Raw genomic sequence first — 144179 nt, 5'->3', positions numbered from 1 at the left:
AAATATGTAAAGAAAATAAGATTTAGGGGCACAGTGCAACACGTGCCCTGAATGATCTCATGGTAGAAATCTAATTTTGCTTCTATTTATTTGGGGTTATAGATAGGATTATATCTCTCAGGCAGAGAAAGTCATTAATCAAGAAAGGGGCCTCTTAATCCTTTTCCCTATTTTAATGAGACACTTTAAAATGCCTTGCATTGGTGAATGGCAAGTGTCAGCTGGGTGTGATTAGCAGGATTTGTGGCAGGTTTGCTGTGGTACTGTGTGCTCAGGTATTCACCGGCCTAATCCTGCCTGACTATCACGGGGGCAGAAATGGACAAAGATGGCTTTATGGCCTCCCTCAAGTTGCAGGCTGGTGAGTGGGCATTTGAGAGCTTTGGTGCCACAGTCTGGACAATGGCATATGGGATACGTTCTTAGAAATCAGCCCCCCAGTATTAGCATAGCCCCTAAGCAGAATCTCCAAAGTAAATAATATATACCAGCAACAGAGTTTCACCATCAGTGTATGGGTGGGTCCCTCCTTCATTGAAATCAGAACGTCTAACCTGGTAGAAAGGTGCCAGAGAACTGGGAGTCCCCCTGTTCCCTCTGTCCCCTCTCTTCCCTCCCTCCTTCTTTCCTTTCATGGCCAGCAGCTGTGCTCATCACTGGGGAGATAGCAATGTATAAGACACCAGTTCCTGCCTTCAAGGAGCCCAAAGGGTAGGAGTGACAGATACGTTGCATTGATCAGTTATGCGGCACAGTAAACAACCTAAAGAAGAGGTTCAAGAGTAAGTGCTGGCCGGCTAGGTTCGGTGGCTCATACCTGGAATTCCAGCACTTTGGGAGGCCGAGGCAGGTGGATCACTTGAGGTCAGGAGTTCAAGACCAGCCTGGCCAACATGGTGAAACCCCGTCTCTGCTAAAAATACAAAAATTAGCTGGGCTTGGTGGCTCATACCTGTAATCCCAGCTACTCAGGAGGCTGAGGCATCAGAATCACTAGAACCTGGGAGGTGGAGGAGGCAGTGAGCTGAGATCACACCATTGCACTCCAGCTTGGGTGACAGAGCGAGACTCCATCTCAAAAAAAAAAAAAAAGGTTAAGTGCTGGCCGTGTACAGTGTCTCCCACCTGTAATCCCAGCACTTTGGGAGGCCAAGGTGGGAGAATCACTTGAGGCCAGGAATTCAAGACAAACCTGGGCAACATAGCAAGACTCCATCTCTAAAATACATATATATATAATATATATTTATAATATATAATATATATGTAAAATATATTAGCCTAGCATGGTGGCATGTGCCTATAATCCTAGCTACTCTGGAGGCTGAGGAAGGAGGATCGCTGGAGCCCAGGAGTTCAAGGCTGCAATGAGCTACGCTGGTGCCACTGTACTGCAGCCTGGGCAACAGAGTGAGACCTTGTCTCCAAAAAAAAAAAAAAAAAAAAAAGAAAAAAGGGAAAAAAAAGAATAAGTGCTTATTTTGTTCATGCCCCTGAGAATTGGCTGGAGGTTGGCTGATCTAGGCTGGGCACAGATGGGGTGGCTTGGCTGGGGCAGGTCTTCTCCATGTGCCTTTCGTTCTCCTAGACTGGCAGGCCAGCCAGAGCATGTCCTCCGCATGTGTAGAAGTTCACCAGCGCGGGCAGAATCAAGCCAGGCTGCTTAAGGCCTGGGCCTGGACTGGGCATGCTGTGGCTTCTGCATTATTCTATTGGCCAAAGTAAGTTACACGACTCAGCTGAAAAATCAAAGGGCAGGTAAATATGCTCCTCCTTAATGGGAAAAATCCCAAAGTTACATGACAAACTGTGTTGATATAGGAAAAGGGTAAAGAATTGGGGCCAGTAATGCAACTGATCACCTATGTTAACCAATTAGAGCAATAAAGCATCGTATTAGCACTCTTTTAGTTGCAAGCATCAGAAACACTTCTCAAACAAGCCCAAGCTAAAAAAGAATCGTTGGGCTCACATAGCTGGGAAGCCTCAGAGCTGTCTGACTATGCACAGCTGGATTGAGAACTCAGATGATGATTTCAGGTCTGTGATTCTCTTTTGTCCTCTTGGCCTGGCTTTTCAATGTGTTGGCTTCATCCTGCAGTTGATTTTTTTTTAATGCAGTTGGGTAAGGTGGCTTCAGCAGGCTGGGCAAGGTGGTTCACACCTGTAATCCCAGCACTTTGGGAGGCTGAGGCAGGCAGATCACCTGAGGTCAGGAGTTCGAGACCAGTCTGGTCAACATAGTGAAACCCTGTCTCTACTAAAAATACAAAAATTATCTGGGCATGGTGGTGTGTGTCTGTAGACCCAGCTACTCAGGAGGCTGAGGCAGGAGAATTGCTTGAACGTGGGAGGCAGAGGTTGGAGTGAGCCAAGTTTGAGCCACTGCACTCCAGCCTGGGCGATAAAAGCGAAAATTCCATCTCAAAAAAAAAAAAAAAAAAAAAAAAAAAAGAAGGTGACTTCGGCAGTTCCAGGCTTCTCCAGTCTTTATTGCTGTCACTGGAGGAGGAGAGACCCTCTCTCACACTAGGAAGCATACACCAAAGTCTTAGAGAAGTCTTTGGCCCTGGTTAGGCCACGTGTGCATCTCTGAGATGGAGTATTATGACTAGCTGGTCTGTGTCATGTGTCCAGCCCTGTGTTGAAGGGGCAGAAGGACCTGAAATAGGCAAACCAGGCACAAATAAAGTGGGGGAAGGTCGTTCTCTCAAAGGAGCAGCAGTGTGTTTTTACCAGATGGCAGAGGAAAGGGTGCTGGGCACACACAGGTAGCAGGTGTCACTTCAGTAAAGGGTCCTGTGGGGGCAAAAAGGAAGGCGTAGAAAGATCCTACTATTTGTTCCTCTGTGGCAGACACATCCCATTGCTGGTCCCAGACAGCCTTTAGTGCTGTTTAGTGACAACACAAGAGCCAGTGATGTTTGGAGCAATATGCCACCCCCAAGAAAGACCACTGGTCTGGTAGGCAAAGGGGTTCATGACCCAGCTCCGCCACCCAAATTAGGATGAATGGACTATGCCGGCCAGGACGAGGCAGACACCAAACTGGGTCACTAGATGATCTGTAAGCTGCCTTCCAGCTCTCATGCTTGTAATTCTGTCTTTGACCTTGATCACAGGTTGAGCTGGAGCATCTCAAAGGTGACTTTTCTACCCCAACCATGGCTTGGTGCTAAGACCCTTACGTGTGGTTGAGGTCAGGCAGAGAGCTGCCAGGGCTGCCAGTGGCATTTGTATTGACGCATTTTCTGATGCAGCGTTTTGGCTTTCAGAGAAGGCAGCAAAGTTTGCTGGGGGAGTGTGGGAGGTGAATGCTTTGACTCCACATCCTGTCGAGCACACACATCTCTGTGTGCCTGCCCTGGGCAGGCAGTGGCATTACAAGCACATAAGCTGGACATGGCCCTGCTATCAGAAAGAAGTCCTGGGATTTAGTCTTGGGCATGTCACTGAGCCTCTTCCAGCCTGTTTTCCCGTCTGTAAAATGGGAATGATATATATCCTGCTAACATCACAGGGTTGGTTACGGGAGTCAGTTTACAGAAAAGCCAGTGCATGAGAGTATTTTGTAAAAATGTCATACACCGGTAAGGGATTATATTCAGAGAGAATCCCTATCTAATTGGAGCAGTGATTCCATCTGTTTTGTAGTGACAGCTGTGCACTCTAGGGATTCCCAGAAGGCACCCACCAAGTGATGGACTTTTATACAGGCAGCTAGGCTACAGAGGAGCAGCATAGCAGAGGCGGGCCGTAGGGCATGTTGGAGATAGCCTCATGATCTCATCCCTGAGACAGAGTTGCTCACAACCCAGTTAGGATGTTTGTCCCTGCTCAAGTCTCATGTTGAATTGTAATCCCTGATGCTGGAGGTGGGGCCTGGGGGGAGGTGTTTGGATTATGGGGGTGGATCTCTCATGGTTGGTGCTGTCTTCATGATAGTGAGTGAGCTCTCGAGAGATCTGGCTGTTTAAAAGTGTGTGGCACCTCCCCAACCCTTTCTCTTGCTCCTGCTTTCGCCACATGAACTGCCTGCTCCTCCTTCACCTTCTGCCATCATTGTCCGCTTCCCGAGGCCTCCCCAGAAGCCCAGCAGATGCTGAGGCCATAGTTCCTGTACAGCCAGCAGAACCGCGAGCCAGTTAAACCTCTTTCCTTTATAAATTACCCAGTCTCAGGTATTTCTTTATAGCAGTGCGAAAACTGCCTAATACACTCTGTTTGTGTAAAACTGTTGGTCTGAGGGTCAGACTAGGTCCCTAGTCTTAGACGCATCAGAAGGCATTCCTGACATCTCTTGGGCATCAGCTCTTTCAGTCCCCTCTGCTTGGACCAAGCAGTGATGAAGGGAACAGTGATGAAGGGAAGAGAGACCACAGCTTGATGGTGAGTCTCATCTAGAAGCTCCCTGCCCTGACCTAGGCTTACCCCTGCCCCCAGCCTATCCCTTATGTGACGTTTCCTTCTCTCATTCTGCTTTTTGTTAAGGCTCTGGAGGTCTGGCCTCTTTAAATAGCACATCAACCCCCCAGAGGAGGGAGGTACAGCCAGGGCTGCTCATGTCCTTGAACTCTGTGGCTGGCTAGGGGTGGGGGCAGGAGGAGGCCTCAGACTGCAGAGTGGGTGCCGCTCTGGAAGCACTGGGCTGGGACAAGGGTGCCATCTCCTGCTGGGGCCAGTCTGGAACGGGTCACTGCATGTCGAGCCTCTGTTCCACCTGCTTCCATGAGGGATTGGCAGGTAGGGGTCAAGGTAAAAACACATTTGTGTATACAGGGGTGTATACAGGTATACAGGGGCCCACAAATTAAAGATAAAAGAGACCAGGCACAATGGCTTACTCCTATCATCCTAGTGTTTTGGGAGGCCAAGGCAGGAGGATAGCTTGAGGCCAGGAGTTCAAGCCCAGCCTGGCCAACATAGTGAGACTCTGTCTCTAAAAAATAAAATAAAATAAAATAAAAAATTAGCTGGGCGTGGTGGCATGCACCTGTAGTCCCAACAACTTGGGAGGCTGGGGTGGAAGGATCCCTTGAGTCTAGGAATACGAAGCCGTAGTGAGCCATGATTGCACCATTGCAATCCAGCCTGGGAGACAGAGGAAGAACCCCATTCCAAAAAAAAAAAAAAAAAAAAAAAAAATAGATGAAAGAGAAACTAGCTGGATAAGGAGAGATGATGACAGAAGCCAGAAATTACATACTTCCTTGTGACTGAGGTCTAAATTTGGCCCTGAACTTTTTGGCAGACAAGACAAAAAGAGCAATATGACAGGTTTCTTAGTCTCTTTGTTTAATTGAAAGAAACAAGTGTTCAGTGAGGGCAAACTTTCCCCCTCTGGCACAAAGTTGTAGAAGGAATTTATCACCTAGGGCCTTATCTAAAGAATATTGGGTAACATAAATTCATTCATTCCACAAACAGAGGAAGTATACAAGATGTTGGTCTCATCAGCTGATGCCTTGTGAGTGGAAGCATTTGTGCTCTTTGCTGTTTCTGTCTTTTTCTTTTATATTTCTCCTCCCATTCCTACCTCTCCCTCCTCCTGCCCCCTCTTTGATCTTTGTTGTTTTAATGTCTGTGTTTCCTGCTTGACTCTATGCCCTGTGTAGACAGGGGTCTGGTTTCTCTTGCTGTTTGTTGGTTTTCCACATATCAGGGAGGCTTCCAAAAATGTTGAGATAATTTAATAAGTAGTGGTTTAAGGGGAAAACAAGTTATTTTGTGGGTAATTGGAAGGACATCTAACCCAGAACTGGGGGCAGTTGAGGCGGGAGATAGTTTCCTAGGGAAAGTGACACTCAGCCAAGATTTGAAGCACTCATAGAAATTAGGTAGAGGTCAGCCGGGTGCGGTGGCTCACGCCTGTAATCCCAGCACTTTAGGAGGCTGACATGGGCAGATCACTTGAGACCAGGAGTTCGAGACCAGCCTGGCCAACATGGTGAAAGCCCATCTCTACTAAAAATACAAAACATTAGCCGGGCATGGTGGCGGGCACCTGTAATCCCAGCTACTTGGGAGGCTGAGGTGGGAGAATCACTTGAACCCAGGAAGTGGGGGTTGCAGTAAGCTGAGATCATGCCACTGCACTCCACCCTGGGTGACAGAGCGAGACCCCATTTCAAAAACAAAAAAAGAAATTAGGTGGAAGATGAGGGGTGAAGACTGTTCAGGGACAGAGGATGTCACATCAGCCATGGCCTCTGTGCAGAGGGCCAGGGGTGAGTGGAGAGGGAGAAGGCTGGAGAGGGAAGTGGGAGCCTCTGAAGAGGAGGTACACTTTGGCCTGAAGACAATGGGAGTCCTTGAAGGGCTGGATTTGATCAACTGGGCTTTGGAAAGATGACTTTAGCTTGAACTGGAGGGGAGACCAAAACTATAAGCAGTGAGACCCAGGAACCTGGGTGAGGAATGGTGGTGACATAGACTAGAGTGAGCCTCTGCTTGGAGAAAAGTGGGCAGATTGAGGGAAAAGAGAGAGAGAGAGAAAAAACAGAGTGTGTGTCTTCAGCTTCTAGAATTGATGGGATGTAGGGGGTAAAGGAGGCATGAGTCTAGAGTCACTCCCAGGCTCCATGCTTGGATGACTCGGTGGTTGATGGGCTTTCATTAGATGGGGAACCCAGGAGGAGGGGCAGGCTTTATTGGGGGAAAATAAAGAGTTCGGCGTAGAAAGGTTGTTCTTGAGACCCTAAAGAATACCCCAGAAGAAATGTCTGGCAGCACATGGTTCTGCTGCCAGGAGACAGCCGGCAACTGAGATCAAGTTTTGGAGTCATCAGTCTATAGAATATAGGCAAAGTCAGGAGGCTGCCTGAAAGCCCCAGAGAGAGACGGAATGGAAAGAGGACTCAGACTGGACCCTGAGAACTTGAACATCTCATGGCCTGGTGGAGGAAAAATAATCATCAAAGGCAGATGGATACACAAACAAGTGTAGTGTTATGAAGGCCCACGGAAGCCAGCTGTCGAAACTGGCCATTGGGATTTCAAGAAGGCCAGCTAGGCCAAGTGCCACTAAAAGGTCAGCAAAGATAAGGACTGAAAAACATCTTTGGCATTTAGCAACAAGGAAGTCACCGATGACTCTTGCAGGAACAATTTCAGTGGGAGGTGGTGGCAATGGTAGTGGTGGTGCTGAAGCCAGAGCTAGTGGATTTAAGCATGAGAGGGAAGGTGAGGAGAGAGAGGAGAGGGGACAGTTCATTAAAAGAAGTTTGGGTGTGAAAGGAAGAATAAAGAAAGAGAGGAAGTTGTAGAGAGAGGTGGGATGAGGAGGGAGAGTTATTATTATTATTATTTTTTAAAAGAGAGGAGAACACAGTGGTTTATGGACAGTGTTTTCAGCTGCAGTTCTGTCCAAGATATAGAAATGGTCTTTGGGTAGTTTCATCCGTGAGTTCTTCAAAAATTCCAGGAAGATACTTCTGGATAAACAAATATGATCCAAGAATTTTGTGGGAATCTCACCCAAGAGGGGACGGAGCTCTGTAAACCCAGAGTGGGGAGAGGCAACGTGTCCCTCCGGGAGGATCTGGGGTATCTCTAGGCTTAGTGAGAGGAGCAGGATGGCTGGCAGCCACTCACCCAACGCAGAGCTCGTTGGCCTGCAGTTGTCAGTGCCCCTCACCCCACTGCCTGGCCTGGCTCCTTGGAGGTGGCGGGTGCTGCAGTCCCTCTGTATAGCAGTTGCCTGGTATGACCCAGGAGTCACCGTCCATGGCATCCTATTGGTGTGTGTGTGCTGAGCGCAGCCAGCCACCAAAACTGGCTATTGGAATCCATGTGGGTCTATTGAGAGGGGACAAATGGCAGCCCTCGTGTAGGTGGCTGGAAAATGCCTAATGATGAGTGGATTTGCAGCATGAGGGAGGGGAATCATTAATATTCATGTCCTTGAAGTTAATCCCTGAGCTGCATCCAAACTTTTCCAACCTCCGAAAAATAGGACATTGAAAAAAGAGGGGAGACCCCCCCCCATCCCCCCCCCCCACAAATCAGTCAATGAAGACTAAACCTTGGAGCTGGGGACACAAAGCTCTTGTGTTTCAGGACCTCCATTTCTGGACCCAGGGACTTGGGAGGACCAGTGAGGGGCCTGTTTCCTTCCTGAGTCTACCAGGTGCTGAGAAGCCCTGGGCTCTGGCCTGGGCCTGGCTTTCTGCAGAAGTTGCCTGCACTGGTCACTCGGGTGTGGGGATGGGAACAGCTCCAATTAGACAAGTCCTGAGGCCACATTTCCTATTGATTGGCCAGAGGCGGAGGAGAGGGGCTGGGGTCGAGGGAGAATTTCTGTGGTCTGTTCCTCTACCCCCAGGATTATAGAATGGGGGTGTATGAATTTCCTATGGATGTTTTAATAAATTACCACAAATGTGGTGGCTTAAAGCAATACACACTTATTATCTTGTAGTTTTAAATTCAAGTCGTCAACAGCGCTGCTTCCTCCTTGGAGGCTCTTTGGGAGGGTTCCATTCCCTGCCTCTTCCAGCTTCTAGAGGCCACCTGCAGTCCTTGGCCCCTTCCTGCATCCTTCAAGCCCGCAGCACCGCATCCTCCAGCTCCTGTCTCTGCCTCTGCAGTTACATCACCTCCTCTTCTCTCACTCTTCTCCTCCCACCTTGTGAGGAGCCCTGGGATTACACTGGGCTCACCAGGATGACCCAGGAGAATCTCCCCCGATGAAGACCCTGAACCACCTCTGTAAAGTCCGTTTTGCCGTGTAGGTGACATATCCACAGCTTCTGGGGAGTAAGACCCTGACATCTTTGGGGGCCACGGTTCTGCCTCCCGCAGTGGGTGTCTGGCTTAGGGTTGTTTCTGAGTGATCCACGGCACCCAGGAGTTATGTGATGGTTCATAGGGTATGAGGAGGAACCTGCTCTGAAGCCCACCTGCCTTCCACCTGGGAGGCTGTATTTTTGTCTCTGCTATATATTGGAGTTATTCGGAAGGTTTCATTTGAAGAAAAACATAGAAAACCATGGATGTAGTGCAATCCCTACAGAATGAGGCCCAGAGAGGGAAGATGATGGCCCAGTAATGAGCAGTGAATAATGGCAGAGCCAGCGCTAAACTCTGGGCTCCTGTCTCGCAGGCAGGTGTCCTTTTTACTGGCCCTTCTCAGGGATAAAACAACAACCAAGAATGGTGTGTATGTCCTCATTTATTGTCACAGTAACCCTGAGCAAAAGCAGAGGGTCATTTTTATTTTGCCTTTTTTTGGGCCCCATTTATGGTGAGAAAGGCCCCTGTCTGGTGAGGACAGGTGAAGTTCCTAGTGTGTCACCAGGAAGGGACCAGTACTTTGGTGAGGCCTTCAGACAAGCTCCCATCCCCCCAGACTTGGCCTTCTCTCTCGTTCCCTTCTGTCCCTTCCTTGGCCTCTGGCTAATTGAAATGGCTATCAAGCCAGACACAGCCTTGTTCCTGCTCTGGGGATTCTAGGCTGCAGAATGTCATTAGATTAACTGTGAAGGTTTTCCATGCATGCTGGGAGGCAGGGGTGCACGGGACGTGGCAGGACTTGGGGGCCACTCTCCTGAGTGCCTGGAGATGCAGTAATTCAATCAGGGAGTGCAATGCCTCCCCCAGCCTGGGCCAGGCCCAGACACACAGTCCACCTGCCTGGGAGCCAGACGGATTCTCGAGATGGAGCAATTACATTTAAAGCAAGCTGTCTGAACTGATTTTTCCCCTTCATCCTCATCCAGTTCAGCAAACCCTCTTCCCAGCATCGTCTTGGTTAGCAGCCCAGACAGCCTGGACAGGACTCAAATGGCTGGCTCCAAATTGTGTGCTCTGCACCCTGAAACGCCAGCTCCCGTCCATCTGCCACTTGCCTGCGCGGTCCCTCTCCTGGCTTCCCCAAAGTCAAAGACACTGGGACACACCCTCTGATCTCAGGGGCTGGGCAGCCACGCCCAGCCACACAGCTGTGCAGGGCCAGACTCCTGGGTCGGAGTTTACTTCAGCCCCATGTGAACAGCACCCCCTGGAGTTGTGCAGGTGGTGCCTGGTTCAGGGCAACCCTGAGGGTCAAAAAGAAGGGATTGTTCACAGGACAGTTACTTGCATTCTGAATCCTTTGTGCCTGGTCTACAGTGGGGGCTGGGGGAGGGAGGAATGGCTTCTCCCTCCAGGAGATGAGAAAGCCCCATTTCATCAGTCACTTCCATCTGACCGGATAAACGGACACCGGGATGGTGGCCCTGTCATCAAGTTCTGTCACATTTGTCTGGGTGGAGAGCCCAGGGGCAGGAAGAACAGGGCAAAGACAGGAGTCTAGAAGCGGCTCTGGACAACGTTCTGGTGTAGCTTCTTAGAATGAACAAATGTCAGTACTCAAGCTAGAGAAACAGGCTGAGTGGGGCAGGGAGGGCTCACAAGCACACAGCGAGGGGAGGTGAGGCAGGCTAGCCTCTTGCTGTTCCATGAGCTCCTGGGCACAGCTCTTGGGCTCAGGCACAGTACCTGGCTCATAGTGGATGCTTAATACCTGTTGGTTGAATGAACCAAGGGGAGCAACAGTGATGAATCTTAGAAGATAAAGTAAATTTCTTCTCACCACTTCCCTGGGCCGCTTCTTCCTTCTTCTCCTCCTCCTCCTCTGGCCTCCTTCTTTGGCCAATAACAAGTCATATCTTCATTTCTATAGCCCCATTGCCTAGAACAGGGTTTGGTATGCAGTGAATGAAGATGCTCAATGAAGATGGTTAAACAGGTCAATATAATTGGGGACAAGGTGGCTGGTCTTGAAATAAAGTCTACCCTCCCCCATTATGAAAGGGAGCCATCTTTACCAGGACTTTGGCACAGCTGAGGGAAGTTCTGGGAGTGAGGAGTCTGCACCAGCACTGGGTTGGGTGCCGGGAAACTCAGGTTCTAGCCCCTGTTGTGTGTTGTAGGTAAAGTTCCTTCTTTTCTCTGGGCTGCAGTTTCCCCTTAAGACTTTCTCAAGATGTTGGAGCTGAGTGGGACCCTGGGGACCATCTAGCTCAACCCAAGAGAAGGGAGTTGGGCTAGATGATCCCCAGGGTCCCATTCAGTTCCAACATCTTGAGAAAGTCTAGGGGGTTCTGATGAAGCCCAGGGGCCCCGGGATCATGGGCCCGTGGCACTAGTTTCTCATCCCAATGGATCTGGGGAAGGTGGAGAGTATCCATTTCTTTTTTTTTCCCCAAAGACTTCCAGGCAGAAGAGACTGGAGCAGCCTGGGTCTCAGGAACAGAAATCTAGAAGGGAAGCGGAAAATCAGGCCCTGGTCTTCGGAGTCCCTAGGGAATGAGTCCCCAGCTGCCCAGGGAAAGAGGGCCTCTGTAGAGGGGCAGAACTAAATCATCAACTGGAAGTTGATGGCACTGCAGCAGATGACATCCCAGCTCCACCGAGACATAGTGCTGATCTTGAGACACCAAGTGGTATTGCAAATGCCATGTTGCTGGTTCTATGGTGGGGGTCACTTCTGGGGAGACAGGTTGGGGCCTAGGGACATTAATAAGCTGATTAATGTCCTCAGTGGCCATTAGAAGGGCCTTGGTTATTTGGAATTTCAGAGTTAACCCCAACCTGGTCTGCGAGTGCTGAAGGAGGGCAGGGAGCCCCAGGGGTGACCTACAAGTTTGTCGCTGGAATTGCTGAGTAACCCAAATGACCTGGTGACATGTGACGGCTCTTACGTCTTCTCTAGTACTCTTAGGGTCTGCTTTTCTCCTTTAACTCATTCTTGGACCTTATTTCAACCTTTGTTAGGTTATAGTCACGTGAGCTCTCTGAACAGTGTTATTTCTTTTTTTTTTTTACTTTTAAGTTCAGGGGCACATGTGTAGGTTTGTTACGCAGGCAAACTTGTGTGCCATGGGGGTGTGTTGTACAGATTATTTCGTCACCCAGATATTAAGCCTAGTACCCATTAGTTATTTATCCTGACCCTCTCCCTCCTCCTACCCTCCACCCTCTGATAGGCCCCAGTGTATGTTGTTCCCTTCTATGTGTCCATGAGTTCTCACCATTTAACTCCCACTTATAAGTGAGAACATGTGGTATTTGGTTTTCTGTTCCCGCATTCGTTTGCTAAGGATAATGGCCTCCAGCTCCATCCATGCCCCTGGAAAGGACATGATCTCATTCTTTTTTTATGGCTGCATAGTATTCCATTGTGTATATGTAGCATATTTAAAAAATCTAGTCTATCATTGATGGACATTTAGGATGATTCCATGTCTGTGCCATTGTGAATAGTGCTGCAATGAACATATGCATGCATGTATCTTTATAATAGAAAGATTTATATTCCTTTGGGTATATACCCAGTAATGGGATTGCTGGGTCAAATGATATTTCTATCTTTAGGTCTTGGTGTTATTTCAATAGCTGTGAATGCCAAAGTTTAATTATTGGGGTATATACCTATATACAAATATATGTGTGCGTGTATACACAAGAGAAAAACACACAAGCTCTCAATGCACAGGTAAATATCTGTAGTCATATAAGCCAGTTTTTCAGGGAAGCTAGGGCTATCTCCAATGAGCCTGTTCCTCCCCTCCTTCTGTATTTTGTCTCCATGAACAACAAATTCACTGAGAAACCCAGAGTCCTCTGTGACTCCCTCACACATGGAATTAACCATCATGCCCTGTTGATTCTGCTGCCCAAGTGGCTCTGGGTTCCCCCACCACCTCCTGCCTGGAGACACAGCCTCCTCCTCACAGTTTTCTGGTCCATAGGCCTCTGCTCGGCACTTCAGCTGCAGCTCTGACTGCTCCCTCTGCTCTCTGTGCCTTGGCCCTTCCATGGCCTCCCAGTTCCCTGAATATGCCAAGCCCCTCCTCTGCCTGCATTCCTCTGCTTGGGACACTTTTCTACACCACCCCCGCCTCCAGCACCTGAGTATTTCTATAATCAAATGATTATTTTTGCTGGTTCCTTGGATTCATCCCAGACGCCCTTTCCTCCTTGCAGCCTTCCATATTGCCTGTGATGTGATACTGTCTCCACTAAATTCAGTTCCAAACCTGCACAGGAGTCTACTGGCTGTACCTCCATAGTGCACCATATACCTAGATCTAGATGTATTTTGAGATAAGATCTTGCTCTGTCGCCCAGGCTAGAGTGCAGTGGCGTGATCACAGTTTACCGCAGCCTCTACCTCTTGGGCTTAAGTGATCCTCTCACCTCAGCCTCCTTAGTAGCTGGGATCACAGGTGTATATCACCACGCCTGGCTAATTTTGTTTATTTTTTGTAGAGATGGGGTCTTCCTATATTGGTCCAGGCTGGTCTCGAGCTCCTGGGCTCACGTCATTCTCCCTCCTCAGCCTCCCAAAGTGCTGGGAATACAGGTATGAGCCATCATGTCCGGCTACTCATATATGTATTGTTTATAAATATATAAATGTTTTCTCTGTTCCACAGTTATAGATAATGCTATATAGAATTTTCTTGATCTTTGGGAGGCAGCATTGGGTAGTGACTGAGAAGGCTGGCTCCGGGTTTGGATGCTGCCTCTTTTACTATATACAAATTGTCTAAAGTCTTAGTGTCTCAGTTTCATCATCTGTAAATTGGGTGTAATGATAGGATTTACTTCAAGGGTGGTAAGAATTAAACGATAAAATACACTTTTTTTTTTTTTTTTTTTTTTTTTTGAGACAGAGTCTTGCTCAGTCCAGGCTGGAGCCCAGTGATGCAATCTTCGATCTTGGCTCCCTGCAACCTTCACTTCCCGGGTGCAAGCGACTCTCGTGCCTCAGCCTCCCGAGTAGCTGGGATTACAGATGTGTACCACCACACCTGGCTAATTTAGAAAATACGCATTTAAAGTGCTTGAAATAGCAGCTGGCATAGAGTAGGTGCTCACTTATTATAACCTATTTTTTCTTATTATTGAATTCATTCCTTACAGATATATTCCCTGGAGTAAGCTTATTGGATCAAAGGTTAGAAGATTTTTATGGCTCTTGAAATGTTTTGACAAATTGCTTTTGAACAGATCGTACTTTTTTCACTCCCATCAGCCAATGCGCGAGTCACAGCTGGTTGCTCTCTCCTGTCTTCCTGCACAGTGTGCGCCGGAATTCAAAACACAGGTTTTAGAAGATGGGAACCATGGTGAACTCCCCGCTGGGCTTCCGGACCCTCCACCTAGCCACGCCCATCCAGCTCTCTTCCACGACTGGTTCCTATGACCTCTCTTTCATTGAGTGTGCTCTATGCTGCTTGGCCCTGCATTTTTCTCTGGTTATTTTGTGGTACAAAGATGTATCGAGATATTAATTTATTTTTGTTCTCACTGCAATTAGTGTCTTTCCCTCTTCATTTCAAGATGGCAGCCAAGCCTAGTTCCTGCACACTGCCAGGCTTTGTGTTGCAAGGCATTGTGGGACCAGATGGCAGTGTGGGGCTAGGCAGGGCTGGGAAGGAAGACCGTTGGGGCTGCCTGTCTGAATTCAAGCTCCGGGTGTTGAAGCACTCAGGATCAGGGTGGCAGATGGCAATGCCAAATCAGGTAGAGCTGCCTCCATGGTCTGGGAGGGCAGGGACTTTATCTGTTTCACTCCCTGTTGGATCCTGAGCACCCAGCACAGGGTGGGGCCTGCTTTGGAGGGAGCAGAGGAACTGGCAGATCTCAGGGTAGGGGTGAGAGCAGACACCCAGACCTAGGAGTTGCCCACACACATGGGAAGAGGGGAGGAGGGAATTTGGGAGCCAGGAATGGTCCTGTCCCAGCTCCTGGCTCTGGCAGGCTTGCAGGCTGCCTTTCCAGGCCATGCTGGCTGGTGGCCTGGAGTCACCCCTACTCATGGTCATCATTGTTCTTTGACTTGACCCTTGGTACAGGTGGCAGCAGCAATGACTGGAGAAAGTGAAGGTGCCTAGGCTGCCAGTCAGCAGCAGTAACTGTGGTGGGATATGACTGTTGTCCTGCAAGCTTGGCTATGTAAGAAATACCCAATACCTCTTTGAAACCATATTAACTCTGAGCTGTTTAACCATATTAACTCAGGCCTGGCAGGCCTGATCCTGCCAGGCTGGTAGGGTCTTCTGATTGGGGCTCCTTCCCTTGGCCCAGGGCCCCGTTCAGGTCCTGGGACTCTTGGGCTGACCAAGGGCTCCTGTAGCTTTCACAGCTGCCCATGCTTGGCCCTGGGAGTCATGGTTCCCCAGCCAGCCCCTCTGCCAACTGCCGGGTGGTCTTCACAATCACGTCCCCTAGAGATCCTTCTACCCTCCTGGCTGCTGGGGGTCTCCATCCAGAGCCTGTAGACCTCTACCTTCCTGCCAGGCTTGGAGAAGCATCTCCCCAACCCGATTTCCTGCTGCTTCTGCTCTCTTCAGAGATGCTCAGCTCTCTCTTCTCACCTTCTGGATTATCTAGCGTCAGTCTCTCAGTGAACTGGCACTCTCAGAAGCCAGGAAAAGAGTTTTTCTGCAAGCAACCTCTATTTCAGGCCCTGAGTGTGCAAGCTTCCCTTGAACCAATGGGGTGCTCAGGCTCTGACTCCCTTCTTGGAAAGGGGGATGGAGAGTCTGTGAGAAAAATGCGGCAAGAACAAAATGCAGATTCATATCTCAATAAATGACCTGTCACCCCCGCGCCAGCCATTCTGGGCATGTGGTATGAGTTTCATAAATTCATGCCAGTTGTCTGACAATTCAGGCTCCCTCTCCACCACCAAAATCCCCTGACTTTATTTATTTATTTATTTGAGACAGTCTTGCTGTGTCGCCCAGGCTGGAGTGCAATGGCGCAATCTTGGCTCACTGCAACCTCCACCTATGGTGTTCAAGTGATTCTCCTGCCTCAGCCTCCTGAGTAGCTGGGATTACAGGTGCATGCCACCACACCTGGCTAATTTTTGTATTTTTAGTGGAGACGGGGTTTCACCATGTTGGCCAGGCTGGTCTTGAACTCCTGACCTCATGATCCACCTGCCTCGGCCTCCCAAAATGTTGGGATTACAGGCATGAGCCACTGCGCCTGGCCTCCCTGACATTATTTATAAAAAGGGAAATGTTTGTGTTTGTTTGTTGTTTGTTTTGGTGAGAAGAAGGTCTGAGCGAGTTTGAAGTGCTATTTACAGAAACTGAATTCAGTTGGTGCTGCTCAGAACTGCCTTGCAGTCTGCAGGTTGGTTAAAAGGTTTATCATTAATATTGCATTGTTATTTCAGGTTCAGAAATCTTTAACCCCTCTCCCCTCAAAACACCCCTCAAATCCACCACTAAATTGTGGGCAGCACGATATTGATTTAAAAGAACAGCATGAAATCATTCATCAGGCATCAGTCCCAGAAAATCGGAGTCGTTGATTCCTAAGTCATTTAATAGCTAATTACGTGCTGCATAATGTAAAAATGCAGCAAGGGTCCATTAAGAATAAATCCAATTGTTTGCAAGGCGCATTATAGAAATTTAGGTTGGCATTCTTCCACTTTCAGTGACTGTGTATTGAGGCTTTTGGCAAATGAAAGATCCGGAAATAGAACCACTGTTTTTATAACAACCCTGTTACACTTAAGGCCCATTTTCTCCCTTTAAGTGCAGCAAAGTATGGAAATATTGCCATGCTCTTTGGGGGAAATTTTCCTACTGTGATTTTTATTTTTATTTTTTTTTCTGCTGTTAAAAGCCCCAAGAGAGTGCATTTACTACCTACTCATTTGCTACTGTCAAAAGATAGCAAAATTCATGAAAAAACTCAACTGTCAATCCCCAACAAATATGCAATTATTTCAGCCTGGTGTTTTAAGCAAAAATGGCTTTCATGGCAGAAACTTGCTTCTATTTTCTGAAAAGGGGTGGGGGAATGTTCTTGCTTCTAGCTGTTCTGGTTTCTCTGAGGATCTCACAGAAACACCTGTTCTAACACACAGAAGTGAATTTCCACTAGCAGGGCCCTGACATCTGGCTGAATTAAACGCTGGTTTGGTGCCCTTTTGTGTATGCCTTGGTGAGGGGGGAGCGGAAAGTCATTTTTCTTCCAGCCTCACAAAGCCAATCTTTCCAGGGCATTACACCAGGATGCTGGACAGCAAATGACGGAAGGGCTTGGAAGGGAGGAGAAAATAGATGATCTTGTCCGCATAATAATACAGGGAAGATGTATAAAGGAAAGTAAGTGGTAATGCTCTTGAAAGATAAACAATTGACTGCCTGTCACAAGTAATTGATGACTGAGATCCTGAAGAATGTGGCCATGATAAAAAATACATATAGAAGAGTACACATTCCACGTTCTCCTGACATCTCGTTGCTTTCTTCTTTGCAGGAATCTTTGCAAGATCAAATTAGAACTATTATTTGCTGAAAGGCAATATTCTCCACTCTAGGCTTGTGAGAGCCAAGCTCCTTGTCTCCCAGGGAGCTTTGGTTTGACTTTCATCTTGATATTGAATTTAAGCCTCATATTTTATGATAAATGCATGTAGCCTTCGGCCTGCCTGATAATAACAACTGCACCTACCGTGGACGTTCTATTCAGCAGAAGGACTGGGAGTGGACTCATCTGATTACTGGAATCTGTTGTTAATTAACTAAAATCTCCCTCTTGTTTGAGCAGTCCTTCGTGGGATTCTTCCTAAAGCACATCTGCTTGCTTTGCTGTCTTGCCTAAGTAAAGAACACCGTTGTGAACAGAATTGAATTCCTGGAGGCAGGCAGCTTCCCGTGGTTCTGCATGGCCTACAGGGCAATGCTAAGACCAGCAGGTGGAAGCCACAGGGATCTTAATATGAGTTCACTGGGGGAAGACCTTTCTACCATGGAGAGTTCTCTGAGAATGGAAATGCTAGACTGCCTTGGGAGGTGGGTAATGAGTCCCCTGTTTTTAGGGGAAACTGTCGGTGGAGCTGGGTGAACCCATGGAAGGGCATCTTTACCAGTTCGCATCACCGAATCAGACAACGTTTAAATTTAATGACACTGGCCGGGTGCAGTGGCTCACGCCTATAATCCCAGCACTTTGGAAGGATCACTTGATGCCAGGAGTTCAAGACCAGTCTGGACAACATAGTGAGACCCCATCTCTACAAAAAAGAAAACATTAAAAAACACTTAGCTGGCTGTGGTATGTGCCTTTAGTCATTGCTACTTGGGAGGGTGAGGTGGGAGGATGGCTTGAGCCCAGGAGTTCAAGGCTGCGGTAAGCCATGATCATGCCACTACACTCCAACTGGGGTGACAGAGGGAGACACCTGTCACATGCATCCATGTGAAGAGACCACCAAACAGGATTTGTGTGAGCAACAAGGCTGTTTATTTCACCTGGGTACAGGTGGGCTGAGTCCGAAAAGAGAGTCAGTGAAGGGAGATAGGGGTGGGGCCGTTTTATAGGATTTGGGTGAGTAGTGGAAAATTACAGTCAAAGGGGATTTTTCTCTTACAGGCAGGTGCAGGGGTCACAAGGTGCTCAATGGGGGAGGTTCTGAGCCAGGAGAAGGAATTTCAGAAGGTTAATTGCTCAGTTAAGGTGGGGCAGGAACAAATCACAATGGTGGAATGTCATCAGTTAAGGCAGGAACAGGCCATTTTCACTTCTTTTGTGATTCTTCAGTTACTTCAGGCCATCTGGATATATATGTGCAGGTCACAGGGGATATGATGGCTTAGCTTGGGCTCAGAGGCCTGACATTCCTGTCTTCTTATATTAATAAGAAAAATAAAATGAAATAGTGGTAAAGTGTTGGGGCGGCAAAAATTTTTGGGGGTGGTATGGAGAGATAATGGGCGATGTTTCTCAGGGCTGTTTCAAGCGGGATTGGGGTGGTGTAGGAACCCAGAGTGGGAAAGATTATGCTGAAGGAAGATTTTGCAGTAAGGTTGTTAGAAGGGGCATTTGTCATATAGAGTGGTTGGTGATGGCCTAGATGTAGTTTTGTATGAATTGAAAAACTAAATGGAAGACACAAGGTCCGAATAAGAGAAGGAGAAAAACAGGTATTAAAGGACTAAGAATTGGGAGGATCCAGGACATCTAATTAGGGAGTGCCCAAGGAGGTTCAGCATAATTACTTGCTTGGTTGACAAGTTTTTAGGCTCTATCCAAGATTTTGGAGTGCAGTTCAAGTTGTGCTGGTGTCTGGAATGAGACTGGGGCCCAATAAAAAGGAGTGTCCATACAGGAGCTTAAATGGGCTTTACCCTGTAGCATCTTGAGGACAGGCTCTAATTCTGAGAAGGGCAAGAGGTATAAGTACTGTCCAGTCCTTTTTAAGTTGGAGGCTGAGCTTGATGAGGTATTTCTTTAAAAGACCATTAGTCTGTTTTACCTTTCCTGAAGATTGAGGATGGTAAGGGGTACAAAGGTTCCACTGAATACCAAGAACCTGAGAAACTGCTTGGGTGATTTGACTAATAAAGGCTGGTCCGTTATCAGACTGTATAGAGGTGGGAAGGCCAAACCAGGGAATTATTTCTGACAGAAGGGAATAAATGACTGTGGTGGCCTTCTCAGACCCTGTGGGAAAGGCCTCTACCCATCCAGTGAAAGTGTCTACCTAGACCAAGAGGTATTTTAGTTTCCTGACTCGGGGCATGTGAGTAAAGCCAATTTGCCGGTCCTGGGCAGGGGCAACTCCCCGAGCTTGATGTGTAGGGAAGGGAAGGGGCCTGAACAATCTCTGAGGAGTAGTAGAATAGCAGATGGAACACTGAGAAGTGATTTCCTTAAGGATAGATTTCCATGATGGGAAAGGAAATGAGAGGTTCTAAGAGGCGGGCTAGCGGCTTGTAACCTACGTGGAAGAGGTTATGAAATGACAATAGAATAGAGTGGGCCTGTGAGGCTGGAAGCAGATATTTTTCTTGGTCCAAGAACCATTTGCCTTGTGTGGGAAGAGATTGATAGGTGGAAGTTTCAGTGGGAGAGTAGGTGGGAGTGACCAATGAGAAGGAGAAAAACTGGCTGTGAGGGACAGAAGTTGGAATGCTAGCTGCTTCTTTAGCTACCTTATCAGCATAAGCATTGCCCTGACTGATGGGATCTGATGCCTTTTGGTGGCTCTTGCAGTGTATGACTCCAGCTTCCTTTGGAAGTAAAGCGGCTTTGAGAAGAGCTTTTATTAAAGAGGCATTAATGATGGAGGACCCTTTCATAGTGAGGAAACCTCTTTCAGCCCATATAACAGCATGGTGGTGCAGCATGTGGAAGGCATATTTAGAATCAGTATAAATATTGACATGTAATTCCTTTGCAAGAGTGAGGGCTCGAGTTAAGGCAATGAGTTCGGCTTGCTGAGAGGTAGTGGAGGTGGGTAGAGTGGTAGCCTCAATGATAGTTGTGGAAGATACTATAGCATAGCATGTCTTTGCTGGTGTGTGGCGATTAGGCCTGGTGGAACTGCCATCAACAAACCAGGCGTGATCAGGGTGAGGAACAGGAAAGAAGGAAATATGGGGAAATGGAGTGAATGAGATACAGCCATGGGGGTCAGGTGTGGTATCAGGAATAATGTAGGAGGCCAGATTGAAGTCCAGGCCAGGAACAATGGTAACTGTGGGAGACTCCACAAAGAGTGAGTACAGCTGAAGGAGCCAGGGGGCAGAAAGTATATGTGTCAGGTGTGAGGAAGAAAATAGATTTTAGAAGTTATGAGAACTGTAGAGAGTGAGTTGAGCATAGTTTGTGATTTTGAGGGCCTCTAAAAGTATTAGGGCAGCGGCGGCCGCCACACGGAGACGTGATGGCCAGCCTAAAGCAGTAAGGTCAAGTTCTTTGGACAAAAGGGCTACAGGGCATGGTCTGGCTCTTGTGTAAGAATTTTGACTGCACAGCCCTGCACTTCAGCTGTGTGTAATGAAAAAGGGTTGGAACAGAAAGAGGAGTGGGGAAAGGATTTAGGATCTATGGGGTCAGCTAGGTTTCCTTTTGTGAGTTTATATAATGGTTTTGTTAGGATGGCAAAACCAGGTATCTGAAGGTGAAAGTATCCAACCATGCCCAGGAAGGAAAGGAGTTGTCGTTTTGTAGAAGGGGTTGAGGTTTGAGAGATCAGTCAGACACGATTGGCAGGGAGAGCACGTGTGTTTTCATGAAGAATTATGCTGAGATACGTAATGGATGAGGAAGAAATTTGGGCTTTGCTGAGACCAGCTCAGTTGGGGAGACCCTAACCCAGTGGCGCTAGAGGAATTAAAGACACACACACACAGAAATATAGAGGTGCGAAGTGGGAAATCAGGGGTCTCATAGCCTTCAGAGCTGAGAGCCCGGAACAGAGATTTACCCACGTATTTATTAACAGCAAACCAGTCATTAGCATTGTTTCTATAGATATTAAATTAACTGAAAGTATCCCTTATGGGAAACGAAGGGATGGGCTGAATTAAAGGAATAGGTTGGGCTAGTTAACTGCAGTAGGAGCATGTTCTTAAGCCACAGACCGCTCATGCTATTGTTTGTAGCTTAAGAATGGCTTTAAGTGGTTTTCTGCCCTGGGTGGGCCAGGTGTTCCTTGCCCTTAATCCTGTAAACCCACAACCTTCCAGCGTGGGTGTTATGGCCATCATGAACATGTCACAGTGCTGCAGAGATTTTGTTTATGGCCAGTTTTGGGGCCAGTTTATGGCCAGATTTTGGGGGGCTTGCTCCCAACAGGGCTTGACTGAAGTAATGGGGGCTGTCCGTGAAGCCTTGTGGCAGTATAGCCCAGGTAAGTTGCTGAGGCTGATGGGTGTCAGGGTCAATCCAAGTGAAAGCAAAGAGAGGCTGGAATGAAGGGTGCAAAGGAATAGTAAAGAAACCATGTTTGAGATCCAGAACAGAATAATGGGTTATGGAGGGGTTGTGGAGGGAGGTATTGAGGATAGGAGAGTATATGGGTTTGGCACCACAGGTTGGATAGGCAAGACAATTTGGTCGATAAGGCGCAGATCCTGAACTAACCTGTAAAGGCTTGTCTGGTTTTTGGACAAGTAAAATGGGGGAATTGTAAGGAGAGTTTGTAGGCTTTAAAAGGCCATGCTGTAACAGGCGAGTGACAACAGGCTTTAATCCTTTTAAAGCATGCTGTGGGATGGGATATTGGCATTGAGTGGGGTAAGGGTGATTAGGTTTTAATGGGATGGTAAGGGGTGCATGAACAGTCACCAAGGAGGGAGTAGAGGTGTCCTATACTTGTGGATTAAGGTGGGGAGATACAAGGGGAGGATGTGAAGGAGGCTTTGGGTTGGGAAGAAGGGTGGCAATGAGATGTGGCTGTAGTCCAGGAATAATCAGGGAAGCAGATAATTTGGTTAAAATGTCTCACCCTAATAAGGGAACTGGGCAGGTGGGGATAACTAAAAAAGAGTGCATAAAAGAATGTTGTCCAAGTTGGCACCAGAGTGGGGGAGTTTTAAGGGGTTTTGAAGCTTGGCCGTCAATACCCACAACAGTTATGGGGGCAAGGGAAACAGGCCCTTGAAGGTAATGAGTGGGTAGCCCCTGTATCCATTAAACAGGGGACGGACTTACCCTCTTCCGTAAGAGTTACCTGAAGCTCGATGTCTGAGATGGTCCAAGGGGCTTCCGAGGCGATCGGGCAGTGTCAGTCTTCAGCTGCTAAGCCGAGGAGGTCTGGGAAGGAGTCGGCCAAGGAACACTGGGTTTGGGCTCCAGGGGCTTTAGGAGCAGCAGTGATGTGAGTCAGGCAGTCCGACCTCCAGTGGGGGCCCACACAGACAGGGCATGGCTTAGGAGAAATCCCGGGCTGCAGGCATTCTGAGGTCCAGTGGCCAGGCTTTTGGCATTTGAAGCAAGGTCCACAAGGATGTTTTGAAGGAGCCCCTGGGAGCTGTGGCTTGGATGTTCTGAAGTTCTTGTATGCTGGAGACGTGGTTGTGTGTTGTCTTACAGTGGAGGCAAGTAGCTGTAACTCAGAAATGCATTGCTGTCTGGCTACCTCCTCTCTATTATTGTACACCTTGAAGGCGAGGTTGATTAATTCCTGTTGTGGGGTTTGAGGGCCAGATTCCAATTTTTGAAGCTTTTTTCTAATGTCAGGAGCTGACTGGGTGATAAAATGCATATTGAGAATAAGATGGCCTTCTGGCCTTTCTGGGTCTAGGGTGGTAAATGTCTAAGGGTTGTTGCCAAATGGGCCATGAACTGGGTTAAGTTTTTATATTTGATGAAGAAGAGCCTAAATGCTAACTGATCTGGGAGAGGTCGGATAAAGAAAAAGGAGCATTAACCTTGGCTATAGCTTCAGTTCCAGCCACTTCTTTAAGAGGAAATTGTTGGGGCAGGTGGGGGAGGGCTAGTCGCAGAAAGAAACTGTAAGCTAGATGGGGTGTGAGGAGGGGGTGATAAAAGGATTATGTCTTTTTAAAAAACTTTTTTAAAATTGGTGACACCAGTGATGACCTGCCCATATCCCCTCCACCCTTAGCATGTTAGTGTAAGAAGACCTGACCTTCAACCATCAGCACCTGAAGGCATTTTTGTGGCATTCAGATCACTCTGCTTGCCTTACTGTCCATGCTGGAAATGGTGGAGAATGAATGTCCCCTACTTATCTGGCCATCAATCAGTAACCAGTGGGTACTCCAGCCCTCTCACCTCTCAGACCCACTTACTCTGTGTTTGTGTCTACACTGCCTTCTTGAGTTTTCCTGGGGGGATTAAGCTCCAGTTGCCTGTAGTAACTGGCTTGATTAAAGTACCGTTTATTGAATGATATAGTTTGGCTGTGTCCCCACCCAAATCTTGAATTGTAGCTCCATAATCCGCACGTGTCATGGAAGAGATCCCATGGGAGGTGATTGAATCATGGAGGTGGGTCTTTCCTATGCTGTTCTTGTGATAGTGAATAAGTCTCAAGACATCTGATGGTTTTATAAAGGGGAGTTTCCCTGCATAAACCCCTTTTGCCTGCTGCCATGTAAGATGTGCCTTTTGCCTTCTGCCGTGATGGTGAGGTCTCTTCAGCCACGTGGAACTGTGAGTCCATTAAACCTCTTTTTCTTTATAAATTACCCAGACTCGGGTATGTCTTTATCAGCAGTGTGAGAACAGATTAATATATTGAATTAGGGCTGGGGTGCCTCTCCTTCTCTGCCTCACATCTCCACACTTCTACATGTTTGTTCTTTACCTCCCAAATAAACTGCATCTCCTTATCTCATGATCTGCTCCTAGAGGAGCCCCCGTTAAGACAGTGACCATCTTCTCCAAACAACAAAGGGGTCCATGGCTTGACAATGGGTCATATTTGAAATCCAGGCTGGGGATCAGGGTCCAGAGCTCCAAGGCACCATATTGGGAGGGGCCTTTTCTGCCCCAATGAGAACAGAGATAATTCTCTGATAATATCATCCCTGCTATTCCCACACCCTTTGCTGTCACAGCAGAGTCCCATTAGCTCCACTAACTACTTGCTGCTGGCTGCCCTCTGTCAACATGCCTGTGTTCTAAAGGCAGGGCTCCCCAAGGCCTGGGCCACGGGGTGGTACTGGTCCGTGGCCTGTTAGGAACTGGGCTACACAGTGGGAGGTGAGTGGCAGATGAGCGAGTGAAATTTCATCTGTATTTACAGCCACTCCCCATTGCTTGCATTACTGCCTGAACCCTGCCTCCTGTTGGATCAGCAGTGGCATTAGATTCTCACAGGAGCACAAACCCTATTGTGAACTGCACATGTGAGGGATCTAGGTTGTGGGCTCCTTATGAAAGTCTAATGCCTGATAATCTGTCACTGTCTTTCATCACTCCCAGATGGGATCATCTAGTTGCAGGGAAACAAGTTCAAGGCTCCCACTGATTCTACATTATGGTGAGGTGTATATGGTGAGTTGTACAATGTAATACTAATAGAAATAAAGTACACAATAAATGTAATGCAGTTGAGTCATTCCCAAACCATCACCTCCCCCTGCCCCCGACACCCCCTACCCCCATCCTGGTCCATAGAAAAACTGTCTCCCGTGAAACCAGTCCCTGGTGCCAAAAAGGTTGGGAACTGCTGTTCTAAGGGATAATTCATTATTTTATTTTCTTTTCCTTTCTTTTCTTTTCTTTCTTTCTGTCTTGCCCTCTTGCTCTCTTTCCCTCCCTCCCTCCCTCCCTCCCTCCCTCCCTTCCTTCCATCTCTTTTTTCTCTTTCTTCTGTTTCTCCTCTTCCTCTTTCCCTTCCCCTTCCCCTTTCCCTTTCCCTTCCCTTCCTTCCTTCCTTTCTTTTCTCACTCTGTTGCCCAGGCTGGAATGCAGTGGTACAATCATAGTTCACTGCAGTCCCCATCTCCTGGGCACAAGTGATCCTCCCACCTCGGGCCTCTGAGTAGCTAGGACTACAGGCATGTGCCACCATGGCTGGCTAATATTTTTTAAAGTTATTTTCAGTAGAGATGAGGTCTTGCTATGTTTCCCAGGCTGGTCTTGAACTCCTGAACTCAAGCAATCTTCCCACCTCAGCCTCCCAAAGTGCTGGGATTGCAGATGTGAGCCACCATGCCTGGCCTCTAGCTTTGTTTCTTGTGACCCATCTCCACCTTGTACACCCATTGCTTCAGAACAGAAGGTCCCCTATTTGGTACCACAATTATTCCAGGTGTCTTTGGCCAAATTCCTACTCCTGGACATTGCTGAGGATGGCCTCTGCCCACCCAGGCTATCCCTTGTCTATTCCCAAGACAGCTGTGAGTTCTTTCCAGCCCTTGTTTTGCTAGCTGGGGATGGTATTGAGGAGACTGCAAGGCCAAAGAGGCACCATTCTGAATATTGAATTTTACTGTAGACTCAGAGGTAGAACCATTAGGAGATTGGGATGAATGGATCCTGGCCCCAACTGGATCTGAATGCATTTAGATGCCATCGTGCCTGCCTCATTAAGAGTCCAGGGCATGAGTCTTGGAACTCTGGTTAATTGAAGGTGGTTAGAATTCTCAAGTCCTAAGTTTGAGAGTATTTCCACATTTATAAATATGGGTAATGCCTCTTTCTGAGTGTTTCCATAGAATGAACAGCCCCAAGTCAGTTTCTTGTTCAAGGACTAGGGGAGAAATACTGGAATCAAATCCTGTAACTCAACCGTAAATGCCATGCTATTAAGCTGCAGATAGCTTTCAGGGCCTCACGACTAACCTGTTCTGTGGCACTTTTCTGGCTGTTTCTGCCTTCTCTCTAGGGTACTCGAAGTGAGGCTCCTCTAGCTGCAGTGCATCAGAATGGGAGGACCAAACTTTTGGTCTCATCTTAAGTCTTTAAAACCCATTTAAAGAGTGTATAACCCTTTAAATGATGTTAAATGTTCCACCTTATTCTAGGCTGGAAGAAACTTGATTTTGCCTAGTAACTAGTCTTTCCAATATTATTTGCCTTGTTTGTTCCAGAAAATCTCATCTATAGCATGGACTTAAGACATCAAACTCTGTTCTACTGAGGAAGGACATTTTTATTTCCACTAGTTAAGACAAGGGTTTCCTTAGGCTTCAATCATCTGCTAGAAATGCCCAGTAGGATGATTATTTTAAACCTGTAAAAACAGCACAGTATTAAAATGAATATTAAAGGACATTTTTCTAAAATCTCCTTGACCTTGCCCCTTCCCAACTCTTTCAATTTTGGGGTGTTCCCTGTTGGCCCTCGTTTTGTCTGGCAGGCCCTCTGCCAGACTGGGTATTTGCTCTTCACATTGTAGAAGAAACATTTTTTTTTTTTCATTTTTCTACAGAGACTTCATGGTGAACCATTTAATGGCTGTAAAATCTCAGTGTGCTGATTTGCCAAACCAATCCCTTATTATTGGTAATCAGGAGGGTTTCCAATCTTGAGTGATTTTAGTGAACATCTTCACAAAGAAAGCTTTTTGGGGGCTGGATGCAGTGGCTCATACCTGTAATCCCAGCACTTTGGGAGGCTAAAGTGGGAGGACTACTTGAGTCCAGTAGTTTGAGAATAGCCTGGGCAATATAGTAAGACCCCATCTCTACTAAGCATAATAATAATAATTATAAATTAGCCCGGTGTGGTGGCACACACCTGTAGTCCCAGCTACTAGGGAAGCTGAAGTGGGAGGATAGCTTGAGTCTGGGAGGTTGAGGCTGCAGTGAGCCATGGTCATGCCACAGAACTCCAACCTGGGTAACACAGTGAGACCCTGTCTCAAAAAAAAGAAAACTTTTTGCTTTCATTGAATTAATCCTTTAGCATGTCATCCAGGAGTTAAAATATTGGGTCAAAAGATGGAGGTTTTTCTTAGCTTTTGGTAAATATCTCCACATTGCTTTCCAAGAGTGTGAGCCAGTGTCCTCTGACATACTGGTGGGCTCTAGGTGGCCTGTTAGATCCGTGTGTGCAGGACACAGTCTAGAGGGATTTCTAGTTGTCTCTTCTACTGAGAGCCTCAAAAGTCATTCCCATCGTCCTGAGGAAGAGTTAAATATGACATCTTCAGCCAAAGAAACTGACATAACATGCTACCTAATGAAGACTCCAAGAACCCTCTTATGATGATGATTATCATAACATACACTTAGGTGCTAGGCAATGTCTTGCTCTCTCACTTGGTTTATTTTGCTTAGTTCTTATAATAACTCTCCAAGGCTGATATTTACTATCCCTTCTTAAAGATGAGGAAAAAAAAGAGCTCAGAAACTTGTTTCAGGTGACATGACTACTAAGTGTCAGAGCCAAGGTTTGAACTTAGTTCTGCCTGACACCAAGGCCCATGTCTTCAACTGCTATGCCATGTGTTTAGGGAACATGTGGCATGTCTGGGATATTGCTGTAAAATATAAACATACTTTAGCAGTGAATGTACTTATACAACAAAAATTGGGATGTTAGGGTGTCATCTTCATCAATGTGTGGATGAAGCAAGCAATGAAGATCACTGTCAACTTCAGTGCATCTTTGAGAACAAGGACTGTGGCTGTGGGTGTTGGGGTGAGATAGTCTAAGTGTCAGCCTAGTCTAGGTTCAGTCTAGACCTACAGGCCGAGGTGACAAAGAGACTCACAGGCACACTGTCATGGTATGTGGCTGATCAGGGGAGCCTGGGATCTGTTAATAATCCACAAATGCTGTGGTATTAAATGAGCATCTCACAGGGGAAGGTGATCTAGTCTGGGGAGTCAGGGAAAGATTCCTGGAGGAGATGATGTTTGAGCTACAATTCAAAGGATAAAGTTACCTAGAAGAGGATGGTAGGTGAAATGGGAAGACCATTCTAGCAGGGGAAATAGTATGCACAAAGTCCCTGTGGCCAGGGAGAGTTTGGAGCTTTTGAGAAACTGAGGGAAGCCTTGTATGGCTGCAGCACAGGCAGCCTTGTGTTCTCCTGTCCTCATTGATACCAGCGTCCATGAGTGGGCTGATCAGGAGTCAGCTCTAGGCGTGTGCTGACCCTCAGGGAGGGGCTCAGGAAGGTGGTGCGAGCGTAAGCTGAGGGCGGGTCATTAGAGAGTATGGTAGGTATGCTATGTTGGCGTCCTCAAACTTGCTCCACCTTCCTTCTAGTTAGGGAGGTTGGAAAGTTCACCACCACATTTCCCAGACTCCCTTATAGCTAGTGTTCCAGATGCAAATTAGGCAGGGTCCATTAGATGCAGGTGTGCAAGATTTGGACAGGGGAGTTCAGCAATCATTTCTCAAACCTCTGCTCATGGCCAGCATTGTTCCAGGAGCTGGAAATGGAAACCAGTAAGATAGATTTCCTGCCTGGAAGTTACTCATGGCATGATTAGATCCCATGGCTCATGAGGTTCTGTCGTTTCCAGTGCTACTCCAATTTCGACGCATAATGCAGTTGGCATGGCCGTGTAAACTCAACACTAATGCCAACTAGTGGTCTTATCTTATAGGCATACTAATCCTAACATTTCCATCTACCCTGAAAAGTATTCCATATTCAGACTGTATCTCTATTTTATGAAAATGGACTGTATTGAGACACTGCTTCTAAGGAACTAAATTTAGTTTGAGAAACTGCTCTGAACTTTGGAGTCATTAAATGTAGTCTTTTAGTGCATGCACATATGACAGAGAAAAATTACAGTCAGCAGCGTCTATATTGAAAATCCTGCATTAGATTGCCATCAGTTGCTAATAATACATCATAATTATTCTTATAGGGTTAAGCTTTTCTCTTTCCTCTTCCACCTGCCTTGCTGAGATAACCTCTAAGGATGTCCTGGAGGATGGTAGGGCTGGAATTCAAAAGCTTTCATGACAGCTGAGCTCTCCATGCAATTCATTATATTGGAAAGATGAGGAGAGGGGGTTGTCAGCAAAGATAATGGCCATGCAATTTCCAGTCCATTCTCCTTGCAGCCAGATCTTGGAGGCAGCCCATAGACCAATTTCATCAAGCAGACCCTGCTCATCTCTCATCTGTCTATATTGGGAAAGAGGTTGTGTCTGGCTCAAGCAGGAGCAGGCTGGTGGCAGGGGGTGGTGTGGGGGAATGGGATAGGGGAGGTGTCTGGGGAAATAGGCCAGGGCTCTTTCCCAGAGTGCTTGGTCCTGAGGTTCTTGGGTATGGTTCTGGTTGATATCAGTGTCAAGGGGCTTAATCCAGAGGGTTGGCTAGGAATGGGAGATTAACCCCCACCCCAGGATACAGTTCTGTACATTCTGTGTATTCCCAGCTTTGAGCCTGGTGCCAGCAGAGCAGGCACTCAATAAATGTCTGACTGAATGTGCAGGAGACTGAGACAGCACAGGTGTGGGATTACTTGCCGCAATGAAATCAACCATGTATGGTTCCCAAGGGAAATGAAAGTTGTGCTTTTCTCCAGTTCCTGCCTAGGGAACAAGCTTCTCTGTAGGAAAATTCTAGTATGGTAGCAGCATCAACACTGGATTATCTATTGAGAGAAAGATCTGTTTGGCAGGCATCCCCAGTACCACCTTTGCAGGGACTAAAGGCTTCATGAGACTGGGAATGCTACTCTTGCTGAATCCATCAATACAGGAGAGGACCTATACTGATAGGTCTATTGATAGACCTATAAGATGAAATTCCGCGTCTTAAATTCCCAAAGGAAGCCAAGTTGGACTTTAAACACAAAAGAGGTGGCTCCTTCTAACTGGAAGGTGGCAAATGTCACACATTCTGTGTTTCCTGTGCAGGTTTTCATTCACACTTTCAAGGCTGTTTCTTTTTCCTTCCCAGCCTTGCTACCCTTCTTCCTTTAGGCCCCCTTCCATTTGTCACCCAGCGTGCCCTTGGCAGATTCCCAAGGTTATGGTCACTACAGAAACAGTGGTCTTGCCTGATCACAGTAAGGAAAGGGAAACACTAAAAGATTACAGAAGGTAGCATGACAGAATTAGAAGAATTATTAAATTACACATCTGTAATTCTAGCACTTTGGGAGGCTGAAGTGGGAGGATCACTTGAGCTCAGGAGTTTGAGACCAACCTGGGCAACACAGTGAGACCCCATCTCTACAAAAAATTTTTTCTAAAAAATTAGTGGGTTGTGGTGGTGCATGCCTGTAGTCCCAGCTATGCAGGTGGCTGAAGTGGGAAGATATCTTGAGCCTGGGAGGCTGAGGCTGCAGAGAGCTATGATTATGCCACTGTATTCCTGCCTGGTGACAGAGTGAGACCCTGTCTCAAAAAATAACAACAAAAAGAATTATTAAATTACAAGTATTTGAAGTCTCCTTGCAGCCCACATCCCTCAAAAGAAAGATAATTTAGGTGAGGCATGGTGGCTCACACCTGTAATCCCAGCACTTTGGGAGGCCGAGGCAGGTGGATCACTTGAGGTCAGGAGTTCAAGACTAGCCTGGCCAACATGGCAAAACCGCATCTCTACTAAAAATACAAAAATTAGCCTGTTGTGGTGGCATGCACCTGTAGTCCCAGGTACTCAGGAGGCTGAGGCAGGAGAATCTCTTAAACCCAGGAGGTGGAGGTTGCAGTGAGCCGAGATTGCACCACTGTACTCCAGCCCGGGTGACAGAGCGAGACTCTGTCTCAAAACAAAACAAAACAAACAAACCATAATTTAGTTGCTTGGCCAATGACAGGGACTGTTAATTGTTCCTGTAAATCAAATCTCTGCTTCTACAGTAAAAATACATCCAAATTTTAATTGGGCACAAAACCACTTGGAACAAAGACTTCCCCAGTCTGTTTTACAGCTAAGTATGGTTATGTGACTAGATTCTGGTCTTTGAGATCCAAGCAGAAGTGATGTGTTCAACTTCCTTTGTTCTTTTTTCTTTCTTTATTAAAAACTGAAGTATAATTTACATACAGATCTTAGCTATACAGTTCAAGGGAATTTGACAAATGCACACACTCCCATAAAGATAAACAACATTTTCATCATCCCAGAAAGTTCCCTACATTTCCATTTCCAATTATCATCCCACCATGCCCCAATCCAGACAACCCCCTAACCCCAGGCCAGCCACTGTCCTGATTTCTAGCATATAGATTAGTTTGCCTGTTCTTGAACTTCATAGAAATGGAATTTTATGGTACATACACTTTGGTATCTGGCTTCTTTCACTCAATGCAATGTCTGTGAGATCAATCCATGTTGTTGCTTGAATCTATTGTTCTTTTTATCGCGGAGTAGTGTTTCATTGTATAGATGTATCATATTTTATTCATTTTCCTGTTGCTGGATGTTTGGATGTTTCTGGTTTAGGACTATTAGAATAAGGCTGCTGTGAACCTCCTTGTACAGGTCTTTTTTGTGGACATTTTTGTTTGTTTGTTTGTTTTTGAGATGGAGTTTCGCTCTTGTTGCCCAGGCTGGAGTGCAATGGTGTGATCTCGGCTCATGGCAACCTCCGCTTCCCGGGTTCAAGTGATTCTCCTGCCTCAGTCTCCTGAGTAGCTGGGATTACAGGCATGCACCACCATACCTGGCTGAATTTTTTTTATTTTTTTATATTTTTAGTAGAGATGGGGTTTCTCCATGTTGGTCAGGCTGGTCTTGAACTCCCAACCTCTGGCGATCCACCCACCTCGGCCTCCCAAAGTGCTGGGATTACAGGCGTGAGCCACCGCACCCGGCCTGGACATGTGCTGTTATTTCCCTTAGGGATGGAATTGCTGGATCAGTGGGTAGGCGTATGTTTAACTTTATAAGAAATTGCCAAAGAGATTTCCAAAGTGTTTGTCCTATTTTACACCCTATCAGCAACATATGAGAGTTTCACTTGCTTCATGTGCTCACCAACATCTAGCATTGCAGCTCTTGTTAATTTGAGCCATTCTAGTGGGTATATGTTGGTATCTTGTCATTTTAATTTGCATCTTCTTGTACTGTTGAATATTTTCATATGCTTATTACCTATTCATATTCTTTCATTAGGTGTTTTTAAGTTTTTGCCTATTGAAAAATTCGACTGCGTGTATTTTTTGAAAAGCTACGTTATTGAGGCATAATTTACATATAATAAAATGTGTCCATTTCTCAGTGTAGAGTTCAGAGAGTTTTCACAAATACTTATACTTGTATAACCACCACTGCAAGCAAAATATAGAACATTTCCATCATCTCAAAAAGTTCTCTAAATGCCTTTTTGCAGCCAATCTTCATCTTTCCTTCCCATTCCTGCCCCAGTCAGCCACTGATCTGCTTTTGCCACTGTAGATGGTTTTGCCTTTTGTAGAATTTCAAATGAATAGCATCATATGTACTCTTTTGTATCTGATGTTTTTATTCAGGATGCTGTTTTTGAGTTTTACCTATGTAATTGCATGTATCAGTAAATTTTTTTCTTTTTAAAGCTAGATAATATTCCATTCTATGAAAGTGCTACAATTTGTTTATACCTTTGCTAGTTAATAATTGGCACATCAACTGGTATATTGGTTTCAGTTTTGGGCTGTTATGAATGAAGCATCTATGAACATTTATGTATAATGTGGACATATTCTTTCATTTTGCTTGTGTACAAACGTAGAACTTGAATTACTAGGCTATATGTTTAACTTTGCAAGAAACTGCTGTAAGATTTTCCAAAGAGGTTGTACCATCTTACATTCCCACTATTGATGTGTAAGAGTTCTAGTTGCTTCATATTCTCACCAACACTTAGCATTGTCATTCATTTTAATTTTAGCTATTCTAATGGGTATGTAATGACATCTAAGTGTGGCTTTAATTTGCATTTTCCTGTGACTAATAATGTTGAACATATTTCATTGTGCTTATTTGCCATCCATATATCTTATTTGAATGGAAAATCTGTTCAAATCTTTGTTCCTTTTTTATTAGGGTATCTTGGTTATTGATACGTAATAGATGTGTATATTTTGGGGGTACATATGATATTTTGATACATTCATATAATGTGTAATAATCAAATCAGAGTAATTAGGATTCTCATCACCTTAAACATCTATCTTTTCTTTATTCTGTGAATATTGAAATTATTCTCTGCTACCTATTTTGAAATATACAACAGATTATTGTTTACTACAGTCACTCTACTGATTTATTGAGTACTAGGTCTTATTTCCTCCGTCTATCTGTATTTTTGTGTCCATTAATCAGCCTCTCTTCATTTACTCCCACCCCCTCCACTTCTTGGCTTCTGATAACCAAGAAGCCAACTACTCTCTATCTTCATGAGATTCACTTTCTTAGCTCCCATATAGGAGTGAAAACATGTGATACTTGCCTTTCTGGCTTGGCTTATTTTACTTAACATAATGACCTCTAGTACCACCCATGTTGCTGCAAATGAGAAGACTTTGTTATTTTTTATGGCTGAATAAAATTCCATTGTGCATACATACCAAATTGTCTTTATTGATCCACTGATGGACATTTAGGTTGATTCCAAATTTTGGTTATTGTGAATAGTGCTGCAGTTAACACAGGAGTGTAGATATCTCTTTGATATATTGTTTTTCTTTCTTTTGGATGTATACCCAGTAGTGAGATTGCTGGATCATATGGTAGCTCTATTTTTAGGTTTTGAGGAATACCTATAATGTTTTCCGTAGAGGTTTACTAACTTACATTCCCACCAGCAGTGTACAAGGGTTCCCCTTTCTCTACATCTTTGCCAGCATCTGCTAATCACTGTCTTTTTGATAGCAGCCATTTTAACTGGGGTGGAGCTCCTTGTGGTTTTCATCTGCATCTCTCTGATAATTTGTGGTGTTGAGCAATGTTTCATACCCTGCTGGCCATTTGTATGTCTTCTTTTGAAAATGTCTATTCAGATCTTTTGCCCATTTTAAAATTGAATTATTTGTGTTTTGCTGTTGTTTGAATTCCTTATATATGCTGATTATTAATCTCTTGTCAGATAAATAGTTTGCAAATATTTTCTCCCGTTCTGTTGGTTGTCCCTTCACTTTGTTAATTGTTTCCTTTGCTGTGCAGAAGCTTTTCTAGGTTGATTTATCTTAATTTCTATTTTTGCATTTGTTGCCTGTGCTTTTGAGGTCTTATGCAAAACATCTTTGCCCAGAACAACATCCTGGAGCATTTCTCCAATGTTTTCTTCTAGTAGTTTCATAGTTTCAGGTCTTAGATGTAAGTCTTTAATCCATTTTGATTTGATTTTTGTGTATGGTGAGAGATAAGGGCCTAGTTTCATTCTTGATATGGTTTTATCCTGTTTTCCCAGCACCATTTATTGAAGAGACTGTTTTTTCTCCAATGTATATTCTTAGTGCCTTTGTTGAAAATGAACTGACTATAGATTTGTAGATATATTACTGGGTTTTTATTCTGCTCCATTGGTCTATGTGTCTTTTTATGCCAGTACCATGCTGATTTGGTTACTATAGCATTGCAGTATATTTTGAAGTCTGGTAGTGTGACGTTTCCAGCTTTTCTTTTTGCTCAGGATTGCTTTGGCTATTTGGGGTCTTATGTGGTTCCATATAAATTTTAGGATTTTTTTTTTTCTGTTTCTGTGGAGAATGTCATTGGCATTTTGATAGGGATTGCATTAAATCTGTAGATCACTTTGGGTAGTATTGACATTTTAACAATATTCTCTCCATTGTTGAGTGTGGACTATCTTTCCATATTCTTGAATTCTATTCAATTTCTTCATGATAATTTTGTACTTTTCCTTGTATAGATCTTTCATTTCTTTGGTTAAGTTTATTTCTGCATATCTTATTTTTTGTAGCTATTATAAATGGAATTGATTTCTTTTTCAGAGTGTTTGCTCTTGGCATATACAAATGCTACTGATTTTTGTATGTTGATTTTGTATCGTCCAACTTTACTGAATTCATTGATCAGTTCTAACAGATTTTTGGTGGAGTCTTTAGGGTTTTCTAAATGTAAGATTATGTCATCTGTGAAAAAGAATAATATAACTTCTTCCTTTTAAATTCGGATGACCTTTATTTCTTTCTCTTGTTTGGTTGCCCTGGCTAGGATTTCCAGTCTTATGTTGAATAAAGTGGTGAAAGTGGACACATTTGTCTTGTTCCAGATCTTAGAGGAAAGGCTTTTAATTTTTTTCCCATTCAGTATGATACTAGCTGTGGGTTTGTCATATATAGTCTTTATTGTTTTGAGGTACCCAGTTTGTTGAGCATTTTTATCATAAAGGGATGTTAAATTTTATCAAATGCTTTTTCAGTATCTATTGAAGTGATCATATGATTTTTATCTTTTGTTCTGTCTATGTGATATATCACGTTTATTGATTTGTGTATGTTGAACCATCCTTGCATCTCTGGGATGAATCCCACTTGATCATGGTAAATGATCTTTTTAATGTGTTGTTGAATTTGGTTTGCTATTTTGTTGAGAATTTTTGTGTCTATGTTCATGAGGGAGATTGGCTCATAGTTTTCTTTTTTTCTTGTGTCCTTGTCTGGTTTTGGTATCAGGGTAATGCTGGCCTTGTAGACTGAGTTTGGAGGTATTCCCTCCTCTTCAATTTTTTTTAAGTGTTTAGTAGAATTGACATTAGTTCTTTAAGTGTTTGTTAGTACTCAGCAGTGAAGCCATCAGATCATGAGCTTTTCTTTGATGGGAGACTTTTTATTATGGCTTTGATCTCATTACCATTATGGGTTGTTCAGGTTTTCTATTTCCTCAAGATTTAATCTTGGTAAGTAAGTTGTACGTGTCCAGGAATTTATACACTTCTAGGTTTTCCGATGTGTTAGAGTATAGTTGTTTCTAATAGTTTCTAATGATTCTTTCTCTTTCTGTGGTATTAGTTGTTATGTCTTCATTTTAATTTCTGAGGGTGTTTTCTTCTGATTGAGTTGCAAGAGTTACTTATGTATTCTGATAAAGGATGCAAGTCCTTTGTCAGAAATATATTTTGCATGTATTTTCTTCCAGTCAGTGGGTTGCTTAACAGTGTTTTTCAAAAGAGCAGAAGCTTTTAATTTTGATGAAATGCAAGTTATCAGTTTTGTCTTTTATGGTTTATGCTTTTTTTGTGCTCTTTAAGTCAACTTTCTCTAACTCAAATTTGTGAAGCAATATTCAAATGATTTCTCTTAGCAGCTTTATAGTTTTAGCTTTTACACTAAAGTCTGTGATCCGTTTCAAATTAATTTTTGTGTATGCTATGAGGTAGGGGTTGAGCTTCATTTTTTCCTGCATGGATGTCTGGTGGTTGTTTCAGCATAATTTGTTGAACCACCCCCCACCCCACAAACTGCCTTATTGTCTCATCAAAAATAAGTTGACAATATATATTTGGATCTACTTCTGGACTCTATTCTGTTCCATTCATATTTTTGTCTCTATGCCAATTCCACACCAATTTAATTATCGTAGCTTTATTGTAAGTTGTAGATACAAGTAGTATGAGTTTTAAAAAAAAATTTCCAAAATTATTTTGGCCAATTTAGATCCTTTGCATTTATTTCCATACAAATTTTAGAGGGGGTTTTTCAATGTCTATAAAAATAGAATTTGCATTGAGATTGGTTTGAATCTGGGAAAACTTGATATCCTAACCATAGCAAGTCTTTATAACCCATGAACATGGTATATAATTTCATTTTTTAGGTCTTTAAATTTTTTTTCTCAGTAATGTTTGTAATTTTCAGTGTGCAGATTTTGCAGGCTTTTTGTTAAATTTGCCCTTAAGTATTTTCTAAATACTATTGTAGATATTTTTTTAATTCCATTTTGCAATTATTTGCTCCTAGTATGTAGAAATTCAGCGAATATTTACATATGGCCTGTTTATCCTAAGATGTTGATAAATTCATTTGTTAGTTTTAGTAACTTTTTAGTGATTTCTTAGGTGGATTTCATGTAAACAACCATCACCTGCAAATAAAAATACTTTTACTTTGTTCCAAACATTATATCCTTATATTATTTATTTTCTTTTCTTCTTTCTCTCTCTCTTTCTTTCTCTTTCTTTCTTTCTTCCTTTCTTTCTTTATTTCTTCCTTTCCTTTCTTTCTTTTCTTTCTTTCTTTCTTTCTTTTTCTGAGATGGAGTTTCATTCTTGTTGTCTGGGCTGAAGTACAATGGTGTGATCTCAGCTCACTGCAGCCTCCGCCTCCACCTCCTGGGTTCAAGTGATTCTCCTGCCTCAGCCTCCTGAGTAGCTGGGATTACAGGCGACCGCCACCACACCCCACTAATTTTTTATATTTTTATTAGAGACAGGGTTTCACCATGTTGACCAGGCTGGTCTCAAACTCCTGCCCTCAGGTGATCCGCCTACCTCAGCCTCTCAAAGTGCTGGGATTACAGGCGTGAGCCACTGTGCCTTGCCTATTTGTTTCTTTTTCTTGCGTTATTTCAATGTCTAGGAAACTCCAGCACAATATTGAATAGAAATGGTGAGAGCAGATATCCTTACCTTGTTGCTAATCTCAGAAAGAAAGCATTCAATATGTCACCATTAAGTATGATGTTAGCTGTAATATTTTTGTAACTATCCTTTAGAAGATTAAGGAAGTTTTCTTGTATGTATATTTTGCTTAGAGTTTTGTTTGTTTTTGGTTTTGTTGTTTTAAAAAATTTGTATTGAATTTTGTTATATGCTTTGTCTGTGACTGCTGTGATGATCATTTGACTTTTCTCCTTTATTCTGTAAATGTGATGCATTGCATTGATTCATTATTTTTATATGTTAAATTGATGTTGTATTCCTGAAATAAACCCCACTTAGTCATAATGTATTATCCCTTTTATAGATTGATAAAATTTTGTTAAGGATCTTTGTGTCTATATTCATGAGGGATATTAGTCTGTAATGGTCTTTTCTTATGACATCTTTGTTTTAGTAAAAAGATTATACAGATCCCATAAAAATGATTTAGTAAATGTTCCTTCTTCTATTTTATGGAATAATTTTTGTAAGATTAATGTTATTTCTTCCTCAAATATTTTTTCCTGGAAGAAAATTTACCAAGGAAGCCATCTGGGCCTGGAGTTTTCTTTATGGGAAGGTTTTCAATTACAACTTCATGTTTTTGGACAGATATATGGCTCTTCAGATTTTCTGTTTTTTCTGTCAGTTTTGATAAGTTGTATTTTACAAGGGATGTGTCCATTTAATCTAAAAAGTAAAAATCTGACATAAGGTTATTAATATTATTACTTTATTATCCTTTTAGTGTACATAGGATCTGTAGTAATGCTTTTTTAAATTTGTAATATTGGTAATTTTTTCTTTTTTTCTCGATTAGCTTTGCTAAGGTTGATCAGTTTTAATCTAGTCAAAGAATCAACTTTTGGTCTTACTGATATTCTCTCTTTTTCATGTGTTTTCTATTTCACTAATTTTTACTTTTAATGTTCTTCTATTTACTTATTTTGCATTTTTACTCTTATTTTTCTAGCTTATTAAATTGGAGGCTTAGATTATTGATTTGAAATCTTTCTTCTATACTATAACAAGTTAAGAATATAAATTTCTAATACTGCTTCAGGTACATACCATAGATTTTGGTAAGTTGTGTTTTCATTATTATCCATTAGAACTATTTTCAGTTTCTCTTGTGATTTCCTTATTGACCTATGGATTGCTTAGAAGAGTGTTGCTTAATTTCCAGATATTTAAGAATATTCTAAATTTTGAAATTATTGATTTGTAATTTACATTTGATTAGGGAATCATATAAATTACCTTGGTCATTTAACATTTTTTCAGACTTGTATCATGGCTTAGTATATTTTGTAAGTGACAATTAGGCCAAGTTGGTTAATAGTGTTATTCAGATTTTATATGTTTCTACTGATATTTTGTCTACTTATTCTATGAATTTCTGAGAATGTGATATGAAAATATCCTTTTATACTTTTGGATTTGTCTATTTCTCCTTTTTAGTTCTGTTAATTTCTGCCACATGCATTTTGAAGTTATTAGGTACATATGCATTGAAGATTGTTACATATTTTAAATGCATTGACTTTTTATCATTAATTCTACCTTTAACTCTGGTAATATTTTTATTATAAAGTCTACTTTGACTAATATTATAGCCACTTCAGCATCTTTATTAATTTTTGCATGGTATATTTTTTCTATCTTTTTACATTTATATTTGTATTTAAAGTTTGTCTCTAGTAGGCAACATATAGTTTGGTCTTGCTTGTGTATCTAGTCTGACAGGCTCTACTTTTTAATAGGAGTGTTTAATCCATTTACATGTAATACAATTATTGATATGGTTATGTTTAAGTTTACCATTCTGTTATTTTTTTCTTTAAGTTCTGTTTTTTGTTCCTTCTTTTCTGTCTTCTTTTGGATTAAGCAAGTGTACTTTATATTTTATGTCATATATTCTATTTGGCTTTTAGCTATATCTCTTAATACTTTTATAATGATTTTACTAGGGATTAACTGTGTATCCTTAATTTATCATAGTCTACCTTGAGTTCATGAATAATGTAAGAACCTTTACTCCCCTCCCATATTTTGTGCTATTGTGGTTATATTTAACTTTTAAATTTGTCATAAATCCCATAATATATTATTATTTTTCAGTTCTAGAATTTCTATTTGGTTCTTTTTTAACTTTTATTTTTTTCAATTTTTATCTTGAAATTACTGATCTATTCAGCCATTATATTCCTCTTTTCCCATAACTTATTTAACATATTTATAACAGTTGATTTAAATTTCTTGTCTGTCAACTCCAACAATTAGTCTGTGGATCTGCTTTTATTGACTGTTGATTTTCCTGACTTTTGGTTACATGTTCTTGCTTTTTAGCACATTTCATAATTATTTATTGTGGAGACTGAAGTATAACATTTTTTGTTTGTTTCATTTGTTTTCCAGAGAGTGCAGACTTACTCCTCTTGTCTTGCAGGGAAGGGTCAATATTTGACTCAGGGGAGGTTGGATTGCAGTTTCAGGTATTTTTGATTCACTTTGCATTCAACTCCTCAGGGCCCCAAAATTCAATCACCATGAAGTTGAGTGGAACTAAATGTTTTATCTCTGCTTACCTGCCCTTACTTCATGACCCCTTTCTTGGCAAAATTTTTTCTAGGGGGAGAATTGCTGCTCTGAGCAATTTATTTTTGTATTTGGGGCTCTTCCAGATTCCACCCCATCCTGTCAGCCTACAATCTGTGATACCTCTATATTTCACCAATTTGGCTGGACTGAAGCTATGTTTTCCAGAATTTCCTTTCCTGTGCTTCTGGATTAGTTTAGACCACAAGAGACATTTTGCATAAAACTTGGAAGATAGAAATAAAGCTGCAGCTATATTATTTTATATTCTGAAGGTCAATGGGAGTACCAAGAATACTAACAGGTATCGGGCAGCACCTGATCCCCAGATTCTCTATCTCCCAGGAGATCCCTTTCATCTTCTCTGAGTTGTGGGTCAACTGCATGTGTACCTCTAAAGTGAAGCATGTTAGCTTTTTCAGTAGATGATCCACAGGATTAACTTTGGAAAGAGTGAGTGACAGATGTGTATTCCAGTTTGCCCTTATGGGTTTCAGCTGTCTTCATGGGTCCTAGTGCATCCTTGTGATTCCAGTTTGTCCTTGTCTTTATCCACATTCAGTTTTCCTTTCTGCTGCCAGTCTGACTGACCTCTAGTGATTTTAGGCTGAACACTAGTTGCAGAGGCAACCATTAATGTGAACTGTTCTACCAGCTCCCCATTTTGAGTAAGGTCAAACCCATGAGAAATATCCCTGGTTCTGTACCAGGAAATGACCTTGACTGACACATAGTCAACTAAGGCTAGGCTGATTCCTCCTCATTGCTAGAAAATCTCTCCCTGTATAACATGCCCCATGGAGCCAAACCAGCTTCCCAACCTTTCTCAGGTAGGAAAGCTGCCATGGCCCTCTTTTCCCTATTGAGGTCTCATTACTTACTGGAATTCAGTTCATCAAGGCTTGCGTACTTCACTCTTTGCTAGACTCATAGAAAAGTATAATTATTGTGTCCATGTTTTTCTTGTTTGTACTATAAGTTCGAAAGCCTTTTCATTCTTCTACATTTTAAACATCAGCAAAACTCTGTAAAGTGTCCTTAAAGGTAGCTATGTGCCCTCTCATCCCCTTCTCTCATTTCTGAGGCTGGAAACATACATTATGACTGGTGCTACAGCAGCCCTCTTAGACCTGGTAACAGAGACCGCGCCTAGATGTGGCAGAAGAGAGAGTGGGAGGTATGAGGGAACTACTACACAAACCCTGAATTAATAACTTCCAGACTTCTGATATGTGAGACTAAGACCTTGAGTGGTTAAGCCACTGATAATTTTAGTTTTCTGATTCATGCAACCAAATCTGCTTCTCATGGATAGAGCCAATTGCAGGGATTTGTGGTGCTATTCAGGGTGAGTAGTGGAGAGGAGAATGATAGAAGCTGGAGGCAATCTGGAAGGCTCTGCATAGGACAGGCTAGCTGGGGAGGCAATAGAGGTAAAAATAATTGCTGTTAAGGCCAGGTTGGCCATGGCAGAAGGTAGGCTAGGAGGTATATTGAGGAGAGGGTTTAGGAGGAGAGAATGTAAATTATTTTTAGGTAGGCTTGGTATGTGCTATGTGATGTAACTTCCCTTTTGCTGCTTCATCAAGAGAACTTTTATATGGACTTGTTTCTTTCCAAAGCATTAAGGAAATGGATCTGGGTTTCTTTGGATGCAGCCCTGAACTGAGACAGGCCTAGAAGAGGCCCAGTTTTATTTAAGTTCTGGAAAATAATTTGAAGAGGACTCTAGGCTTGGGAATCATCTGGTTACTGAGACTCAGTGTTCTCCATCTGAATGTGCCATAAGACAGGAGTCATTTCCACAGCCTTAGAGTCAAGGAATATCCAATCTGGAAAGGTCTTGGGCAACCATCCATCCACATTCCCCTGTTTCAGATGAAAGCAGTATCTGCCTTGATTGAGGCTTGCTCACACTGCCCATTTTCTCCACTGGACCAGGTTATTACATGGTGAGACTTCTCTCTTGGTCTGCTTGATCCTCCTGGGGACTTGTCTCTTCTCAGCCTAGCTGGGAGCTGAAGATCAGCCAACTATATCTTGTCTATATCTGTGTTTTCCACTAGGAAATTCAGCCTTGTGAAGTTGATGGATATGACTCTTATCATTTCTAGGATTTTCATGGAATGACAAAACTGGAAGGGTAATATCTTGGCCAACCTGAAAGAGGAAACTGTGGCCCATAGATAGAAGTGCTCATCCAAAGACAAATAGCCGATAAGGACTGAGCTGGCATTAACACCTACATCTCATAGCTCACGGTCCAGAGCACTTCCCACTACTCCTGACTTGGAGTGGCATGGTACAATGGAAGTAATGTGGGCTTAGAAGCCAGAGAAATGACTTTTTATCCTGGCATCCCACTAAATTATTGTTGACCTTCCTTCCATCCGTTTGGGGGCTCTCCTCTCTTCTGATGGCAGCAGAGAGCTGGAATACAATTGCAGCAGCAAATTCATACCCTGACCACACACAAATTCCACTATCTCCCAGCCCTGGGATCTTCTCCCATAACTGATGGTCCCAGGTAGAACAGGTGAGGCAACATGAATTCATGAAACGTGCTTTATCTACCTCAGTTGTTCTCAGTTGAGGGGGGTGATTTTGTACACATACCCTCTCCCTTCTGTCTGCCTCAGAACATTTGGCAATGTGTGGAGATAACTTTGGTTGTCATAACTGGAGGTTGGGGTATGGAGTGATAGGGGATGGTGAGCACTCCTGGAATCCAGTGGTTGGAGGCCAGGAATGCTATTAAACCTCCTACAGTTCATAGGACAGCTCCCATAACAAATAATTATCCAGCTCAAACTGGCAATACTCTGATAACCTAACTATGACCAAAGCAGTGGGAGCTACATTAGGTCTGTGGCACCCTCAAACTACCAAGTGTGCAGTCTCAGTACCAGCCCTTTAATTTATAGCTTAAGACCATTTCTGTCTGATCTCATCCTTCACCCACATCTGAATCATTTCCCCAACTCCCCTCATTCCTAAGGGTGGAACTACAAAGGCCAGAACTTTTAAAATTGCAGCATGCATGTGAATTACCCAGCATGTCTTGTATCTGGGATACCCTAGAGAGGAGGTAGACTGCAGAGTTCAGTCTGAGCTGGAAATTCTGCCCCACTTGGCTGCATTCCGTCTTGGCTTAACTCCTCTTGAGGTTGAAGGAATGTAAACAAAAACTCAAGAGATTTGATGTAGTTGTGCCATCAGTTATTTTCTAGTTATTATGTCAGGTTTCCCCAAAATCTCCTTTGAATATACTCACAGTATATTTCATGTCCACTAACTAAGCCTAATACATTTCTCTTCTAAAATAAAACTTATTTTACTTTTGATCACTGGTATCCAACTCCCCCACTACACACCAATATCTTTAAAATTTCTTATATCTCTATAAAAAGAAGTCTGCTGTGTCGCCCTTAGCTCATGATCAGTATTTCCTTGTCAACCAACATCAGCAAGTTACTTAGCCTACCAAGCTTCACTTTCTCACAGATAACATGGAGCTAATAGTTTCTACTTTGCAGTGTGGTAGAAATGACCTAAGATAATGCATCCAAACATGTCTAGCTCAGAGTAGGTTATAGGTGGTGGTGGGTTTTAAAATGTACCCGGGACCAGGCATGGTGGCTCACACCTGTAATTCCAGCACTTTGGGAGGATGAGGCCTGACACCAGCAGTTCAAGACCAGTAGCCTGGGCAAAATAGTGAGGCCCTAGCTCTAAAAAAAAAAAAAAAAGTTAGCCAGATATGGTGGCACGTGCTTGTAGTCCCAGCTACTCAGAAGGCTGAGGCAGGAGGATCACTTGAGTCCAGGAGGTCGAGGCTGCAATGAGCTATGATCATGCCACTGTACTCTAGCCTGCGTGACAGAGTGAGACCCTGTCTCTAAAACAAACAAATAAAAAATAAGCAAAAACAAACAAAGGATCTAAGATTTTGTTTTAATTAGGTATGGTAAGATGACAGACATAGAGAAATATGCCTTGAAAGGAGTTTATTATAGTTCCCAAGAGAAGGGGGCATGCTGTGCCATGCAGGGCCACATGCAAAAGCACCAGAGTTGGTCATGAGGCAGAAAGAATGAAGAGAGGGCATGACCTATAGACCTTATTGGGGATTCCGTGGGAAGGGATGGGTGAGGCAGGATTGGCAAGTTTGAGCAAGCTTAGAATTAGAGAGTTTGAATAATGTCTGCGGGTTCTGGGCTATAGGAATGGTCTCCAGTAGTCTGTTACTTGGTCCTGGGGTGATTTAGGGCAAGGAAAATATGGGCTTGGTGTGTGAGAGTTAAATAAAGGAAGTGGTTGGGGATACAGGTTTTGGATTGGTTGGTTTGTATATGAAAGATATGTTGGCAGGCAAATTGTTTACTATCTCTAGAAATTAGCTAGCCTTGGAAGGGGAGTCTCTCCAGGATTAGCAAGGCCTCAGGATGTCAAAGCTTTATAAACTACAGAAGATAAAAAACATCATTAATGCATGGTGTCAAGCATGGCTTAGGGTCATTCACACTCCTTGCCTTGCAGCCTGCCTAACCCTTGCCTCCTTAAGTGAACAGACAACTTATGTAAGCACAATGACTTCCAACCAGATGGCTGCCCTGTGTCCCTCTCTGGAAGGCTTCTCCTGCTGCCTCCTCTTAACAGGAAGTCAATGACAGTGCTGCTTCCAACTTGCACAATTTCCAAATGACTGTGTAATCATAGACCCATGTAACCCTCAGCTCTGGTATTCACAGAGAGATAAGAAAAATTCTAGATTCTTGCCTCCCTAAAGCCAAGGGACTGCCTTTGTGTTTCTATTTCATGCTGGTAGAATGAGGCTAATTTTGACTTTCCAGCAGCTCTGATTCCAAGTGAATAACTAGACGCAGCAAGCAACAGGATTGGAACCTGCTGGAGCAGTTAGAAATAAATTGCATGTGCATGGATTCCAGAGGAAACTGCCCTTTGCGGGGGAGGAGAGAGGGGAGGTGGGTACTGGAACAGACTGATCTGCATCCTGCCTTAGCACTAGGGCTGCTGCTTCCCAGGATGACTCACAGCACCATAGAACAGCCTTCCCTGCGAAGTTAAAACAACAACAACAACAAAAACTTCAATAGATTTGATGCAATAAAGTTGGCAAACAGCCATTGGGGAAGATGGGGCAATGTGGGGCTGGTGAGGCAGATATTACTATTTCCTGGGAGCTCAGTGGGATTTTCAGGATGCTGGGCTCCCTAATGCCAAGCTGCTGGGAGGGAGAGGGTGCTGCGTCCAGTGGGATGCTTTTAGCTGCAATTAACAAATAAGCCAACTTGACCCAGCTGAAAGGTTAAGGAACTTTATGGCCTTACCTGAGTGGACGCTCACAGGTAGGGTGGGCTTCAAGATTGTGTGACACTGAGCTTCATGAGGCCATCAAGGATACCTAGTTCTTTCTGCCTCTCTCTTCTGCCAGCCAGAGCATCCACTTCATTTTAGAACCTCTTCATTGTAGATTTGCTGCCAGCAGCCAGCGGGGCTATCTTCTTCCTCATGCATTCTAGGAAGATGGAGAAACTTCCTAATCTTGCTTTTTTCTTTTTTTTCAATATACGCATATTTAATTTTGGTGGGAATTAAGAACTGCAAAAACTGGCTTTGTGTGTGTGTGTGTGTGTGTGTGTGTGTGAGACAGGGTCTTGCTCTGTCACCCAGGCTGGAGTGCAGGGACACATTCTTGGCTCACTGCAACCTCCCTCCCCCAGACTCAAGCAATCCTCCCACCTCAGCCCCCTGAGTAGCTGGGGCTACAGGCATGCACGACCATGCTCAGCCAATTTCTATATTTTTTGTAGAGATGGGGTTTTGCTGTTGCCTAGGCGGGTCTCAAACTCCTGAGTTCACACAATCTGCCCACACTGGCCTCCCAGAGTGGTAGGATTTCAGGTGTGAGCCACCTCGCCTGGTCTAATCTTGTCCTTTAATAGTAAGGAAAAATTCCCTAAAAGCCCTCAGCAGACTACTTATGTCTTTTTTTTGTTTGTTTGTTTGAGACGGAGTCTCGCACTGTTGCTCAGGCTGGAGTGCAGTTGCACGATCTCGGCTCACTGCAAGCTCTGCCTCCCAGATTCATGCCATTCTCCTGCCTCAGCCTCCTGAGTAGCTGGGACTACAGGCGCCCGCCACCATGCCTGGCTCATTTTTTTGTATTTTTAGTACAGATGGGGTTTCACCATGTTAGCCAGGATGGTCTCGATCTCCTGACCTTGTGATCCGCCCGCCTCGGTCTCCCAAAGTGCTGGGATTACAGGCGTGAGCCACTGCACCCGGCCAGCAGACTTTTTATGTCTTATTGGCAAGAACCAATTCCTGGGACAAGGTAGGTGGCACATGCAGATTGGCTCAGGCTGGGCTTTTGATCCAATCCCTGATGAAGAGGGACGGGATTCCATAATTCATATTGACTAAGTGAGGCCCATCTGGAGGCAGGGCCAGTCCCTGAAATAACTGTGGCCACACAGAGGGACAGGGCTGGGATGGATGTTGAGGCATCAACCACAGGGTCTACTGCAGCATCTTGTTGGAGCCAGGATATCTGGGCTTGACCACTTGCTAGTTGTGTGACTTTGGGCAGGTGGCTTCACCTCTCTGAGCCTTTGTTTTTGCATTTGTAGAAAGGAGAGAAAAACCTGTTTGACTTAGCTTTCAGGTTGTGAGGGTCAAATAAAGGATTGGGTGTAAAGGCCCTTCTGAGGTGCACCTGTATGAGGTCGGAAACATCTGCCTCTTGCCCAGCTCCTTCAGGATAAATTAAGCAGACCAATCCCTGCCTCCTAAAAGCTGACAGTCCAAGATAGTGTGAAGCAGAGAGTAGATGGCTTCACAGGTGAGAATGGGTTAACGACAAAATAGCAAGCCTAGAGAAGTGGAATGAGTCACATAGCAGTGCTGTGTTCCTTGCGCCATGGCTTCTGACAGTAACTTTGGTTACTTGGTTACGGTGGTGTCTGCTGGGCTTTTCCACTTTCATGGTTGCTATTTTCACCTTTGTAGGAAATTGGTATTTTGTGGGGAGGTATTTTGAGACTATGACAATATCTTGTTCATCCTGAAATTTTCACCCACAAGTTTTAGCCTCTGCTAATGATTCTTGCCTGAGTCAATTATCGTTATGATGGTTTGCAAATTGTCATTGTCTAATTGTGCCATTCCCTCAACGTGTATTAATTGTCATTGTACTGAAGAAAGTACTTTATTTTCAAGTTCAATGGCTTCAGCAGGATATGCCTTAATATTGAGCATTCAGTATCATTTTTATTTGTTACATGGTATGCCCTCTCAATGGTCAGATTAAGTGATTCCTTCATTTTGGGGGAATCCTCCCTGAATTATCCTTCTGAATATACTTTTTATTTTATTTTGTAATTTTCTGTTAAAAAATTTAAAAATTTCCCTTTTCCTTTTGTCTTATCACATATGTGATTTTTCAACCACGTGAATGTGAACACACTGTTTAAAAATTTTCTTGAGTTTTTGTATTAGTCAGGGTCCTCTGGAGAAACAAAACTAAATATAAATACAAATACAAAAATAAATACAAATAAATATATGGAGAAAGAGAGAGATTTTAAGGAATTGGCTCATGCAATGGTGGGAGTTGGCAAGTCCAAAATCTAGGCAGGCAGGAGACCCAGGAAGAGCTAACGTGGCAGCCTCAAATCTAAAGGCAGTCGGAAGGCAGAATTCCTTCTTCCTTGAAGGACATCAGTCTTTTTCTTTTAAGGTCTTTAACTGATTGGTTGAGGCCCACCCACATTGGATTACAGATGAGAGTATTCTGTTAACTAAAAGTCTACTGATTTAAAAGTTAACCACATCTAAAGAATACCTTCATAGCAACATCTAGATGGGTGTTAATCAAACTTTTTAGCCACCATAGTCTAGACAAGTAGACACGTAACATTAACCATGACAGTTCTCTACTTCAAAGGTACCAGCTATTCTGTGTTAGATCATTTAAAAAAATAGCTGTTATGTTCTAATTGCTCTAATCTCTGCATATATTTCCTCTGCAGTAGTGTGATTATCTCAAAGCTTTCTTACATGTCAGCAATTTGATTTTCAGTGGTGTCTATTTAATTCCTTGCTTTTTCTCTCCTTCCTTTCTCCCTCCTTCTCTCCTTCCGTCTCTCTCCTTTCTCCCTTCCCCTTCGCCTTCCCAGGGATCTGCAGTCCCTGTCACTAATTCAGTGGGCAGCTTGGCCCAGATGTTGTTGGAGAAAGTGTCTGCTCCCTCTGACCTCTCTATTCTTTCTATGTAATCAGGTTCAGACAAATGGTCCCCCGTGGCAGTGGTCAGTAGCAGGGTTTTTTTTTTCAGCCACTGCCCAGGTTAAATCAAAGCTCAAACAGGTTCTCTGTCTCCTTTTGAACCTGCAGCCAAATCGGCTCAAGCTTCAGCAGCCCATTTTATGCTTTATTTACTTGGGTTTTGGTTCATGGAGATGTTTATCTTGGTTTTAATGACGGTGTGTCTTTTAACATCTTGCCTTTTATATTTTCTTATTAGTTTGTGTTTGGGGTCAGGCTGTGAGGCTCAATATAGGTACTTGAATGACATCCTGTCTGAATTCCATAAAAAAAAAGGGAGGTGATGGTTGCTCAGAGGGAGACTTAGCCATCAAAAAATGATGTCCCAGGTTGGCAGTAGAAGAATGACAAAGACTGTTTTGGCCAGAGACTTAAGAATCCTGGTGCTCTGCAGATGGAGCAGCCATTCTTTTATTCCCATTCTTTTATTCCTATACTTTCTTAATAAACTTGCTATCACTTTACTCTTAAAAAAATAAAAAGAATCCTGGGTTCTGTTTCCTGTAATACCTGCTAATTTGCTGTGTGACTTTGGACAAATGACTTAACCTCTGTGGGCCTTAGTGCCCTCACTGGCAAAGTGGTGATATTGGACTACTTAACCTCCAAGGTCCTTGTCAGCTCTAGAGTTCCAGGAATCTACAAGGGAATTGTTTAAAACAATGTTCTTTGTTACAGTTGGATGGGCTGTTGAGAGTATTTGTTCAGTTCAGGCAAATGGCAAATGTTTCGGCCACTCTAATGAAATGAGTACATTTTTCTCTAAATGTCATGGATGTTTATTATCAGATTAAACTAAAGCAGGCCTAATTTTAGCTCTTCCAATTCAAGTGCAGCAATGAAGATTAAATGTTAGGCATAATTAAAGATGCAGATGTAGTTATATTGAATTATAAACCTCATTAAGTGCAACGTCCCAGGAAGGCCCCGGAGACCAGCTACAAAGGACTTCCAGTCACCATGCTGCAGTTATTAAAATATTGTAAAGTAAATCTCACTCTAAAAATATTATGACTTGGATGGAAGGATTTTTTTCTAACATGGCTGGAGTTGGTTTCATGGGTAATTTCTTTGCTCTGTTTGCAGACAGCTGGGAAGGGAAACTTATTCCTTGGCATCTGCACAAAGGCCTCCCTGGGGCTTGGTGCTCCCCATCCCCGCCACACACATACAGCATGGATTTGATTCTCCTGGGCCAGCGAGAAGAGCAACGCCAAGGTCAGTCAGATTCCATTACAGGAGTTGGTAGCAGGGGAATCGGCAGGGGGTGGGGAGGAGGCAGGGTTTCTAAGGACTCAAAGTCCATGTTTTTATATAAAAGAGAGATAAGTTTCCTAGGTGGCATTTCCACTTTTTTCCTGTCTGTAAATATATTACGTAGTCATTTAAAAAATTCACACAATGCAGAATAGGATAAAGAAGTAAAAACACCTAACTTCTTCAAGCTAGTTACTGTTAGTATTTTGGTGCATGTCTCTCTCTCTCTCAAATTTGACAAAAATAGATCAAACCTTAAAAGCTATTTTGCAGTCTGTATTTTCCATTTAACATAAAGTGAGTATCTTTTCATGTCAATAAATATTGATAAGCATTACCTTTTTTAATGGCTGACATTCCATTGTATAGTCTTAATTTTTTTAAAAAAGCCAATCTATTATTGAGAATCTAGATTGTTCCAAAAAAAGTTTTTAAAAAAATGATCGTAAACAACACTGTAAGAGAAATCTTTATTCACACGTTTGCATGTCTGTCTAATGAGCTCCATGGGATAAGTTCCTAGAAAGAGTTTAGGCAGTGTCAGTTATCTATTTGTACAATAATGTTAACAAACAACCCTCAACTCAGTAGCTTAAAACAGTAAGTATAGACATACTTCAGAGATATTGCAGGTTCAGTTCCAGACCACTATAATAAAATGAATATTGAAATAAAACTAGTCACACACACTTTTTGGTTTCCTGGTGTATATAAAAGTTATGCTTACATTATACTGTAGTCTATTAAGTGTTCGATAGCATTATGTCTACAAAAATTCACATATCTTAAGTAGTGTTATTATTATAATGTTGTAATTTAATGTGTTAATATAATAAATAGTAACTTTATTGCTAAAACATGCTAATGATCACCTGAGCCTTCAGTGAATTGTAATCTTTTCGCTGGTGGAGGGTCTTACCTCAATGTTGATGACTGCATGACTGATGGCTGATGGCTGCTGTGGGTAACATTGGCTGATGACCAGTGTTGATGGTCAGGGTGGTGGTTGCTGCAGGTTGGAGAGTCTGTGGAAATTTCTTAAGATGAGACAACCTTTGTAAGTTGGATTCTTAGGTATTTCTAACTCTTTGTAGTAATTGTGAATGGGAGTTCACTCATGATTTGGCTCTCTATTATTGGTGTATAGGAATGCTTATGATTTTTGCACATTGATTTTGTATCCTGAGACTTTGCTGAAGTTGCTTATCAGCTCAAGGAGATTTTGGGCTGAGATGATGAGGTTTTCTAAATATACAATCATGTCATCTGCAAACAGAGACAATTTGACTTCCTCTTTTCCTGATTGAATACCCTTTATTTCTTTCTCCTGCCTGATTGCCCTGGCCAGAACTTCCAACACTATGTTGAATAGGAGTGGTGAGAGAGGGCATCTTTGTCTTTTGCCGGTTTTCAAAGGGAATGCTTCCAGTTTTTGCCCGTTCAGGATGATATTGGCTGTGGGTTTGTCATAAATAGCTCTTATTATTTTGAGATACATTCCATCAATACCTAGTTTATTAAGAGTTTTTAGCATGAAGGGCTGTTGAATTTTGTGGAAGACCTTTTCTGCATCTATTGAGATAATCATGTGGTTTTTGTCATTGGTTCTGTTTATGTGATGGATTACGTTTATTGATTTGCATATGTTGAACCAGCCTTGCATCCCAGGGATGAAGCCGACTTGATCGTGGTGATTAAGCTTTTTGATGTGCTGCTGGATTCAGTTTGCCAGTATTTTATTGAGGATTTTCACATTGATGTTCATCAGGGATATTGGCCTAAAATTCTCTTTTTTTGTCGTGTCTCTACTAGGCTTTGGTATCAAGATGATGCTAGCCTCATAAAATGAGTTAGGGAGGATTCCCTCTTTTTCTATTGATTGGAATAGTTTCAGAAGGAATGGTACCAGCTCCTCTTTGTACCTCTGATAGAATTTGGCTGTGAATCTGTCTGGTCCTGGACATTTTTTGGTTTGTAGGCTATTAATTATTGCCTCAATTTCAGAACCAGTTATTGGTCTATTCAGAGATTCAACTTCTTCCTGGTTTAGTCTTGGGAGGGTGTATGTGTCCAGGAATTTATCAATTTCTGGACCTCTTCAAGGAGAACTACAAACCACTGCTCAACGAAATAAAAGAGGACACAAACAAATGGAATAATATTTCATGCTCATGGATGGGAAGAATCAGTATCACGAAAATGGATATAAAGCCCAAAGTAACTTATAGATTCGATGCTATCCCCATCAAGCTACCACTGACTTTCTTCACAGAATTGGAAAAAAACTACTTTAAAGTTCATATGAAACCAAAAAAGAGCCCACATAGCCAAGACAATCCTAAGCAAAAAGAACAAGGGTGGAGGCATCACGCTACCTGACTTCAAACTATACTACAAGGCTATAGTAACCAAAATAGCATGGTACTGGTACCAAAACAGATATATAGACCAATGGAATAGAACACAGGCCTCAGAATTAACACCACCATCTACAACAATCTGATCTTTGACAAACCTGACAAAAACAAGCAATGGGGAAAGGATTCCCTATTTAATAAATGGTGCTGGGAAAACTGGCTAGCCATATGTAGAAAGCTGAAACGGGATCCCTTCCTTACACCATATACAAAAATTAACTCAAGATGGATTCAAGACTTAAATGTCAGACCTAACACCATAAAAACCCTAGAAGAAAACCTAGGCAATACCATTCAGGACATAGGCATTGGCAAAGACTTCATGACTAAAACACCAAAAGCAATGGCAACAAAAGCCAAAATAGACAAATTGGATCTAATTAAACTAAAAAGCTTCTATGCAGAAAAAGAAACTATCATCAGAGTGAACAGGCAACCTACAGAATGGGAGAAAATTTTTGCAATCTACCTATCTGACAAAGGGCTAATATCCAGAATCTACAAAGAACTTAAACAAATTTACAAGAAAAAAAAAACCCATCCAAAAGTGGGCAAAGGATATGAACAGAGACTTCTCAAAAGAAGACATTTATGCAGCCAACAGACATCTGCAAAAATGCTCATCATCACTGGTCATCAGAGAAATGCAAATCAAAACCACAATGAGATACCATCTCACGCCAGTTAGAATGGTGATCATTAAAAAGTCAGGAAACAACAGATGCTGGAAAGGATGTGGAGAAATAGGAACAGTTTTACACTGTTGGTAGGAGTGTAAATTAGTTCAACCATTGTGGAAGACAGTGTGGAGATTCCTCAAGGATCTTGAACTAGAAATACCATTTGACCCAGCAATCCCATTACTGGGCATATACCCAAAGGATTATAAATCCTTCTACGATAAAGACACATGCACACGTATGTTTATTTTGGCACTATTCACAATAGCAAAGACTTGGAACCAACACAAATGTCCATCAATGATAGACTGGATTAAGAAAAGGTGGTACATATACACCATGGAATACTATACAGCCATAAAAAAGGATGAGTTCATGTCCTTTGCAGGGACATGGATGGAGCTGGAAACCATCATTGTAAGCAAACTATCACAAGGACAGAAAACCAAACGCCGCACGTTCTCACTCATAGGTGAGAGGTGAACAATGAGAACACCTGGATACAGGGCGGGAAACATCACACACTGGGGTCGGTCAACTTAATCATTTTAGCTTTCGGGGCTGGGGGAGGGATAGCATTAGCAGAAATACCTAATGTAAATGATGAGTTGATAGGTGCAGCAAACCAACATGGCACATGTATACCTATGTTACAAACCTGCACGTTGTGCGCATGTACCCTAGAACTTAAAGTATAATTAAAAAAAAAAAAGACAACCATGAATTTGTCCATGCCAATTGATCCTTCCTTTCACAAAAGATTTTTCTGTAGCATGTGATGCTATTTGAGAGCATTTTACTCACAATAGAACCTCTTTCAAAATCGGAGTCAATTCTCCCAAACTCTGTAACTGGTTTATCAACTAAGTTTATGTAATCTTTTAAATCCTTTGTTGTCATTCCAGTGATGTTCCCAGCATCTTTACGAGGAGTAGATTTTGTCTCAAGAAACTCTTTATTTGCTCATCCATAAGATGCAAGTTCTCATCGGTTCAAGTTTTCTCATGAGATTGCAGCAGTTCAATCACATCTTCAGGCTCCACTTCTAATTCTAGTTCTTTTGCTCTTTCTACCACATCTGCAGTGGCTTCTCCACTAATGTCTCAAACCCCTCAAAGTCATCTATGAGGGTTGAAATCAACATCTTCCAAACTTCTGTTAATGTTGATATTTTGACCTCCTCCCATGAATCATGAATATTCTTAACGGCATCTACAATGGTGAATCCTTTCCAGAAGGTTTTCGATGTACTTTGCCCAGATCCATCAGAGGAATCACTATCTATGGTAGTTATTTTGAAATGGATTATTGAATAATAAGACTCAAATATTCAAATTACTCCTCGATCCAGGGGCTGCAGAATGGATGTTGTATTAACAGTTATGAAAACAACATTAATCTCTTTATACATTTCTGTCACAGTGCTTGGGTGACCAGATACGTTGTACATGAGCAGTCATATTTTGAAGGGAATCTTTTTTTCTGGGCAGTAGGCCTCAACAGAGAGCTTAAAATATCCAGTAAATCATGCTGTAAACAGATGTGCTGTCATCCATGTTTTCTTGTTCTATTTATAGAACACAGGAAAAGTAGATTTGACATAATTTCTAAGGGCCCTAGGATTTTCAGAATGGCAAATGAGCATTGGTTTCAACTTAAAGTTACCAGCTGCATTATCTCTTAACAAGACAGTTAGCTTGTCATTTGAAGCTTTGAAGCCACCATTGATTTCTCTTCTCTAGCTATGAAAAACCTAGATGGCATCTTCTTCCAAAAGAAGGCTGTTTCGTCTACATTGAAAATATGTTGTTGAGTGTAGCCACCTTCCTCAGGGATCTCAGCCAGATCTTCTGAGTAACTTACTGTAGCTTCTTCAACAGCACCTTTTGCTTTGCCTTGTACTTTTATATTATGGAGATGGCTTCTTTCCTTACACCTTGTGAACCAATCTCTGCTAGCTTCAAACTTTTCCTCTATAGCTTCCTTACTTCTCTCAGTTTTCACATAATTGAAGAGAGTTAGGGCCTTACTCTGGATTGGGCTTTGGCTTAAGGGAATGTTGTGGCTGGTTTGATCTTCTAACCAGACTGCTAAAACTTTTTTCATATCAGCAATAAGGCTGTTTCACTTTGATATCATTCATATTTACTGGGGGAGCACTTTTAATTTCCTTCAAGAACTTTTTCTTTGCGTTCACAACTTGGCTAACTGGAGCAAGAGGTCTAGCTTTTGGCCTGTCTTGGCATTTGACATGCCTACCTCACTCAACTTAATCATTTTAGCTTTCGATTTAAGGTGAGAAATGTGTGACTCTTCCTTTCACTTGAGTGCGTGAGGGCTATGTAGGGTTATAAACTGGCTTAACCTCAATATTGTGTTTAGGAAACAGGGAGGCCTGAGGAGAGTGAGAGAGATGAGGAACAGCCAATTGGTAGAGCAGTCAGAACACACACATCTTATTGAATAAGTTCATTGTCTTATATGGGTGCAATTTGTGGTGCCCCAAAACAATTACAATAGTAACATCAAAGATCACTGATCACAGGTAAAATAACAGATATAATCATAGGGAAAAAGTTTGAAATATTGTGAGAATTACCAAAATGTGACACAGAGACATGAAGTGAGCACATGCTGTTGGAAAAATAGCACCGATGGACTTGCTTGAGGCAGGGTTGCCACAAATCTTCAATTTGTAAAAAATGCATTATCTGTGAAGTACAGTAGAGCCAAGTGCAGTAAAATAAGGTATGTCTATTTATTGTCTCTGGAGCCTTTTGCTCATAAGTCTGCTGGTTGGCAATTTAGGCTTGGCTCAACTGAGCTGTTCTGGGCTTGGCTGGGCTCACGTACATGTCTGGTCAGCTACAGGTTGGGTGATCTCAGATATCTTTGGCTAGGACAACTGGGGTGGCTTGGCTTTGTTCCATGGCTCAGACATGATCTCAGGTCAAAAGCAGAAGAACAGTAGAGAAAGAAGAAACATGCAAGGGCTTCTTCCAATCTCTGCTTAGAGTCTACTAATATCCCATTGGCTAAAGCAAGTCATGTGATTGAACTCAAAATTAAGAGGAAAAGATAGAGCTGGGCACGGTGGCTCATGCCTGTAATGCCAGCACTTTGGGAGGCCAAGATGGGTGGATCACCTGAGGTCAAGAGTTTGCGACCAGCCTTCAACATGGTGAAACCCTGTGTCTACGAAAAATATAAAAATTAGCTGGGCGTGGTGGCGGGCGCCTGTAATCCCAGCTACTCGGGAGGCTGAGGCAGGAGAATTGCTCGAACCCAGGAGGCAGGCAGAGGTTGCAGTGAGCCAAGATCGTGCCGTTGCACTCCAGCCTGGGCCACAAGATTGAAACTTCATCTCAAAAAAAAAAAAAAAAAAAAAAAAAAAAAAAAAAAAAAAAAGAGAAAAAGATAAGAGGGAGTAGAAAGTCACATTTCAAAAGTTCTGGATGTAGATTTGGGATCATTAATGCAATCACCTTCCCATGGACAGTCAACACACATGCACATTTAACATTTTGATATATATTTACAAACTGTCCAGGAGATGGGGCCAGTTTCCACTGCCACCAGTGATGCAATGCATGAGCATATCTTTTTTTTTTTTTTTTTCTTTTTTTTTTTTTTTTATTATACTTTAAGTTTTAGGGTACATGTGCACATTGTGCAGGTTAGTTACATATGTATACATGTGCCATGCTGGTGCGCTGCACCCACTAACTTGTCATCTAGCATTAGGTATATGTCCCAATGCTATCCCTCCCCCCTCCCCCCACCCCACAACAGTCCCCAGAGTGTGATATTCCCCTTCCTGTGTCCATGTGATCTCATTGTTCAATTCCCACCTATGAGTGAGAATATGCGGTGTTTGGTTTTTTGTTCTTGCGATAGTTTACTGAGAATGATGGTTTCCAATTTCATCCATGTCCCTACAAAGGACATGAACTCATCATTTTTTATGGCTGCATAGTATTCCATGGTGTATATGTGCCACATTTTCTTAATCCAGTCTATCATTGTTGGACATTTGGGTTGGTTCCAAGTCTTTGCTATTGTGAATAATGCCGCAATAAACATACGTGTGCATGTGTCTTTATAGCAGCATGATTTATAGTCCTTTGGGTATATACCCAGTAATGGGATGGCTGGGTCAAATGGTATTTCTAGTTCTAGATCCCTGAGGAATCGCCACACTGACTTCCACAATGGTTGAACTAGTTTACAGTCCCACCAACAGTGTAAAAGTGTTCCTATTTCTCCACATCCTCTCCAGCACCTGTTGTTTCCTGACTTTTTAATGACTGCCATTCTAACTGGTGTGAGATGATATCTCATAGTGGTTTTGATTTGCATTTCTCTGATGGCCAGTGATGATGAGCATTTTTTCATGTGTTTTTTGGCTGCATAAATGTCTTCTTTTGAGAAGTGTCTGTTCATGTCCTTTGCCCACTTTTTGATGGGGTTGTTTGTTTTTTTTCTTGTAAATTTGTTTGAGTTCATTGTAGATTCTGGATATTAGCCCTTTGTCAGATGAGTAGGTTGCGAAAATTTTCTCCCATGTTGTAGGTTGCCTGTTCACTCTGATGGTAGTTTCTTTTGCTGTGCAGAAGCTCTTTAGTTTAATTAGATCCCATTTGTCAATTTTGGCTTTTGTTGCCATTGCTTTTGGTGTTTTGGACATGAAGTCCTTGCCCACGCCTATGTCCTGAATGGTAATGCCTAGGTTTTCTTCTAGGGTTTTTATGGTTTTAGGTCTAACGTTTAAATCTTTAATCCATCTTGAATTGATTTTGGTATGAGGTGTAAGGAAGGGATCCAGTTTCAGCTTTCTACATATGGCTAGCCAGTTTTCCCAGCACCATTTATTAAATAGGGAATCCTTTCCCCATTGCTTGTTTTTCTCAGGTTTGTCAAAGATCAGATAGTTGTAGGTATGCGGCGTTATTTCTGAGGGCTCTGTTCTGTTCCATTGATCTATATCTCTGTTTTGGTACCAGTACCATGCTGTTTTTGTTACTGTAGCCTTGTAGTATAGTTTGAAGTCAGGTAGTGTGATGCCTCCAGCTTTGTTCTTTTGGCTTAGGATTGACTTGGCAATGCGGGCTCTTTTTTGGTTCCATATGAACTTTAAAGTAGTTTTTTCCAATTCTGTGAAGAAAGTCATTGGTAGCTTGATGGGGATGGCATTGAATCTGTAAATGACCTTGGGCAGTATGGCCATTTTCACGATATTGATTCTTCCTACCCATGAGCATGGAATGTTCTTCCATTTGTTTGTATCCTCTTTTATTTCCTTGAGCAGTGGTTTGTAGTTCTCCTTGAAGAGGTCCTTCACATCCCTTGTAAGTTGGATTCCTAGGTATTTTATTCTCTTTGAAGCAATTGTGAATGGGAGTTCACTCATGATTTGGCTCTCTGTTTGTCTGTTGTTGGTGTATAAGAATGCTTGTGATTTTTGTACATTGATTTTGTATCCTGAGACTTTGCTGAAGTTGCTTATCAGCTTAAGGAGATTTTGGGCTGAGACAATGGGGTTTTCTAGATAAACAATCATGTCGTCTGCAAACAGGGACAATTTGACTTCCTCTTTTCCTAATTGAATACCCTTTATTTCCTTCTCCTGCCTGATTGCCCTGGCCAGAACTTCCAACACTATGTTGAATAGGAGCGGTGAGAGAGGGCATCCCTGTCTTGTGCCAGTTTTCAAAGGGAATGCTTCCAGTTTTTGCCCATTCAGTATGATATTGGCTGTGGGTTTGTCATCGATAGCTCTTATTATTTTGAAATACGTCCCATCAATACCTAATTTATTGAGAGTTTTTAGCATGAAGGGTTGTTGAATTTTGTCAAAGGCTTTTTCTGCATCTATTGAGATAATCATGTGGTTTTTATCTTTGGCTCTGTTTATATGCTGGATTACATTTATTGATTTGCATATATTGAACCAGCCTTGCATCCCAGGGATGAAGCCCACTTGATCATGGTGGATAAGCTTTTTGATGTGCTGCTGGATTCGGTTTGCCAGTATTTTATTGAGGATTTTTGCATCAATGTTCATCAAGGATATTGGTCTAAAATTCTCTTTTTTGGTTGTGTCTCTGCCCAGCTTTGGTATCAGAATGATGCTGGCCTCATAAAATGAGTTAGGGAGGATTCCCTCTTTTTCTATTGATTGGAATAGTTTCAGAAGGAATGGTACCAGTTCCTCCTTGTACCTCTGGTAGAATTCGGCTGTGAATCCGTCTGGTCCTGGACTCTTTTTGGTTGGTAAACTACTGATTATTGCCACAATTTCAGCTCCTGTTATTGGTCTATTCAGAGATTCAACTTCTTCCTGGTTTAGTCTTGGGAGAGTGTATGTGTCGAGGAATTTATCCATTTCTTCTAGATTTTCTAGTTTATTTGCATAGAGGTGTTTGTAGTATTCTCTGATGGTAGTTTGTATTTCTGTGGGATCGGTGGTGATATCCCCTTTATCATTTTTTATTGTGTCTATTTGATTCTTCTCTCTTTTTTTCTTTATTAGTCTTGCTAGCGGTCTATCAATTTTGTGGATCCTTTCAAAAAACCAGCTCCTGGATTCATTGATTTTTTGAAGGGTTTTTTGTGTCTCTATTTCCTTCAGTTCTGCTCTGATTTTAGTTATTTCTTGCCTTCTGCTAGCTTTTGAATGTGTTTGCTCTTGCTTTTCTAGTTCTTTTAATTGTGATGTTAGGGTGTCAATTTTGGATCTTTCCTGCTTTCTCTTGTGGGCATTTAGTGCTATAAATTTCCCTCTACACACTGCTTTGAATGCATCCCAGAGATTCTGGTATGTTGTGTCTTTGTTCTCGTTGGTTTCAAAGAACATCTTTATTTCTGCCTTCATTTCGTTATGTACCCAGTAGTCATTCAGGAGCAGGTTGTTCAGTTTCCATGTAGTTGAGCGGCTTTGAGTGAGATTTTTAATCCTGAGTTCTAGTTTGATTGCACTGTGGTCTGAGAGATAGTTTGTTATAATTTCTGTTCTTTTACATTTGCTGAGGAGCGCTTTACTTCCAAGTATGTGGTCAATTTTGGAATAGGTGTGGTGTGGTGCTGAAAAAAATGTATATTCTGTTGATTTGGGGTGGAGAGTTCTGTAGATGTCTATTAGGTCCGCTTGGTGCAGAGCTGAGTTCAATTCCTGGGTATCCTTGTTGACTTTCTGTCTCGTTGATCTGTCTAATGTTGACAGTGGGGTGTTAAAGTCTCCCATTATTAATGTGTGGGAGTCTAAGTCTCTTTGTAGGTCACTCAGGACTTGCTTTATGAATCTGGGTGCTCCTGTATTGGGTGCATATATATTTAGGATAGTTAGCTCCTCTTGTTGAATTGATCCCTTTACCATTATGTAATGGCCTTCTTTGTCTCTTTTGATCTTTGTTGGTTTAAAGTCTGTTTTGTCAGAGACTAGGATTGCAACCCCTGCCTTTTTTTGTTTTCCATTTGCTTGGTAGATCTTCCTCCATCCTTTTATTTTGAGCCTATGTGTGTCTCTGCACGTGAGATGGGTTTCCTGTATACAGCACACTGATGGGTCTTGACTCTTTATCCAACTTGCCAGTCTGTGTCTTTTAATTGGAGCATTTAGTCCATTTACATTTAAAGTTAATATTGTTATGTGTGAATTTGCTCCTGTCATTATGATGTTAGCTGGTGATTTTGCTCATTAGTTGATGCAGTTTCTTCCTAGTCTCGATGGTCTTTACATTTTGGCATGATTTTGCAGCGGCTGGTACCGGTTGTTCCTTTCCATGTTTAGCGCTTCCTTCAGGAGCTCTTTTAGGGCAGGCCTGGTGGTGACAAAATCTCTCAGCATTTGCTTGTCTGTAAAGTATTTTATTCCTCCTTCACTTATGAAGCTTAGTTTGGCTGGATATGAAATTCTGGGTTGAAAATTCTTTTCTTTAAGAATGTTGAATATTGGCCCCCACTCTCTTCTGGCTTGTAGGGTTTCTGCCGAGAAATCCGCTGTTAGTCTGATGGGCTTCCCTTTGAGGGTAACCCGACCTTTCTCTCTGGCTGCCCTTAACATTTTTTCCTTCATTTCAACTTTGGTGAATCTGACAATTATGTGTCTTGGAGTTGCTCTTCTCGAGGAGTATCTTTGTGGCGTTCTCTGTATTTCCTGAATCTGAATGTTGGCCTGCCTTGCTAGATTGGGGAAGTTCTCCTGGATAATATCCTGCAGAGTGTTTTCCAACTTGGTTCCATTCTCCGCATCACTTTCAGCTACACCAATCAGACGTAGATTTGGTCTTTTCACATAGTCCCATATTTCTTGGAGGCTTTGCTCATTTCTTTTTATTCTTTTTTCTCTAGACTTCCCTTCTCGCTTCATTTCATTCATTTCATCTTCCATTGCTGATACCCTTTCTTCCAGTTGATCGCATCGGCTCCTGAGGCTTCTGCATTCTTCACGTAGTTCTCGAGCCTTGGTTTTCAGCTCCATCAGCTCCTTTAAGCACTTCTCTGTATTGGTTATTCTAGTTATACATTCGTCTAAATTTTTTTCAAAGTTTTCAACTTCTTTGCCTTTGGTTTGAATGTCCTCCCGTAGCTCAGAGTAATTTGATCGTCTGAAGCCTTCTTCTCTCAGCTCGTCAAAATCATTCTCCATCCAGCTTTGTTCCGTTGCTGGTGAGGGACTGCATTCCTTTGGAGGAGGAGAGGTGCTCTGCGTTTTAGAGTTTCCAGTTTTTCTGTTCTGTTTTTTCCCCATCTTTGTGGTTTTATCTACTTTTGGTCTTTGATGATGGTGATGTACAGATGGGTTTTCAGTGTGGATGTCCTTTCTGTTTGTTAGTTTTCCTTCTAACAGACAGGACCCTCAGCTGCAGGTGTGTTGGAATACCCTGCCGTGTGAGGTGTCAGTGTGCCCCTGCTGGGGGGTGCCTCCCAGTTAGGCTGCTCGGGGGTCAGGGGTCAGGGACCCACTTGAGGAGGCAGTCTGCCCGTTCTCAGATCTCCAGCTGCGTGCTGGGAGAACCACTGCTCTCTTCAAAGCTGTCAGACAGGGACATTTAAGTCTGCAGAGGTTACTGCTGTCTTTTTGTTTGTCTGTGCCCTGCCCCCAGAGGTGGAGCCTACAGAGGCAGGCAAGCCTCCTTGAGCTGTGGTGGGCTCCACCCAGTTCCAGCTTCCCGGCTGCTTTGTTTACCTAAGCAAGCCTGGGCAATGGCGGGCGCCCCTCCCCCAGCCTCGCTGCCGCCTTGCAGTTTGATCTCAGACTGCTGCGCTAGCAATCAGCGAGATTCCGTGGGCGTAGGACCCTCCGAGTCAGGTGTGGGATAGTCTCGTGGTGCGCCGTTTTTTAAGCCGGTCTGAAAAGCGCAATATTCGGGTGGGAGTGACCCGATTTTCCAGGTGCGTCCGTCACCCCTTTCTTTGACTCGGAAAGGGAACTCCCTGACCCCTTGCGCTTCCCAGGTGAGGCAATGCCTCGCCCTGCTTCGGCTCGCGCACGGTGCGCGCACCCACTGGCCTGCGCCCACTGTCTGGCACTCCCTAGTGAGATGAACCCGGTACCTCAGATGGAAATGCAGAAATCACCCGTCTTCTGCGTCGCTCACGCTGGGAGCTGTAGACCGGAGCTGTTCCTATTCGGCCATCTTGGCTCCTCCGCATGAGCATATCTTATGTGGCATTTTCAGTTAATGGATCCTACTTCTGCTTCCCAACTGACCCACTCTGCTCAAGGGCACCCATGTCTTTCCTTGCATTCCCATAAGCATATTATGCTGGTCTTCTAGGCTCCTGCTGATCTTCCTGTTTCGAATGTTCTCCGTCCTTCTAGTCTACCAAGATCCTACACCATATATTCAAATCCTGCACATTTCTAAGCCATACCTCTGTTACCCCTACCACTCCCATGAATCCTGCCTTCTTCTGGGCCTTTCTAAAGCAGGTAGGGTGACCAACTTCTCCCAGTTTGTCCAGAACTTTCTGGTTTTAAAATGTAAGGTCCTGGATCTTGGGTACTCCTTCAGTCCCAGGCAAACCCAGCCAGTTGGCCACCATAAGAGAAAGGACTAGCAAACTTTAAAGGGTCAGGTAGTAAGTATTTTAGGCTTCATGGGCCATATGGTCTCTGTTCCAACTACTGAATCCTGCCAATACAGTGTGAAAGTAGCCACAGAGAATACAAATGGGTGTGGCTGTGCTCCAATAAAACTTTATTTACAAAAACAGCCAATGGGCCAATTTTGGTCCACATACTATAGTTTTCTGACTCATTCTCAAGACTTTAACATTTGTACTTCCTAATTTAACCCTATGCCATACTTTTTTAATGTTGTTTCATATGGATGAGTTTTGTCTCCGTGGTTGGAATATAAAGGAAGCTTAATATCTTGACATTATGCTATGTCACTTCACAGCTGTGTGAACTTGGGTAAGTTACTCAACCTCTCTGGCTTCAGTTTCTTTATCTGTTAAAAGGGGATAATTTACTGACTCCACAAGTATTTGTGAAGATTAAATGAGTCCTCTTTGCACAGCAGATGGCACAGAGTGAGTGCTGAATTGATGTTAGCTGCTATCATCATCATTGTTGTCATCCCATGTGTCTTCTTCAGTAGGTAGCTCACTTCTGGCTACAGAAGAGGCTCAGTAAATGGAATCATAAGGACAGATGATGTTAAAGTGGCCAGGGAGCTTAAAGAATGTTTAATCCAACATCCTAATTTTAACGATGAGCATAAGGGAGTCACTCATATATTCAGGAGGGTTGGGTGCTATAGATCTAAACTGGCAGTGCCCTTTCTCAGTTGTTGCCCACCCTTGCGTTTCCATAGTGCCTTAGTCTGTTTGTGTTGCTATAAAGGAATACCTGAGGCTGAGCAATTTATAAGAAAAGAGGTTTATTTGGCTCACAGTTCTGTAGGCCGTACAAGAAGCATAGCACCACCATCTGCTTGGCTTCTGGTGAGGCCTCAGGCTGCTTCCACTCATGGTGGAAGGTGAGGGGCAGCTGCGTGTGCAGAGACCACATGGTGAGAGAAGAAGCTAGAGAGCGAGTGCCAGGTTCTGTTTAACAACCAGCCCTGGTCAGAACTAATAGAACAAGAACTCATTTGCCCTCACCTCAGGGATGGCCTTAATCTATTCAGAAAGGATCCACCCTGTGACACAAACACCTCCCATTAGGTCCCACCTCCAACATTGGGAATTAAATTTCAACAAGTGCATTGGAGAGGACAAACATTCAAACTATAGCACGTGGTTACCAGTTAGCCTCTGGGTACCCGAGAGGTCAGACCCCAGCCTCCTCATAACAGACAGTCTGTCCTCAAAGAAGGCAGCTTCTGCCTCATTTTCCACCCCCTAGTCTCACCTGTCCACCTGCCTGGGCTGCACAGGTGAGACTCAGGAAGGGACCAGCCTGAGGTTGTAGGTAGAAAGTCCAAGACAGGTATGAAGGACAGCATCAGAACAAATGCACCAGTGCACAGGTGTGCTGGGTTTGCCTGGAGTTGGAGTCTGATATGTGGTACATGAGCAGGTGCTTGGCTCAACAGGCCATACAGGGCCCTGGATTACACCCTGCCCTTCCCTGGGGAGGGAGGAGAAGCAGAGGAGACCTCCCGGGAGATGCTGGTCCAGTGACCTCTTGAGTCAGTATCCCACCATTGGTTCTTTTGCAGGTGCATCTCATCTGAATACCCCTTCTGTCTTTGTGCTGGCTCAGCTTTGATCTCAGAAAAGGAAAGACAAGGCTGCTCTGTCCCCTGCTGCCAACTTTTGCAGCAAGAGTGAGACTTCATGATCCCACTGGCTCAAGTGCACTTCATTTCCTGGTAACTAACAAGTGGAGATCAAAGCTGACAAATTGCCCCCATCTCTCAGCATAGGAGATGAAGGTAAATATTTCCAGGAACAGGTTTTTTTGTTTTTTGTTTTTGTTTTTTTTTCTCATTAAAAGTGACATGTGAAATGTCTTCTCCTTACTTAGAAGAGTTCTAGGTCACTCTAGATAAGATAATCTAGTCTGACTACCTTGATTATTTTACACCAATTTTTATCCTATTTATATTGGGCTAAGTTGAGGTGATTGCAGAGGCTAAATCATATCAAATAAATCAGAAGACAAAAAAAGCAAAGAAAGACACCACAGTGGTAACTGGTCAGTGTTGTGGAAACACACACCTCACTCACTGTCACATTGATCACATTCTGTTTGCTGGGCAGGCCTAAGGGCTTCCGAGGCCAGTGTCTAAATGGCTTCTGGGGTTCTACAAACAGGATCTCAGGCAGATGGCCTCATGCTCTCTTGGCCGTGCTCCTGATAATGCCTTTTGAGATCTGCTGTTTTCTTTGGAAGGGAAATAACCCATCCCTAAGGCTTTGAACCCAGGGAGCAGCCTCTCCAAGCTGGGCACACAGTCGGAGGCTTCAAATGCCTGCCGTGTGTCGCTGGCAGACCCTACTCAAGCTGGCCCAGTGAGGAGCAGGCGGTCATAGCAAAGACACCACTGGGACATGTGGGAATTCCACAACCAGAATTCTGGCACTGCTGTTCTCATGGTGCCTGCAGAGCCACGGGGAAGAAAGAAAGACAGCAATTCTCCACAGTGTCTCTGTTTCCCTTGCTGCCCACTCTGTCCTCTCCTTGGACACCTTCCTTGGCTTTCAGGTCATTGCTGCTGTCTCCCTCCCGACCTCTGCCTGCTCACCATCTCCAGTGACTGCTCTGAATCCAGGTCTACCTCATGCCTTTCTGCCTAGCTCCCATGGCTGAACTTTTTCGTCCTTGTCCTCCAGTTCCAAATTCCAGAGGCAGAGGGAGAGAAAGATCTGACCAACCTGGTCTGCCATCTTGAGCCAAGCTACTGAAGTCCTAGGTTTCTGGCTGGTCTGTGGGGGTTCCTCCACCTTTGATCCAGTTAGCTGTAATGGTGGGGCTTCCTCCCTCAGCAGCTGATGTCGGTAGCAAGATTCCTCTCAGGAGGGACTCAGTTGTGTTAGGTTGGGATTACCCTCATGAATGGTGCAGAGTGCTGGAGGGTTGCTTGGGTTAGACTCTTGGCTGGCTTTTTATTGGTTGGATTTTGTTTCTTGAGATGTAATTCACATACTGATATGGTCTGGCTCTGTGTCCCCACCCAAATCTGATCTTGAATTGTAATCCAAATTGTAATCCCCATGTATGTGTTGGGGGAGGGAAATCATGGGAGGTGATTAGATCATGGGGGGCAGTTCCCCCATGCTATTCTCGTGATAGTGAGTGAGTTCTCATGAGATCTGATGGTTTATAAGGGGCTTTTCCCCACTTTGCTCTGCACTTCTCTCTCCTGCCACCATGTGAAGAAGGTGTGTTTGCTTCCCCTTCCACCTTGATTGTAAGTTTTCTGAGGCCTCCCCAGCCATGCAGAACTGTGAGTCAATGAAACCTTTCCTTTATAAATTACCCAGTCTCGGGTATATCTTTATTAGCAACGTGAGAATGGACTAATACACATACCATAGCATTCACCCTTTTACAGTGCATAGTTCAGTAGTTTTTAGTATACTCACAAGGTTCAGTACCCACTATCTCTTTCTAATTCCAGGATATTTTCATGACCCCTAAAAAAACCCTTCACATTCATTAACAGTCACCTCCCATTCCCTCTCCCCACAGTCTCCTGGCAACTTTGGCCTATTTTCTGTCTCTGTGGATTAGAAAATTCTGGACATTTAATATCAATGGAGTCACACAATGTGTGGCCTTTTATGTTCATCCTCTTTCATTTAGCATCATGTTTTCAAGGTTCATCCATATTGTGGCATGAATCAATACATCATTCAATTGCATAATAATCCATTTTATGGATATAACATATTTTATTCATCCTTTCATCAGCTGATAGACATTTGTGCTGCTTCCACTTTTTGGCTACCATGAATAATGCTGTATGAACATTTGTGTGTAAGTTTTTGTGTGAACATATGTTTTCAGTTTTCTTGTACATATACCTAGGCATGGAATTGCTGTGCCATGGCAGTTTTATGTTAAACTTTTTGAGGAACTTCCAGACCGTTTTCTAAAGTGGCCATGTCATTTTATAGTCCCACCAGCAATGTACAAGGGTTTCCATTTTTCCACATCCTTGCCAAAACATTATCTTTCTGATTATAGCCCTCCTAGAGGGTGTGAAGTGGTGTCTCACTGTGGTTTTGATTTCCCTAGTTATGAATGATTCGAGGAGCTTTTCATGTGCTTATTGGCCATTTGAGATCATTTTTAGAGAAATTTCTACTTAAATCCTTTCTTGTTAAAAAAAATTTGATTGTTATTGCTTACTAGCGGTTTAACCTTGTACTAGGTGCTCAGTCTCTCTGGGACTGAATCTTCTCATCTTAACAGCAGGGCCAGTCACCTCACAAGGTTGCTGGGGTGCATAAGATGAGGTGGTACGCATTGATGCTCAACCCAGTGCCTGATTCACGGAAGAAACCTAAAACATTTGTTATTATTGTACCACTGTGAAGACCAGCTGATTTTCTTGAGAGCATAATCTGTCCTCTGCCAATAAACATTTTTTTCAAGGGACTTAAGAGTATTTTGAGAAGCAGCCTGGGGTATGGATGGAAGGTAAGGACCCCATCCCCACCCACCAAGGAACAAGCTTCATTTGCAATAGATGGTTGGTGCCCTTTTAGCTCAATAGTGTTTCAGGTAAAGGCCAGAGCTGAGGACAATAGAATTTCGGAAGGGACAAAAGGAAACAAGCTGGCTAGTGCCCAGGGAGGATATTTTCAGAGAACAGGGAATTTTTAAAGGTGATTTTTATGAAGCTTCCCCTTATGGCGTGTGATATAAAATGTCTTTCCGATCTTCCCACCAAGGTGTTAGTAAAATCTTTATCTCGTGAAGCATTGTATAAGCGGATCTTTTTTGAGCAATCGCATAAAGTGCTTCTGGCTGGAGTGGGTGGAGAATGAGGTCAGCTACACCTGGAGTCGCACTAGGATTAGTGTAAAATGCAGATCAATGAGGGCAGAGGCCAGGAACTCTTTCCTGGCTGCTCACAGGGCTGTTCAGTGTGGGACAGGCTGGCCTGGTCTCCTCCAGGATTCGGAGTGGTATCTTCAGGGCCAGAGACCTCCTCCTCCTGCTGTTTGCGGTGCTCAGAACCTGACCCCCACCTTGACTGATGAGCGTGGAGGTGGTACTTCTGCTGTGCCTGTGCACAGATGCACCTGAGGCTGGCTCTGCAGCTGGTGCAGCTCCTTGGAGAGTGCTCTGAAAACACCATGCCCCTGGGGCCACAGAGGGGGTTCTCAGCCCTTTCAGGTTTCAGGAGGGAAGAGGCTCTTTTTGGCTGGACACTGCGGGGAAGAGTTCTGTGGGCTACCAGAGATGTGCCCCATCTGTGTGGAAGGAATGTGGGTGCACCTGCAAAGCCACCTGCTGAAATCCTAACCCCCAAGGTCATGACGATGTTAGTAGGTGGGACCTTTGGGTGGTGATTAGGTCCTGGGAGTAGAGCCCTCATGAATAGGATTAATGCCCTTATAGAAGGGACCCTGCCTGTAATCCCAGCACTTTGGGAAGCCGAGGAGGGGCGGATCACCTGAGGTCAGGAGTTCGAGACCAGCCTGGCCAACATGGTGAAACCCTGTCTCTACTAAAAATACAAAAATTAGCTGGGCCTGGTGGTGGGCGCCTGTAATCCCAGCTACTGGGGAGGCTGAGGCACGAGAATCACTTGAACCTGGGAAGCAGAGGTTGCAGTGAGCCAAGATCACACCATTGCACTCCAGCCTGGGTGACAGAGCGAGACTTTGTCTCAAAAAAAAAAAAAAAAAAAAGAGGGACCCTGAAGAGCTCTCCTGTCCCCTCTGCCATGTGAGGATACAGAGAGAATTCTGCAGGCTGCAGCCCAGAAGAGGGCCCTTGGCCGGGTGCGGTGGCTCACGCCTGTAATCCCAGCACTTTGGGAGGCCGAGGCGGGTGGATCACGAGGTCAGGAGATCGAGACCATCCTGGCTAACACGGTGAAACCCCGTCTCTACTAAAAATACAAAAAAATTAGCCAGGTGTGGTGGTGGGCGCCTGTAGTCCCAGCTACTCGGGAGGTTGAGGTGGGAGAATGGCGTGAACCCGGGAGGCGGAGCTTGCAGTGAGCCAAGATCACGCCCCTGCACACTAGCTGGGCGACAGAGTGAGACTCCGTCTCCCCCCCCCAAAAAAAGAAAAGAGGGTCCTTATCAGGACCAGCCAGGCTGGCGCCCTGATTTTGGATCTTCAGCCTCCGGAACAGTAAGAAATAAATTTCTGTTGCTTATTAGCCACCCAGTCTGTGGTAACTTGTTATAGCAGCCTGAACTAGGACACCATCCACAGTGCCTGAAGTGAACACTATCCCCTTCCCAAAGAAGCACGGCCTTGCTGGGCCATGACCATTTCATGCCCTGAACACGAGGATTCCATCGCATCGCCAGGATCATTCGCTTTGGGCATTCGTGGTGGTTGGTACAAGTACCGCCTGAAGAACTCCTACAGAAGAATCTCTCCCCTTCCCAACACCAGAGAAGACAATTTGTGTGACTACAAGAAACACAGATTAAGCACCCACCATGTAACACACACTGAGCCAGGCATTGTGGGAAGAATAGAGATGAATGAGACTTGCCATTTTCCAAAAGTAGCTTCCCCAGCTCTTTTTAGAAAGAAAGTGAGACAGAAGGAAAAGAAGTTAGCAAGGCCAGGCGCAGTGGCTCCCACCTGTAATCCTAGCACTTTGGGAGGCTGTGGCGGGCAGACCGCCTGAGGTCAGGAGTTTGAGACCAGCTTGGCCAACGTGGTGAAACTCCGTCTCTACTAAAAATACAAAAGCTAGCCGGGTGTGGTGGTGCATGACTGTAGTCCCAGCTACTCAGGAGGCTGAAGTATGAGAATCGCTGGAACCTGGGAGGCAGAGGTTGCAGTGAGCTGAGACAGCACCACTGCTCTCCAGCCTGGGGGACAGAGTGAGACTCCGTCTCGATTAAATTAAAAAAAAAAAAAAAAAGAGTTAGGGAAGATGAGAGACTGGGAAGAAGAGAGTGGGGATTATTAGGTTGGCTCAAGGGAGATGGGGAGGAGGCCTGATCCAGAACGGGGCCACGTGAGCCTGGAGAGGGCTGGTTAGGCTGAGTCCCTAAGGGGCAGGAGCCGGGTCTTCTCTAGGGTTGGTATTTCCTGTACAAGGTCTGTGCATAGGTGCTGGCAGATCAGCCATCTCCTCCCCAAGTCTGCCAGGAGATGCCTCTCTCTTCTTGGATCCACAGGAAGACAGAGCACCTGGGTCATTTGGGAATCTCTGAGTCAGCGGCTCAGGACAGCAGGGAAAGTGTAAAGGCACTGGCTTCAGGGAAATGACCATCAGTTGGCCTTGGCATGGGCCTGTCATCCTAGGCCCACCCAGTGAGGTTCCAGCACCATCAAGACACAGAGAGCATTTGCCTTATAGGACAGAGGGATGGAGGCCTTACAGGACACAGGCATGGAGGCCTTACAGGACAGAGGGATGGAGGTTTACAGGACACAGGCATGGAGGCCTTATAGCACACAGGCACAATGGCCTTATAGAGCAGAGGCATGTTAGCCTTACAGGATAGAGGCACAGAGGCCTTACAGGGTAGAGGCACGGAGGCCTTACAGGGTAGAGGCACGGAGGCCTTACAGGGTAGAGGCACGGAGGCCTTACAGCATAGAAGCATGGAGGCCTTTTGGGATAGAGGTATGGAGACCTTACAGGATAGAGGCACAGAGGCCTTACAGAACACAGACATGGAGTCCTCACAGGACAGAGGGATGGAGGCCTAATAGGTCACAGGCATGGTAGCCTTACAGGACACAGGCACGGTGGCCTTACATGTTCTGAGTTAGAACCAATGGGAAGTGGAAGAAAAGAAAGTCTCACTTCTTCTTTCTTTCATTGAGCCAGAAACAGCCTATCCTGGAGTCCTGAGGGTTTGTGTAGGGCCCTGGTTCTCCTAGGCCTGCCCACAGAGGTCTGGCCCAGAGCATGTATTTTTACCAAGTGATTCTGATGCCCTGCGAAGCTGGAGCACTACTGGTTTGATAACTATTTGCTGAGAAAAAGGAAGAGGCTCTGTTCTGTGGACCCCTTGGCTTTACTCAGAGGTCAAGCATCCAAATGCACCAAGGTTCAAATGACCTTGAACAGAAGAAGCCACTGGGTTTTCTCTTCCCATAGGAAACTACCAAGTTGAATATCTGCCAAAATATTATTCCAAGTTTGTGCAAGAAATGTTTACCTTTTTGTAAGTAAGAAGTCACCTGAATTTCTGTAGATCTTAACAGGCTGTGTATATAGTATATGGCTTGTATATATACTTGATTATACCAAGTAATAATCCCAGTTAACCTGGTTCTACCCCAGCCTTACACATAGGATCTTTAGCCCTGTTATAAAACCACCCAAGCAATTTAGGGAGTTCCCATAAAGCAACTTCAACAAACTGAGGATCAAGTCCTCTCCCACCAGGTGGCGCCACGGGCTACCCAAGGTTCTGCTAGGCATCTGCCATCTTTTTGGCCAGGCCTCCCCTGGGTACTACCATCATCCCTCATTGAGGCCCAGGCCCTGGGTCTTCCAGGGGTCAATACATTCAGGGTTCAACTGTAGAATCAGGGTCAGAGGAGTTGCAAGGCATCATGCTGAGGGCTTTATGGAGTTCTTACAAAATAGACCATGTACTCTTTCTTCCAAGAGCTAGTGGTTTGAGGGGCTGCCTGCCAGTCATTGTTTTAAGTACTTTACATGTCTAGTCATGTATGATCTCTTATTCTTGTTCTTGCTTCTCCATTTTTTTATAATGGAAAATTGAACATATGCAAAATCAGATAGGATAATATAATAAATTCCATGTTTCCATCATCAAGGTTTAACAATGATCAATTCACAGCTAATCTTATTTCCTCCCATATTATTTGTTTAAAAAATAACACATATCAGTGCATTTTTAATGCTTAATTTTTTGTTTTTTTTAATTCACAAATAATGTATATATTATGGGGTACAATGTGATGGTTTGAAATATGTTTATAATATGAAATGATTACATCAGGCTAATTAACAAATTCATTGGCTCACGTACTTGTCTTTTTGTGGTGAAAACATTTAAAATCTACTCTTTTAGCAATTTTGAAATATACAGTGCATTATTATGTATTGTATGCATCACTCTGCAAAAGATCACTAAAGCTTATTCTTCCTAACTGAAGTTTTGTACCCTTTGATCAGTATCTCCCCTTTCCCCATCCACCCCGTCTTCTAGCCTCTGATAACCACCATTCAACTTTCTACTTCTATGAGTTCAACTGTTCTAGATTTCACATATAAATGAGAGCATGCAGTATATTTGTCTTTCTGTACCTGGCTTATTTCACTTATCCTCCAGGTTCACCCATGTTATGGAAAATGACAGGATTTCCTTCATTATGGCTAAATAATATTCTGTTGTGTGTATATAGCATGTTTTCGTTGTCTGTGATTAATCTGATGATGGATGCCTAGGTTGCTTCTGTATCTTGGCTATTGTGAATAATGCTGCAATGAACATAGGAGTACAGGTACATCCTCAGCATACTGCTTTCAATTCCTTTGGATATATACCCAGAAGTGGGAGTACTGGATCATATGGTAGCTCTATTTTTAGTTTTCTGAGGAATCTCCATACTGTTTTCCATAATGGCTGTATTAATTTACATTCCCACCAACAGTGCAGCAGTGTTCCCTTTTCTCCACAACCTTCCTAAAACTTATCTTTCATCTTTTGAATGATAGCCATTCTAAGAGGTGTGAGGTGATATCATTGTGGTTTTAAATTTTATTTCCCTGATGACCAGTGATAATTAGCATTTTTTTTCATATCCCTGTCGGCCATTTTGATGTCTTCTTTTGAGAAGTGTCTATTTAGGTCCTTTGCCCAATTTCTTTCTTTCTTTTTTTTGAGATGGAGTGCAGTGGCACAGTCTTGGCTCACTGCAAGCTCCACCTCCCGGGTTCACGCCATTCTCCTGCCTCAGCCTCCTGAGTATCTGGGACTATAGGCACCCGCCACCATGCCGGGCTAATTTTTTGTATTTTTAGCAGAGACAGGGTTTCACTGTGTTAGCCAGGATGGTCTCGATCTCCTGACCTCGTGATCCACCCGCCTCGGCCTCCCAAAGTGCTGGGATTACAGGCATGAGTCACCGCGCCCGGCCCTTTGCCCAATTTCTGATTGGGTTCCTCCCATATTATTTTGAAGCAAATCCCTAACATCCTGTTTTATTTGTAAACATTTTAGCATGTATCTGAGATAAGGACGCATCACATAAGGACTCTATTTGTAAAAAAGCAGACAAAAAAAAAAAGTCCATAAAAGCATTATCACCTCTAAAAGTGATTAATAATGATTTCTCAGTATCATCGAGTATCAAGTCAATGTTCAGATTTCTAGTTACTTCATAGATATCATACTTTTTGAACAGTTTATTTGAATCAGGATCCATAAAAGGTCAGTACATTGTGATTGGTTCATTTGTTTCTTAAGTTTTTGTTTATTCTGTTGTTTCCTCCCTCCATTCCTTTTTTTTCCTCTTGCAATTTAATCATGGAAGAAACCAGGTTGTTTGCCCCATAGGGCTTCCTCCAATCTGGGTTTTGCTGTTGCACCTGCTTGCTGTCCTTTAACACATTCGTTGGTTTGTTGTATTTTCTATAAACTGGTAGTTGAATCTAGAAGCTCCAGCTGATTCAGGTTCATTTTTTAAAAAAAATCACTACTTCATAGGTGTTGGTGTGATCTTCTACCAGGAGGCACACAGTGTCTGATTCTCTCTCTCTCTCGTGTTAGCAGCCATTGAGGATCAATGCTTCAATGGTTAATGAATGAATCTGAATTCACTAGGGATTACAAAATGGTGACATTCGAATTCCATCATTCTTTCTTATTTACTAGCTGGGATACTTCTAGAAAGACAAACTTACCCCCATCAACTCTTGAGTTCCCTGGTGGCACAATCCTTATTGGAAAGACAGGTTAAATATTTAATTCTTTCAGTTTAATCAGTGTTTTTTTTTTTTTTTTCGTTGTTTGTTTTTTTTTAGACAGGGTCTCTCTGGTTGCCCAGGCTGGAGTGTAGTGGCACAATCTTGGCTCACTGCAGCCTCAACGTCCGGAGCTCAGGTGATTCTCCCATCTCAGCCTCCCAACTTGCTGGGACTACAGGCACACGCCACCACACCTAGCTAACTTTTTTGTTTTATTTTTGGTAGAGACAGGGTTTTGCCATGTTTCCCAGGCTGTTCTCAAACTCCTGGACTCAAGCAATCCAAAGTGCCTCGGCCTCCCAAAGTGCTGAGATTACAGGCATAAGCCACCTTGCCCTGCCTTTAATCAGTTTTAATCAACTAATAAATGGGTTCCCCAGCATCCTACAATGGCAATCAGTTAGTTGCTTTAGTACCATTATGGACTTCATGGGTTTCAATGTATTTGCTGTGTTTCCATCCACAGCAGTTTATTACCCTTATTGATGTTCAGACTTTCCCAACTCTGGCCAGTGGCAGTTTCTTCAAGTTAGCCTCTGAGTCCTGTTGTCTTGACTCTAAGTTTTAGTTTATTCTGTTGTTTCCCGCTTCCATCCCCTGTTTTCCTCCTGCAATGTAATCGTGGAAGAAACCAGGTTGTTTTCCTCGTAGGGCTTCCTCCAGTCTGGGTTTTGCTGTTACATCTGCTTGGTGTCCTTTAACATGTTCCTTGGTTTGTTGTATTTTCTATAAACTAGTAGATGAATGTTGATACATTTGTGTCCTCATGAGTCTCATCTTGTATATTTCCTGAACCAGTTCTGGAACCAGTCATTTCCGGGTTCCTTTAGAAGGGAAATGGTATTTCAAATGCCCCATCTAGCTGTGAGGGATGCTTATTTCTCCCGGATTGGTGATTGTTTCTAGGCCTTTTCAGTGAGTGAATCTTGTAAATAGTTCTTTTCTTTTTTAAAGATAAAATATATCATAAATACTTACAGGGCTGGGCGCGGTGGCTCACGCCTGTAATCCCAGCACTTTGGGAGGCCAAGGTGGGTGGTTCACGTGAGGTTGGGAGTTTGAGGCCAGCCTGACCAACATGGTGAAACCCCATCTCTACTAAAAATACAAAATTAGCCGGGCATGGTGGCGCATGCCTGTAATCCCAGCTACTCAGGAGGCTGAGGCAGGAGAATCACTTGAACCGGGAGGTGGAGGTTGCAGTGAGCCGAGATTGAGCCACTGCACTCCAGCCTGGGCAACTAGAGCGAAATAACGTCTCAAAAAAACAAACAAACAAAACAAAACAAAAACAACTTACTGATACCTCCTACTCAAATTTGACCACAGATCCTTTACTAGATTTCTTCTCTCTTACATATTTGTCCATTTTCTCCTATGCCAAGGATCTGAGAATGATAGAATTAGAAAATCATAAAATCATTCACTTTTTAAAATCCCATGATACTGCTTGAGCATCCCAGATCAGAAAATCCAAAATTCAAAATGCTCCACTATCTGAAACTCTTTGAGCACTGACATCTGACATGACTCTCAAAGGAAATGCCCATTGGAGCGTTTTGGATTTCAGGTTTTCTGATTTGGGATGCTCAACCAGTTAGTCTAATGCAAATATTCAAAAATCTGAAAAAATAAAAAATCGGAAACACTTCTGATCTCAGGCATTTCAGGTAAGGGATACTCAACCTGTACACACAGGTTAGTCAAATAACTTATACAAGGTCTCATGGGTATTAAGAGGTGGGCAGCAGGACTAGGCTTAGGCTGCCTGGCCTCAGAACCTGTTAATGAGTATGCACTAAGCTACCTTTCTCTTCCCAGCTTCTGCTGTCTGTAAAATTCCATTAGGAATCCACAGGGGCCAGCTGGGGAGCAAACCCATACAAACAACAAATACCACATCGAGCTCTCTCCCCTCCAAGAAATCTGTTTCTGGGGCAATAACTTCCACCTAGCCTCCCTTTTTCCCCATGGAATGGATCTCAAGATGCAGCTTGGCCTTCTTGCAAACACAGATCTGGTGGAACCACCATTGGCTTTCCCTGACACGCCCATGCAGGTCTGCCCTCACAGATCTCAGTGGGACTCCAGCTGCTTTGACATTGCCTCCCCGCCATTTTCCCTTTTTTCTTATTCAAGGCTAAGGCATCCCCAGCAAGTCTTGACTTGACCCTTGCTTAGTTTGATTTGAGGGCTGAGGCATGAGATATTTCAGGATACTGAGGGTCATATCATGGTGGCATAATGAAAAGAACACAGGATTCAGATGAGCTGACTTGATTTTCAGCCTTAGCTCTGCCTAAGTAACTTCCCCAAGTCTCAATTTTCTCAACTGTAAAGTGAGATGCTCTTATGGAAAGGTGGGATGATAACAGCTCCTCATACAGGGTTAAAAGGCTGTGCCTTGAATCCCTTGACCAATTGTTTTCCTTGGGGCCTCTGCACCCCGGGACTGAAGTGGTGGCTGGGAAGGGTTTGGGCACCAAACATCACTTGTTGCCAGTGGCAAATCAGGACCACAGTATCTGAATGGGAAAGGCTGTTAGAAAATTTATTTTGCCTCTAACTGCCTCGGTAACCCGGCAGCCTGCTTGGTCCCCTGAACAGTGGGTGGGCTAAAATAATTGCTCAAGTACTTTGTTAAAAGAAAAAGGCTCTCCACGTTTCCATTAACTCCCTGCGTGGGGCAGTTCCAGCCCACTGCTCCAGGTAGCATTTACAGTTCAATTTCACAGTCATGATGGACTGAAATACCTGAAACTCACTCCGCTCCTCTCCACAAGCCACATGCATTCACAAACAGCTGAGGTTCATCATCGGTCCTTTCTTGTTAATCATCTCCTCCTCCGGATCCTTTCCCCACCTCCTCCTCTTCAAAGAGAGCCATGACTTTGAATTTTAAATGTCCCAAGAAGTGCTTTTATCCACAATGGGGACTGATGAGTTAATTTCTTAGAAAATAAACTGAGCACACAGGAGCTGTTAAAATTCCCTTCCTCCAATGCCAACATCACAAAGAATAGCACAGTAGCCCATAAATCTACTACTTGCATATGTTTACTTAATCACATTGGAATTCTCTTTGAACTTGACCCCAGGGATAGAGATTACAGAATTGGCTGGTAGCTAAAATAATCCGCTGAAAGAGTTCAGTGTCATGAGAACTTCAGGATAAAATGCAGAAGGAGCTGCTTGTGAAAAGCACCAAACCAATGTGACTTCTAAACCATTCAATTCTGACAACAGGCTTACCCAGGCCTGGGTGCACCTTCCCCACTTTAGGCTGTGGTTGCAAACTGGCTGTGAGGATAGGATTTTCTTTGGAAATAAATACTTGCCCCTACCTTGAATTTCCAAGCAGTCTGAAGTGTCTCATCTCTAGGAAAGGCCCTGAGGCTAGGCTCCTTAAGGCACATTGGTAGAGTGGATAGTGCTGTCTTTAGAAATGAGTGCAGTCAGTCGGGCGCAGTGGCTTATGCCTATAATCCCAGCACTTTGGGAGGCTGAGATGGGTGGATCACGAGGTCAGGAGATCAAGACCATCCTGGCTAACATGGTGAAACCCTATCTCTACTAAAAATACAAAAAATTAGCTGGGCGTGGTGGTGGGCCCCTGTAGTCCCAGCTACTCAGGAGGCTGAAGCAGGAGAATGGCGTGAACCCAGGAGGCGGAGCTGGCAGTGAGCCGAGATCGCGCCACTGCACTCCAGCCTGGGCGACAAAGCGAGACTCCGTCTCAAAAAAAAAAAAAAAAAAAAAAGGAGAAATGAGTGCAGTCTGGGAATCAGAGAGCTAAGGGCTGGGCAGGCCTAAGGACAAGCCAAGAGGAGCAAGGGTGGAATGAAGTGATGGGCACAAGACCACCACCACTGACAGGGCCCAGACCCGCCCCCCCACCCCAGGTCATTGCTATTAAGAGTTGCTTGCCTCATGTTACAGGATTTTTGGGGTGTTGTTTTTCTGGCTGGAAACCTCTGTGCCAGTGGTGCCTTTGCCCAAGTTTCACTCAGGCCCGCTGGGTTCGTTTCACCCAGTTGGCCTGGCAGGCTGCACTTGGCTTATGCTACTGGCCTGGGACTCACCTCTGCCAAGGGCAAGTCAGGTGTGGAATGGCAAGGGGTGTATGAGAGAGCAGGGGGTCGGCCACTGCGCACAGTCAGACATGCTGGCTGCTGCAGCAAGGCAGGCAGCTCCAGGTGCTGGCATGGGTGCCGGCTCACTGCTAGGTTATGGCAGGACCAGGCACACCACAAGCAGCTTCCATGGCTGGCCCAGGGGAACACAGTGATGCCCTGAAGGTTGGAGATACCATGAACCACAGGGCCCCAAAGAGTGAGTCACAGCCCTGGTTCAGGAGCTCCCAAGTCTGAGCCCCTGAAGGGCCATAGCTCTTCTTTCCTTCTCTTTGCTCATCCTGTAGCTCTTCTTTCCTTCTCACCCACAACGTGGTGAGCAAGGGGCATGTCTCAGCCCTGTTTGTGTTACAGCTCTTTTAGTTTTACCATTCAGCAGGCCCCAAGTTCTTGCCCTGTGACCAGGAAGAATGAGATATGCAGACAAGTGGAGGGTGACTACGTTGAAGAGGAGCTTCATTGAGCCATAGAATAGCTCAGAGGAAACCTACAGGGGGCAGCTCCTTTCTGCAGCCAGAGTGTCCCGACCAGTGTTCAGCTCCTAGCAGAGAGGGTAGCTCCTCTCTGCTATGCAAGTTGTCCTGGCAAGTGTTCAGCTCCTAGCAGAGAGGGTAGCTCCTCTCTGCTATGCAAGTTGTCCTGGCAAGTGTTCAGCTATCAGCAGAGAGGGTAGTTCCTCTCTGCAGCTGGTCTTCCCATTATCTGTGCAGCTCTCAGCAGAGAGGAGGCCCTAGAGTGGGTAGCTCCTCCCTGCAGCTGGTCATCCCAATGTCTGCTCAGCTCTGGCTAAGCCTGGGGTTTTTATGGGCCTCAGAGGGGAGGAAGTGCATGCCGATTGGCCCATGGGCAGCCATAGGTGGGTCTGGAAAAGGCACCACAAGTTCCCACTCCAGTCCGTGGGACTGGCAGCCCAGCCCTCCCTGGCCTGAAGGTGGGGCCTCACCAGGACCATCCCCATCCACCCAGGAACCTGTCTGCCTCCTGCTGCTGTTCTTGGTGCCCAGGCTGTAGGTGCCAAGGGGTGCCTGCAGGCCAGTGCCGAGCTGCCCTCAGCCCCCACTCAGCTTCCCTCCTATGTTCGTGGCACCCAAAGTCCAGAGGGGGCTGAAGAGGCAGGGGGCTGGCATGTCAGCACTGCCCTGAGTGTGTGCACACCCAGCTGGGCCACAACAGCACCCAGTCTTGGCCCTGACTTTGCTCTGAGATTGGAGCAGGCACTGACAGCAGGGAGAAGCCAGGCAGCAGGAGCAGGCGCTTGCAAGCCGGTGAGGGTGGCAGCGGCAGTGGGTCGGGGGGTACTTGGGCCTTCCTGGGCCCCCAAGAGTGCAGGGATGCCTGGTTCCACAGCCATGGTTTGGGCGGCTGCAGCTGCACCCGGGGGCGCTGGGCTCCTGCCTGATCCATGGAGCACGAGGCCCAGGTCTGCAGCTGCAGTTTGGGTGGCTGCAGCTATGCCTGGGAGGCTGGGGCTCCTGCCTGCTCCGTGGAGTGGGAGGCCCAGGTTTACAGCCAAGATTTGGGTGGCTGCAACTGTGTCCCCGGGAGGGTGGGGCTCCCGCCTGCTCCTGGGCCCCAAGAGCCCGGGTCAGCAGCCATGGCTTGGGCGGCTGCAGCGACACCCAGGGAGCTCCCACCCCAACTTGGAAGGGGCTGGGCTCTCACTTGTCCTCGGCTCCTGCTGGCTCCATGAAGCATGCAGCCTTGGCTGTACCTCCTTGCGTGGCCAGCGTGATGGCGGTGGCTGCTCCAGATGGCGGGCCGCTGCCATCACTGATACATGAGTGGATTAATGCAGGCGTTGACACATTGTGGCCTGTGGGCCAAATCTAGACCTGTTTTGGTATAGCCTGTGAGCTAAGAATTTTAAAATATATTTTTAAATGGTGGGAGAAAAAAATAAAAAGAGTATTTTGTGCCATGTAAAACATATGAACTTCTACTTCTGTGTCTATAAAGTTTTATTGGAACACAACCATTCATTTATATAATGTCTAAGATTGCTTTTGTGCTGCGATGGCAGAGTTAAGAGGCTGCAATTGAGGTCTGTGTGCATGGCAGAGGCTAAAATATTGCTGTCTGGCCCTTTACAGAAAGAGTTTGCCAACCTGTGAATTAGGGTCATTTAGAAGCATGGGTTTGAGACAACTGGGGCTCTGGATAGAATTAAGGCTGAGTGAAATGAGCCATGAACTAGCAGGTCTCAGCTAGGGCCAATTTCCTAATCTGTGAAATGGATGGATTAATATCACTCATCTCATAAGGCGGCTGCCTCCTAAAATCTGCTGACAGAAGGTTCATAAACGGTATGGATTTCAAGGCACTCGCACAGCTGGGAAGAGCCACAGATACTGGCTGGAGAATGGTTTCAGACCTGAGTCCTTGTCAGACCCACTTGCTGAGCTTTGAAGAACAGGAAGCCCTGGGCCGCGATTCCTTGGACATATCACTCTCTCCAGGTCTGGGGTGGGGCTGGGCATCTGTCCTGTCCACAAGCTGCCCAGTGATTCACACATTCAGGCCGGTGGGAAGCTGTGATTTGGCCCATGTGCCTCAAGGCATGGATGAGGAGACACAGGGGTTAATTACTCCTCTAGGCTCTGACCTCAATGGTTCCTCCACCAGCACCCTTTCTTCCCGAGACCTCATGGCCCCACGTTTCTTCTCCTGTCCCCTCAGTGAGCTCAGTTTGTCCTGTGGCATGGCAGTTTGAGAACACCATTCTTTGGCCCTTGAGGCTGGGAGCTTTCTATGGCCGGGTGTGGGGGTGCACTTCGGTCTCCCCACCAAAGCCCTGGGGTGAGCCCACACTTGGTTCCACAGACAGCCCAGAGTGGGCAGCTGAGCCGCAGGGGTCAGGACAGCTGATAGGGTCAGGGGCACAGCTTTGACTCTCACTTGACTCCTTCTCAACTGGGGTCACTCAGGTGAACCACTTAACCGTCCCCCACCCAACACACACTAGCCAAAATGTCCTCATCCATAATATATGGCTCCTATACCTGACTGGTTCTCTTCATCCCATGCGGCTGTTGTGGGGCCCAGAGAGACGACAGTCACAAAAGCACTCTGTCACTGGAGAACGCTGTGCAGGTGGAGCTGGGGCTCTTCAATATTCAAGAAATGAGTTCAAACTGGCCCAGAACCAAGGCAATGTGCACTCAGCCCACGCTCTGGCCATGCAGCCTTACCCTTCCCAAGCTACCCACCAAGGCTGTTGACCTTCCTCTCAATAAAGAGACATGTTCATGGGCCTCGGTTGACCAACACTGAAAGTCCTGTGCCCTGGGAAACCTTTGCAGTGAATTCTTATAATTTTATGTTGCCTCAGCATCCATCTTGGATACACATTTAACTTTCTCCTACCAGAAGCAGGGCTCAGTTACTCTTGAGACTCTTGAGACAGTTTCCAGCTCCACACCCAAATGACTCAAGCCGCGGCTCCAGGTGAGAACTTAGAGGCCTCTCTCCCGCCCAGCAGATGGGCTCCCCCGCCCCCGCCTTCCTGCTGCTTCCTTTAAACGGGCCATTCAGGCAGCTGCCCATGAACTTAAGGTGACTCACTTCCTATTCCCTTATATACTACTCTTTGCCTCTCTGTCTCTCTCTGTCTCTGTATCTCTCTGTCTCTTTCCCTCTGCTTGACTCTTTGTTCCTGCCTTCCATGACCCACGGACAGTGGACTGCCCTCCTTACCCATGGTGCCCTCCCTGCCCCGGATCTGTAAGTAAAAATATTTGAACTGACTTCCTGTCATGGTCGTGTATCGAACTTGCGCCTTCGATCTGAAGAACCGGGGGCTACCCCACTGAGTTTTCCCTGGGACATGAGAGTGGTGAGAAACACAAGGTTGGGCTTCCAGGAGGGCCGGAGTGATGGTCAGGTAGACACAAACTGGACACAGGTCAGACAAGACACAAGATCGTCTACCAGCATAAACATGTTTCCTATGCCAGGCACCCTCCATTTGAAGGTTGGATAACCAGACATTAGGCCATCCGACAAGTAGAAGGATCGTGTGAAAGGCGTCCTGTAAACAACATGTTCACCTCCTCTTCATTTCTCATTAGGGCAGGGTTGCCAGCTGTGCTGGTACTGGAACCCCAATTTAGCTGAAGGCTCTCAGAACACCCCTCAATGCTGGGCAGATGGGATGGTTGGTCACCCCAGCTGGGCCTGACCCAGGGACTGAGCCTCTGCTCGCTGGCACAGGGTGGATCAGCTGGTTGTGATGGACAGGCAGGAGGCATGGCAAATTAGGGAAGTGACCTGTAAAGACTCCTTTCCTCCTGGCCATGACCTCTGCCCCACCCCCAGAGCCCCTCTTCTCCCAGGTCCCCCCTGAGTCCACACGGAACCTAATCTAAGCCTGCATTTGGAAATGGTCCAGTTTTCTCTCTCCCCTGCCCTCCCAAGTCTGAGTCACCATCACTTCTCACGTGGAGGGACTTCCAAACTTGTCCACCCATTTCCACTCTGTCCTTGTCCAATCTACTCTCCACACTATCTACACAATCAACAAACCAATTGCCTCAAAATGCCAGTGTAATTATGTAGTCTATGCTTAAGGATTTTAGTGGCTAACCCGGTCCTCTTAGGATACAGACCTACCTCCTCACCTGGTGGGAGGGCCTGGCCCCATCCCTTCCTTCTCCCCAGGCTTCGTGCTATCCACCCCTACCCCTTGCTCACCCTGCTGATCTCCTTCCAGCTTTGGGGGCTGTTATGCACTGAACGTGTGTCCCCCTCAGATTCATACATTGAGACTCAATCCCCAATGTGATGGTATTTGGAGAAGGAGCCTTTGGGTGGTAATCAGGTGATGAGGGTAGATAGATCCCTTATGGGTGGGATTAGTATTAGTGGCTTTATAAGAAAAAACCAGAGAGCTAGCTCACCCTCTTTTCACCGTGGGAGAATGAAAAGTTGGAATTCTATAACCAAGAAGAGGGCGCTCACCAAAACCCAACTATGCTGGCATCCTGATCTCCAACTTCCAGCTTCCAGAACTGTGAGAAATAAATTTGTTGTTTATAAGCTTCCCAGTCTATGGTAATTTGTTATAGCAGCCTGAGTTGACTAAGAAAGGGACCTTCACACACGTAACTCTGGTGCTTGGTCAGCTCTTCCTGCAAGGTTCGCCTGGTCAATTCCATTCCTCTTTCAAGCCTCAGCATCAATATCATTTCCTCAAGGAAGCTTTGCTCAGCCTCCCTGATTGTACTGGTTTTACTGGTACTTATTCACAGCATGTAACATAAATGTAATTCTTACTTGTGTTTGTATGTGTGTGTCATTACTTGTCTTCCCTACAAGGCTAACTCCATGAAGGCAGGGATCACATTTCTTCCTGTATATCCCCTAAAGCAGGGATCAACAAACCTTTTTTGTAAAGGATCCGATAGGAAATATTTTAGGCTTTATAGGCCACATGGTCTCTGTTGAAACAACTCAACTCTGCTGTTGTAGCACCATAGCTATGGAGAACATGTAAATTGGCCAGGCACAGTGGCTCACGCCTGTAATCCCAGCACTTTGGGAGGCTGAGGCAGGCAGATTACTTGAGGTCAGGAGTTCAAGACCAGCCTGGTCAACATGGTAAAACCCCATCTCTACTAAAAATACAAAAATTAGCCAGGCGTTGTGGCGGGTGCCTGTAATCCCAGCTACTCGGGAGGCTGAGGCACGAGAATCGCTTGAACCTAGGAGGCAGAGGTTGCAGTGAGCTGAGATCATGCCACTGTACTTCAGCCTGGGCAACAGAGTGAGACGCCATCTCAAAAAAAAAAAAAAAAAAGAACATGTAAAGCAATGTAACCAATATGGTTTGGATCTGTGTCCCTGCTCAAATCTCATGTCAAATTGTAATTTCCAGTGTTGGAGGTGGAGCCTGGTGGGAGATGATTGGATCATGGGGTTGGATTTCCCCTTTGGTACCGTTCTCATGATAGTGAGTTATCATGAGATCTGGTTGTTTAAAAGTGTGTAGCACCTCCCCCTTCTCTCTTTCTTCCTCCTGCTCCAGCCATGTAGGTTGTGCCTGCTTCCCCTTCATCTTCTGCCATGATTGTAAGTTTCCTGAGGCCTCCCAGCCATACTTCCTGTATTGCCTGCACAACCGTGAGCACATTAAACCTCTTTTGTTTATAAATTACCCAGTCGCAGGTATTTCTTTATAGCAATGCAAGAATGGACTAACACAGTGACTGCGTTCCAATAAAACTTTACAAAAACAGGTGGCGAGTTGGATTTGGCCCATAAGCTGTAGTTTGTCAACTCCTACCTTGGAGTAGTTTTTCAGCATCACCTGGAAACTTAAGTTCTTGGGCCCTGCCCTATATCTGCTGAATCAAACAAATATTTTCCTGTTCATAGCCTTTACTTTCTTCTGGGATTCCAATTATATGTGTATTATTGCTATAGGTTGCTTGAAGTTGTTCCAGAGATCACTGATGCTCTTAAAGTTTTTAAAATCCCTTTTTAAAAAACCTATTTCATTTTGGATAATTTCTATTGCTGTGTTTTCAAATTCATTAATCTTCTGCAATGTCTAATCTACTAATCACATCCAGTGTTGCTTTTGTTCTGAGATGTTGTAGTTTTAATCTCTAGAAGTTTAATTTTGGTCATTTAAAAAATATCTTCCATATGTAACTTTTTGAACATATGGAATACAATTATAATTGTTTTAATGTCCTTGTGTGCTATTTCTGACATCTGTGTCATTTCTGGGTTTTGATTGCTTGATTTTTCTCATTAGGGTTCTATTTTTCCTCTTCTTTGCATGCCTTGTAATTTTTGATTGGATGTCAGATGGTGTGAACTTTACCTTGTTAGGTGCTGGATATCTTCGAATTCTTGACCTTTACAGTTTGACCCCTTTGGGTCTTGCTTTTACGATTTGGTAGGCAGGGCTCAGGCTGGCATTAATTATTCCCCACTACTGAGGCCAGACTTTTCTGAATAGTCAATGCCCATGAATTATGAAGTTTTCCGGTCGGGCTGGTGGGAATAGGCACTATTTCTGGCTCTGCTTTGAGAAATTCTCTCTCTGGCCTTGGGTAGTTTCTTCCCAGGCATATACTGCAGCCCTGACTACTCCATCTTGGTCAAACACATGTCCGTAAGCAAACGTTTTGATCTTTAATATTCTGATTGGACAGAAGAAGTAATTCAGATCTTACAAATTTTAGCACATTCGATTCCTCAGAAACTCCAATGAAGTAGTTATTTTCATTAAAATAGCTGAGAAAAATAAGGCTCAGACAGGTGACGTGACTGCTTGTTTGACTCCCAAGCTCACCTATTTCACCACTTGATGTTGTTCTCTTTACACGTCTGCCAGCCCCTGCTGGAATGTCTCCTCTTCAGACCAAAGCACCCCTGGGAATGTAGTAGGTTAAGTTAGATCCTCCTCACTACTCAGAGTGAGGTCCGGGGGCCAGGATCATTGGCATCGTAGGAGCTTGTTAGAGATGCAGAGGCCCAGCCGTGCTGAATTAGAGGCTGCATGGTAGCAGATCCCTGGTGAGCATTACTGTTTGAGACACATTAAATTTGGAAAACAATTCCTGGGCCTTGATCACTTGAGCCCAGTCCTGGCTCCCTGCCAGAAAAGACACAATCAGAAGCCAGGACCACATGCAGGGTCACTTTAGGTGCCCATATCTCCTCCAATGGTAGCTCATGTGCCAGGCATAGCCCACTCTGGACAAGGCTTCTGGAGGAGCACACTGGACCCAGCCTCTGCCCTCTGGGAGTTTGCCTAGCCCATCAATTTCCAGAAAGCTGTGACTCATCTTGCTTCATCCATATCCCAGGTGCTGTCCTGGCTGGAGGCCAGAGGACTGAGCGTGGGAGAACTAACCAGGAAGGCCTTCGGGGAAGAGGTGGGGAGGGAGAGGAGATGGATGGCAGTGGGCAGGTGCCATCTCTGCAGGGCTGGCCAGGCTGGCTGAGCCTGGCCTCTGCAGCACTGCCAGCTGCTCTTCTCAGCCCTTCAGCTCAACCACAGCTAGAGTCAGTACAGGTCACCTCCACACTTACCTTCTTATGCTTCCTCTCTGCATTTCTGGGAGAACATTTCTGGAAATCCTCTGGATTCCTTGTCAGTAGGACGGGACTGCCAAGCTGATGGTGCTAGCAGACCAAAACCACAAGAGAGGGAGAAAGTGGGGCTGCTAAAGGGGCTGTTTATTTCTTACTTCCTTTGAGGTCCTTACCTCACAATTCAAACAAATTGCCCCCTGGAAGAGGGTTATCCTAAGGTCCAGAGAACTGACAGAGGCTTAGCAGTGTTCTAGGTCAGCATCCTCTTCCCAAGCAATCATGCTGTTTCTATAAAGACAGAACTCCAGGTGCAAATAGAATTGTTCTCCTTATCAGGAGACTCTCAATCCCTGTCTAGGCAGGGGGTTCTTAGGCCCCTCTAACCAGTACCCACACCTACACAATACTTACAAAACATATCGTAGAACACATGCTAGGGCAAAATGGAACAGGCACAGATGTGAAGGCATGGAAACCTGGCTTTGGATCTGGAACTGCATGGGTTATTAGCTGTATGACTTTCAGGAAGCTTAGGAGCTTTAAGCCTCAAATTCTTCACCTGTACAGTGGGGTGATAATAAGACCCACCTAAAAGAGTTTCAATAAAGTGAGTTAGTGTATGGACCAGGCATACAGCAAGTGCCCCCATAAATGGCAGCGTTCATTATTGCAGAATTACAGAAAGATGTAAGGACATACTGATAACAGACAAAGGCATCTTTGCCACTGTCCTGCTGCTGTTATCATTAGTTTAATGGCTCTTAACAGAGTCACCTGGAGGGCTTGTGATACAGTTTGGCTCTGTGTCCCCACCACAGTCTCATCTGGAATTGTAATGCCCACGTGTCAAGGGAGGGACCTAGTTGGAGGTGTTGGGATCATGGGGCGGGTTTCCCCCATGCTGTTCTCCTGATAATGAGTGAGTTCTCATGAGATCTGAGGGTTTTACAAGCGGCTCTTCCCCCTTTGTGTGCTCATGTTCTCTCTCTCCTGCCACCATGTAAGACATGACTACTTCTCCCTCCACCATGATTGTAAGTTTCCTGAGGCCTCCTCACCCATGTGGAACTGTGAGTCAATTAAGCCTCCTTTGTTTATAAATTACCCAGTCTTTTGGATAAAGAAAATGTGGTACATATATACCATGGAATACTATGCAGCTATAAAAAGGAATGAGGTTATTCCTTTACAGGGACATGGATGAAGCTGGAAGTCATTATCCCTAGCAAACTAATGCAGGAACAGCAAACCAAATACCACATGTTCTTACTTATAAGTGGGAGCTGAACAATGAGAACATATGGACACCGGGAGGGGAACAACACTTACTGGGGCCTGTCAGGGGAGGGTGAGCCGGGGTCAGGGGAGAGCATTAGGGAAAAGAGCTGATGCATACTAGGCTTAATACCTAGGTGATGGGTTGATAGGTGCAGCAAACCATCATGGCACATGTTTACCTATTTAACAAACCTGCACATCCTGCACATGTACCCTGGAACTTAATAAACTTTAAAAAAAGTAAAAGAAAATACATTAAAATAATTAAAATAAAAATAAAGTATTTTAAAACACTATCTTTAATGTTTATAGTCTAAAATATATTTTTCTAAATAAATTACCTACATTCAAAAAGTAAATGAATTACCCAATCTCGTGTAGTATCTTTATAACAACGTGAGAATGGACTAATACAGCTTGTTGAAACACATCTTCCTGGGTCTACCCCTACCCCAAGTTTCTGATTCAGTGGATCTAAGGTGGGCCTGATAATTTGCATTTCTGACAATTTCCCAGGTGAAGCTGGCCTGGTGACTTCACTTTGAGAACCACTGGCTTAGTCTACCTTTGTTGTTTCTCCCCAGGAAGAGAACACAATCTGGTTGCATATTTGAATCACCTGCGGGTTCTTCAAACTCTAAGGCTGCCCAGGTTTCACCCCAGGCCAATTAGGTCAGGATCTTTGCAGAATGTGGCTCAGGGAGTGTTTCAAAACTCGCTGGGTGATTCTGATGTGCATCTAGTGTGGAGAACCAATTTGAATGCTTGAGTCAAAATCCCTCCTTGGGTAGATGCACGACCCTGGCTCTGATGTTTGGGGCTTTAGGACACTGTGTCTTTGTACATGGCTTCCTCTGGCTTTTTATTACAAACAAAACAAAAACATTCAGCCAAAGGCCCAATTCAATGACTACGACCTCCATAAGCGTAGCCATATTGCCTCTCCTCCCAGCAGAATTAATTATTCTTCTGTGCATACACCCTGTATTGAGACCCCTCTATCAGTTCTTATTTCTTTCTATTTTTTCTTAAGATTTAGTTGTTTATGTATCTGTGTACCCCTTCCCACCAGGCTGTGAACTACTTGAGGGCAGGGATTGGGTCTTAATTCAACTTTATGATTTCCCCAAAGAGCCTAGTTTGGTGCTGACTCAAGATAGCCTCATCAGTTTTTGTTCAAAAGCAATAAAATTCAGCTAGGTCCAGTGGCTCATGCCTGTAATCCCAGCACTTTGGGAGGCTGAGGTGGGCAGATCCCTTGAGGTCAGGAGTTTGAGACCAGCCTGGCCAACATGGCGAAACTCCGTCTTTACTGAAAATACAAAAATTAACTGGGCATCCTGGCAGGCACCTGTAATCCCAGCTACTCAGGAGGCTGAGGCAGGAGAATCGCTTGAACCCAGGAGGTGGAGGTTGCACTGAGCCAAGATCATGCCACTGCACTCCAGCCTGGGTGACAGAGGGAGACTGTCTCAAAAAAAAATAAATAAAATAAAAATAAATAAATAAATAAAATTCAACTGAATGGTGATCCTTTCCAATCTCTAGTCATGTATTTATACAAAAAAAAAAAAAAATTACGGACAAATGGCTAAATAATCCAGGCTACAAAACTACCTAACTGAAATGTGAATACGTGTCTAATTTATCTGGAGTTTTGCTTCAAATCCCTGCTTTTGTTGTCTAGCTGCACCTCACTGTTAAGCAGGGAGTGTGAATGTATCTTACAGTAACTGAAGCCACTTAGAAATAACTCCACCGTGATATTTAGCAAATTATTTTTAATCTGATGGGTAAACTCACATTAGTGCAGCTGTTCATGTCAAAGAGAAGGGAATAGAGCGAGGGGTGTTTCGGATGCCTGCTGGGCTCACTTCATAAAAGAAGGCTTGTTATCTTGCATTCTGTCTCCGGTCATGCTATTTCTGCTGGGGTAAGCTGTCACTGACTTGTCGCTGATGGCAATAATAAAACTTGAAGAATGGAGAAATATCCTAATTCAGTTAGAAGGCCCTGATTACATAAGTGAGGCAGTTTCCCGGATGAGGGAGGATCCTGGCCCCAGTTTCACTTTCCCAAGCCATGTGCCAGGCAGGCTTCCTGCAGCTACCGTCCCCGCCACCCCCCACCCCACCCTGCTTCACTGCAGTTCTGTTTTCTTCTGTAGAACTCACTTCCAAGGCAGACCGCATCAGCTGCCTCATTCACTGGCTGGTTTAGTTCACCTGCCCGTGGGACTTAGGTCTTCCAGCAGAGCCACCCTCAACATTGCTGTTCAGCTAGAAAGAGGCTTCCTCCAGGCATTTGCACATCTGCTTCCTCACGATTCAGGCCTCAGCTCCTCTCCTCCTCAGAGAAACCCTCCCTGACCACCTGTCTAAAGCAGCCCCCACCCCTGCCAGCAGTCCCATTCACTGTCAGTGTTGTGCCAAACCCCTATTAATCTCAATAGGGAAGGCGCTGGAACCCAGTGGCAGAGAAGAGACCCAGAGGTAGCAAATGAGACATGGGGTTTTATTCGGGGCTTACATATAGGGGAGGGTCCAGTAGCAGCAGACTGGATAGGAGAACCACCTCACATACGGAAATGGTCCAGTGGCAGTGGACTGGACAAGATATCCCCTTTCCTATGGTCCAGAGGTGGTGGGCTGGGCAGGAAAACTGCAATCACCTGCAAACATCATGCAGTTTTGGTAGCATTTTCATTTAACACCTTCCCTCTCACAACCTCAATCTGGTAACCTTCATTTAACCCAAAACTCAGGGCCTCCATCCCCTGTTCCATGCGACATGCAGCGGGTGGGTTGGGGGGTGGGTAGGAGTGGAGCTCAGATGTTTCAAATGTTTATCATAGAGTTTCTCATAGATAAGTAATGACTCTCCAGGTTGGCCATTCCTGGATTCCATAACTAGGAGCACACATTCAGGTGCATCTGCCATGTGTGGTCATTCTAAGGATATGTTTCAATTATTGCTGTCAGGTGCATTTACCCTCTAGCTAGCCACTTGAGCAAGCCATTTTGGATGTCTGCTCAGTCAAGCCTTCAGATGACTGCAGCTCCTGCTTGTATCTAACCACAAGGACACGAGCAACTCCAAGTGAGAACCACCCAGCTGAGCCGAGTCAACTCTCAGAACCATGAGAGATGTTGTTATTAATAGTGGTTGTTTCAAGCTGCAGAGTGTGCTGATCATCACAGCAAACCAGTGAGGAAGTCATTCTTATCCCCTTTAGAGAGGAGGAAACAGAGGCATAGAGAGGCTATTTAATCCCCACAACTATGGTGTGAGGCATTGATAGCCCCATATTACAGAGGGTAAATTGAGGTTCTCAGGTGTTAGAAATCTGCCTGAGATTCCCAGCTGGGGGTTCCACCCTCACTGAAGCTTCTGTCCTCTGCCATGTGGGGCTCTCTTCCAGCTATGTTTCTGCATTTCACACCCAACAGGCCCTTCCAGGGAGCTCCTTCCTCCCCAAGCGAGCACCAGGGACTAAGTGCAATGGTGCCATCTTGGCTCACTGCAACCTCTGCCTCCCAGGTTCAAGTAATTCTTGTACCTCAGCCTCGCAAGTAGCTGGGATTACAGGCGTGCACCACAATGCCTGGCTAATTAAGGGGCTAACTTTTTATAAGCTAAGAACAGCACTGGGCAAAAATAAATTCCAGGTGGAGAAAAGAGCTAAACAAACAAAAAAACTAGAATAGGATAATATTTGCAGAAAATATAGGAGAGTATTTTTGTAATCTTGGGGGAGTGTAAGCCTTCTCAAACAAGTCACAAAACCCAGATGCTATAAAGGAAAAGATGGACATACTTGACATGTGACAGGCATTTATTTCTAGTGGACAATGCTGTTCTAGAATATGGCTGAGTGAATACTTTTTGTGGGCCATATAGAGGTGTGGTTTGGCTCGTCCTGGGTCTAATTCTCTCCAACCCTTAGTTAAGGGGGCTGTAATGACTCAAGCTTTCCATTTTCCCATCCTGGAATGAGGGGTGGATTAGGAGGAGCTGGAGGGGCCAAAGATGGTCTCTCTCTCTCTCTGTTGGGCTGGAGACTGGGCACATCCCTGCCCTTCTTGTCCTCAGTTTTCCCCTTTTACATGACATGAATGAAGAAGGTCATCTCCAAGGCCTCTGCTTGGAGAGAGGGAGACTGGCTGTTTTCCTGGTCCTCCAAGACCACGGTGATAGAGGGTGCTCCTGATAGCAGCTGCTCTTGGCTGAACTCTTAGAGAGGCAGGCAGACAGGCTTATGGGACTTAGAAAGAGGTCACCTCAATGGGCAGTGGCCTTAGAGGGACGGTTGGCAAGCAGAGCTGGATGAGGATGGGATACAGGAAGCCAAGGGCTCTGCAGCCCAGCTCCCAGCCAAATCCCACGGCTGTGTGGGTCCTGTCTATCTGAGCACATAGGTGGGCTCAGGGGGGCTAGAATGTTCTGATACAACAGGAAGGATAGCAGGGCCAGTGTGTCTAGAGTGTGTTGGGGGGTCACCATGGCCAGATTTCTGCTCTCCACTTTCACAGGGGGGTTCCCCTTTCTGGGTGGTTTCTGCTTGCAATTTGGCAAACTTTGAGAGGACCAAGCCTTTGGGGCTACTCACTGCTGATAGTGAGGATGGCCATGTTCCTTGTTGCATGACTTAGAAATAGTATTCAACTCAGAACAAAGAAAGAGCCTCCCCACATCCCCAAATTAAAAACATGGCACAAGCACCTGAAATCAGGTGTTTTGGTTTTCCTCTCATGTAGAAGTCCAGGGAAAGGTGGGCCAGAACTAGTACGGGTTCCCACAGTGATCAGAAATACAGATTCCTTCTGCCTTTCTGCTCCACCATTGTTGGTGAGTGGCTTTCATCCTCAAAGTAGTTGCCTCTGATCCAAGATGATTATTGAGCTCCAGCCATCACGTCTACATTCCAGGTAGAAAAAAGAAACAGAGAAGAACAAAAATCAGCTTTCTGTTTTCCTCAGAAATCCTACCCAGCAACCTCTGCTCACATTTCATTGACCAGAATTTAGTCACTCAGGTTCAGGGGAGGCTGTGAAATACAGTTTTCTTGCTGAGTGAATTAAATAAGGATTCTGCTTCTAAGAATGAGAGAATGGATATTGGTAGGCAAACAGCAGTTCTGCAAGTAGCAGTTTCTTAGCATGGCAATCAAAGCCTTAAATGAACTTTCACCCCAGCAAGTCCATTCTGTTCCTCCCCTCCTGTATTACAGGCCTGGTTCACAGAGACAAGAGGATGGGAAAGAGAAGGTCATTCAGCCCTGACTTTGATCACCAACCTCTGACCATGCCCGAGCATTTTGCCTTCAGTCTCAGACTTTCTGTTTCTTCCGAGGTGGCCTCTGGAAACCCACATGAAGGGCAGAGTGGCCGATGGGTCTTATTCTATTCCCCAGCAAGTAGGGGTAGTTTCCATTCAGCCTCCCTGGAGTCACCCACCAGGAAGCCACTGCTGGCTTAGGGCCACAGGTTGGAGCCTGCCATATACACATCACTGCATCCCCCAGCTGACTTGCTGTGTCTCACTCACTCACCCACATGTCCTCTCAACTCTAAGGAAAGAAAACCTCTTCTAGAGTTACTGCCTTTTAACCTGGAACAGGCGAAGCAGATAAATGGTCTCTCTGGTCTGGAGGGTGCAGTGATGGTGGCCTTTGGGCCATGGACACCTTCATTATTCATCCTTTCAGCTGGGCAACCTCTCAGATCAAATATGGGGTCTAGTTTTTAAAGCTGCTTTCATGACAGTGGTTTTCCATTTAATCCCCCAGAGCTAACAATATGTAATCTGTTTTCCTTAACAAATGACTTCCTAACTTCATTAGTTCATAATTAATTTGCTAGCATGTAACCAGATAATTAACACTCCTGATTAGAGACAAGCAAAAGAGGAACCTCTTTTTTCATGGTCGAAGCAAACATTGATTAAAATCCGAGCTGTTCCTTGATTTTCCCTACAATTTAACTCAATGAAAGTGGTGATTGGTGATTTGTGGTGGTGGTTTAAAAAATTAAATTGGAAGTGAGACCAGTGAGTCTTGCTGTGGAGCACTTAATTACCAACTTAGGTTTTGGATAATTTTGCTTTCTTTTTCTCAGCTACAAAGGTATGAAGCAAGAGAATCAAGTGGTAGCTGAATGTGTTTAATGGAAACCTTAAATACCTGGACTTCCAACTTGTTAGGAATGGGGCTGGGCTGGGGAGAAGAAGTGGAATGGAAAGGATCCTAGTCATGAACGTCATGTTTTGAGTGGTCCAGCCCACCGTAGAATACAAAGCCCCTTCACTCCCTTATCTTATATGGTCTCCACACAACTCTGGGATGGGGATGGTGGGGAGGGACCAACCCAATTAGCCCTTCAGATGAGAACACAGCCCCAGGAAGTGAGGTGAGGAAAGTGGTGCAGGAGCTGGGAACTGCGCCCCCTGCAGGTGAGCCTGTTTCTTTCTCTTCGTCCTGGAGGTTGACACCAATGTCCAGTGATTCAAGGTTTTTTGCATCTCTGTGTCATCTGCACACATTAACAGAGCAGGACTGGGACTAGATAAGCAAGACATCTAGGGCACAAAATTGAAGGAAGCCTCACTCTCAGACTTATATTTTGTGCCCTGGGAAGCTTGCTCTTCTTCTGAGCCCAGGCCCTGTATCAGAGCTGACCGACATCTGTTTCGCACCTACTCCCTGCCCTGTGCTAAGCATTTTCCTGCATTGTCTCATTTAATCCTCACAGCAGCCCTCGTGATGTGGGTGCGATTGGTATCTCCATTTTTACTGATGAGGAAAACAGAGCTTGCAGAGGAGTGACTTGCCAAAGCCATGGGCTAGAAAATGGTGGCTTGATTGACATGCTGGCTGGCTGGCTCCAGGGCTGGCTCGCCTCTGCTCTTCCAGCTGAGCCCCAGGTATCCCAGGCAAAGAAATGCTTGCAATTGGATGTCATCTACCCATGGCTGCTAGCTTAGGCTGGCCCTGGCTAGGGTTCCTCTGAGAGGGGTTGGGGAAGGGAGAGAAAGCCCAGTGCCACATGTGGCCTTGGGAATGTGGCCAAATTGTATGTGAGTGGTGGCAGGGAGGGTGGGGCCCCAGGAGGGGAGCCAAGGAAACTGGCTTAGTTCCCCAAGCAGGGCAGGACCCTGCTATGAAGATAGGGCTGCTTCACACGGCTTCTTACAGCCTCCAACACAGTATGGATGTGCTCAGTGGGGCTGGGGCTTGGAGCTTGGGACTTGGGTGTGGTCAGCTCTAGGCTTTCAAGGTCAGTGGGAAGGCCACTTTCTGGGAGTCCTTCCAGAGCATCCCCTCAACACCAGGCCAAGGAGCATTTGCTGTCTGGGGGAAGGAAAGCTAGGGGCAAGTGGTAAGCACTGCAGGGTAGGCAGAGACCCCCTCAGAGCAGCGCTCTGAGGAGAGCCGGGCCAGATCCTGCAGGCAGGGGTGAGAGCCAGAATGGCAGCTGATCCAAGAGGCTGTGATCTATAATTTATACCCAGCTCCTTCCAGAAAGGACTGGCGACTGCCTGCCAGGGGATTTGTAACTGTGGGCATTGCTTTGATGAAGCTAAGGGGGGATTTCAGGTGGTCCCTTGGGTGAGGTGTTACTGAATTAAGACTATCTATGAAGCAGTTTCCCATAGTGTATCTGCTTTCATCCTCAAAACCCTGCTCTAGAGTCAGAATGATTATTTCCATGTGACAGATGGGGAGACTGAGGTGCAGAGGGTGAAGTGACTTGTCCAAGGTCCCACACCTGAGGGAAGGCAGGACTGAAATCCAGGTCTGTTTAGTTTGAGCAGCATCCAAGACCGTTCCCTGGGAAGCAGATGGTGATACCATTTTAAATCTCTTACCCAAATCTCTTTGGTGCCTACAGCCATTTTAGGCAGGACCCAGCTCTGCAAATTACCCAGATGGTTCTATCCACCCACTGTACACTGGCCCATATTTCCCTGGAACCATTTCCATCCAAAGCATGGGTCTTGGCTAGTCCCAGGTGGATTGTCTTTTGTTATGTAGAGTAAGGAGGGAAGCGGGTAAGATCTTACACTCTGTATACTTTGTACACACAGACCCAGCCATGAGGATGCCTCCTACCCATCTCTCCAATCAAAGGGTTCAATTGTAGATGATGAAGGCCTAACATGGAGTCAGATTGTCTGGTTCGAATGCTGGTTCTGCCATTGGGTGATGTCTTGGTCAACTTGCGCTGCCATAACAAATAGCACAGACTGGGGGGCTTAAATAACAGACATTTATTTTCTCACAGTTCTGGAGGCTGGAAGTCAAGATCAAGTATGGGCAGGGTTGGTTTCTCCTGATGCCTCTCCTTGGCTTACAGACCGTGCCTTCTTGCTGTGTCCTCACGTGGCTTTTCTTCTTTATGGGTGCACCCCCCTTGTCTCTTTCTCTTCTTATATAAGGACACCAGTCATATTGCACTGAGGTCCCACCCTTATAACTTCATTTAACCTTAATTACTTCCTAAAGGTCCTGTCTCCAAATATAGTCACATTGGAGGTCAGAGCTTCAACATAGGAATGGGGGGATGGGGATACAGGGAACACAATTGAGTCTATAATAAGTAGTGTGGCAAATTCACTTGATAACAATAACTTAAGCATATCCACCCAAAGGAAAAGTCATATGAAAAAGACACCTGCACACATGTTTATAGCAGCACAATTCGCAGTTGCAAAGATATGGAGCCAATCCAAGTGCCCATCAACCAACAAGTGGATAAAGAAAATGTGGTATATATAATATACACCATGGAATATTACTCACCCATAAAAAGGAACAAAACAATTTCTTCTGCACCTACTAGGATGGAGCTGGAGGCCATTATTCTGAGTGAAGTAACTCAGGAATACAAAAACAAATATGTATGTTGTCACTTATAAGTGGGAGCTAAGGTATGAAGATGCAAAGGCATAAGAAATAATGAACTTTAGGGACTGTGGGAGGGTAGGGTGGAAGCAGGGGTGAGGGATAAAACACTACACATTGTTTGAACAGTGTACACTGTACAGGCCAGGCATGGTGGATCACCTGAGGTCATGAGTTCGGGCCTGTAATCGCAGCACTTTGGGAGGCCGAGACGGGTGGATCACCTGAGGTCAGGAGTTTGAGACCAGCCTGGCCAACATGGTGAAACCCCATCTCTACTAAAAATACAAAAAAATTAGCCAGGTATAGTGGCGCATGCCTGTAATCCCAGCTACTCGGGAGACTGAGGTAGGAGAATCTCTTGAACCCAGGAGGCAGAGGTTACAGTGAGCCAAGATCATGCCGTTGCACTCCAGCCTGGGCAACAAGAGCAAAACTCCATCTCAAAAAAAAATTAAAAAATAAAAATGAATAGTGCACACTGTACAAACACATTGGGTACAGCGTACACTGCTTGGGTGATGAGTGCACAAAAATCTCAGAAATCACTAAAGAACTTATCCATGTAACCAAACACCACCTATTCCCCAAAAACTATTGAAATAAATATAAAAATTAAAAATCTTAAGCAGACCCTGAGAATGACCCTGTATGACAGATGCACTTGAGTGCAGTTTGGAGCTCCCAGCGAAGAATCTGGGAGTGGCCTACATGGAGATCCATTTCTTATCTATGAGGAACATCTGAGCACCCAGCCTGTCCTGTGGAGGGTGGGCCATACAGGGGATTGAGGCCCTTTGAGTTGGGCTAGATGAAAGTTGGCAGGTGGAGGTCATTAGGGGGAGGGTGCTAAGTGAAAATGCTGTATAAAGTGCATGCATTTTGCAAGTGGTTGTGGTTCTCCTGTCCAGCCCACTGCCCCTGGACTCTCTCCCCTGTATATAGCCCCTGATAAAATCCCATGTCTCATTTGTTGGCTCTGGGTCTCTTCTTCAGCCTGTCGAAACTGGTGCCATCCCCATGGGAGCTGATAGGGGTTTGGCATGACAAAAGTGACCTTAGCCAAGAGCTTCCCTAAGCCTCAGCTGCCTCATCTGTTACATGGGGATAATAAACATAACTATTCCATAGTTTCTGAGGGAATTAAATGAGGTAATACGTGTAGACCAAAGCATGGCAAGGGCTTTGAGCGAGGGCTCAGCATGCTGGGTATCATGATCACCATCATCATCATCACCACCACCATCACCACTGCATTATTTTCATCAGTCTAAATCAAATGACCAGGATCCAGAAGGCTGCTGGTTTCAGACCTTTAGATCCTGCTTGCCATTGCTGTGCGAGGTTACAGTCACAGAAGATCAGAGCTGCAAGGATCTTGACCTTGACACCAAATGCTGATTCTAAAAGTGAGGAAACTGAGGCCCAGAGCGAGTAGCTCAGCTACGGTCAGAATGCTGGTATCCTGCTTCCAGGCCTGGTGTTCCCATGGCTTCTCGAACCATTTCACTGACCAGTAGGGGTCAGGAGAAGCTCCCCTCCCTGTTGGGGTCATGTAAGAAGTATTTGGACAATTCAATTTGTTTTTTTCCCCTCAATGTTTTATGGACTGTTTCCCTTCTGTCTTAGTGGAGTGCTTGTCACTTAGTGAATGAATACACGTCATCAGTTACCAAGTCCCTAAGCATGGGTCCCTTGCCCAGCCCCTCTCCATAAACACAGCATTCCAGCTCCTGCTGTGATGACATCAAGCCTTCCAAGGGCAGCCTAACATTTCCTTGCCTTATCCCATCCATGCATCTGTGTCCTCCCTGGGAATTTGGATGAAGTATTAAAAATTCACCAGGCTTCAGTTAGAAGGGCATGATGACTCACTTGTTTTGATAGTATAATATCTCCAGTTAAAAATAATGCAGAAGCTCAAAAACAAAAAAACCAACAAGGCCTGGCAGCTCAGTTGGTTTCCAACCCAACATCCACTTCTTCCATCTTCCTTCCAACGGAACCTCAAATGTGGTCAGATACAGGGCACAACATGCTCGGTGGGGGTGAATCTCTGGCCCAACCCTCATCCCTTGGCCTACAAGAGCATTAGGGCTGGGCATGTGACCAGCTCTAGCCAATAAGACTTGAGGGAAGTCTCTTGGGGTCTTGATTTAGATGAGAACCCCTCCCCCAACTTCAGATTTTGGGATGCAGTTGTTTGGGGAAGTGATGCTTGCAGCAACTGTGTTGGAATCAGGAGGGCAAGGTTAACACAATAGATTCTCAGAGAATGTGTCGTGCAGCCCCGATGTTGCAGAGCTGTGAACCTCCCCTCAAACCTCCACCTCCAGACTTCTTGTTATATGAGATGAAAACCTCTACTGTTCAAATCACGTTTGTTTGGGTGTTATTTGCAGCCAAAGCCATCCCAACTGAAGCCATCCTAACAAAGAGAAATAACAGGGAGCAAAAGCTACCACCCATAGTACAGGAACTATGGCAATCGAGAGCCGGTACGCAGACAAGGGGGACTAAGGGCTGGTTTGGTGGTCTTGTACTCACCTGGGTCTTGTACATAGCCTGGGAAACCAGTGCTATGATAAGGATGTTCCTTGGATTGTCCTTGTGCAAACCTTTAACAACTCTTACAGGATTTTTTTTGGAAGAATAATATTTTTAAATTGAGGTTTAACTTAAAAGTGAACTTTGAGAACCCAAATCTTAAGTGTACAGTGAGATGAATCTTTACATATGTATATACACCCATGTGGCTACTCCCTTATCAAGATCTAAAATACTCCTAGCATTTTAGAAATTTCCCTTGTGCTTGTATTTTATTTTTTTGAGATGGAGTCTCGCTCTGTCACCAGGCTAGAGTGCAGTGGCGCGATCTTGGCTCACTGCAACCTCCGCCTCCCAGGTTCAACAGATTCTCCTGCCTCAGCCTCCTGAGTAGCTGGGACTACAGGCACACACCACCATGCCCAGTTAATTTTTGTATTTTTAGTAGAGACAGGGTTTCACCACGTTGGCCAGGATAGTCTTGATCTCTTGACCTCGTGATCTGCCCGCCTCTGCCTCCCAAAGGGCTGTGCTGGGATTACAGACGTGAGCCACCGCGCCCAGCCTCCCTTGTGCTCTTTATCAGCCAGTACCCAACAGAGGCTGAACAGTAGTCCACCCTCCATCACCATTGATGAGTTTTGCCTCTTCGAATCGGTAAGATTCATTCCTACTGTTGTATGCGTCAATGATTCATTTTTAGGGTTGAGTAGTATTCCATTGTGGGAATATTCCACAAATTTATTTATCCAACTGTTGATGGACTTTTGTTTGTTTGTTTTTGTTTTAGACAGAATCTCACTCTGTCACCCAGGCTGGAGTGCAGTGGCGTGATCTTTGATTACTACAACCTCTACCTCCCTGGTTCAAGTGATTCTCCTGCCTCAGCCTCCCCAGTAGCTGGGACTACAGGCACTTGTCACCACGCTTGGCTAATTTTTGTATTTTTAGTAGAGATGGGTTTTCACCATGTTGCCCAGGCTCGTCTCCAACTCCTGGCATCAAGTGATCCACCCACCTCGGCCTCCCAAAGTGCTGGGATTATAGGTGTGAGCCACTGCGCCTGGCCCAACTCTTGATGGACTTTTGGGTTATTTCCAGTTTGATCTGTACAAACAAGGCTATTATGAACATTTTTTTTTTAAATTTTTTTAGAGACAGAGTCTTGCTGTGTTGCTCAGAATGGAGTGCAGTCGTGTGACTGTAGCTCACTGCAGCCTTGAACTCCTGGGCTCAAGTGATCTTCCCACCTCAGCCTCCCAAGTAGCCAGAACTACGTGTGTGTGCCACCATGCCTGCCTTATGAACATTCTTGTACAAGTCATTTGGTAGAGTGCTTTCTGAAATGCTTATTTTAACTTGAGGCTTTACAAAGACAGCACCAGAATTGGTTACAAATGAGTGAATCTGTATTTTGGAATCAAGTATGTGCAGTCTAGTTTACAAAGCGTTAACTCAATTACGCCACAATCGTTTTGATTGCCAACAGGTATAGCTCCAGAATAGCCTGGAATAAGCCACCAATTCCTCCCACTAGGTTGGTGATGAGGCCCTTGGCCAAGTGCGCAAAGGGAAGGCGTCTGTTCCCAATCAGGGATGGAGGAGATTGTAAGGATGCTTGGATTCGGTTCTGTCTTGATGTCTCACCTGTGACAGGTGGTCAGATGGTTCTCCCACACTTTCCCGCTTCCTATCCACCCCTCCCCCACCTTTGTGCCACAGATCAATGGGCATTGTTCTGGTAAACAAGGTGCAGGTGCTCAGATCCCAGCTTTCTTCCGCGCTCCCTCCTCCCCAGCTCTGGATCATTGCCTCTCTCTGCCTTCCCCATGGCTATTTCTGCACCCTCATCTCTGCATCTCATCCTTTTCCTGGACTTCCATTTCAAATGCACATCCCATCAGCAACCACTGAGGACTAAACGCATGCCAGGCTGTATATGCATCCTACACTGTATGCATCCCCGTACAGAGGATGATGGGTGGCACCCGGGCTGCAGACAGCAGTTACCACACTTAGCAAATGGGGAAGGAGGAACTGCATGAGGCTGAGCAGCTGGCTCCGAGGTCCCACGGCCCAAGTTCTAGCCCAGGATGCCTGGCCTCATGCTCAGGCCCCTTTCTGCTAGTTTTTCCTGTAAGATGCGGGTGGGTGGGTAATATAAGGTAGTGACGAGGGTCTCAGCATGAGGCTAAGTGGATTCAGATGTGGCTGGGCTAGGGCACTGGGGCCCATCCAGAAGTGTATTTGCCTGATGGACTCAGGAATTTGCTGGGAGAAAAGCCCCCTTAAAGTAGAGGCAGTCAGGAAGACAAGCTCAACCCAGCACTGGCCATGGTACAGCGGGAGGGCTAGTGGGGCGGCTAGCGGGGCTGCAGCACAGCTTGGGATCTCCAGGTGTAGCACCCTCTGGACTCATCTCTGCAATCTGTGGGGCGGGGGCTGGGGAGGGGCAAGTAATACCATGAGATGCCAGCTTGGCCACAGTGCAACGTAGAGCCCGCAGGACCAAATGGGAGTCCTGAGTTGGGGAAGAGTCCTCAGCATAGCGTGGGGGTGGTACTGGGATTCTGGGGAAGATGGAGCCTCCCCGACTACTCTTGCCAGGCCAGTGGCTGGGGAGAGACTGACACACACACAGGCAGGTCCAGTGCCCCAGGTGAGATGTCATGAGAGAGGTGGGTATGCACAGGAGCTGCGCCAACTCCTCTAGCCCCCAGCTCTTTTATGGCACCCACATTGAGATTTGAGGGCTCATCCTTGGAGGAGAGCTGCAGGCAGCCTCTTCTGCTGGCTGCTGCTGCTGCTTTTCTTTTTTTTTTTTTCGAGATGGAATTTCGCTCTTGTTGCCCAAGCTGGAGTGCAATGGCACAATCTCGGCTCACCGCAACCTCCACCTCCCACGTTCAAGTGATTCTTCTGCCTCAGCCTTCCCGAGTAGCTGGGATTATAGGCATGCGCCACCATGCCTGGCTAATTTTGTATTTTTAGTAGAGATGGGGTTTCTCCATGTTGGTCAGGCTGGTCTCGAACTCCTGACCTCCCGACCTCAGGTGATCCACTTGCCTCGGCCTCCCAAAGTGCTGGGATTACAGACGTGAGCCACCATACCCCGACTTTTATTTATTTATTTATTTTTGAGATGGAGTCTCCCTCTGTCACCCAGGCTGGACTGTAGTGGCGTGACCTAGGCTCACTGCAAACTCCGCCTCCTAGGTTCAAGCAATTCTCCTGCCTCAGCCTGCCGAGTAGCTGGGATTACAGGTGTGCACTACCACGTCCGGCTAATTTTTGTATTTTTAGTGGAGACGGGATTTTGCCACGTTGGCCAGGCTGCTCTCGAACTCCTGACCTCAGGTGATCTGCCCGCCTTGGCCTCCCAAAGTGCTGGGATTACAGGCAAGAGCCACTGTGACCGGCCTCTGCTGGCTTCTTTACCCAGGGGATTGAAGCCCAGGGTTGGCAAACTGTGGCCCAAGGGCCAAATCTGGCCCACCACCTGTGAACTAAGAATGGTTTCTCTTTCTAAATGGTTAAATTTTAAATATTTTAACAAGTACCTACACAGTATCCTCAATTTTGAGCTTTTGGCCTGCAAGGCCTGAAATAATTACTATCTGAGGCTTTACAAAGTTTGTCGGTCCTCGGGGTGGTCTGTTGGTAGAGTCCAGCCTTGGGGCAGCAGCTGCCAGTGGGGAGAGTTGGCCCTGCCCCCACATCTTGGCTGTCCTCTGGTGACCATCCCTGGGGATGGTGGGATGTGGGTTCCCTGGCCTCCGTGCAGTGTGCCTCCATACCCTTTAGCTTTTCCCTGAGGTCCCCCATGCATAGAGGGGGCCTCTGAGGCCTAAGAGGGGTTGCCAAGCCCTGAGAACAGGCCCACTGCTCCAGCCTCCCCAGCAAAGTCTGCCCAGGGCTGCCAGTGCTTCTGTGGGCCACTGCTGCTGGGGGGCAGGTGTGTTCTTGCCAACCGAGCAGCATCTTGCTGATGAAACCTAATGAGCTGCGTTTAACAACAACATGGTCCTGCCATGTGGCTTCCTCCTGGGGCTGCCCATCTGTCAGCCCTGGGAGGCCAGTCTCTGTACAGCTGGAACCCTCCCCAGTCATGGAATCAGGAGAGAGTCGACGTCCCTCGAGCCAGGCCCAGCACACAGGCCAGCAATCTCCGCTACCATCCTGTGCCAGCTCCTGGCCACCCTCCAGGCTCCCATTGACACCGCCAGATGGTGGCTAACGGAGGGTGAAAAACCTCCTGGGAAGGCCTGGACACCGAGTAGTGAGGAGAGGCCAGCCAAACAGAAGGCGCTTGACCATGGCTATGGGGAGGGCTCCAGGTGTGGCCTGCCTTTGCTTGGGCCAACCAGCTTTTATTCTTGACACCTTGCCAGCTGCCTTTCCTTTCCACGCCTGTCACTATCCCCAGGGACCTGTCAGCTGGATGCTTCTATTTGCTGAGGACTGGCAAAGGTGAGATGTGGGTAGGCACGCCCAGTACACTGTCCTGCGCCAGGGTGTTCTGGGCAGGTGGCTGCTCCATGGTCATCCTGCTGCAGATGTCCCAGCAGAGGTGGACTTTAGGCTGGATCAACCTTTTCCCATTCTCTGGAGTGAAGGACCGGGGATGATGTCACAGATCCACAAACTCTTCGGCCCATCCTATACCCTCTGAGCCACAGGCTTGGCTGCTCAGGTCAAACAGTTTGACTAACTTCTCGGAGCTGTGACTGACCTCTTCCTAGCCCCTGATAGTCTTAAGTGTAGTGCTAGAGAGGCCAGGCTCACATACAAGTCCAGTCCCCATCTTGGCTAGCCGTCTCCTCTTCCTCCTTCCCCAGACCCACCCCAACCCCACCTGAGCGGAGAAGCAGGTAGGCGAGACCAGGTGAGAGAGCTGGACTGGGCCAGGGCACATCCAGCTCCCCATACTGGGTAAAATATCGCTGTAAGAGATCCAAGCTGACTCCAGGGAGGACGGGCCAACTTCGTATCAACTCAAGGGAGTCAACGTGCACATCCCAGGCTGCAGTCGATGGTATGCTGTTGTGAGAACGTGCCATTGTGGACATGCAAAGGGGCTCTGGGCTCTTTGGCATTTGGAGCTGGAGAAAGCTGAGATACTCTGCACGATAAAGTGGGAGGATTTTTGGAAGTTGCAGGGGGATCTACAAGGAAAGAGTAGGCTGAGTAGCCTGGTAGGAGCTGGTACCCAAGCTGGTGCAATGGCCGAGGTTCTCCATGAGGGCAGACACATCCAAGATTTAATTTCAAACCTGTTTTGTGGATCCTTCTGCCCTCTGTGTTCCCAAATCGCCGTTGCAGTTTCCTGCTCAGGCCTGGAGTGGATGGCGGGGTCTGTGTCCTGTGGTTGGCCAGGGACCGCGTGAGTACAAGGAAGCAAGCCTAGAACGTGGAGCTGGAAGCGGAAATTCAGGGGAATGTAGTGCTTTGGGGAGGACCGGGGCTGGGCCATGGAAGGGGGTTTGAGGCAAAGATGTCTAGATCTGAAGAGGCAGGGAGACCCCAGGTGACACCTGGGTTATAGGTACGCTAGATAAGTAATCTGAGCCACCTGAGCCCATGGTGGGTGGTTCTGGCCTGTTTTCCTGCCAGGTTTCTGGTCAAGCCCACTGTCCACACCTCACTGGCCTTTACAGCGAAGAGATGAGTCCGCAGACCAGCTGAGGCAGGGGCTTTAAATGGACACAAGCCATCCCTTCTGAACACTGGCAAGGAGCTGGGGCATTTGAATATTTCTTTTTGTCTTATTTCATCTCAACTGGTTGGGCGTAAATGATAGGAATTAAAAACCTAAAGAATTGTTATAGAATTGTTTTGGGTTAGGGACGTAAATTCGACTCACGTGGGCTCAGGTGCAAATAGTTCTGGAGGAGGCTTTCCCTGAGGGGGCCTGGAAGTGCTGCCAGCCTAGCCCTGCTCAGGTGGAAGGGCCTGTTGGCTGGAAGGCAAGAGGCGGGTCCTAGGGTTCTTGGTTGCAGGCACTAGTGAAGGTAATGCTTGGCCAGGGCCTAAAGAGCTTAAGGAGGTAGAGCCTAAAACACAGATGTGCCCTTTCAAGTTCAACGAGAGAGGGAGCCAGCCCCCGTTGGGGAGTCCTGGATCCCACCTAAGCCTCTGGGGAGGCGGGCGTGGCACAGAGCCGTGCCAAATGTGGTGTGGGGCAGATTGTATTTTCCAAAGACAGCTGCACCAACATGTACTCCACCCTATGCTCTTCTTACAGTGTGACATCAATGCTCCTTTATGAGAGGAGGGGGTCTATGCTCTCTCCCCTTGAAACCAAGCAGACATTTGTAACTGGCTTGACCAATCATGTGACAAAGTGACTTCCGAGGCGTGTGAGAGAGAGAGAGAGGGAGAGGGAGAGAGAGAGGGAGGGAGGGAGAAAGAAAGAGCGAAAGAGAAAGAAAGAGACCCAAGGAGCCCAAGCTGTTAGCTGCTATACGGTCCCAGCCCAGACATCAGACACAGGAGGGGGCGAGACCTCAGATGATTCCAGCTCCCCACATTCAAGTTGCCCCAGCTGTTGCTGAGTGAAGCAGAGATGAGTTGCCCCCACTAAGTCCTGCCACTCACATGCAAAAGAAAAGACTACAGCTTCACTTGCAAAAGAAATGTGTTGCTGTTTTAAGCCACAAAGTGTTGGAGTGTTTGTTATGCAGCCATAACTCATTGATACAGGGGTGGGAGGAGGACATTACTACCTATTAGCCATTTTCCAGATATTTTTCAGGCATGAACTCATTCCATTCTTTTTTTTTCTTTTGAGACGGAGTCTCACACTGTCACAGGGGCTGGCGTGCAAAGGCACAATCTCAGCTCACTGCAACCTCCACCTCCCAGGTTCAAGCGATTCTCCTGCCTCAGCTTTCCGAGTAGCTAGGATTACAGGCACCCACCACCACACCTGGCTAATTTTTTGTATTTTTAGTAGAGACGGGGTTTCACCATGTTGGCCAGGCTGGTCTTGAACTCCTGACCTCGTGATCCACCCTCCTCAGCCTCCCAAAGTGCTGGGATTACAGGCATGAGCCACCACGCCCGGCCATGAACTCATTCAATTCTTACACCAGAAGGGTAGGCACCTCCACCAGCCCTGCTTTGAGATTGGGATGCAAGGAATCATAGGGACTAAGTAACTTGGTCACAGATGCACAACTGTGAGTGGCAGGCTCAGAACTAAAATCCAGGGCTGGCCCAGAACCTAAGCTTTCTCCCATGGTGGTGCCTCCTTGTTCTGGAATTCTTGCCCAGCTCTGTCCTGAGCTGACCGACCAGCCTGGGTCAGGCTATGCCCCTCATTGTGGAACAAGAGATCCCCAGTCCTGACCCTTTACCTGTGGCTTTGCCTGAATGCTTTTTGCTTGGCCACGTGAGGCTGACCCCTGTAGGCCCTTTGATGCCAGTAAAGCTGGGATACATATCCATGCATGAGGGGCAGCTCCCCCAGCAACAGTGGCAAGGGGAGAAAACTCTGCTCTGGAACATAGAGCTTTTCTGGAGGATGGGGAGCTAAGAAATATCATCTTTTTATTGTTAGCATTTCCCATGTATCAGGCGCTGCTCTGAATATTAACCCATTTAATCATCACAATAGATCTAGGGTATAACCTCTATTGTGCAGTTGGGGAAACTGAGGCACAGAGCAGTTAAAGAACTTGCCCAGAGTTTCATGGCCTGCAAAGGATGCAACTGGGATTTGAACCTAGTCAGTCTGGTAGAGAAGAATCCCATATGGAGGGTCTTAAACAGTCCGCTCCATGAAGCCTGATGCTGCTGTTTGTCCTACAAGGGTGATTTGATCCACACCTGCAGGAGGTAAGGAGGGGAAGGAAGCAGGGTGGGGAAGAGGGAGAAGTTGAACTTTGATGCAGTTTCGAGGGAAGCTTCAGCCGACCCTGCAGGGGAGTTCTGAGGTGGGATGGCCCTTGAGGGCTTGCTATGGTCTGAGTGTTTGTGCACCTGCTACATTCCTGTGTTGAAATTCTCACCCCCAAGATGATGGTATTAGGATGTCAGGCCTTTGGGAGGTGATTAGGTCATAAGGGTGAAACCCTCATGAATGGGATTAGTGACCTTGCACAAGAGGCCCAATAGAGACCCCTCACCCCTTCTGCCATGTGAGGACATAGTGAGAAGCCATGTTCATGAGGAACAGGCTAAGACACAGATTCTGCAGGTGGCTTTATCTTGGACTTCCCAACCTCCAGAACTCTTGGCAACAGATTTCTGTTGTTTATAAACTACCCAGTTTATGGTATTCTATAACAGCAGCCCAAACAGACTAAAACAGGGCTGTACAAATTTGGGGTGAAAGGATGGGGACTTCATGCCCCCTGCACAAGCTCTCTAAGAAGGAGGTGTGACCTTGGGCAAGGGGGCTCACTCAGCTGAGGCCATACCCAGAGGGGGTGATAGCTAAAGGCTGTCCTGCATTCTGAGGGGGAGTCGCCTTTTCTTTCTTTTCTTTTCTTTTCTTTTCTTTCTTTCTTTTAGACGTAGTCTTGCTCTGTCTCCAGGCTGGAGTGCAGTGGCACCATCTCAGCTCACTGCAAGCTCCACCTCCTGGGTTCAAATGATTCTCCTGCCTCAGCCTCCTGAGTAGCTGGGATTACAGGCACACAGTTAACTTCTGTATTTTTAGTAGAGACGGGGTTTCACCATGTTGGCCAGGCTGGTCTTGAACTCCTGACCTCAGGTGATCTGCTCGCCTCAGCCTTCTAAAGTGCTGGGATTACAGGCATGAGCCACCGCACCCAGCCATCACCTTTTATATCTGAAGGGGGTCTGGGTGGAGCATCCCAGCCTCCAGCACAGGCGTGGGGTGAGATCTGAGAAGCTGACATTGGAGAAGTGTCCTGGAGGGGAGACAATAAAGTCAGCACAACTAAGGTAGACTGGGGAGGAAAGGAGGAGGAGATCTGGGGGTAGCAGGGACCAGAACCTGTGGCTGCTCCCCAAGTGGAGTGGGAAGTCACCAGTGAGCAAGGGACACAGTTTGACTTCAGGCTCACTGTAGCTGCTCCATGGGGAGGGCAGTGAAGGCGGAGATAGGGACAGCCTATGATGGCAGTACAGGTGGGGAAAGCGGGGGCACGTGGAATATTTTTTGAAGGTTAAACTCCAGAGGCTTTACTGAGAGGTTGGATATGGGCACAAGAGAAAGAGAGGGGTGTTGGTCCCGGACGGGCCTGAATAATTGGAAGAATGGACTTGGCAATTATGGGATGGGGAGAACAGTAGGAGAAGCGAATTTAGGGGTGGGGGTGGCATCTTCAGAAAATTCCACCTCCTTAACTTCCCAGGACCCCGTCTTTCCCTGTTAGGGTGATTTGGAGCCATACTTAGCCGAGCTGGCACAGCCTGGGCCCCTCCACCCCCCTGTTTTTTGGGGGAACTGTATGTATGTAAGTATGTATTTATTTATTTATTTTGAGATGGAGTCTTGCACTGTCGCCCAGGCTCACTGCAACCTCCGCCTCCTGGGTTCACGTGATTCTCCTGCCTCAGCCTCCCGAGTAGGTGGGATTACAGGCGCACACCACCACACTCGGCTAATGTTTTGTGTTTTTAGTAGAGACGGGGTTTCACTATGTTGGCCAGACTGGTCTCGAACTCCTGACCTCGTGATCTGCCCACTTCGGCCTCCCAAGGTGCTGGGATTACAGGCATGAGCCACCGTGCCCGTCCTACTTATTTATTTTTATTTCTTTATTTTTTCGAGATGGAGTTTCACTCTGTTGCCCAGACTGGAGTGCAGTGGTGCAACTCTCAGCTCTGCAACCTCCGCCTCCCGGCTACAGGAGATTCTCGTGCCTCAGCCTCCTGAGTAGCTGAGATTACAGGCACACACCACTATACCTGGCTAATTTTTGTATTTTTAGTACAGACGGGGTTTCGCCATGTTGGCCAGGCTGGTCTCAAGTTCCTGGCCTCATGTGATCTGCCTGCCTCCCAAAGTGCTGGGATTACAGGTGTGAGCCACCACGCCTGGCGCTGTATTTATTTTTACCTTCTCAGTAAGTGCTTGTGGAACGGGTATGGGGTGAAGGAATGCGAGAAAATCTTGGGGTAGAAAGTAACACTTGGCTCAGTGAGTGTGAGGGGACAGTGTTTTCTAGGCTTGCTGACTTCTGCTGGTGGGAGTGGGATAGGGAGAGAGCCTTTGTGGCAGGTGAATTCCCAGAGAGGTTGGTCCCGACCGGAGTCTATTTGGGTGTGAAGAACTTGCCCAGGGTTTTCTCGCCTCTGCACATCCATTGTCAGTTGATCTGAGACTCCTGGAGAAAGGAAAGCCGAGAGCACCGGCTGCCACCGAGGGAAATGTGGGTTGCTCCAGGCTTCTCCCAGGCTGCAGGGATGCACTCGGTGAGCAGCGCTCCCACACAATGAGGGGAAGAGCTTTGAAATGTCCCTGGAGAGCAGGTTCTCAACTGAGCAAGCTCAGAGTCTCCGCAGTGTTCGTTGCCATGGCAAACAGCCATTCACAGAGAGCCAAACAGATCATTCCAGAACTCCCGCTCCACCAGTTACCCTGTGACCCAGCACCGTGAAGAAGCCGAGCCTCCATCCCCAATCTGAGCACGATATCTGGCCTCACCTTTGATTGGCAGGGCCCACGCTGCTGCTTCTCCCTCACCCCACTGCTCTGCAGGAAAAAAGTGCAAAGTTCTGCTGCTTACAACCCCTCGGCCTTGGAAAGCGTGGTTCCTCTCCACGTGGATCACCAAATGCCAGTCCTGAGCCATTTGCCTAGGGGTGTCCCTGCGGGCCTTGCAGGTCACCAAATGAAACACGCAGGAGCAACTCACAGACCAGCGATGGAAGCTGAGTTACTATTTTGTGGGGCCAACCAGAATGTCAATTTTTTTGGATGCTGGGTAGATAGAATGAGGTATAGTAAACTAAGGGTCTAACACAGCGCCTGGCCCCAGGTAGGTGCAAAATGCATGCTTGTTTCTGTTTCTTATCTTTATGTGCACCCACCCCGGTTCTTTGCTCTCTCTTTCCTGAAAAAGGGCTCTAGAAGCTTGAAAGAAAGCCTAGAAGGCTTCCTGGAGGTGGTGTCCCTATACCCAAAGTAGGTTGTATTATCTATTTTCCAATAAAATAATGGCCCTATCATCTAGAGTGTCTCCTATCTCCTATATAACAGGCACAGTCTGTATGCTGTCTCATGTAATTCTTTTTTTGTTTGTTTTTGTGAGACAGAGTCTCCCTCTGTCACCTAGGCTGGAGTGCAGTGGTGCAATCTTGGCTCACCACAACCTCCGCCTCCCGGATTCAAGCAATCCTCCTGCCTCAGCCTCCTGAGTAGCTGGGATTACAGGTGTGCACCACCATGCCCGGCTAATTTTTTCGTGTGTTTTTAGTAGAGACGGGGTGTCTCATGTAATTCTTATTGCAACCCTTTAAGGTTTCATTATTTCTATTTTTCAGATAAGGACATTCAGATGAGACTCAGAGAAATTAAGTTATTTACCCAAGATCACCCAAAGTTATTTGAACCGGGTGGTCTGACTGTGGGGCTTGGACATTGAACCAACATGCAATACATGTTTGCATGATGCTGGTGTCTGTATTTGCACTGGGCCTCCTCCCAGCGCCCCTTCACACCCCCTCCCTTTCCTGCTCTGGCTTCTTGGAGGAATCATGTCTGGCTCCCCTGCGGGACACTTGGCCTCTTCCTGCCTCTGCTCCCTTTTAGCTCTTCTCTGCTTTCAATAAGGCAATGACTGCTTCATCCAGCCACTGAACCACACTGTCCAGTCCACTGAATAAATATGAAAAGAGGAAAGAAAGGAGACAAGTTTGGGTGTGAGACCTACTTGGACCACAGTAATCCCAGCTGACAGGCTCATGGGAAGGGTGAAGGCCCCGGGACCAGGAGAATGGGGCAGGTGTGGCCCTGGCAAGGCCAACCAAATGACCTGCTGTCCAGGCTCCAACAGATGTGGCAAGCTCTGGGCAGTCTGGGATGCAAGCTCCAGCCTCGAGGGAAGAGACTGGGAAACTCCAGCAGGATGCTGGGGCCCCCACTAAGCAGACAGTGGGGTCAGAGCAGGGCTCAAGGTCTGTGGGGCAATGGAGTGCTGGGCAGGGAAAGTGAGGCAGGAATCTTGTCCTTTTTTCTGAGCCAACCTAGGGGTCAACTTGCAGGCATGTGACCCTAAGGGTGACTTGGAAATATAGGCTTAGGCCTGTGGACAGTAGGAAGTCATCTTAGCCCCAAGGGCTGGCATTACTGAGGTTGTCAAGATACTTGCTGCCCATTAGGATGGTCTCAGACCTAGGTAGGGCTGGGTCTGCAGGTGGGCATGAGTATTCTAGCTTGGGGAGCAGGGAAGGAAATTCAGGTGAGAAGAAGTGAAGATGGTACCTCTCAGCACCCCATCTCTCCCACCCCAGGTTCCTGGCTGCAGAGAGGTTCCCCAAGTCCTGCTCTCCAAGGACATCTCAGAGTTGGTGTTTCCTAGGGTTTAGGAGAGAAGGACCCGATAGCCTAATTGCAGCACGTTATACTAAAGTGTCAATCACTACTTGTTTTTTAAAAAAAGGGTCTGAGGACCTCAGAGCAGCCCCTCCTTGGTGTGATGTCAGGGGTGGTGGTGATGAGTCAGCCAGGGGGTGCCATACATACCACTAGCCTAATTGGAAGCTTCTTGCCCCCACTTCACACCCAAAACCAGAGGTCAGGGCTGCAGTTTCCACCAGGGGGTTTTCAATGGTATTATTCACAAACTGCTTCTGAATACCTAGAATGTGCCAGCACTTTGTGTGTGCTCCGTCAGCAAATATAACAGCCTGTGGGCGTCATGTCCCGTATTTACAGGTGAAAAATCTTAGACTCAAAGAAATGAACTAGTTTGCCCAGTCACATAGCAAGTAGGCAGTGGAGCCTGGCTCCAGCCCTGACATCTGATGATGAGAGGTGACAGCGTGCTGGCAGTCCTCACAGCCCACGCTTGCTCTCGGGGCCTCCTCTGCCTGGGCTCCCACTTTGGCGGCACTTGAGGAGCCCTGCAGCCTACCGCTGCACCGTGGGAGCCCCTCTCTGGGATGGCCAAGGCCGGAGCCCGCTCCCTCAGCTTGCAGGGAGGTGTGGAGGGAGAGGTGCGAGTGGGAACTGGGGCTGCGCAGCTTGCGGGCCAGCTGGAGTTCCGGGTGGGCGTGGGCTTGGCGGGCCCTGCACTCAGAGCAGCCGGCCGGCCCTACCGGCCCCGGGCAATGAGGGGCTTAGCACCCGGGCCAGCGGCTGCGGAGGGTGTACTGGGTCCCCCAGCAGGGCCAGCTCACCGGCGCTGCGCTCGATTTCTCAGCGGGCCTTAGCTGCCTTCCTGCAGGGCAGGGCTGGGGACCTGCAGCCCGCCATGTCTGAGCCTCCCACCCGCTCCGTGGGCTCCTGTGCGCCCGAGCCTCCCCGATGAGCGCCGCCCCCTGCTCCACGGCGCCCAGTCCCATCGACCACCCAAGGGCTGAGGAGTGTGGGCGCACGGCACGGGACTGGCAGGCAGCTCCACCTGCAGCCCCGGTACGGGATCCACTGGTTGAAGCCAGCTGGGCTCCTGAGTCTGGTGGGGACCTGGAGAACCTTTATGTGTAGCTCAGGGATTGTAAATACACCAATCACCACCCTGTGTCTAGCTCAGGGTTTGTGAATGCACCAATCCACACTCTGTATCTAGCTACTCTGGTAGGGCCTTGGAGAACCTTTATGTCTAGCTCAGGTATTGTAAATACACCAATCGGCACTCTGTATCTAGCTCAAGGTTTGTAAACACACCAATCAGCACCCTGTGTCTAGCTCAGGGTTTGTGAATGCACCAATCCACACTCTGTATCTAGCTACTCTGGTGGGGCCTTGGAGAACCTTTATGTCTAGCTCAGGGATTGTAAATATACCAATCGGCACTCTGTATCTAGCTCAAGGTTTGTAAACACACCAATCAGCACCCTGTGTCTAGCTCAGGGTTTGTGAATGCACCAATGGACACTGTGTATCTAGCTACTCTGGTGGGGCCTTGGAGAACCTTCGTGTCCACACTCTGTATCTAGCTAATCTGGTGGGGAGGTGGAGAACCTTTGTGTCTAGCTCAGGGATTGTAAACGCACCAATCAGCGCCTGTCAAAACAGACCACTAGGCTCTACCAATCAGCAGGATGTGGGTGGGGCCAGATAAGAGAATAAAAGCAGGCTGCCCGAGCCAGCAGTGGCAATCTCCTCGGGTCCCCTTTGATGCTGTGGAAGCTTTGTTCTTTTGCTCTTTACAATAAATCTTGCTGCTGCTCACTCTGTGGGTCCACACTGCTTTTATGAGCTGTAACACTCACCGTGAAAGTCTGCAGCTTCACTCATGAAGCCAGCGAGACCACGAACCCACCGGGAGGAACGAACAACTACAGATGCGCCGCCTTAAGAGCTGTAACACTCAGTGCGAAGGCCCGCAGCTTCACTCCTGAGCCAGTAAGACCATGAACCCACCAGGAGACGGAAACTCCGAACACATCTGAACATCAGAAGGAACAAACTCTGGACACGCCGCCTTTAAGAACTGTGACACTCACCGCGAGGGTCTGCGGCATCATTCTTGAAGTCAGACCAAGAACCCACCAATTCTGGACACAATGTCAGGGGTGGTGGTGATGACTCAGCGACGGGTTGCCATACATACCAGTAGCCTAATTGGAAACTGCTTGCCCCCCTTTCACACCCAAAACCAGAGGTCAGGGCTGCAATTTCCACCAGGGGGTTTTCAATGGTATTATTCACAAACTGCTTCTGAATACCTAGAATGTGCCAGCACTTTGTGTGTGCTCTGTCAGTGAATATAACAGCTTCTAAGCATCATGTCCTGTTTTTACAGGTGAAAAATCTTAGAGAAATGAATTAGTTTGCCCAGTCACATAGCAAGTAGGCAGTGGAGCCTGGCTCCAGCCCTGACATCTGATGAGACGCCCGGGCCTGTGCTCTGCACCCGGTTGGTGTCCCCGTGGGGCTGGCAATGGTCACGTGTCAGAAAGCATCCAGCTGCAGGATGGTGTCAGGAATGATCTCATGTCTGACCAGTTCTGGCCCCAAATGAAGCTGGTGCTCCTGCTCTGAAATCCACCCCCCCATCCCTAGCGGTCCCCTTCTCTGCTTCCTCTCAGCCCTCCTGGCTCCTTGGCTCTCCTGCCTCCCCCGTTTTAACCCCACCTTCTCATTCTTCCCTCTCTCTCACCTGACCACAGTGGGAAGCGACTGCCCATCTTGGCTTTGGCACCCAGCCTGGGCATGATCTCTGGCGTTTGCTCTGAATCCCATGTTGGGAGCACCAGGGAGAGGGGCCTCCTCATCTTGGACCCATGGTACCAACCAGCTATACCCAACGTGCCCAGCCTCCCTCACCGGGCCACTGTGGGTAGGAGAGACAGAGGAGGAAGTGACAGAATAAGTGTGACCCTGCAGGAGCCGGCAAGGCTCCTCTTCCTCCTGCCTGATCCCTCCTTCTGAGGAAGAGGCAAAGGCCCCAACCACAGCACAAAACAAGCCAGAGGTCGCCGCCCTACTCTCCAGCGGGCACTTAGAGTCCTGATGGCCTCCACGGGTGCCTGTCCCTGTCGGCTCGGGCCTGCTGTGAATTCACATGCTGTGACCCATTTCTTCTGGATGGAGGGGCTGGCCCCTGCAAAGCCACTGGCGAGAGAGGAAGGCCAGTCATTTGCGCTGGCTGGGGCTCTCTGCTGCCTGGCTCCGTGTGCGGTGTTCATTATTCCTGATCCCATGGCTCTGCCTGCAGCTGTGGCCGCCTCGCTCCATCCCGCCAGCTTCATTCCACCTAATGACCATTGGCCACCTGCACAGGAAGATAGATGATTGCTGTCACCCAGGCAGGTGTGTGACACGAAGGCACAAACTGAGAACGACAAGGGCAAACGCAGCAGTTGCAGACAGGCCGGGAGCTGGTTCTACCTCTGGGGGAGGACAGATGCCCCGGTTCAGGTCATCTCATGGAATGCAGTTGCCCCTCGGCCTCCTCGTCTTTCCTCTCTGCCTCATTCCTGGAAGGCAGCCAGCTCTCCCACATCAGGACCACCTGGCTGGCGGTGGAGCAGCGCCATGCGCAGCTCCTCTGATCCCTCAGCCTCTTCCCGCTGTGGATGCAAGGCGAGGCCGCCCAGTCTTACAATAACCCCAAGTGCTGGCTGCCTGGCCTTGGCCTTCTGCTTTTGGCCTGTTGCTGTCATTACTGTTTCTGCCCTATCTGTTACCAGCATCGGAGGAGGAGGAGCAGCAGAGGGGCAGGGTGGAGGGGCAGGGACATCCCCTCCCATAGGACCCTCTGGTGGGAGAGCTCCCCTCCCACCAGGTTGTGAAACAGAGTGGCCCAGGACTGAGGGGGGTCACTGGGAGGTGGGCTAGAGGTGGTGCCTTGGTGTCCTGCCCCCCCTGCTCCCTTGAAGCCTCTCCAGGAAAGTGGTTCTGTGGTCACCAGGCAACTTGCGGTGAACCTGGGGGTGGCTCCTGGAGGACAAGGTCTGTTCTTCATTTGTTTCCCCACTCAGAGTCCCCCTGTGAATTCCATGTTCCTAGAACTGGTGCACTTGGCATCTTGGCAGTGCCTGGAGAATGAGAATGTCGGTTTCACTCTTACTGTCCTGTCCCTTGGGTGAGGTGGGAAACACAGCCTGTCCAGTAGAACTGAAGGGCCGACCCGGAGAAGTAGATGCATTGTCAAGTCCAAGGGTGAGGTGGGAGGTGACGGGGCCAAGGACCTCTCAAACATGAGACCAAGTCAGAAGGTCAGGAGCTGAGAAAATCCAGGAACAGAACTGGTGCAAACAAGGACTCAGTGGCCTGCAACGAGGCTCAGTGAGACGGTGATCTGGCTGTGTGGGCCAGAGAGTGGGAGCCTTGCTAAGGGCCAGGAAAGCCCAGACAGGCAGCCTGGAGCAGAGGTGACAAGTCTAATTTTCTCATGGAGTGACACGGCTGGACTTTAGAGAACACACATTGTCTAGCAGAGGCTGGTGGGGTCCACCATGTGCCCACTCGGTTCCAAGCCCAGCACGGGATGCAGAGGAGAAGTCGGTGAATGCACTCCTGAAGCAGGAAACCTGCCGTCTTTGTCTGTGTGGGCTGCTGCCACAGAATACCATACACTGGGAACTGTATCAACAACACAAGTTCATTTCTTACAGTTTTGGAGGCTGGAAAGTCTAAGATCAAGGCACCAGCAGATTCCATGTCTGGTGAGGGCCACTTCCGGCTCATGGATGGCGTGTCACTGTGTCCTCACATGAGGGGCAAAGGGTCTCTCTTGGGCCTCTTAGATAAGGAAGCACATCTTACTCATGAGGATTCCACCCTCATGACCCACATCACCTCCCACAGGTCCCACCTCCTAATGCTATCACCTTGTGGGTAAGGAGTTCAGCCTAGGAATTTGGGGCTAAGGCACAAACATTCAGGCCGTTGCATCTGCCCATCTTTTTCACTTATTTCCCTAGCAACAAATAATAGTAGCTAACACTTCTTTAGTGCTTAACATGTGCCAGGCATTGTTCTAAGAAACATTTTCAACAGTTTTATTGAGATCTAATTCATACTCTACGACTCACTGATTTAAAATGTACAGTTTGGCTGGGTGCAGTGGCTCACGCCTATAATCCCAGCACTTGGGAGGCTGTGGCAGGTGCACTGCTTGAGCCTAGGAGTTTGAGACCAGCCTGGGCAACCCCGTCTCTACAAAAAATATATATATGTAAAAGTGAGCAGAGTGTAGAGGTGCACACCTGTAGTCCCAGCTACTGGGGAGGCTGGGGCAGGAGGATCACTTGAGCCCAGGAGTTCAAGGCTGCAGTGAGCTGTGACTGTGCGACTGCACTCTAGCCTGGGTAACAGAGCAAGACTCTAAAAAAAATAAAGTGTACAATTCAATGGCTTTAAGTATATTTACAGAGTTATGCCACCATTACTACAATAAATCTTAGAACATTTCGTTACCCCTAAACAAAACCCTGTATCCATTAGCAGTCCCACTTCCCCTCCTCCAGCCCCATGCAATCACTAATCTACTTTCTGTCTGTAGATTTCCCTGTTCTGGACATTTCCTGTAAATGGAATCGTACAATATGTAGACCTTTATGGCTGGCTTCTGTCACTTAGCATAATGTTTTCAAAGTTCATCCTTGTGGTGGCGTGTGTCATTACTGCATTCCTTTTTATTGACAAACAATACTCAATTCTATAGCCCTCTTTTTATCCATTCGTCAGTGGATGGACGTTTGGGGTGTTTCTACTTTTTGGTTGTTATGAACATTTGTGTACAAGTTTTTGTGTGGACATATGTTCGCATTTCTTGTTCTCAGAAACTTTAAGAAGTAGGTAACATCATCAGGCCTAAGGCTTAGAGAAGGTCATTAGCTTGGCCAAGTTCACATAACTTGTTGTTTTGTTTTTGGTTTTGTTTTTGAGTCTTGCTGTGTCGCCCAGGCTGGAGTGCAGTGGCGTGATCTCAGCTCACTGCAACCTCCGCTTCCCAGGTTCAAGCGATTCTCCTGCCTCAGCCTCCCGAGTAGCTGGGACTACAGGTGTGCACCACCATGCCTGGCTAATTTTTGTATTTTTAATAGGGACAGGGTTTCACCGTGTTGGCCAGGCTGGTCTCGAACTCCTGAACTCAGGTGATCCACCTGCCTCGGCCTCCCAAAGTGCTGGGATTACAGGGGTGAGCCACCACGCCCAGTAGTGCAAGCAGAGAGAAGCCCAGGCAGTCTTGCTGCAGAGTGGGGCCTGCAGCCACTGTGCTCCATCACCTGAAAGACGGCCTGGCGCACTCAGCAGGCACTTATGGAATGAGAGGCCAAGTTAGACAGGGGCCCTGCTCTCCAGAGATTGGTACTGCGGTTGCCTCCTAGTAGACAGCTTCTCTCTAATTAATCTTCACAATACTCTCAGGGCTGAAAACACAGGGAGGAGAAGGTCAGCTGGAAGCAGCTATTCAGAAGTGAGATGTGCCTGATGTCAGCTGCAGATAGGGACACTTTCAGCCAGGGGTGAGGCTGCAGGTTCCTGAGGGAGGGAAGAGCCAACACTGGGGCCTGAAAGATTTGAAAAGTTATAGAAAACTTCCTTTTCAGAGAGGCAAATGGGAAATCTACTTTTTTTTTTTTTTTTTTTTTGAGACAGAGTCTGGCTCTGTTGCCCAGGCTGGAGTGCAGTGGCGCAATCTCAGCTCACTGCAACCTCTGCCTCCTGGTCAGCCCCTAGAGTAGCTGGGATTACAGGTGCCTGCTGCCACACTTGGCTAATTTTTGTGTTTTTTAGTAGAGACAGGATTTCACCATGTTGGCCAGGCTGGTCTTGAACTCCTGACCTCAGGTGATCTGCCTGCCTTGGCCTCCCAAAGTGCTGGGATTACAGGCGTGAGCCACCGCGCCTGGCCGGAAATCTACTTTGAAAAGATGAGTGACATTGAAGCTCCTTTGCGAGCCTGGTGGCCTCTCTCCCTCAGGCCGTAGACTGCCTTTTCCACGTTACCTGTCACCAGGATGGCTGATCCTGGGCTGTGATTCTGGGGGCAGCTGAGCCAAGTCATCTAGAACCGTAACTAGAGTGGCAAGTGCCAAGGTTCAAGGCGCAGGAGGTGGAAACCCTCATCCTGCCTCCAGGCAAGTTAGGAGCTGATGCTTAAGGTTAAAACCCCGGCCGACCCCAGCAGACCTGGGCAGATCCTGACAGACCCCAGCGGACCCATTCCCCAGAGCCCAGCCTGCTGTCCCCGCTGTCTGCAAGGGTGGTCTCAAAGACTTTGCTCACAGTGCTCTTCCCTGCCCTTCATACCAGCATCTACTCCATAGGCACTTCCATGTTTTCAGGAGGCGACACTGACTTTTACAAACCAGACAGTCATCAACATGAGCCTCAGACACAGCTCTGACCCTCTTACTCCCAAATCAAAACCTTTCAGTGTTCACAGAATTAAGTGCAAACCTCTTGCGGGGCACTCAGCCCTTTCTGGCCCAGCTCCTGTCTTCCTTCAGGTTCTTGCTTTCGGCAGAGCTAACCTTTCGTCTCCCCTGCCCACCTCTCCCTCCCCAACCCAGCATTCTGGTTCCAGCCTCTCCTCCTTCCCTGCACAAGTTTCTCTTTTGCTTCCCAATCTTTGCTCAAGCTGTTCTCTTGGCATGGGACTGCTCCAGATCAACTCCCACCTCCTCCAGGAAGCCTTCCTGGTCCCTCTGGCCATAGGGAATCTCTCCCTTCCTCCACTTTGTCCCCATCTCTTGTAGCATTTCTCCCTCATCTGCAGTTTCCAGCGTCATTTGTTTATCTTGTTCCTGGGGCAAGGGCTAAATTGCCTTTGTGTCTGCTCATTCCGTAGGCCTGGCAGAGTGCTGACACATAGTAGGTGTTCAATAGATGGGTTGCCAGATTGAGCTGAAAACTTCCAGTGAAAAGAGTCTGTAGCTTATGTGTCCTGAGTCACACAGCCACAGACAGCCAAGTGTCCTAATGCCCTTTGTGCCTAATTCTGGCATAAAGACACTTTCTCCTGCAGAGAAACTTCCCAGTCCCACAACTCCCCCCGCAAGTGAGCAGCGAGTTTAGAGTAAGGAAGGCTCCCGAGTAACCTTCTCCATGGTGACATCGGCCACTGGCAGGCAGGGCTTAAGGGAGGACTGAATTGGTTTCTACCAATATAGAGGCTGGTGTCTTGTCTTTTCTTCCTTTCTTCCTATTACTCTTTAAATAAAAGCAATAACTGTGCATGATATAAAAACTTGACCAGTACAGAAAGATCTAGAAAAATGATTAAAATTTCCCTGCTTTTCTCTGACCCCAATCCTCATCCCCAAAGTTTCCTATGTATCCCACCAGGAAAAAGTATGCATGTATCTACATATAAATATATATCATTTTAAACAGTTACATAGGGGAGCAAGGTATACGTACGCTATTCCATATCTGGCCTTTCCCCCATTTATTTAATGATATATCTTCAGGGTCTTTTACTCTGAGTCTAGAACTTTGCCTCCTTATGTCTAATCACTGCAGACTATTCTGTTGTATGGATGGGCTGAAATTGATTTGGCCTGCTTTGACAAACTGAGAGTCATTTGGGTGGCCTCCAACTTTTGGAGTGACCGTCATGTGTGCACAGCTCGATGTTTTTTTGTGCATGTATCCATTAGGGGGCACCTAGTGGTAGAACCACAGAATTAAAGGAAACCTGCATTAGAAATGTCAGCTGAGGCCCGGTGCGGTGGCTCACACCTGTAATCCCAGCACTTTGGGAGGCCAAGGCGGGAGGATCACTTGAGGTCAGGAGTTTGAGACCCGCCTGGCCAAGATGATAAAACTCCGACTCTACTAAAAATACAAAAATTAGCTAGGCATGGTGGTGGGCGCCTGTAGTTCCAGCTACTCAGGAGGCTGAAGCAGGAGAATCGCTTCAACCTGGGAGTCAGAGGTTGCAGTGAGTCAAGATTGTGCCACTGCACTGCAGCCTGGGAGACAGAGCAAGACTCCGTCTCAAAAAAAAAAAGAAAAAAAAAAAGTCAGCAGAATTGCTAGAAAGACTGCACCTGCTACTTTCCCACCAGCTGGGTAGAAGGGCACGGCTGGTTTCCCAGCAGGCACCAGTACCTGAGACACCTTTGCCCTTTGTTCAGGGTGTGCCCTTTGTGCTCTGGGGAGCTGTCCTCCTCAGCTCCCTCTCCTTTCCTCTGTCCTGCCTCAGGTTCCGTCTCTGGTCAGGTCTTCGGGCTGCCAAGCTCCCAAGTGAAAGTTGAAGCATCAGGCAAGCCTACTGTTTGGCACCCAAGATGCTTATCAGTAAATCAGTTCAAAAGTAGCCTGAGTTCAAGTGTTCTTTTAAGGTGAACCAATCAAGTTGATCTGGTGGAATTTATTCACATTTTTGTACCCTCTTAATCTCTATGTAGAAAAGATGAAGAAGGCCCAGCATGGTGGCTCAGGCCTGTAATTCTAGCACTTTGAGAGGCCGAGGTGGGAGGATTGCTTGAGCCCAGGAGTTCGAGACTAGTCTGAGCAATATAGTGAGATCCCCATCTCTACACAAAATAATAAAATTTTAAAAAAGCAAAGAGGAATAGATGTTCATTTGAATCAACGTATACAATTTTGGTGGAAGGGCTATGTGTATCTGAGAGTGGCAAGACCAGACCAAGTGATGTAAGGCAAGCAGGTCCAGAGTCAGAGGCTCCTGCAGGCCCCACAAGGATTAGGGGCCCCTAGGACACAGGCTTTGCCTGTGTGAGCGGCCCCTGTCAGCCACCCCACCACGCCCTTTTCCCTTCCCCCACCATGCTCCAGACATGTCTGGACTTTCTTCCAGGCCTTGCTAAGGGCTCATGACCCATGCTCTGCCTCTTCCTGGACCCCTCTTTTCTGCCTTCCACATGGCCAGCTCCTTCTTACCTTCAGGTCTCAGAGAGGCCTTTCCTCCCTCTGTCCTCCTCCCCACTCTTCCAAAGGACACTCGGCCAAGTCCTTCACAGCATCATTCTGTCCTTATTCACATCTGTTTGTTTGTTTTGTTTGCTGTCTACCTTCCCCACCATAGGGTGTCAGCGCCACGCTCTGCCTATCAGCGCATTGCCCAGTGCACAGGGCCTCATGCGAGGAGTCACTTGGTAGATGTGGAATAAAGGCATGCATCTGGCTGGGGGCGGTGGCTCACGCCTGTAATCGCAGCACTTTGGGAGGCCGAAGTGGGCAGATCACGAGGTCAAGAGATCGAGACCAGCCTGGCCAACATGGTGAAACCCTGTCTGTACTAAAAATACAAAAATTAGCTGGGCGTGGTGGTGCATGCCTGTAGTCCCAGCTACTCAGGAAGCTGAGACAGGAGAATCTCTTGCACCCAGGAGGCAGAGGTTGCAGTGAGCCGAGATCGCGCCACCACACTCCAGCCTGGCAACAGAACGAGACTCCGTCTCAAAAAAAAAAGGCATGCATCTATGAATGAAAAACCAAATTAGGAAAAGTGAAGGAGGAAAGAAAAAATTAAAGGAGATCTTCAGTGAAAGTAAATAAGTCCCCCGCTTCACCAGGCAGCAACAAAGAGGAGCGTCCACTTCTGGTGGAGATCAGGCTACATCAGCCACTGCCATTTCCTGACCTAGGAGCTCCTAGTCCCTCTGAGGAGGAGGATCCTGTGAGAGGGCGGTTGCTATGGAGGTGGAGCTGAGAGGTGATTCCTGGCTGCTCCCAAACTATGCCAAAGAGGCAGAGAGATGTGGTAGGTGTACAAGAATGACACAGGAGTTTATAGGAGTTTAAAGACTCTCTGACCAGTCCGAGAATAAAGCATTAGGGAAAAAGGCACTGGGGAGAAGTTGCCAGGAATTCTCAGCATCAAGCAGGAGGCTACCCACTTAATGTTTGGTGTGGCGTTAGAGGCTGTCCTCAATGGGATAATCAGATAAGCATTTTTTTTTTCCCAAGACAAAGTCTTGTTCTGTTGTCCAGGATAGAGTGCAATGGCGTGATCTCGGTTCACTGCAATCTCTGCCTCCCGGGTTCAAGCTATTCTCCTGCCTCAGCCTCCTAGGTAGCTGGGATTACAGACGCCCGCCACCACGCCCGGCTAATTTTTGTATTTTAGTAGAGATGGTGTTTCACCATGTTGGCCAGGCTGGTCTCAAACTCCTGACCTCGTGATCTGCCCGCCTCAGCCTCTCAAAGTGCTAGGATTACAGGCGTGAGCCACCACACCTGGCCCAGATAAGCATTTTAAACACTGACACCCCTAATTGCTCTGTTATAGGACATAACAGATGTGGACTGTCATACACTAACTACTGAGAAAAATAATTTGAGCTGCCCCCAGGTGGTGCTGCCTGCCAGCCAACCATTCACTGTGGGCAGTCGCTCTCTTTGTTCAACAGAATATGCGTAACTATTTGAACATTTTACTGTGCTTTGTCCATGTTGTTTTACAAAAACAAGTGGAAAGTAGAAAAAAGGAGTAATCTCAAAAATAAGCAATATAAGTTTTCTATGCTTAATACACTTGCTTCCAAAATGGAGATTAGTGGCCAATCTTTGAGTTCAATTGAATGCTTACTGGACTTAAGTGGGTCCACTGTAGACTTAATGGCAAAGGAAAAGAACAACATTTAAGAAAATGCTATACATATGTAATTGGAATTTAAAACTATTTTGGACCTCTCAGAATCAGGGCCACTAGGAGCTAAATGGTGTCTTGTGCAAATTGGGAAAAGGAATTCCTTTCTTTTCTTGATAAGTACAACTCTACATCAGGATACACATCTAGATTTCAGTCTAACCCTTGGTCAGATGCCCTTGTGTAGTGCACAGCCTTACCCACTGTACAGTGCTGCCTGGGATGGAACAACCACTTATAATGTGTAAGTCTCTAATTGCACTTCTATACAGTTAATTTGATACATATTTTCATATTTACAAAAGCAGAGGACTGCCTGTGTACAGTTTTTCTGTTCACTTACTTGTAAATTAGAAGGCTTGTCTCATATTTGAGACATCCCTATGTAATTTGAGAATGCAGGATCATTAACTATGAAAAACTGCCTGAAGGGCAAGACCAGGGTTCACATTCCCCTCCTTCAGCAATCCTACTGCCTTTTTAGAGCAGAAGCTGCTCTTTACCTTGTTTCCTAGTTATTTGGATGGCTTCTTCCTTCTTCTACTAGATTGTCAACTCTCTGAGGGCAAGAGCTGTTTGTCTCATTTGTCTCTTTACTTCTAGCAAACAGTACAGAAACTTGTGGGGGTTCGTTGATTTCACTTTGATAGACAATGACAAGAATTTCTGCAATAATTGTTGTTATAATGCAGAAGGTTGATATATTTTCTCCAGGTGCTTGTACCTCTGAGCTTCTATAGCCTTCTGAGCATATGCAGCACCTGGCTAACTGATTTGCTTTTATTTTAGAGGTTGATGGGAAAACCACTCAGACACCAGGAGGTGTTATGGCTCATGGACGTTTGCTAAGTATCAGATGTTACTCAGGACTGAGTCATGTCTTCTCAAAAGGACTGCATTTGGAGACTGGCGGGTTCTAGCACTTTCAACGAATAGTGCATTTTTTTTAGTGGGTTCCTTCCTATCCATGCCTGGGAGCATGGGCTGAGCTTTTGGAATAAGCCGAATGGGATAAAGGGTCAGATGTGGGAAAAAGGAAGCACCCACAGTGGCCGTACATGTGATGGGCTTTTGGGCAGCACCATGGACCATGGAATGGAATGGCTTAGGTCCTGTTCATGAAGAAATAACTCTGGGATACACTTAGGAAAACTGCAGGACCCTTTCAGTTGGCCACACAATGGAGCTGCATCAGGTGGGTGCTGCCTCAAAGAGGAGTGAGTTGTGCTCATTTCCCGAATGTTGCAAATCTGGAAATTATCTTACGTTGGAAAAGCGATGACTGTTCCTGCACTCTCCTCCAATTTCCTGAAAACTTTGATTTTTTTAGGATATTCTGAGAAGAGTAAAAACCCACGGCTGTGGCCAGGTGTGGTGGCTCACATCCGTAATCCTAGCACTCTGGGAGACAGAAACATCAGGTGGATCACCTGAGGTCAGAAGTTCAAGGCCAGCCTGGCCAACATGGTGAAACCTTGTCTCTACTAAAAATAAAAAAATTAGTCGGGCGTGGTGGCGCATGCCTGTAGTCCCAGCTACTCAGGAGGCTGAGGCAGGAGAATCGCTTGAATCCGGGAGGTGGAGATTGTAGTGAGCCGAGATCACGCCATTGCACTTCAGCCTGGGCGACAAGAACAAAACTCTGTCTAAAACAAACCAACCAACCCACAGCTGCTCCTTCTAAGCTATGTTTTATGCCACAGGCCCTTGGGTAATGTGTTTCCGCTTCTCCCCAGATAGAATACCACTCATTTTAGCTTAATGTCTTTGTTCTTGAAATTGTCCATCTCACCCAATCTTCCTCCCATCTCAGAGGCAGGAATAAAGCTTACCTTGTTCAGCAAGCAGAGTACTGGCTCTTGGGTGGAGGAAATGTATTCACAATTTACAGATAAACCTCACAAAGTTGTTTCTGATCAGCAATTGCTTTGAGAGTGAATCTCTCCTCAAACTCCACCAGCAGATTGTGTTCTGTGTTGCCTTTCTCAGCAGCTTTCTGGATCCTTTTGGGCTAGGAGCAGCTCTTCTTGGGCTTCATGCTTATTTTCTGTAAAATGAGCAGGAAGTCAATGTCTCCTAAAGTCTTGCCATTTCAAAGTGTGCTCCTGGGACAAGGGGAATCTGCAGCGCTCTGAAACTTGCAAGAAATGCCAAAAAAAAAAAAAAAAAAAAAAAAAAAAAAAAAAAAAAATTCAGGCATTGCACCAGGATTTCAGAATTTGTGTCCCCAGGTGATTGGCTTGTACATGGAAGGTCGAGAAGAGCTACTCTGAAGTCCCTTATGGCTATAAAGCTTTATGATTCTTTGGGAAGGTATCCTGTAGCAACAGCCAAAACACATTGAGTCCTTAACTCTGTGCCAGGGATTCTTACATGAGCTCATCTCATCCTCAGCACAAGCCCGAGGCAGGGGTAATCATGATTCATATTTTACAGGCGAGAAAGCTGACACTTGGCTCAGAGAAACTGGCTTCCTTGGCAAAGGTCACCCGCTAATTGGGTACAGAGCTCGATCCACCGTCAGGTCAGCCTGACTTCAACCTCCCCTCTATGTGGTGTTGCCTCAGGGGTCCAAGGCAAGGTTTTGAGGAGGAATTGACCTGTGAACTTTGTATTGTCAGATGATGAGTTTGCCAGGTTGTAAGTGGGAGAAAGTCATTCCAGAGGAGAAAAGAACCAGACGAGTGGCCCAGAGGCAGGAGAAAGTTGGGCAAGTCCAGAAGGTGGTCTGAGATTTAGTTTTAACAAAATGAATGTTAATTTGGTATGAGCTTGTTTCTGTTGAGCACAGGGTGGGAGGAGGGAGAGATAGGTTACCGAAATTACCAGCAAGTTTAGATGAAATCTAATGACATTTTAATGTGTTTTCTGAAGATACTGTCTATTGAACTGAAGTGTATCACACCAGTGAAGTATGCTCATTGTTCTGGAGAAAGATCATTCTTGCGGATTGACTTTGATTTTTGTAATTTTGCTGCCAATATGTAAAAAAGGTCAACTTCACCCTTGCTACTTAAAGCAACTCCAAGTCAATAGAGCCTAGAAGTCTCTCTTTGGAAGGATGGATGTTACCAAGGAATTGTCTAGTTGAAATTCTTCTTGCACTTGCCAGGTTCTGAAGTTGTCCTCAGGGGATCCCCATTTCACTGGGGAAAGGATCAAAGAGTCATATAGAGAGGCCAGAAGTAATTTCCTAACATAGTAGAGCCATGGTAAAACCCTCAAAGTCAAATCTCAGAGCCATCTATTGGAGTGAACATTCTTTTTTTTTTAATTATTATTATACTTTAAGTTCTGGGATACATGTGCAGAACATGTAGGTTTGTTCGATAGGTATACACGTGCCATGGTGGTTTGCTGCACCCATCAACCCGTCATCTACATTAAGTATTTCTCCTAAAGCTATCCCTCTCCTAGCTCCCCACTCCCCAACAGGCCCCAGTGTGTGATGTTCCCCTCCCTGTGTCCATGTGTTCTCAGTGTTCAACTCCCACTTATGAGTGAGAACATGCAGTGTTTGGTTTTCTGTTCCTGTGTTAATTTGCTGGGAATGATGGTTTTCAGCTTCATCCATGTCCCTGCAAAGGACACGACCTCATCCTTTTTATGGCTGAATAGTATTCCATGGTGTATATGTGCCACATTTTCTTTATCCAGTCTATCATTGATGGGCATTTGGGTTGGTTCCAAGTCTTTGCTATTGTGAACAGTGCTGCAGTAAACATACATGTACATATGTCTTTATAGTAGAATGACTTATAATCCTTTGAGTACATACCCAGTAATGGGATTGCTGGGTCAAATGGCATTTCTGGTTCTAGATCCTTGAGGAATTGCCACACTGTCTTTCACAATGGTTGAACTAATTTATACTCCCACCAACAGTGTAACAGCATTCCTATTTCTCCATATCCTCTCCAGCATCTGATGTTTCCTGACTTTTTAATGATCGCCATTCTAATGGGCGTGAGATGGTATCTCATTGTGGTTTTGATTTGCACATCTCTAACGACCAGTGATGATGAGCTTTTTTTCATATGTTAGCTGGCCGCATAAATGTCTTCTTTTGAGAAGTGTGTTATATCCTTTGCCCACTTTTTGATGGGGTTGTTTGTTTTTTTTCTTGTAAATTTGTTTAAGTTCTTCATAGATTCTGGATATTAGCCCTTTGTCAGATGGGTAGATTGCAAAAATTTTCTCCCATTCTGTAGTTTGCCTGTTCACTCTGATGATACTTTCTTTTGCTGTGCAGAAGCTGTTTAGTTTAATTGGATCCCATTTGTCAATTTTGGCTTTTGTTGCCATTGCTTTTTGTGTGTTAGTCATGAAGACTTTGTCAATGCCTATGTCCTGAATGTAATTGCCTCAGTTTTCTTCTAGGGTTTTTATGGTGTTAGGTCTAACATGTAAGTCTTTAATCCATCTTGAATTGATTTTTGTATAAGGTGTAAGGAAGGGGTCCAGTTTCAGTTTTCTGCATATGGCTAGCCAGTTTTCCCAACACTATTTATTAAATAGGGAATCCTTTCCGCATTGCTAGTTTTTGTCAGGTTTGTCAAAGATCAGATGGTTGTAGATGTGTGGTGTTATTTCTGAGGCCTCTCTTCTGTTCCATTGGTCTATATATCTGTTTTGGTACCAGTACCATGCTGTTTTGGTTACTGTAGCTTTGTAGTATAGTTTGAAGTCAGGTAGCATGATGCCTCCACCTTTGTTCTTTTTCCTTAGGATTGTCTTGGCTATATGGGCTCTTTTTCGGTTCTATATGAAATTTAAAGTACTTTTTTTCTAATTCTGTGAAGAAAGTCAGTGGTAGCTTGATGGGGATAGCATTGAATCTATAAATTACTTTGGGCAGTATGGCCATTTTCACGATATTGATTCTTCCTATCCATGAGCATGGAATGTTTTTCCATTTGTTTGTGTCCTCTCTTATTTCCTTGAGCAGTGGTTTGTAGTTCTCCTTGAAGAGGTCCTTCACATCCCTTGTAAATTGTATTCCTAGATATTTTATTCTCTTTGTAGCAATTGTGAATGGGAGTTCTGGAGTAAACATTCTTTTTTTTAATTTTTTTTATTTTTATTGATCATTCTTGGGTGTTTCTCGCAGAGGGGGATTTGGCAGGGTCATAGGACAATAGTGGAGGGAAGGTCGGCAGATAAACAAGTGAACAAAGGTCTCTGGTTTTCCTAGGCAGAGGACCCTGCGGCCTTCCGCAGTGTTTGTGTCCCTGGGTACTTGAGATTAGGGAGTGGTGATGACTCTTAACGAGCATGCTGCCTTCAAGCATCTGTTTAACAAAGCACATCTTGCACCGCCCTTAATCCATTTAACCCTGAGTGGACACAGCACATGTTTCAGAGAGCACAGGGTTGGGGGTAAGGTCATAGATCAACAGCATCCCAAGGCAGAAGAATTTTTCTTAGTACAGAACAAAATGGAGTCTCCTATGTCTACTTCTTTCTGCACAGACACAGCAACAATCTGATTTCTCTATCTTTTCCCCACATTTTCCCCTTTTCTATTCGACAGAACCGCCATCGTCATCATGGCCCGTTCTCAATGAGCTGTTGGGTACACCTCCCAGACGGGGTGGCGGCCGGGCAGAGGGGCTCCTCACTTCCCAGAAGGGGCGGCCAGGCAGAGGCGCCCCCCACCTCCTGGACGGGGCAGCTGGCCGGGCGGGGGCTGCCTGGAGTGAACATTCTTTAAGCCCATCTTTAAAGAGTTTGTTAGAGGTCCTCACTCAGGGATGAATCACTTGGATAGAAACATGAGAAAGAAAAGAAAACCTATACATCACTCTCTATAGCTTGGATTTTCCTCTTCTGAGGAGGTATCTGAATCATCTAGGAAGAATTGAACTATAAGAAACAAAACCTGCAAAGAAAGGTGGCCTAAACCATGAGGACAGGTACCAAGTAGCCCTGAGTTAGGGCAGCTCCAAGGCTTGCCAATTGGATGGATTTTCAATGACATTTTGAACTTGGGCTCTTCCCAGTCTGTCTTCTTCAGCCTGTTGGTTTGGCCTCTTGCTGGCCCCCTCATGGTCCCAAGATGGCAGCAAGAGTTTCAAAATTCTACTGGAATGATAAAAGGAAGAATCAACTCATGGATCTCTTTCAAAGAGGAGGGAAGCCTTTCCAGAAAGTCCCTCAGCTGACTCCTCACATCTCATTGGCTGTAACTGTGTTATATGCTCTCTCTTCAACCAATTGCCAGCAAGCTACACTTGGCTTGGATTGGTTAAGACTTTTTCCCTATAGTTGAAGAGGGAACCTTCCCTGGTGCTTGTCCAGGCTAGGCAGAGGGTAAAATCCTGAAGAAAATCAAGGTTCTACCAGCAGCAAAGAATGGATTTGGGTAGACAACCAATAAGAGCTGCCATTAACAATCACTTATTAAGGCCTGGCATGGTGGCTCACACCTGTAATCCTAACACTTTGGGAGGCTGAGGTGAGTGAACTGTCTGAGCTCAAGAGTTCAAGACCAACTTGGGCAACATGGTGAAACCCTGTCTCTACTAAAAATTCAAAAAATTAGCTGGGCGTGGTGGCACGCCTGTAGTCCCAGCTACTCGGGAGACTGAGGCACGAGAATCTCTTGAACCTGGGAAGCAGAGGTTGCAGTGAGCCAAGATTGCACCATTGCACTCCAGCCTGGGCAACAGAGTGAGACTGTCTCAAAAACAAAACAAACAAACAAAAAAAACCAATCACATTAAAAATAACAAAACATTTCTTCAACTTCTGAAATCAAGGGGTGTAATATTCAACTATTATATAGAAATGCTGCATAACAGCCACAACAATTTCAGAGGCATAAAACAATAATAGCCATTGATTGAGCTCATCTGTCTGTGGGTCAGCTGGAGATAGTCTAAAGTAGACTAGGCCTGGCTGGACATGGCTCAGCTCCACCTGACTCTTATCCTTCTCCTGCGACCACAGACTGGTTTGGGCGTGTTCTTCTCGCCAAGACGGTTGAGGTACAAAAGCCCAGGCCCGGAGTGTAGGTCTGTTCCAAGCCTCTTCTTGCATCATGTCTGCCAACATCCCATTGGTCAAAGCAGGTCTCGTGGCCAACCATGGCATCGGTGGGGCAGAAAGCCATGCGATGCCCACTTCATGGAAAGTCCCAGAGTCAAATGACCGAGGGTGTAAATACAGGGAAGGGTGACAAACTGGAGTCAATGATGCAATCTACCACACAAGAGGAAGGAAAGAAAATATTACGTTGAAAATAAAATTGTGCCGGGCGTGGTGGCTCATGCCTGTAATCCCAGCACTTTGGGAGGCCGAGGCAGGTGGATCACCTGAGGTCAGGAGTTCAAGACCAGCCTGGCCAACATGGTGAAACCCCGTCTCTTCTAAAAATCCAAAAACTTAGCTGGGCGTGGTGGTGGGCACCTATAATCCCAGCTATTGGGAGGCTGAGGCAGGAGAATTGCTTGAACCTGGGAGGTGGAGGTTGCAGTGAGCCGAGTTCATGCCATTGCACTCCAGCCTGGGCAACAAGAGGGAAACTCCATCTCAAAAAATAAATAAATAAATAAAAATAAAAATAAAAAATAAAATAAAATTAAGGGTAACTTTAAAAATCTTTTTTTTTTTTTTAAAAAACTGTACTTTAAAGATTTAAAATCTTTCTTTAGAGTATAAAAGAATTAGAGGCTGTTCAGGTGTACCTAAACGTTAAAAAATTGTGTGTGGGTATGTGTGTATAGATAGCAAAGGGTCTCAAAAGCAGATTTTTCCAGCTCTGAATGCCACCACTACCTATTGTTCTATTAGCACTATATATTAGAGTATCAGTTTTACAGAGCTAACTACTCCCATTGCTCCCTCTCCCCCTCTTCAAAAGCAATCTGTACAGTCTATATTGAGGAGATAAATGAAAACCACTGAAATGAGAAAAAACAAGGCTGTTTATTTAGAACAGAAACTCAAAGGCAGGCAGGGGAATGGGGAAGCTTTATGGTGAAGAAAAAGGAAGGTGTCGCGTGTACTTTGATTGGAGGTTGTTGGCCTAGGGAAGCTGGAGGCAGACTAATTAGAAACAGGGCATTTTATGTGATTGGTCCTGAGTTGGTTGGAAGCAGGGGCAAAAAATGGGGAAGCTGGCAGTTGTTGCCCAAGGCCTGACTTTTCTGGCTGATTGCTGCAGAGGCTGTGGTTTGGCTTCTGGGCAAGTGACTGCTAAGTTTGTGGATCAGAGGTCTACAGTCATCTAAGGTCTGGCCACTGTCCATTTGTATATTCAGTGTCTCAAGACACATCAGAGAAAGCTCCAGCTCCTCAGCATAGAATAAAGAGCCCTACACACTTGACTCCAAGCAAGGTGGGGTTTCTGATCACCTCTCCTGACATCAGAGCCACCCCTACCCACAGACACATCCAGATCCCACCTCACCAAACCAACCATGGCAGGTCTTCCATGTCCCCCGTACAGAGTGTGTCTTTCTCATGCCATACCTTTGCCTGAACTTGCCTTTGGCCTGAATACCTCTCCATTGCTTTACACCTGTCCATCAAGAATGGGCCAAGAACCTGCACCCTGCACCTTTTCTCAATCTCTTTTCCTCCACCTTACCTGGTTCTACCCCAAACAGAATTAATTGCTTTTTTCTCTGTGGTCCCTGAACTATGTATATGTACATTTATTGGAGTTGGGGAACTGCATTGTACTAAAGGCATTTGCTACTGCTTTTTCCCTTCCCCTATGCTGTGAACACCCTGAAGAACATTATGCTTTATTTGTTTCTAGTATAGGACTCTGCAGATAGTAGTCTTACAACAAAGGCTTTTTTGAAGGAAGAACAGAGGAAGGAAAGAAGGAAGCAAAGAAGAGGGAAGGAAAGGAAGGTCATAGGTAGGGTTGACAGATAAAATATGGGATACCTAGTTAAACTTGAATTTCAGATGAATAACGAATAATTTTTAGTATAAATATGTTCCAAATATTGCATTTATAATTTTTTTCTTTGAGATGGAGTCTCGCTCTGTTGCCCAGGCTGGAGTGCAGTGGCATGATCTCAGCTCACTGCAAGCTCCGCCTCAAGGGTTTTCGCCATTCTCCTGCCTCAGCCTCCCGAGTAGCTGGGACTGTAGGCGCCCACCACCACGCCCGGCTAATTTGTTTTTTGTATTTTCAGTAGAGACGGGGTTTCACCGTGTTAGCCAGGATGATCTCGATCTCCTGACCTCGTGATCTGCCCGCCTTGGCCTCCCAAAGTGCTGGGATTACAGGCATGAGCCACCGCGCCTGGCTGCATTTGTAAATTTTTAAATATTCCATGGGACATACTCATACTAAAATACCAGATGTCCCCTATACAAAACAAATTCAACTGGGCCTCCTGCATTCTTATTTGCTAAATACAGCAACTCTGGTCAAAGGGCAAACACCTAATTAAACATTATTATTACTATTATTTGGGGGGTTTTCTTTTTTTAAATGTCAGTCATTTTTGGGAAACAGGTGGTTTTCTCTTACATGGATAAATACTTTAGTGGTAATTTCTGAGATTTTGGTTCACCCGTCCCACAAGCAATGTACACTGTACCCAGTGTGTAGTCTTTTGTCCCTCATCCCCCTCCCACCCTTCTTCCTGAGTCCCCAAAGTCCATTATGTCATTCTTTTTTTTTTTTTTTTTTTTTTTTGAGAGTCTTGCTCTGCCGCCCAGGCTGGAGTGCAGTGGCGCGATCTCGGCTCACGGCAAGCTCCGCCTCCTGGGTTCACGCGCCCGCCACCATGCCTGGCTAATTTTTTTGTATTTTTAGTAGAGACGGGGTTCACCGTGTTAGCCAGGACGGTCTTGATCTCCTGACCTCGTGATCCGCCCGCCTTGGCCTCCCAAAGTGCTGGGATTACAGGTGTGAGCCACCGCGCCCGGCCCCCCATTATGTCATTCTTATGCCTTTGCGCCCTCATAGCTAAGCTCCCACTTGTAAGTGAGAACATAAGATATTTGGTTTTCCATTCCTGAGTTACTTCACTTAGAATAATGGTCTCCAATTCTATCCAGGTTGCTATGAATGCTATTCACATGAGTAGTATTCCATGGTGTACATATAACACATTTTCTTTATCCACTCATTGGTCACTGGGCATTTAGGCTGGTTCCATATTTTTGCAATTGCGAATTGTGCTGCTATAAACATGTGTGTGCAAATGTCTTTTTCATATAATGACTTATTTTCCTCTGGGTAGATACCCAGTAGTGGGATTATTGGATCAAATGGTAGATCTACTTTCAGTTCTTTAAGGAATCTCCATTCTGTTTTCCATATTGGTTGTACAAGTTTACCTTCCCACCAGCAGTGTAAAAGTGTTCTTTTGTCACCAAATCCATGCCAACATCTATTGTTTTTTGATTTTTTATTTATGACCATTCTTGCAGAGTAAGGTGGTTTCTCATTGTGTTTTTAAATTTGTATTTCCCTGATACTTAGTGATGTTTAACATTTTTTCATGTTTGTTGGCCGTTTGTATATCTTCTTTTGAAGAACTGTCTATCCATGTCCTTTGCCCACTTTTTGATGAGGTTGTTTTTTCTTGCTGATTTGTTTCAGTTCCTTGTAGATTCTGGATATTAGTCCTTTGTCAGATGCATAGTTTGCGGATATTTCCTCCCATTCTGTGGGTTTTCTGTTTGCTCTTCTGGTTATTTGTTTTGCTCTGCAGAAGCTTTTTAGCTTAATTACGCCCTATCTATTTATTTCGTTTTGTTGCATTTGCTTTCGGGTTCTTGGTCATGAACTCTTTGCCTAAGCTAACGTCTGGAAGAGTTTTACCAAAGTTATCTTCTAGAATGTTTATGATTTCACGTTTTAGATTTAGGTCTTTGATTCATCTTGAGTTGATTTTTGTATAAGGTGAGAGATGAGGATCCAGTTTCATTCTCCTACATGTGACTTGCCAATTATCCCAGCACCATTTGTTGAATAGGGTGTCCTTTCCCCACTTTATGTTTTTGTTTGCTTGGTTGAAGATCAGTTGGCTGTAAGTATTTGGCTTTATTTCTGGGTTCTCTATTCTGTTCCACTGGTCTACATGCCTATTTTTATGCCAGTACCATGCTGTTTTGGTGACTATGGCCTTATAGTATAGCTTGAAGTCAGGTAATGTGATGCCTCCAGATTTGTTCTTTTTGCTGTGTCTTGCTTTGGCTATGTGGGCTCTTTTCTGGTTCCATATGAATTTTAGGATTGTTTTTTCTAGTTGTTTGAAGAATTATGGTGGTATTTTGATGGGAGTTGCACTGAATTTGTAGATTGCTTTTGGCACTATGGTCATTTTCACAATATTGATTGTACCCATCCATGAGCATGGGATGTGTTTCCATTTGTTTGTGTTGTCTACGATTTCTTTCAGCAGTGTTTTGTAGCTTTCCTTGTAGAATTCTTTCACCTCCTTGGTTGAGTATATTTCTAAGTATTTTATTTTATTTTATTTTTTGCAGCTGTTGTAAAATGGATTGAGTTCTTGATTTATTTCTCAGCTTGGTCGCTGTTGGTGTATAGCAATGCTACTGATTTGTGTACATTGATTTTGCTTCCTGAATTGATTTTGAAACTTTACTGAATTCATTTATCAGATCTAGGAGCTTTTTGGATGAGTCTTTAGGGTTTTATAGGTATATGATCATATCATCGGCAAACAGCGACAGTTTGACTTCCTCTTTACCGATTTGGATGCCCTTTATTTCTTTCTCTTGTCTGATTGCTCTGGCTAGGACTTCCAGTCTATGTTGAATAGAGGTGGTGAAAGTGGGCATTCTTGTCTTATGGTTTTCAGGGGCAATGCTTTCAACTTTTCCCCATTCAGTATAATGTTGGCTGAGGGTTTGTCATAGATGGCTTTTATTACCTTGAGGCATATCCCTTCTATGCCAATTTTGCTGAGAGTTTTAATCATAAAGGGATGCTAGACTTTGCCAAATGCCTTTTCTGCATCTATTGAGATAATCATATAATTTTTGTTTTTAATTCTGTTTATGTGAAGTATCACATTTATTGACTTGCATATGTTAAACTATCCCTGCATCCCTGCTATGAAACCCACTTGATTATGGGTGTGTTATCTTTTTGATATGCTGTTGGATTCAGTTAGCTAGTATTTTGTTGAAGATTTTTGCATCTATGTTCATCAGGGATGTTGGTCTGTAGTTTTCTTTTTTTGTTATGTCTTTTTCCGGTTTTAGAATTAGGATGATACTTGCTCCATAGAATGATTTAGGGAGGATTCCCTCTTTATCTTTTGGAAGAGTTTCAATAAGATTGGTACTAATTCTTCTTTGAATGCCTGTGAATCCGTCTGGTCGTGGGCTTTATTTTGTTGGCAATTTTTTTTTTTTTTTTACTGTCTTAATCTTGTTATTGGTCTGTTTAGAGTTTCTATTTCTTACTGATTTAATCTGGGAGGGTTGTATATTTCCAGGAATTTATCCATCTCTAGATTTTCTAGTTTGTCTGCATAAAGGTGTCCACAGTAGCCTTTTGTATTCCAGTGGTATCAGTTGTAGTATCTCCCATTTCATTTTTAATTGAGCTTATTTGGATCTTCTCTTGTCTTTTCTTGGTGAATCTCGCTAATGATCTATCAATTTTGTTTATCTTTTCAAAGAACCAGCTTTTTGTTTCATTTATCTTTTGTATAGGTTTTGTTAGTTTGATTGTTTCAATTTCATTTAGTTCTGTTCTGATCTTGATTGTTTTTTTTCTTCTGCTGGGTTTGGGCTTGGTTTGTTCTTGTTTCTCTAGTTCCTTGAAGTGTGACCTCAAGGCTGGAGCACATTAGCCCTACCACCACACCCAGCTATTTTTCTGTCTTCTTGTCAGATGTTTTCTCACCCCAAGCCAGCACCACTGCCCTGCCAACTGCCAGGGTATCCTCAGATTCTAGGAGCACTGCCTATTATTATTATTTTTAATTATTATTATTTTTTGAGACTGGGTCTCACTCTGTCGCCCAGACTGGAGTGCAGTGGTGTGATCTTGGCTCACTGCAATCTCTGCCTCCTCAAGCAATCCTCCTGCCTCAGCCTACCAAGTAGTTGGGACTGCAGGTGCACACCACAATCCCTAGCTAATTTTTGTATTTTTTGTAGACATGGAGTTTTGCCATGTTGTCCAGGCTGGTCTTGAACTATTAGACTCAAGCAATCCTCCCACCTTGGCCTCTCAAAGTGCTTGGATTACAGGCATGAGCCACCACACCCGGCCCCTGATTAGACTTGAAAATAGTCTGATTCCGAGGCCCAGAGAAAGTCTCTTGGGTCCACTTTTCCCTTCCCCGTTTGCAAGAACTCTGCCATGGGGCTGGCCAGGTTTACTGCTGTTGGACTGACACGATAAACCCACCAAAAGGGTTGCTCCTTTTTTGGAGATCAGAAACTAGGCTGGTGGTTGCCCAGAGAGTGCTTTGAAGCATCATAGAGGAGAGGAAATGCATGGAATGGTTGTGGGAAGACAGGGAGAAGGAGCCATAGGACCCCTTTTCTAAGTCTCAGGCATTTCCTCCTCATGGAAGATGTGAGTTGACTGTAAAGTACAAGGAGGAAGCCTTCCATGATAAAGCATGGTGTTCAGAGGAGCCCTGCATAGGAAGGAGGAAAAGACAGAGGCTGGTCCACATGGTGCCCCAACTCTCATTCTGGACCCCAATTCATACATTGACAATGCAGGGAGAATGTGTGCAGTGGGTTGAATGATGACCCTAAAAACCTGCAAACGTGACCTTATTTGGAAACGGGGTCTTTGCAGACGTAATTAAAGATTTTGAGATGAAGTGGTCATCCTGATTATCCAAGTGGGCCTGAAATCCAATGACACATGTCTTGATAAAGGACACACAGAGGAAAAGACAGACACATGGATGAAAAGGCAAAGTGAAGACAGAGCAAAGCCGTCCAAGCCAAGGAATGCTGATGGCACTAGAAGCTGGAAGAGGCAAGAAAGGAGCCTCTCCTAGGGCCTTCAGAGGGAGCGTGGCCCTGCTGACACTGCCGACACCTGGATTTCGACTTCTGGCCTCCAGAACTGTAAGAGAACAAATTTCTATTGTTTTAAGTGGCTGAATTTGTAGTAATTTGTTATGACAGTTGTAGAAAACTAATGGGACATAGGACTAGAGTCCTAAAGCCCAGTCCATGGTCAGGGAGATGGAGAGGGAGCTGAGGATATCTTCCCCAGGGGCCACAGACTTATGTGAATATAAAGCCTTTTTTGGTTTCTTTTGAGTAAATCACTCGCAATCCCATAGATTTCTGATTTTTTTTTTTGAGACAGAGTCTTGATCTGTTGCAGGCTGGAGTGTAGTGGCCTGATCTCAGCTCTCTGCACCCTCTGCCCCCTGGGTTCAAGCAATTCGGGTTCAAGTGATTCTCATGCCTCAGCCTCCTGAGTAGCTGGGACTACAGGCATACACCACCACGCCCGGCTAATTTTGTATTTTTAGTAGAGACAGGGTTTCACCATGTTGGCCAGGCTGGTCTTGAACTCCTGGCCGCAAGTGACCCGCCTGCCTCAACCTCCCAAAGTGTTGGGATTACAGGCATGAGCCACCGCACCCAGCCAGATTTCCAATTTTATATAAGACCAAGCCCTACTTACCAGATACTTTTATATAAACTATTCAGTTGCTACTAACATTGGGCATAAGGCATTGTTTTACACTTTAATATCATGTACAAAACCACTTTTTTTTTTGATAAAGCAAATCAGCGGTTTCCAAGTGGGGCGCTCAGCACAAGGTGCTGGGTTGTGTGAAAAAATATTGGAACTTTGGGGCTAAAAAAATAACAAAGCAATTATACTTTCCTAATCTTTTAATGTTCAGAAGATGATACTTTCAAGGATCATTTCTATCATTTGTTACTAGAAAAGTTTCTCTGAATGTGTAGAACACCAAAAAGTATTAAACAAAAATTTAAAAAACCCACAAACACAGAACGGACTCAGCTTGACAGTCATAGCTTTCCTCAGAGGCTCCTTTGCCACCCATGGCACAGGTGCAGGCTTGAATGCTCTGTGATGTGGGGGCCGATGCTGGTAACCTCACCACCTGCACATCAACACTCACGGGAATCTGAGATAGTTTGGGCTATTCGCAAGTGGGTGGATGGATTTATAAACTACACAACCTAGGTCATTTTTTGTTTTTGTTTTTAAAGAGACAGGATCTGGCCCTGTCCCCCACACTGGAGTGCAGTGGTGCGATCTTAGCTCACTGCAGCCTCGAACTCCTGGGCTCAAGCAATCCTCTTGTCTCAGCCTCCTGAGTAGCTGTGACTATAGGTGCATGCCACCACACCCAGGTTTTTTTTTTTTTCCCCCTGTAGAGATGAGGTCTTTTTGTGTTGCCTAGGCTGGTCTCAAACTCCTGGCCTCAAAAGATCCACCTGCTTCAGCCTCCCAAATTGCTAGGATTTATAGATGTGAGGCACTGCACCCAGCCCATGATCTAGTTTTACCAAAATTGATCTTTACAAAATAAAATGTGGTTTTAATAGATTATTATAGATTGAAGATTAAAGATAATACTAATAATATAAGTCCCAGAAAACCATAAGAAATTGGCAGAGCTTATGTGGCTAGTATCAGCTCTATATCAGCACACTATGAGGTAAAATGAAATCTGCCAAGAAGTCAGCCTCTTTGCCTCCCAAACTAAAATGATCAAGAGGGTCCCTTGAAAGATGGATTTATGTCCACTGTCATTCATGAGCTCACCCTTAGTGTGTATTGTGCCTTGCAATATTATTTAATAATAAAAATGCCATCAAAATTAACACTAAAATATTACATCTTTAACTCATCTTTAAAAAATTTATAATGAAATGTATATATATACATAAATATGCATGTATTGGAGCTGCAAATGTTTTAAAAAATAGAGATTTCTATGGACTGAACTGTGTTCCAACAAATACATATGTTGAAGCCCTAATCCCCAGTGTGACTGTATTTGGACATGGGGCTTTTAGGAGGTAATTAAGGTTAAATAAGGTCATAAGGGTGGGGTCCTAATCAATTGAATTGGTGACCTTGTAAGAGAGGGATGAGAGAGATATTGTGTTCTCTCTCCCTGTGCATACATCCAGGAAGGACCATGTAAGAACAAAGCAAGAAGGCAGCCATCTATCTACAGGCCAGGAAGAGAGACCTCACCACAACGCAACCATGCCGGCACCCTGATCTTGGGTTTCCATAACTATGAAAAAATAAACTTCTGTTGTTTAAGCTATTCTGTCTGTGATATTTTGTGATGACAGCCTGAACAGACTAATAGAGGGATATATGATCAAAAACATTTGGAGACCACTGAGAAATGGGTCAGTGTGGGTGGTTGTGGCAGTAACAGCTCCCACTTGTTCCTGGTTCCCCGGTTCCATACCCTTGGGTGGTCCCCTCCAATGGATTCTGGCCTTGTGACTTGCTTTGGACAATGTAAAAATAGCTAATGTGTCACAGGCAGAGGAAAGTGCTTGTGAGTTGGTGTTTGCCTTCTTTCTTACTGTGGGACCTTCTGGCACCTACTGAACAAGCCCATTGTACCCTCGTGTGTCCAGAATTGGCAGGTTCTTGGTCTGACTTCCAAAATGAAGCTGCAGACCCTCACGGTGAGTGTTACAGCTCTTAAGGTGGCGCGTCTGGAGTTGTTCGTTGCTCCCTGTGGGCTCGTAGTCTCACTGGGCTCAGAAATGATGCTGCAGATTTTCACGGTGAGTGTCACAGCTCAGAAAAGCAGCATGGATCCAAAGTGTGAAAGAACAAGGCTTCCACGCTGTGCAAAGGCACCCGAGCGGGTTGCCAACGCTGGCTCGGGCAGCCTGCTTTTATTGTCTTATCTGGCCCCACCCACATCCTGCTGATTGGTAGAGCTGAGTGGCCTGTTTTGTCAGGGCACTGATTGGTGCGTTTACAATCCCTGAGCTAGATACAAAGGTTCTCCACGTCCCCATCAGATTAGTTAGATACAGAGTTTCGACACACAGGTTCTCCAGGGCCCCACCAGAGCAGCTAGATATAGAGTGTCGATTGGTGCATTCACAAACCTTGAGCTAAACACAGGGTGCTGATTGGTGTATTTACAATCCCTGAGCTAGACATAAAAATTCTCCAAGGCCCCACCAGAGCAGCTAGATACGGAGTGTCGATTGGTGCCCTCACAAACCTTGAGCTAAACACAGGGTGCTGATTGGTGTATTTACAATCCCTGAGCTAGATATAAAGACTCTCCACGTCCCCACCAGACTCAGGAGCCCAGCTGGCTTCACCTAGTGGATCCCGCACCAGGGCTGCAGGTGGAGCTACCTGCCAGTCCTGCGCCCTGTGCTCGCATTCCTCAGCCCTTGGGTGGTCGATGGGACTGGACGCCGTGGAGTAGGGGGTGGTGCTCGTCGGGGAGGCTCGGGCCGCACAGGAGCCCACGGAGCGGGTGGGAGGCTCAGGCATGGCGGGCTGCAGGTTCCGAGCCCTACCCCGCGGGAAGGCAGCTAAGGCCCCGCGAGAAACCGAGCGCAGCGCCGGTGGGCCGGCACTGCTGGGGGACTCAGTACACCCTCCGCAGCCACTGGCCCGGGTGCTAAGTCCCCCACTGCCCGGGGCCAGCAGGGCTGGCTGGCTGCTCCGAGTGCGGGGCCCACCAAGCCCACGCCCGCCGGGAACTCCAGCTGGCCCGCAAGCGCTGCACGCAGCCCCGGTTCCCGCTCGTGCCTCTCCCTCCACACCTCCCTGCAAGCTGAGGGAGTGGGCTCCAGCCTTGGCCAGCCCAGAAAGGGGCTCCCACAGTGCAGTGGGGACGCTGAAGGGCTCCTCAAATGCCACCAAAGTGGGAGCCCAGGCAGGGGAGGTGCCGAGAGCAAGCGAGGGCTCTGAGGACTGCCAGCATGCTGTCACCTCTCACTTGTAGGTTAAGAAACCATGGGGAAGGTGGCTGCAAACATCCCAGCTGAGGCCCAGGACCCATGTATCATCCTGGACCACCCACCTCTGGCTAACCTGGTCCAGAACACAAGAATTGCTCGGATCACCCATAGAGTCATGAGAAAGCAGAAACATCTGTTGCTTGAAGCCACTGAGTTTCTGGGTGGTTATGGAGGAAAAGCCAAGTCATACAGTGGGGCAGGTACATCACAAACTCTTTTGCCCAGTTTAAATGCCTTGTAGCCTAACAAATGGATGTTCATCAGATGTGTGACATTTCCAGAGCCTAGAATAGGGCCTAGCACATATTAGATGCTCAAAAACATTTATTGAGTGAGTGAATGAAGAAGATAAATCATAGCAAACACACACTGAACAGTTCCTAAATATGTTTACATGGATTCTTGCACTTAATCCTTTGCCCAAAACATGAGGTAGGTACTATGATTTTCATGCCCATTTTAAGATGGGGCAACCAAAGCTTAGGGAAGTTAAGTCCCTTGCCCGAGATTAGACCACTGGAAACAGCTGGATAGGGACTGGGTCTCTCCCATCCTGCCTGTCTGCCTGCATAGTAGCCGCTTAGGTGCTGTGCAATACCACCAATTCTAGACTGCTTGTCCCTCTATATGGAATGAAATTCTGAGAATAAAAGCCAGAAACAGAATTTTCAGAGTCCCTCTGTTGCTTAAGTTGTCCTTAGTTCATCGGGCCCCTCCAGGCATACAGTGGTGGCTGGGGTCTGATCATTTAGCTCTGAGAACCAGGTTTCTCATCATGGTGGCAGCTGTGTGCCTAGTGGGCCCTGCTTGATTCGGAAGAGGTCACCAATGGAGGTCATTAGGAGTAAAAGACGCAGACCAGGAGCTGGCTGCTTCCAGCGCCAGTACCTAGGAGGAGAGCCAGGCTGTGCTCCAGCTTGGGCTCTATGAGAACTAATTGATGCCAGTTGCATTCCCTGGGACCCAGGTGGTGTCCATTACGCAAAGGAACAAAGCCAGCTCAGTAGAGAGTCTGTGCTAGGCAGGGCTTCTGCAGCCAATAGCTTTCCCTGGTGGCATTCTGTGTACGGCCTTCTGTCTGTCCGTCCTGACCTGCATCCATCTTCAGATGGACAGAAGCAGCACAGATTGGATTGGCTGCGTAGGGTCTACGCACAGGGTGCATGCTGGGCCACTTGGGCTTTGTTTACGGCAGGCCCCAGTCTGAAGGGAGCAGGTCTGGCAGCTTCTAGAAGAGGACTCTCATGTAACTGGCTAGTGTGCTCAGAGCTTTACATAAGGTTATTCTTTCAGTCCTTGAAGGGAATGAGCTCCCAGTTCCAAGTGTTCCCATGCTGTTATTCTCCATTACAGTATACTATTTGTTGTGATGATTTTGTGTATTTATTTGCTTTCTTTCTCATCTCTTCCCCATTGGGCTTCAAGCTCCATGAAGGTCAAAGTCTTACCTGTCTTTTTCTCCATATCTTCAGCATAATATCATGCAAATAGCAGATGTATAATAAAAATTTGTTTGGTGTTTTTTGAGATGGAGTCTCATTTTGTCACCCAGGCTTGAGTGCAGTGGTACAATCTCGGCTCACTGCAAACTCCACCTCCCAGTTTCAAGTGATTCTCCCACCTCAGCTCCCAGAGTAGCTGGGATTACAGGCGCGTGCCACCAAGCCCTGCTAATTTTTGTATTTTTAGTAGAGATAGGGTTTCACCATATTGGCCAGGCTGGACTCGAACTCCTGACCTCAAGTGATCTGCCTGCCTCGGTCTCCCAAAGTGCTGGGATTATAGGCTTGAGCCACCATGCCTGGACTTGTTTGATAAATTCTTGAAGAGACATTTTAATTTTTAGTTAATAAAGCAAAACTAAAGTTTAGGAATGTTGGGTAACTTACTCATGGTTACACAGCAGTAAATCTTAGAAACTAAATTCTAACTTGGGTTCAACTGACTTTGAAACCTGTGAGGTTTTTCTAAAGCGTGAGGTAGGTACCACCTGTGGTAGGAGAGATAATTTAAGTCATGCACAAGCACATTTAAAAAATATTAAATTATAATGCAAAAGTCATTTCCTTTCCATTTATTTTTCAGTTCTGATTATTTCAAGAAAATAATTTTTCCAAAAAGGAGCAGGCTTCAAGTTCAAGAGCAAGGCTAGCAGATGAGGTTTGGCTGTAAGAGGCAGAAAGCTTGAAAAGAGTGGTATAACAAGATAAAGTATGTTTCTTTCTCATGTAAATGAACCAGAGGCAGGCAGCCTAGGGTTGGAAAAGCAGTTCTATGATTGTCAGAAACTCCTTCTACTACACTGCTGTGGCACGCATATTAGAGTCTACTTTATAGCCCAAGATAGTTGCTGCAGCTCCTGCCATCATGTCTACCTTGTAGCCATAAGGAAGAAGGCGAAATTCCTGCCTTCTTCTTTCAGAACCACTTCCTGGAAGTCATATGCAACAATTCAGTTTATAGTCCTTTAGCCACTAGGAGAATTGAAAAAAGAAGGAATGGAGGGAGGAGGAAGGAATGGAGGGAGGAGGAAGGAATGGAGGGAGGAGGAAACAATAATTATGTTTCTATCGCTGTATTAGGAGCCTGGCTTTCACAAGGCCCATGGGCTCGTTGTACTTGGCGGAGTCTCTAAGCTGGAAGCTTTGATCAGAAGATAAAGAAGTGCTTGGTTGCTGGACCGCCTGTACACTGGGACTTGCCCTGTGGTTCTGGGTCCACAAGACTGATGAAGAGAGGAAGTCACTGTACTGGGCCTTGTGGGAGAGGGGCAATTTCCTTTTCTCCCCAGGGTGTATATGTGGGAGGAGGGGCTGTTCCCCTCATTATGCCTCTAAGCCCAGTGAAGGGGGAAGATTGCAAAAGAATCCCTATAGGGCTCAGGTGTACCCTGCGGAAGCAGAGCCTGGTACTCCATCCCAGTCAGATAATGCCCAGGCCCTGGACATGCTGATCTCTGGATGCGCCGATCTCTGGATGGGCCTCATTGAGCAGGGGAGAAGAGGGCAGAGAGCAGGCTGGGACAGGCACCTGTCCACCCATGTGTGGCCCTGAACATCCATATGTGTGAGTTTCCCAGGTGTCCAAG

The 144179-nt window shown here is 45.7% G+C and overlaps 1 long non-coding RNA gene across 1 annotated transcript; it reads left to right on the top strand.

Annotated features, from left to right (window-relative positions):
* Positions 1–49841: 49841 nt before the first annotated feature.
* LOC134759246 (uncharacterized) lies at positions 49842–139358 on the top strand. The gene is made up of 3 exons (XR_010135294.1): positions 49842–49898; positions 137009–137203; positions 139265–139358. It is a non-coding gene; the product is annotated as an uncharacterized lncRNA (long non-coding RNA).
* Positions 139359–144179: the final 4821 nt, after the last annotated feature.

The sequence above is a fragment of the Gorilla gorilla genome, chromosome 8, assembly GCF_029281585.2.
Source record: "Gorilla gorilla gorilla isolate KB3781 chromosome 8, NHGRI_mGorGor1-v2.1_pri, whole genome shotgun sequence".
NCBI lineage: Eukaryota > Metazoa > Chordata > Mammalia > Primates > Hominidae > Gorilla > Gorilla gorilla.
The sequence above is the reverse complement of the archived record's forward strand: the minus strand, read 5'-3'. Positions and strand labels throughout refer to the sequence as shown.